Here is a 121,896-nt window from a genome sequence, read left to right as displayed (position 1 = left end):
AAGTCCGGCTCATTGATGTGGTTGACAGTCATTGTATCACAACTGTGTTGATCAATGCTCATGATGTTGATCACTGGTCTAGACGCCTTTATTTACAGACTGTCACCATTATGGCTGGAACATTGTTGAGTGTCATGTTAAACAAATTAACAATTACATGGAATTTAATAATATCACTCAGACAAGGGCATTTTTAACATAAACAAATGTATAAACATGAAAATGTTTTATATCATTGATGCCGGTATATATCTGAGAATGAGCCAAATAAACAGTGATGAACAGCAAAATGAGAACAATATACACTTGTCAGAGTACAGCTGAAACAATATTTTCTTATCTCTTGATTTAGTTATCCCTAATCACACAAGCACATTTTTCCTCTGTTCCTCTACAAGTATTTTACAAACTCAGATTTTTCTGGAATGAGGCTGTGAGCTGGGTTTCATGCCGCCTAAAGCAACACTCTTGCAATAACACAACATGGAACACCAGATATTGTACCCTCTGGGGTGTGGGCATGACTGACAAACACTTCACCCACCAGGTTACCCCACTGCCCCTTTTCCAGGTATGGAAAGTGAGCGAGTGAGTGAGTGAGTGAGTTTTTAGTTTAGTTTAAGGCCACACTTTGTGACGTTCCTTCCAGGCATACGTTCCGATGAATCTCCACTATACCCTGGATACATCTACGAGGTCAGTAATTTGATTACCTCCCTTTGCCAATCAGCTAAGTTGCTGTTACAACCAAGCTTGCAAGTGTCAACAATAGCGCTCACAGCTGTGAAGCTTTGTTTGAAGTGCGACTCAGAGTTTGGGGAAATCATACAGACAAATTAACAGCCAAGGGAGGTAATAGATTCACTGGGCTGAGCCATGGGTGCATCCAGGGTATAGTGGAGACTTATCGGAACATAATACCCTGGAGATATCGAGGATCACTAGAAGCGGGCTTTACACATTATACCCATGTCGGAATCTAACCCTGTTCATCAGTGTGACAAGCTAATGCTTCACTCATGAGGCTATCCTACCAAGTCCACATTGTTTGCCCAGACCTTAAAATAAACTTTGAAAAATAAACACCTCTCTGACGGTCTTTGTTTTTATTCCCATTTGGAGTATGATTACACTCTCAGCAAACACAATCTCATTTTCATCCTACTACAAGGTGTCATTCAAAGACATTACACGTGACACAGCACATAAATGATGACAAACTAATAAATAACACAATTACAAAACAAATGGACAAGCCAGATTCAAATAGATAATTGCTCTTATATGTGTCTTGTTATTAAGGTTTGACATGAGCCTGCTGCTATTTCCAATCAAAGACTGGACACATTATGTCAGTGAATCGTGGCCTTGATAACAGCAGTAGTTCTTAAAATGCATAGGTCATCAAGTTTAAATATTCGGTATGAATCTGGCTATGAAATGCTTCTTGGGGGGTATAGCAAGTTATAAATTAAAATAATGCAAAGCAACCATGAACCAATAAACACAATAAATACTTCAAATATGAAAACATCTACAAAATAAGTCTGATTAACTAAAAAAAATAAAAATAAAAATAAACAAATCACTTTTAATAGAAAACACACCAAAAAAACATTTACAAAGTTTTCTTTGCCTTACTAAGGATTCTAAATGTTTGATCAAGACGATTTCATGGAAGATCTGAAGAATTGACAAACATTAAGTACAAAACATGACTTTGGAGATCTGGCCTATGTTAATATTATGCAAAGCTCATGACATAATGAATTTATTCAATACTACTGTCCGGGTGGGCTGTGCCACCATTGACAATGACTAGACATTCACATCATGAGATTGGCTGCTGCAACTAAGTGTTGTAGTAGTTAGGGTACCACTGAAAAAACTACCCATAACTTTCATCAATTCTGAAATAAAATCAGACTCAAAATCACAATACAGAAATGTACCCTAGCTGTGCCTGCATAACAAATTAGCATGTCCATTCAGTGTGTTAAACTGGTTCCCTGTAGACTCCTAAATGTTCCAAACCAAGTGTCAATCTATGCAAGTGTTAAAGTGTTAAAGAAATGTGTTTTCCAATAAAATGAATCTAGAAATATACCACCATTATTTTCTAATAAGACACTCTTGCATCACATTGAGCTGGAAAACTCAACTCACTCAAAAACAACCTTAATTCAGATTCACATCTTTTAATCAACTTACCAAGTCACTTTTACGGGAAGTCTTTTTCAGCTAGGGTTTGTTTCTGATTGTGATTTTCACCCAGTTACATTTATCTTATCTGACTGCAGTGGATGTCGGCAGAACCGTATACGGTCACTAACATACAACGCTACTACTAGGTCAGATCAGCCATATTCAAACACAAACCACAGTACATTTGAATCTGTACTCATTCATACAATTATGCACAATACAAAATTATTTTTATCCTATGATACAAATGGGAAGGCTGGGAGGAAAATCAAACAATCATCACAAAAGAATGTGTTGCCGTTGGTACAGAATGTTTCTGGGCCATGTTACACAATGCCTGTAAAGATGTCTTGGTCCAGATGGCTCTTGGTAACAATGGCCATGAAAAGTCTGCAGTTCTGGCAATGGATGTATTCAGATGTCAACTTTCTGGTGAAAATCTGCTGATATTATCTACTAGGAAAAATATCTCATCCCTAGATGTCAATAAAACCTGTTTCCCCCCTTTACAATACCACATGACCAATACTGAAACACAACCATGTGATCAGCGGAGACAACTGTTCTCCACTCGGGAATTCAAATCCACTTCACAGTCCTCACTCAACCATTCTTACATGTCAATGGTTCTTTGCTAACTGCAGTAAAATATTATAATCCGCTGGTAAAAATACTGACTGAAGAATGAAGATTTATGAAGCAACAATCATAAGCCATGATAATTGTATATAGCGTATACAGTATATAGCTCCTTGAAGTACAATACGAACTCATAAATCCTGGGTGGTCAGTTTTCATACTAAAGAAATGTTTACGATCTACCAGTTCTGTAATTTTCAAAGGTCTTGGTTGAGGACTAATTATATATACATACTGTTTATCCTCACATCACTGTTTATCATGAATTCATACACAACCATTGAAGTAAAATACCAGATTAATTTCAAAATGCTCTCCTTAGAAGAGCAAATGGCTGAACCTACAGATCTAACTCTGTATGACAATATTTATTCTTTCTTCAGTAATTATGACAGAAAAAAATAAAATTGTGCCTGGATCTCTTAATTAACCAAACTTATGGAGTTGCTGTTCCGTAATGGTCTAACATTCCATGTTTACAACAAACATCTTTAAAGTCTGCATAATGTACAATCAACAAAATTAAATTTCAAAACTGCATAAAAAATATATATGTGTTTATTTGATAATATTCAACTTTCAATAGCTGTTAAACTGAAGGGATAATATTTGAACATCACATCAAAGATATGAACTTATTTGTATACACAAATGAATGAACATACAGGACACAATTAATGCTCCCCAGAGTGACAGAAAGGTGAAAACATAAACAGACTTTCTAGACTGATCATCAGCTCCATTAGGGGAGAAAACTAATGTACTACAAGGCTAGTACAACCAATGCAAACATGGAAATAAACATCATTAACGATCTGACAAATAACAAAACACTGAAACTAAATGCTTTTGAAATGCTGAAAATGCTAAAGGGAGGCAACATCTCCTGATGTTCAAGAAACGACAATGAACATGTTCGTGACAACACTGTGTTATCATAATTCTTCTTGTACCATTAGTACATGTACATAAGAAGTCAAAATCAATGGTTACCAACAGAATATTACTGTGGTAATTCCACATCCAGCAAAATGTGTATTAACGAGACAACAATTTGTGTTCTGTCATCATTAACCATCTAATGACAGAGGTGTCATCGCAACTGCCAAGGAAGTAGCCATTACAAAAGCCATTTGGCAGTGCCCTTTCAAAGGGACAGTTTCTATCGCACTTAAAACTGTCCAAGAATTGAATATGTACATGTTTCACAGAAATGTTCTGCTTGACATTCAAGACTTTGATGACACAGAATGCTCCCATGAGTCAGAGATACATGTCAGTTTGTGAGAATTGGTTACTATCATGAATTGTATTCAGTCAAAACCTTTCCAACAAAGTTCCTTCTCATTTGTTTCACACTCGGCAGTAACAGTTCTTGGCACAGAAATATTACACGTTTTTCGACTCAAGACTGTATGTTCAAACAAGGCCTGGACTCTTTCAGGCGTCACTGTTTTTTTTGTTTCCAACAATCAGTAATGGACTAGTCTTTTCCTTCTCTCTTCCCAATTGACCGAAGCAGCATGAAGACTGGTAATGGCAAGCTCTAATGTTATGCTATGAAGATGGCTTAAAAATATTAGTGTTAAACACCAAGTACAATTCGCCTAAAACTGATGGCACTACGTAGCTGTTAATATCCTAAAACCTAGACTTCTTTGTATGTTTTATAACCATACAGAATCTAACTACATTAAAATCTGGCCCTTGCTTCATTTCCAGAAACATGCCCTAAAAATGTGTAACTTTTGACTCAAAATGTTAAATTTATTTTGCAAAAAACGTAAAAATTGCAGTCCAAATTTTAGACTTTCGATTCCAGATAAGAATTATGGAATTAGACGGCCAGAAAACATAAAATGTCAAGTTTAGGATGATAACAGTGCGCACTAAGAAAGCTAGAAGTAGCACTAGCGAAGACTCCATCTTCTTTTGCCGTTACTGTGTAGCTGCAGGACAGGGTACCCCGACACTGTAGTTCACAGGGGGCAGCCCGGGCTGGAAGGCCTGGACAGGTGCAGTGGGGTACGAAGGGCCTACCATGTACACCACTTGACCTTGACCTTGGGAAGGTGTGCCAGGAATGGGAGCAAAGCCTGTGGAAGGAGAAGACGGATAGACATAAAAGCAGGAACCACCACCACCATTTGTGTAAGTGTTAGCAAGAGAAGCAGGGGGAGGAGGAGGAGGGGCACATGCAGCAGAGCTAGGCAGGGGTTGAGAGCTGACCAGAACGTTCGGGACACTGGACAAGGGAGCTGTGTTGGGAGGGGGAGCTGTGAACAGCGGGGGCTGGTGATGAGGCCCTACCATGTTTGAGGGCAGTGAAGGAGTTACACTTTGCATTGTGGGAGGCTGGGAAGATGGAGCCTGTATTGACGTGCAAGGCAAGAATGTGAGACCAGTAGGGAGACTGGAGTTCATATCCATGGGGAGACTCTGGCCAGGAACAAAACAGTTGGCATTAACATTCAGGTTGCTTGCACTGTCCTTATCATAATTGACCAAGCCCTCGGACTGCTGAATGTAGATAGGCTGGCCCTCACACCGAGCTTTAGCTGCGCTAGTCTCCGCCAGCAACACTTGGAACCTTGGCGGGATCTCTTTGATTGGTTTGACCAGTTTGTGATTGCCATACATGTAATACTTTCGTTTACCTTTTCCTTTGCCCTCACTATTAATTTCAATGCATTCTGTGCTCCCAAGAGGATTCTCCTCATTTTCGCAGACACTATGACTGCCTTCCATATCTCCCTCCTCAGTCGAACTTTCTAACTTGGAGGGGCTCAAACTGCCTGAACACTCACTAACACATCCACTGTCAGTGGACAGACAGCCTTCATCTTCAGCCTCCTTCTCTCGGTAAGGATCGGACACAGAGTTACCTCCCTTCTTCGGATCAGGTTTCGGTGCTAGATTGAAATCAGATGGTTTTTGACTGATTTGTGTTTTAATAGGTAACTTGTTTCTCATGCCTGACTGACCCTGATCATAATGTGACATCATTGGCTGAGCTGACATATCAACAGGACCAATCATGGGTGGCGGTGGTGGAGGGGGCAGTATTGGCTGCTGGGAATGCTGGAAACTGGCGATCACTCTTGAATACTGGAAAAAGAACCAATAAACAGTTTATCATTCCAGGCAACTTTCAAACTATATCAAAATCGATTTAAGTATGGCAGCTCATATGGCGAGTGTGTGAGAGTGATTTTATGCTGCACTAAACAATATTCCACCCATATGGCAGTGGTCTGTAAATAAGTCTGGACCAGACAATCCAAGGATCAACAGCATGAGCACACTGATCAACACAACTGGGATACAATGACATGTGTCAAAGTCAGCGAGTCTGACCATCTGATCCCGTTATCACCTCTTACAACAAGCAATTTGTTACTGAAGATGAATTCAAGCCAGATTTTCACACTTTCCAGCTCTTATTGTTGTCAGTCATTGGTTTGTATTGCAAAATTTTGATGAGTGAGTGAGTGAATTTAGTTTTACGCCACACTCAGCAATATTACAGCTATATGGCGGCAGTCTGTAAATAATCGAGTCTGGACCAGACAATCCAGTGATCAACAACATGAGCATCGATCTGCGCAATTGGGAACAGATGACGTGTCAACCAAGTCAGCGAACCTGACCACCCGATCCTGTTAGTCGCCTCTTACGACAAGCACAGTCACCTTTTATGGCAAGCATGGTTTGCTGAAGGCCTATTCTACCCCGAGACCTTCACAGGTCCAAACATTTGGTCAGGTTGAATTTGTTGAGCACTGCATTGTGACAAAGAACAGAAACAAAACATTTATTACTCACTGTGCGGAAGAGACAAAAATCACACACACAAAAATAATAATAACAAAATTTACTAACCTAAAATCCTAACCTACTAAAAGGCACCAGTACACCACAAGACCTATCTATGTACTAAGCTTGGTGAAGAATTAGTGAATAGTTTTTAAACTCATGCTCTGAAAAAGAGCACAACCAACAAACTTGTCATGGAAACCACAAAAAATACAATTCACTCACTGGTGTAACCAAAAGATATTTGTTGTTGCAGGGAATAAAAACTCTGGTCAATTCGTGGAAATTCTACTCAAGAAAATAGTCTCACGCAACCTATCCTAGTCATGCATGACAGACAACCAAGAAATCAGCAAACAAGGCTCTGTAGCATGACTGCATGTCATCATAACCAACAGTGTGATGTTTGTCACTGAATCGTTTGGTCTAAAGCTCATTGTTTTTCATGACTATCATGACACTACTTGAATATAGCCCCAGTGTTTAAAATGTTAAACGAATCCTGTATTTGCAGATTGTAGACAAACTGTCTGGATCCCACAGTTAAATTAACTTTAAGTGGGTTTTTTACAATCAGCACCTGAATCAGCTACAAATGTTCATCTAACCCTTAAAAAACCATATTCAAAATCAAAATACAAACCAAGGAAAGCAAGATCCACAAGCACAGTCTGTGACAATTGTTTTCCATGCAACAGCACACACACATGTGAGTAACCAACTTTATACAGTGTTAAGGGTTAACAGATGAAGACACCATAACACAATGTTTAGATACCTGCTAGTCATCTCTGTGATAAATATACAACCCTTGGGGAACAACAGAGTATCTTTCATCTTTCACCCCCTCCCTCCCCCTTTCTCTTACCACCTCATTATCAGTTCGTACCCTTGGGCAGTTCACGGCCACAAGAGAAAGCAGGCAAACATATTTAAATGCTTTTAATTTTCAAACATGGGTACAATGTTGCCAGTGTTCCAGGAGAGTTAAGATCAATATCACTATACTGGATAACTTACCATTATTAATAGGGATAGGGAGCATTCAGTTGTGTCTTAATCTGACGATTTGTTTGGATATGTTCTCATGCAGGAAGCAGTTGATTTTAATATAGAACAAGAAAATGTCCGACTTAAGTTCAAGATTAACAAATTCAGGGGTTGTTTTTTGCTGTCAAACTTTGAACTATCTAGCAATGCCTATAAATGCTGAGTAGCCTCTTAAAACGGTATGTGAGTGTGCGAGTTTGGTTTTACATTCATTTTCATAATATTCCAGCAATATCTTGGTGGGAGACATCAGAAAGGTACTTCACACATTGTTCCCATGTGGACATCAAATCCAGGTTTTCAGCATGAAGAATGAACACAATACCCACTGGACCCTTAAAAGGTATGAGCATTAAACACATAAGGTAAAGAAAATTAATCATAAAACACTTATTGATTGTCTCCTTAGACGAGAAGCTGGAAGGCCTTTTCTGATGACCATTCGATAATCTGGTATAAATTTAACAAAAAAAAACCCCAGTGCATTACATGGTTTAATGTTATCGTAAACCTTTTACCTTAGAAAAACTGACTACAACACTGGATATATTTTCAGAAATAAATACTAATTCATTTCTAATTAGAGCATTCAGATGGATCATTCTAATAAAAAAACAAAAAAACAAAACACGAGAATGAGTTCTGTGAATCATAAAAAGATTCATGGCTATCAAAAGTGAAGTAGCTTATAAGGAGACGGCAAGAATAAACAAATTCTAATGCTAATATTGTGATATTTAGAGACAGATATACGCGTACCAGGTGACAAAATACACAAATCTCTATAGTATGTTTTTGAACAAAATCAATGACACAGAATCAATGTTTTGGCTGAAGCAGCTGTATCGTATAACAATGCCACATTTCTATGGATTAACAATCTGCTATTTGGTCGTGGTATTTTCCCCGATATATTCAAGGTTACTCTTTGTAAGTCACAGTCTGCAGTGATGTCAGAGTTCAATGACACTAGGACAATTTGTGCTTACATGTGAATAATGAGTTTAGTTTTACACTTATAAAAGCGAGTATGGTTTTACACCACTTTTAGGCTGTGTCCAGCAATATCAAGGCAGAGAACACCAGAAATGGGTTTCAATGTACCCATATGGGGAATCAAATCTGGGTCTTAAGCATGATGTGCGAACCTTAACAAAAAGGCTATCCCACCTGCGATCTCGAAATGATTGAATCTGGACAAGACAATCAAGTCACTGACACCATGTGCACTGATCTATGCAAATAGTATATGATGAAATACATAAACCAAGTTAGAACCTGACCAGCCAAACAGGAAGACAAGAAACACAAATGAAGACAACTGAACTATTTATGGGTTAGTGAGGAAGACAGTAGGTGACATGACAGGATGTCACAATATGGCTGACAGGGTGGTGATAAGGCATCTGCCTGTCACGCTGAAGGCCAGGTTTAATCCCTGGTGGAGGCACCTGGGTTCTGGTCCCAAGATGGGCACATTATGTAATGTAATTGAACAAAATACCAAGATACACACTGTCTCAGTTCACCTAGCTGTAAAACAGGTACCCATGAGGATGTGCTTGCATTGTTAGTGTTTAGTTCATTGTACCTAACAGGCAGCATGGCTACTCCCCAGGGAGTTGAAAAAGTATCTGAAAGTGTTGTGTCCAATGCCTGGGGATAGTTATGTTGTGTAGCACCATGTGCAGGCAAAGTAGACTATCACTATTGCAGTGTAGATGCAAGCATTTATTTATCATGATAGAACCCAAATGAAACCTAGATGTATCTGATGACTTTTTAACTCAAAACTGGGACTGTCATGTATGGTAATATCTCTCGAGTTTGAGAATCTACATGTACATGACAAACATCTGTCAACTGATCAATAGGACCGTCAACACAATCCTCCTGAAGATCGATATGCAAGCTCACATGCACAAATTGCAAACACTATCACCATCAAATTAATCTGCGAACTTCTACACACTGCATACACCAGGATATCAAATTAGAAAGTGAACATAACATGCTGTTCCTGATTTTCTTACTGTAATAAAGATTATTTTTTTAAAAGAATTATCAGTTAACATCTTCCCCTGCAGTTTCTGAATGGAACAGAAGAAATAAGTAAATTTGATATCAGAAAGCTTTAACTTAAATTTTTGTTTCGGACACATTTTTCCATCTTGACGACCATGAGTTATTTGACTGACAGAAGTGTGTTTAAGGGGTTTCTAATACAAAGCAGGATACTCCCAGATGTGTTTGAGTGGGATAAATTTCACACATCTGTCATCAAAGCAAACACTTCAAAGAGCATAGACATATTAATCATACCACCCACATAAGCTAATTTTAATACTTACAATATTTCTAAGAATGATGTTTGTATTTTCTTGTCCAATTGCATGTACCAAAGATGATGCTTCATGAGTGACCTCACTGATCTTCATGACCATTTGTTATTTGTGTAACTAAATACAACACTAATAAAATCTATCATTACCACATACTGTAAAAGCAATTCATAAACTGCATATTGAAGGCAAATGCTTCTCAAATAAATGACTATGACAAGCAATGTTATCTAATTTCGGTGTATGAAGTAGTTTGGTAACTTCACTGGCCAAGAGAGTCTGATATAAAACTTCTAGAGTAAAACATCATTCTGTAAAAGTCCTACAGTTGCAGGTATATTTGTATCCCATAATTCTGCTGATCAAACATGGGCTCAAAAATCAGCTCGAATCAAGTTTAGAACTTTGCATTCCTTTCTGATAAACTATGAACTGGAAACATATTCAAAAGAAATGGCACATATACTGACTTGATACTTATGAATGAACTGTACTAAATTCTCAACAAGACAACTGGTACTCATCTAATGTGAAAGTCACTGAAATTTGGAAGCTATTGAAAGTGTATCCATTATTCACAACAATCTCAAAGCGGAACTACTTTATTAAAATTCCTACATCAAAACAACCATGACGAATTCTTACCTTAAAACTATTCATATTGAAGCAGCTTGATTGGAAAAATTGACACACTGACTCATACAGTTATCCGTCTTAGCCATACCACCAGATTTAAATCTGTCTGCTGTATCACACATGCCACAATGCACAGGAGACATTTCTTCTCACGTCTATATGCCAGTACGCTCCTTTGAAACACTGCTGTTACCATATTGACCATGTGCAGCAGCTGGGAGCTCCACACACCCTCACACTGCAGGGAGCTTACCCCATGTAAAGCAATCAAACTGTATCGCCACAACAGATGGGGATCTAATTGGATTATCTGGTATATCAGTAAACCTTACAGCTGAGATGGTGTTATTTCTACAAATGTTCACAATGGAACATTTATACACCAATCTTGATGACCCTTTTAAACCTATAACTAACGTACTGTAAGTCTGTCATAACGCCAGTTTCAACACTATTTTGAGTTCTACCGTCAGCTTATTGATACATAGGGTATAATCATTAACCATTTCTGGACAATGACACCAAGGTCAAATCAAGAATTTACGTATAAAATGCAACATTCAGAAAAAAATCTGAAGATAACCCTTCTAAACCTATAACTTGTACACTGTAAGTCTGTCATAACACCACTTTCAACACGATTTTCAGTTCTGTTGTCAGGATAATGTCTAACAGAACATAATCCTTTACCATCTCAGCAGAATAACAATGAGACCACATGTGGTACTTGGATGAAAGTCTTGCACAGCCGAGGGGGCCAACTCTGCAAGGGGTGTTGCATTATTAACATGGCTACAACTCTCAAACTGTTTCAATGACGGAATGTTTTTGTCCAGGAACCACCACATCTGCTTAGCAGGTAATCTTGGAGGGCAACAAACATTTTACAAGAATGAGCCTTCTTGACTGAAGGGTTTTCTTAACAGACAGTTGTGTTTGATGTGGAAAGACAAAAAGAGATATTCTTTCAACATAGTATGGGTATGAAATGTGATGAAAATGCACAGGTGTCATTCTAAAGGTGGGAGACGACAGTGAATGTAGATAAAAATGAGTGAATATATAATACATCAGCAATAAGCCAGAGATGGGTCCAGAAAGTAGTCAGTGGCCAAAAGTCTGTTCGCAAATCATGTTACGTTGCCCATGTTTTGAGCTGCAGGCTGACTTTGAAAGCATCTCGCCGTGTTGATGATCGTAATGCAATTCGGGGTACAAATTTCACAGGTCACAAAACATGTGTTACACCCATAATGCACGATTACCTCCCTTTCTTTGTTTACATTTTTGTCGTCTGCTATCATGCCGCCTGTCAACTGAGAATTGACACCTGATCAATGAAATCTAATTGTTGAGTTGGATCAACAAGGCCAATCAAGCTACAAACTTGCTGATTTGACAGGTATGACCCTAGCACAATTCAGAAAACTTTAAAGTGTTTTCGGTAGCGCGGTTCAGTGAAATCGTTGCCAAGTGGGCAGCCTCACAAATCGTCACCAAGCAGTGAACGACGACTTTTCGTCTCGTGAAAAGGAATCGACATCAAACTCTTGAGGATTTGACAGCAAAAGTCAACAATCAGGTACAGTGTACAGACTACAGTGTCTTCTCGCACAGTCAGAAGAAGCCTGTTCACTGAGGGGTACCGTAGATAAGTGGTAAGCAAGAAAATCACCATTTCTCGTGTTAATAGAGAGAAGAGATGCCAATTTTGTGTGACAAAATTGCACTGGAGTAGACATCAGTGGGAAAATGTCATTTTTAGTGATGAAACACAAGTTCAGATCAGGGAAGACAGAAAGGTTTATGTGTGGAAAAAGTCGGATGAGTTGTTGCGACCCGATTGTTTGGGGATTCATGCCGAAGTTTTCAGTGATGTTTTGGGGATGTGTGTCGGCGTATGGTGAGGGAACTTTCACTGTCGTTGATGGCAACATGAACACTGATAAGTACATTGCCATTCTTGATAACCATTTGTGGCCTGTAGTTGCCAGGCATTTTGCCAACCGCAACTGGATTTGATTGTACATCAGTGACGAAATGCTTTTAAGATTAATTTGACAAATGCCAAGGTTGGCCATACCACCTCTTATGAAATCAATAAGTTAATATTCAGCAATATTTAAGCCAAACCTTGACAAGAAAAATTTTCATACTAAAATCAGTAAATTTGGAACAAAAAAAGACTGTCAACAATGAACAGTAAAACCACTTATTACAATTTTTGAGTTAAAACTAGTACGTCACACAAAAAGGATATTACTATAGACAACACAATATATATCTTATGAAGGGAACACGTCTCCTTCACAGCAAATAATGAGGCATATCGCAGTAAAATACTACACACATTAACATTACAATCATATCATATTGGGTTTTTCATCAGCAAATTATCCAATGAGTCAACTTCATGTTATTTTAGCTGCACACACATTTTTATTTTGCACAAAGTCTGTTAGCTTTACTTTCATAAAAATTATTCCCCAAATCTCACAGATTTCGAAACTCAGAGATCTGACTTAATCAATAAACTAGCCACATATGAAACATTACAACAGCTCACCCTGCAACATAAAATATTTGTCACAGATGTTGTCCGAACCATAAATCAAATTACAACACATATCATCTACAAAACTATTCTTTCAGTTTTCTTCATGTACATTAAAATCAGTAATACTACATATTTGGCTCTAAGTGATAATAAAACATCCTGCAGCTGATTGGTCAGTTTGAATCACATAATGCAAATATTCCAGCAATATCACAGCAGGAGACACCAGAAATGGCCTTTCAGCGTGATGAGCAAATGTTTGAACTACAAGGCTATATCTGATTAGTTAAACTGACCAGGAGCAAATCTCACTGCAACTTTGTGGTCTGCTTCAGAGAGCACAACCCTGCTGCAACATACTGATCAAAATTGTTGAAGACATGGACAAAAGGGAGGGTATCATTTAAACTATATATTTATGGAGTTAAGATTGTCTTCATAGATTAAGCAGTTGAACTCTGCTGAAACACGTCTTTTAGCAGCATTTAGAAGTTGTTATATGTAGGCGTCTGAAATGACCCTGAAACTTTGTGTGTTAAAGAATTAAAAGAAGATTTATCCATAAAAGATCTTGGTCTGCTGAAACATGACCAAAGTTAAAAGATGTACCTAAAATTACGAGACAGTCATATACTCCAGCTTTTGTGCTGTGGTTTACTGTGAAATCTGAATAGACCCAAAGGCATTGCAGACTGCCAATGACAGTGGTCTGTAAATAACTGAGTCTGGTCCAGACAATCCAGTGATCAACAGCATGCTCACTGATCTGCGCAATTGGGAACTGATGTCATGTGTCAACCACGACAAAGCGGACCACTAACCTCTACAACAAGCATTAACTGGATCATCACAGGTCCATACACATCTGGTGTCTTTGCATGAGGTTAACAGGCTGGTAAATTAGCCACTTGTCACTTTGTGGAACAGTGTACTTAAAATGAGAAATATGGTGAAACCAATTTCGTGTTTTCCAAATGCATAATTCACTACAAATCTTGATGGAAATGTCAAGTGAAATCTACTCCAGTTTCCTTTTCAAAGTTAAATGATCAAACCCTCCAAGTCATGTGTTCAAATAAATCACATTTACATTTTCCATACCACTGCATGACCATTACTTTTTATCACATATATCAAAGAGGTCACAAAATACTAGTGGCAACAGTGTTTTGTTTCTGCTTAAATGAACCAACTTGAAAAGAATCCCTTCTTGATGCATTATTATTGGTTATCTTAATACAATACAAACAAACAAATTCCCCCAACAGCCCTAAAAAAACCCCAGTAAATGTGTTGATATGCATAAGACAAACCTGTTCTATTCATGTTATGAGTACTTGAGTACATGAAACAATCCAGTCTATACAAATCAGCTACCTATGAAAACAGGCAACGGCATCTGCCAGGATTTACTGGAAATGAATTCCTGCGTTCTATACATATAAAACTTAACAACAGACACAACAACATTCACTAGCGCATCCACGAGGACACAGAAAAAGTCAAAATACTCACGGAGTCTGCTACTAGATGGGTTAGGATATCGTTTGTAATTTAATTACTGTAACAATGCGATCATGATACACAATGCAATAACAGTAAGTGAATTACAGCAAAATTACAATATAGCATTAATAATATTTAAGAGTCTGGGACCCTCATTTCGTAGACCAGGGCCCTTGAAAATTATGAGTAGGAGTCCAAGGGACTAATATAGACAAATATAGGGCTTACAGTAAATCCCTGCACCTGGTATCAAGACAAACACTCATACATGCATTAAAAGCATGTAATTTTCATATCATATCCACATACCAACTAGTCAACACACATACAAAGGGCTCCTGATGATAAAACAAATCCCTCAACAATAGATAATTCCAAACAAGTGACACACTAGGGAATGAATAAACTGTCAGAACAGGTTCATCATAAACAAGATAGTATTTGCAAACACTACCTCTGTCTCTAGTTTATTTTGTTTATAATAAAACTTATTTACCTTTGTTGCATTTGTCCACAGCTGCTCATGTATTTAATTTTCTGATATAAACAAAGGGGACAAGATGACCAGAATTTACTAAATTCGTTAAGATGTCTGTACATTTTTACTGTAGAGCAATAAAGCATGCGAGTTCTTCCTGAATCATTTCAAATTTACTGTGTTTTTTTTCTTTTTGTATGTTTTATTTTGGATAATGATTGTCTGCATACTATTATTAAAAGATTTAATGGTCTATAACAAAAGTTGACTTATTGCTGCACAATAAGTCAACTCTCTATCACCTTCACACAATCCTATCTCATTTAATGCTCAAAATAGTTCTCTGAAATATGCACATTCCCACCTCCACACACTTTATCCTGATCTTGTACCTAAAGTACCAACCACAGCTCTCCTCCATCTTTACCACTTCATAAAACTACACAGTTAGTGTTTGCGGTCATGCTGTTTTATTTGGTCTTGCCACCATTTGTTCTTCACAACAATAACTGACACCCCAGTAACCTTAACATACTGTAGTGAGCATGGTCTAATGCCACTGAAAGTACTTCTCAAACCATAAAACTGCAAGGACACCAATATATTGGCTTCAAGAATATTTTATCATCTGTGCTGACCCGATTGAGCCAGCTGCAGTTTAGATATATCACTTGTTTTGCCAAATGTTAAACTGTATATGAGCGAATGCTTTAACCACTAGGCTACCCCACCAGCTTTTGTCACATGTTAACAAATTCTAAACACTGTACTTACTTCAACATTAGGCTAATTCTGAAGCTCTAAACATTCACAATTATCATAATAATCCTCCTCATTCTGAAGCTCTAAACATCCACGATTATCATAATAATCCTCCTCATTCTGAAGCTCTAAACATCCACGATTATCTTATTAATCCTCCTCATTCTGAAGCTCTAAACATCCACGATTATCATAATAATCCTCCTCATTCTGAAGCTCTAAACATCCACGATTATCATAATAATCCTCCTCATTCTGAAGCTCTTAATATCCACGATTATCATAATAATCCTCCAATGAAAACAAATAGTCAAACTAACGATCTTCAAAGAGTCAAGTTTACCCTTTAATATGAGGATGTATACTACATTCCTGGAATGTTCTAGGAATTGTCTTCACTATTTTAATTATGAAATTAAAGGAGGCATGCACTTATCTAAATCAGTAATTTTAAATTATGTTGTTACTGTCAACTATCAAAAAAAAAAAAAAAGATTAAAAATTCAGACTAACTAGCATTGAAACATATCTGCTAAGTCCTCCGTCAATGAATCCTCAGAGAAAGAAGCAGCAGTAATAACCACTACAGAATATGTATTTTAAGTTATGGTTAATACTGTCAGAAAATACCTTATTGTATTCCGCCGGATAACATCCAATGGGGGCTCCACAATCATCCAAAAATGTAACATCAACACTTTACACTACTCCGTTAACATTTCGTATCACTCATTTTCTGTCCTCATGTATACTCATACTATCCCTATATAAAGTTGGGCAATACTTACAGAAGATGGAAGGAACCTGAACGCATGACAGAAATAGGCAAATAATTATAATGACTAACCTCATTACCAAGGTTGAAGAAGTATCGCAGTGTGTTCATATCTGAAACAAAACACAAAGAACGCTACAATCCCACTCTCCATGATTCCCAAACAGATAGTAGCTTGACAACAATTTGCCCCAGGAATACTAATAACTTGGGTTACCACGGCAACGAATGGAAAACTTTGATGAAAGATATCAAAGTAATACATAAATGAGTGAATGTATCACAGGACTTTGGCTGAAGGCAAGAGCCCACTTTCAGACAAACACTTTAATGTCTGGCTCACCTACACGTCAGTTGAACTGGTTGCTGCTCTTCTAAGAGTCAGTGAGTGAAGTTGTCGTGTAAGTAACGCCTTCACTTGGCGTCAGTTCACTGGAGTATGGACTTTCATAGAGTGAGAAAAATACCATAAGAATGCCTGAACTACTACAAAGTTCAAACTTGACAACAGACCTGAAGGTTTGTCTATAAGGCCCCATTTCAGTTTTGACCTTCAACTAGAGAGAGTGAGTTTAGTTTTATACTGCTCTTAGCAATATTCCAGCAATATCACCACTAATGACACCAGAAATGGACTTCACAGAATTATCAAACGGGCCTCACACACCAATCCCCATTAGGGAAGCAAACCAGGGTGTTTGGAGAGACAAGTGATCACTTCGACCACTAGGCTTCACAACAGCCCCTTTTGTAAAAGGGACAGACACAGAAGAACTGTGATCAGTTTAGGCAGTGCTTGTAGTGAATAAATGATGTAGTACAGAGGTTCCAACCCAACTTCAGTCAAGATTAGTTTAGCCATATTACAGCAATAACAAGGCTAAACACAATGCACCCTTGAGGGAAGTCAAACCAGGTGTTTCAGTATGACAGCTGAATGTGTTAACCACGAGGCTCCTAAACCAAATCTCCGTACCAGAATCATCTAGTGCAACTTGGACAATCGAAACATAGCAGTAACTAAACAAAAGCTGTACGAGGAACACAGTGTGACCACAGTAGTATGTCAGTCTCTATTCTGGTCAGGTGCCAGCATAATCCGTTACAATTTGACATTTATATGAATCTAAATCATGTTGTTAACTATGGATCACAATTTTCATGCTAGCCATGTACACTGGAGTGAGTGAGTTATTAATCCCCTCTGTGGAGAATATTTAAGTTTAATCACATGGCAACTTCATGTACAAACAAAGCCTAAAGTGACGCCAAATCTGTATGCTCACAGCTACGTCTCCAAGTAGCAGTTCAAACGGTTTTACAAAAGTGGAGGTCCAAGGGATCCCATCAATAAAAGTTATGGGTCCTTGTTATCATGCACAACAAATGCTTACAGCACTTGTTCCCAGCCGACATTCACCACGGAGGTTAAAATCCATCAGCATTGATGTGGGGCTGACAGCTCATGTCCCGCTGTGCTAGCACAGCCCCTAGCAAGTTCACATTTTGATAAGGAATATTTCAGACGAAACAACCTGTGTGGTAATATTTGAGATCATGAATTTCATTTCATCTTCGTCCATAGGAAGTGGTTATGGCATATGACAAAAGCGTAGGCTAAGCACACCAATAGTGTGAGCACACCAAATCAGCAGAATGTAAAAATATTTTTAGTGTGTGTGTGTGTGTGTCCTTTACGCTGTTGTTGTTGTTGGAATATTGCTAAACAGTTAAATTTCTCACTCACTCACTCACCAGATTACAATTTATATAAATGGCCAGTGATTCCTTTTTTTTGAGATAGCATTTTTAAGAAAAGGTAAATTGATTTCAGTTGATCAGTTGCAGAATTTCTGCTTATGACTACCTTCAATGACAAGTCACAAATATAACATACTCAACTCAAACTATACCTGAGAGGGGCAAATCTTTGCCATATGGATCTTGAGATGGTCCCCAACTGAAGTTCACCTGACCAATGGATGAAGCATATGGTACATTGACTACAGGCACTAGATACACAGGGGGCTGTGTCATTGGCAGTGGAGCCTGGGAGGAGTTGTTGGATGAGGACACAGGTACAGAGCAGTAATGTCCACCACTGCCGTTTTCTAGAGGCTCTGAACTCTCAGGAACAGGTGCTTGAGGTATCGGCATTCTCTGCCCTATGTCAAGCGGTCGGCAGCTACAAATGGAGGGTATGATCAGCATTATCAGTGGTAAGAGTACAGTGGAAGCTGTCTAAACCAGGACTTCTTGGGCCTGAATAAATAATCAAGTTTAGACAGTTACCTCCGACTTTAAGGGAACCAGTCTTATCACTCTCATATACATTGTTTAATCACATTGTTCTCTTGATAACTGCACACATTCACAATATAAATCACTTATTTAATATGTGTGACAATTTTCACAAATTAGAGATGTCGAAGTATATCTATAGTGGACCAAGGTTTGTCAGCAACCATGTAGTTTTAACACAGGATTAATTGGTGACAATATACATCCTGATTACAGTATAAACATATATTTGGGAAGCTCATTTCATGCTGAAATGAGGAAATAACAGCTGTTGGATTGCCTAGCTTTTAAAAGATGATAAATGTACTAGTCTTGGATGGGACTGAGATTTTCTGCTGGTGTTGACAACTTCTGGATTGGGCAGCTGCTGGTTTTGACAGCTTCCAACATATGCCTGTGTCTTATAGATTATGGATTATATTAGACACCAAGATTTCAGCTACAACACAGTGGTGTGCAAAATAGATAACAGACACCAAGATTTCAGCTACATCAAAGTGCCATGAAATATGGACTATATTACACACCAATCTTTCAGCTGCATCACAAAGGCATGGAGTATGGATTATTACAAAACAATACTTCAGCTGCATCACAATGGCATGGAGTATGGATTATTACAAACCAATACTTCAGCTGCATCACAATGGCATGCAGTATGGATTATTACACACCAATACTTCAGCTGCATCACAGTGGCATGCAATATGGGTTATATTACACATCAATACTTCAGCTACAGCACAGTGGCATGCAATATAAGTTATATTACACATCAATACTTTAGCTACAGCACAGTGGCATGCAATATGGGTTATATTACACATCAATACTTCAGCTACAGCACAGTGGCATGCAGTATGGATTATTACACACCAATACTTCAGCTGCATCACAGTGGCATGCAATATAGGTTATATTACACATCAATACTTTAGCTACAGCACGGTGGCATGCAATATGGGTTATATTACACATCAATACTTCAGCTACAGCACAGTGGCATGCAGTATGGATTATTACACATCAATACTTCAGCTACATCACAGTGGCATGCAATATGGGTTATATTACACATCAATACTTCAGCTGCATCACAATGGCTAGCAGTATGGATTATATTACACATCAATACTTCAGCTACAGCACAGTGGCATGCAATATAGGTTATATTACACATCAATACTTCAGCTGCATCACAATGGCTAGCAGTATGGATTATATTACACATCAATACTTCAGCTACATCACAGTGGCATGCAATATGGGTTATATTAGTCACTAATACTTCAGCTACATACTTCAGCATGCAGTATTGATTATATTATACAACATTTCAGCTACATCACAGAAAAAGGCAATAAGGGATTTTTCAAGTTTTCACAATATGTTTCAAACATTCATAAGACACAAGATCTAGCAATTACAACCAGAAGTCTACAGCATCTGACTGAGAAATAAGCTTCCACACATCAAATGAAGTTTTTTCCACGAAGTTTCCAGAAAGCTGCCCCTACCTGTTGTCCCTGGGTGTCCAGACTGAATGTGTGAGTGGGGATCTGCTGGGTGAGATGTGGTAGTGTTGGGAGGGTAGGTCCACAGAGGCAACTGGCATCAGACACTGAAACAGCACCACAGTGACCACTATATACTCACACACACAATACAATCAGTAAACACACTCATAAAACTGTTTCCACATCACAGGGGGCTAATACCTATAGGGCCACATACTGTTCTAGGGTCATATTCGGAGGCTGGACATCAATGTCAGAGAATGTTTGGGTATATCTGGGGAACAGGGCTTGCCACAAGCATACCCCCTGATGCACATGTTCACTACACCAACAAACTGAACTGATGAAGTTCTTACGACATGCATTTACCTTCAAGTTAAAACCAAATAATTTCTTGTTTCACACATTTTCTGAGCAACTTTTAGGACAAGGAATCTGATTTACGCGATGATCAGGTATATTTGAGGTATTTTCAGTGCATTGCCTGATGTTGTTAGATCAAACCAATACTTCAAAGAAGGTTATTGTACATGTTTGGGTCCAGTGAGAACAAACATAGCCATGACTAGATCAGAACTATAGAGCAAGTGAGTAAGCATAGATCAAATCTAAGTGAGTTTAGTTTTACGCCGCACTCAGCAATATTACAGCCATGTGGCGGCGGTCTGTAAATAATCAAGTCTGGACCACACAATCCAGTGATCAACAACATGAGCATCGATCTGCGCAACTGGGAGCCAATGACATGTGTCAACCAAGTCAGCGAGCCTGACCACCCGATCCCGTTAGTCGCCTCTTACAACAAGCACAGCCGCCTTTTATGGCAAGCATGGGTAGCTGAAGGCCTAGTCTACCCCGGGACCTTCACGGGTCCCACTTTTAGAAATACTCCAGGACTATCATGTCAGGGAACACCACAAATAGGCTTTACTCACTGTACCTATGTACAGACTCAGAACAGGGTTCTGTGTGAACTACGAGTGAACTATTCAACCACCTGGCAACCCAACCACCACAAAAACTCCATGCACTGAATACAAGAGGTATCAAGGTGTGGTGTGACTCTGCTCCTAGATGCTCAAAACATTTGTGAAACCAAAGAGCAAGGTTGTGACAGTAATGACAACACTAGAAACAATCATCAAGATTCAAAGCCTTAATATATTTTTTAGGCATACCCAAGGAACAACTGTGTACCACAAACAACAACACTCAGCAATACATGATTATGGCAAATGTTGTGGAAAATATTTAGTATGCCTTGTTATATTTTTACCTCATATTTGATTAGCTTGAAAAATTCATATGATATCATACTAAATATATCTAATAACAAAGCAAAAAAAATTATTTTGGAAAGGAGGAGCAGATCACAAAATGAAAGACTGGACCAAAATGCATTCCATGTTCAAAATAAGCGAAATTTTAAAAAGTCATGAAAATACAATACAGCCTACTTTTCAAGATATTCTAAAATAAACTCTTGTATTGAACCTTTATTAACAAAAGGATGGTCAGTGTATTTAAAAGTAAATGGACAATTTAATTCTTATTAAATATTGTCCCAACAATGTACTGTTACACAGGTTTTACTAAAAATATTGGTTTCCCATCAACTATTTAGGGATAATTGAGAATTTCACAGTTAGATCTGAACGCTGTCCCAACAATGATGCATGAGACAGATGTAGGTTAACATAAAGCAAGACCTATTAGATTAAGATAAAGCAGCTGTAGGCTGTTTGGACCATGCCTCCCCTAAGGGGATGCGATAAACAGACCAGTGGTACCATCTTGAATTGCAATCAATCAGTCCACAGCTTAATCAGAAATTACACCAGCAAATAAAAGCTCACAAAGACATAACCTTTATCTCTCACAGGTAATGTTGAGATAAGAAGTATTTGATGTGTGTATGTACATAAACCTGTGCCTTATTACAAACTTTGATGACTAACCTCAATTATCTGGCTCGACAGAACTGCACATACGGAAATATTTTAAGAGGTAGGCTGGACACCAAATAAATATAAATTTTAAGCCAAATAAAGATAAATTTTACAAATTTATATGCAATTGAAATTTGAAAATTGTGATTTTTGCGAAAAAAGTATTATGTAATTCAGTACATGTCTACTCTCAGGTTTTTAACCCGAGTTTCACATTTCAGTTACAAACCGGGGCCTCCTTTTACAATGGTGATTGGAGATATTACAGTAACTTTAATGCAATCTTAAAGAATAGCAGGTAATGTTAACCCTAGCAAAGTTTGCTCCATTAAAGGAGCCCCAGTATATGACTGACATGAAACTAACAACAATTACATCCTTTCATTTTTCAATAACAAAACCAATTTATAACTTATAAGCTACAATTCTGTAGACCTTGTACATGACCACATGGTCCCTGCATTTAAGTTGGTGATAAGCTGCAGTTACTACACAAAACTTTAACAAGGCTTTAGCTGTTTCATAACTGAAAAAATATGTATTTAATATAATCATTCATACTTTAAAAGATGTTTGCATTTCAAATGTATTTTTGCAATTTATTGTAAGTGTAAAATATCATAGGTTTCTGTAAACTTTCTTTTGTTAATTACGCAAGAGAAAACAACAATATTCACTTCATTCTGAGTTGCTTGCCTAAAACATTGCATAGATTTTTGAAGACCAATACAATAACAATTTGTGCAATTCAATTAAAGTACGCTCTGAATTGTCTCCATGGAAACTGGAGAAAAAAATGCCAAAACTTTGTAAATAGCAAAAGGAACCACTTTGGGGTCTGCCTCACATATCTGCAAAGTTTTGGTGAAAGATATTAAATAGTTTTCGAGTTGCTTTTGAGAAACGAAGCCCATCCCTCCATTTTAAGACTAAGCAAGAATCATTTCCATGGAAACTGGGAAAAGAATAAAACATAAAAGTCTGTAAATAGCAAAAGGCAACACTTTAGTGTCTCTCCCACATATCTGCCAAGTTTGGCAGAAAGATATTAAGAAATCTTTTGAGTTCTTCTCTGGAAACGAAGCCCATCCCTCAATTTCGAGACTAAGACCGAAAATTTCCATGGAAACTGAGAAAATAATAAGTCTGAATCGTTTCTGTGGAGACCAGGAAAATTAAAATCACAAAAACCTGTAAATACCAAAAGGCACCATGTTTGGGGTCTACCACATATATCTACTTAGTTTTGCTGACATATAATAGGAAGTTTTTGAGTTGTGTTCCGGAAATGAAACCCACCTCTCACTTTTGAGACTAAATCTGAAATATTTCCATGGAAACCAAAAAAATAATAAATCACAGAAACCTGTAAAAAGCAAAAGACACCACTTTAGGAGTTCTGCTCCGGAAACGAAGCCCACCCCACCATTAGACTAAGACCATAACATTTCATGGAGAAACAGAAAATATAAAAATGCCAAAATCCTGTAAAAAACAAAAGGCACAACCATACGTTCAGATTATTATATCTGTAAATTTTGGTCTAAAAATATTGAACTCCTTTTTGAGCTTTGCTCTGGAAACAAAATGATTACGGACGGATGGACAGACAGACAGACAAGGCGTCAACTATATCCCCCTGCATTTCATGCTGGGGGAGAGAAAGATAAAAATGCCTAAAACAACCTCGCTTGTTAATCAATTACTCATGTAAATAGCTTTAAGCTGTCACAACATGTTACACGCATAGAAATAAGTCAATGAGACTGCATTTTATAGTCTGTTTTCAGTGAAAACACACCAATGAATTTCACTTTAAACAAAAAACAAGAAGACAGTCATAAATACCACCCGTATTACCTCCAATTTCAGTTTAAGTCACACTTGTTGCCATGGAAAACACCAAAAGTATTATTCAGAATTCCAAAGCTATCAAAAGAAACCAGTACACCACTAGACCAATCCACGTGTCAAGTTTGGTGAAGAAATATTGGACGGTTTTAGAGTTCTGCTCCAGAAACATAAATGTGCACAGACGGACAGGGTGCATTTTAATACGCCCTGCAAAACGCGTTGTGGGGGATAAACCAAATAATCTGAAATCAGATTGCAAATCCTCATAATTTCACCTTGCCAACTGAAGATATAAATTTCAGAATTTTATTCAACTTTGGAAAACAGTTGTTTAACAAATGATAACAAATGATCATAGATTCAAATCATTATTAATGTTTAGTGTTAAGAGGTGGTAAGTGCAGTAGTTCGAACAGTGAAACAAACACATGTGCGGTATGTGATAAGTGTTAGTTTAGGCCAACCTGACTTGTTCTTGATGTTTCATGTAACATGCATACCCTCTTGTATTACAAAGAGATTTGAAACTATGATTGTTTAACAGTTTTTATACTAAGTTAAATAGATTCCTGAGATTTAAATGTTCAATTAGCAAGGTAAAATAGAGGAATCATAATCTTGACTTCACTTTATTCCATTTACTTTTTTTTTTGAAAGTGAAATTCATCAGTATGTTTGCACCGCAAACACTGCTGACTATAAGCTGAAATAATTTTTAAACAATTCTACTTACTGGAACGAGACAAGTCCCATAAGCAAAAAATATAGAATACAGAAGAAACTTCTAAAAACTCAAAGAAAACCACCAATGTGTATGAAAACCCTGGTGTTATTACTCTATAACCGAAGACTCTGGAGCCTTAATCACAATTATATTTGGATCAGAGTTAAACTGCCTTACCTGCAGCAGAGCGCAGACAACGGCAGTAACGGCAGTAACAGCAGTAGCGACAGTAGCAGCAGCACATGTCAGTGGGAAACTGTCATCCCAAAGTACATTAAGCAAAATGGTTCTTGAAGCTAGCTGCCACGTGAAGTATCGAGTGGGTCATCACAGAGAGATGATCAACTGACAAGGCACACACTGACAGTGTCAATATATTTACCTAAATAACTCATTGATTCAAATGTCTATTGATCCTGGACACTTGTCAAAACAGTCAATAGAATCTTGTCTGAACAACACCAGTTGCTGTGTATAGGCTGTGGTATCAGAACTTCGGTTTTAACATCAAGCCATTAAAAAATAAAATGATATCTTTTGTAGGGAGTGAGTGAGTGCAAGTATGGTTTTATGGGCCTTTTAGCAATATTCTAGCAATATCACACAATATCTACTGCCCAAAAGAAATTAACTTCACACACTGTATCCATGCTGGGAATCAAACTCGAATCTTTGGTGTGACAAGCTTCCTCAAAGGCGAGTGAGTTGGGTTTTATATCGCTTTGAGAAATATTCCAACAACATTATAGTGGAGGACACCAGAAATGGGCTTCACAAATTGTACCCATTTGAGGATTCGAACCTGCACCTTTGGTGTGACGAACAAACGCATGAATTGCTAGGCCATACCCCCAAAAAGCACTACTTAATTCCATCCACAATATCCAACCACAAGTCTATAAAATGTTCATATGCAGATCTACCAACATGTTTTAATCAAATAGATCGCAAATTTGCAATTCACAAATCTCCTACAATAGGTGTTACACTTGAAGCCCCATGGCGTTAAGAGACACAGAAAGTGTGCCATTTGGTATATCTCATTCATCTGGATCCACTGACCCTCGAGTCACATTACAAGGCCACAATGACAGCTACCACAAACCGTAGCATGTTGACTAGTCGTCCTCGTCAATGTCAAGTCAAATCAACGGTCACAGATGTCCTGTGTGTGTCTGTGTCGATGTCTGTGTCTTCATGTGTGTGGGAGTATGTGCGTGCATGGCTGGATGTGCGTGTGTGTGTGTGTGTGTGCATGCGTGTGTGGATGTAGCATTTAATATCTTAACATAAACAAGCAGTGACTGAATGCGGTGATGTATAAGCATCAATATAGTTACATCATGGCAACCTGTGAACAATTCGGCCAGACAAACCGGGGATTGACAGCACAAGCAACTACCAATGAAATCATTAAACATAAAAAACAAATTTTTTTTGTTTCAATATGGACTCAATTTTGTCAAATCTGCCACCCTGCCCTTCACTCAACTTATAATATAATCAGCACACTTCACGCTGAAATTCTTACATGCTGCCAGGACTTGTAAATGTGCACCCAAACGTAGTAATTCTATTTTAAGAAGTGCATACATTTTCTTCAGTGGTTTGCAATACTTCTTACAAGGTTATAAATATGTGTGTCTTCTTCACATGCATGAAGGAACATGAATATTGACTGAGAATAGAAAGTAGAGCCTTGAAGAGCAAAATGGTCACTTTCAATATATGTAGAGGTATCAGCAGACTGTTAAAATCCATCAACACAACTTTTCTGTGCATTGAAAATATTTCATAAGCATATATAAAAACCTCAAAAGCATGGCAGAAAAGTGCCTTCTCAATGAAAAATGTTTATGTCAGAATCTGAGATAATGATTATAGTAACTTGGGAGACTGCTGTCCTTATTCTACACATAGGCCATTAAGTTAAACATCAGAAGTGACTAGGTAAGTAGGTGACAATGTGACACTAGACCTATCGTATTAAACAATCTTTGGCCATACAAGTTGAAAGGCAGGGGATAGAACTTCTTAAAGGTCACAGCAACGTAAAACAGTTGCAGTTACATAAAAAAGCATGTTGAGTGTGATAAGCAAACTCCATCACAGAGAAAACTCAATGTCCGCCTGACTGCTAATGACAATATACAATGCACAACTTCAATCACTGACAACATCCAATTTGACATTAACACCCAACAAAGAGCCAGCTAAGCATATCTGCAAATGAACAAGTGGCTAATGACAAGGCTTCGTTACACTCGAGTGCGCACCCACCGGCTCTGAGTGGGTTCGTTATTGCATCTGCTTCGTTTCAAGGATTTAAGTGAGCGAGTTTAGTTTTACGCCACACTCAGCAATATTCCAGCTATAAATAATCGAGTCTGGACCAGACAATCCCATGATCAACAACATGAGCATCGATCTGCACAATTGGGAACTGATGACATGTGCCAACCAAGTCAGTGAGACTGACCACCCAATCCTATTAGTCACCTCTTACAACAAGCATAGTCGCCTTTTATAGCAAGCATGGGTAGCTGAAGGCCTATTCTACACTGGGACCTTCTCAGGTCTTCAAGGATGTAAACTCAAGGACAAAATATTGCACTTCTGTTTTGCGATTATACACTTCATATTTCTGTTTGTTTTTTTCTCAATCAGCAATGCATTTTATACATCATGAATAATTGATTATCATGTTTTAATTATGTCTGATTTATTGGTTGCATGTGACCTTTAAGTACAAAAAAAGTATTGCTATCAAAGAATGTTGTTCATGAGTGATGCCACTCTCTCGAAATTCTAAAATCATATATATAGGTGAATGCCTAAAATAGACCATTCTTTGGTTTCACATTAATTTCAGACTCGCTGTGTGCAAATATCTACTGGCTAATTTCCGCTTTGGTCGTACGTTTACCAATGTAAATACACTCAAAACAAAACAGTTAAGTAATTATTATTTATGAGTGACAACTGTTCATATCTCACTAAATATATTGATTTGCATACGCTTTTCATTTATTGATGTCCTTATTTTGGTTGCCGCTGCATCAGAAATGTGTGTTTTGTTAGTTGTGAGAAGGGGATGTGCGGGAAGAACGGTGGTGGTGAGATATATTTATACAAGAACCTTTTGATATGAATTAAGCAATTTATTTCACTACCCCCAGTCTTTGGTGCATACAAGTATAAAATAAGTTGTAATAAACATAAAACTATGTGTTTGTTTTAATTTTTCATTTTCTTTAGAGTGTGTTTACACTATAGGTAAATGTACAACCAAAGCTGAAATTGGCCATTAGATATTGTTTACACGCTCTGCGCATGCGCACAGCAAGTCTTAAATTAATGTGAAACCAACAAATACATAGTGACTGAGTAAGTCAAGCCCAGGAATAGCAGATCCTGAGACAGGTAAGGGTCACAACTCCATTCTTTTCAAGAATGAGCTATTGTAATCCCAATTTAGCTACTTTTACAAGTATTATTAACATCTCTGAAAACATCATATCAAACACTATAAAAGCGCAACTGTCCCATATTCTCAGGACATTTCTAAAACATAAAAGCATTTGATCAATAACCAGATTTGATGTGATTGAGCAAATATTGCTTGCCACATCAGAATGTTTTTAAAAAAATATATTTCAGGATATATTCTTGAATGTGAAATATGCCCCGTTGAGAGGCATTCATTCCAGATGGAAACAAAGGAATGATGATGCACCTCCAGTTCAACTTGGAATAGACATCAGCGGTTATTCTTTTTTTTTTCTTTTTTTAAACCAGATGTTACTAACTTTAGTCCATAAATCAAACACTTGTTGCAATAATGTAAAGAAATTTTACATAAAAAAAAAAATCTATTCTAATTTCTACAGTGATGTCAGTTCATGAAAATCATTTACAACAGACTCCTTTTCAGCACAAATATGTTAATTCTATTTCATGGTAAAGAGATCAAATGTTTGACCCACGCATTATCTGTCATCTAATGAAATATGTGAGAAGTTATGACAAACTGAAAACTGATTCTTCAAAAAATCATTTGAATACGTGCGTCTTTATGGCATTTTTATTTTTTTTCAGGATTTCCTGACTAAAAAATAAATCCCAACAAATGCACATCAACATTTTCCCCAGCAATTAACTAACAAATCAAACAAAGTAAAACAAGCATATATTTTCTTTAGATGACCTGGCAAACATGTTATAATTTTCTGTGAGAAGTGGAAACTATGAATGCCTTGAAACTTTTCAACAAAACCAAACTCATATGGTACCTTCCATCAACACTTTCTTGAGCATTTCCAACAATTACACTCCGTGATACAGACATACACAACACAGGCTAAAATGTGAGAATTTAATCAGTACTTACAGTGCATGTCCAACAAACATGATCTGCTGCTCTGAAACACGTAACTGTTAACCCACGTGGAAATGTTTGCTATACACTGTTACAGTCTTGATGCTAGCCTGTCTCACAGTCCCTAAACCACATTATTTTCCCTTCTGACTCACCCCTGCAGCAATGCTAAAGCCCTAAATGAATCAAGTCTAGATTTGAGGTCCTCAACAGATCTCACTGGAGCTCCTTTTCAATTTAAATGGGACTATTTATTGCTATTAAAATTATACATTCAAAGACTAAGCGTTAGTCTGCCTTATTGCCCGAATCTGGTGCAAGCTCCATGCAACGTCCCCATTGCGCCTCTCCAGGCTGCGTTATGACTTAATCACATCAGTAAACACATCCCCTCAGAAAGAACTCACCACAACCTTTACCGTGTTTGATTAGTGTTGCTCGCTGATACATGACTCAGCCAAGACATTTAACATATATCACTTAAAATTTCAAAAAATGGACACCCTGAAGTTGTTCCTTTGTTGCTGTTTACCTTGGTAGAAATCAAGTTGACTAATAACACGACATTTAACACAGGCTTCTCTCTACGACAAACAGAGACTACATGAATTTCACAACTACTTGCTCCAGTCGTTTGGCTTAGCTTTGTTCTGTACCTGAATCGCCAATGACGTATTTACTTGAGAAATAAGCTGTTTATTTACAAGGTTATTATCCCCAAGTATTGCTTTATAGAAATAACACATGGAAGAACAAAAGTTAATGATGAAAAGATACTTTTTAATGCTTTGCTTCAGTGAGAGAGTTTAGTTTTATGCCGCACTCAGCAATATTCCAGCTACATGGCAGCAGTCTGTAAATAATTGAGCCTGGACCAGATAATACGATGATCAACAGCATGAGCATCAATCAGCTCCATTCTAGATTTAGATGATATGGTAAAAAGACATTATAAAGAAAAAATAAGAAGTTGTGAAACTTTAATGGCCATATGGTCCACACATAATCTTACTCCCTTTGGAACAAATACGTTTTGAAATCACTCATTATTCCCAAGTTAAATCATTTATTTAATGTTCTTCCTGATCTGGATTCAGAAGTTATAAATTCCAGCAAAAATGCTAGAAATTTATCTGGTACAATCATCTGAACAAAATTAAGCAAAGCCAAGCAATCTGCGACAAACAAGATGGAGGTTTTAATATGCAAAATATAAAACATTAATGCAAGTGCAAAAAATTATCTATGGTTAGAATATTCCAGCTATATGATGGCAGTCTGTAAATAATAGGGTCTGGACCAGATAATCCACTGATCAACAGTATGAGCATCAACCTGCACAAGTTGGAACCGATGACATGTGTCATCATGGTCAGTGAGCTTGACCACTTTTGTCGCTTCTTATGACAAACATAGCTGTCTTGTAAGGCAAGCATATGTATCTGAAGGCCTATTCTAACCTTTACTTCACACTTACTAGTGACTTCTCAAACAATTGGACAAAGTCAACCAAAATCTTTTGAATAATGTTCCAAAGGACAGAGGACTAGACTACCCCTTCCCACTCAGCCAGTAAGTGAAGACATACTTGATCGGCTCCCAAGACCCAGCGACTATGTCTGGGTCGCTACAGTAACATGGGATCATCAGTACCAGAAAAGCCATGTTTCAGCTATGATTCATAGTTTAGACAAATGGGAGGCATATGATTCATAGTTTAGACAAATGGGAGGCATATGATTCACAGTTTAGACAAATGGGAGGCATATGATTCACAGTTTAGACAAATGGGAGGCATATGATTCAAAGTTTAGACAAATGGGAGGCAGTGAGCAGAGCTTCAGATAATTTTTCAAGCAACTGGGAATTTACTCCCGTGTGTGTTTATGTAGGAGTAAGTGCATTTCTTGAGGAGTAACTAGTATTTTGCATAATCGTACTAGTTTAAAAAATTGAGTACTTTTACACAGAGTGTCTCTTCCTTAATGGGTAATTAACACCTAAGATTTAGTAATTCTTGTATTTCCAAGTAGTTGGCATCCATTTTTGAACAGAAAACATGGATGTCATGTGACTACTACAATCAACTCCAGACAGTGGCTACAACCATAATAGCATATGAGTATGTAGACATGACTTAACATTTGCTAACACTGATTTAGAGTTCGGGCTCCACGACGAAATATCACATTCAAGCCAATATAGGTCCCTGAGGAAAGTACACATGATATTATAGACCTATTCTGTTTAAGTAATTCTTATGCGCTTGTAGATTTGTAATTAATTGAGTGAATGTGATTTTTATTGAGTAAAATATGCAAATGCGCACCTTATCTTGAGCTCTGAGTGAAGGAAGGAAGGGAGAATTATGAGTGTGCTTTAGCGAGTGAGTGAGGATAGTTTTACCCTGCTTTTAGCTGTATCCCAGAACTAGCACACACTGTCCACAGTGGCACACGAGAAATGAGATTCACACATTGTACCAAGGAGTGGACTCGAACCCTAGTCTGACTATTATACCTCACCTAAGAATACTGAATTTTCACTGTAACATTACAATTAAAAAGGAACCAAAGGTAAAGTGATTCTGATAGGAAAAAACATGACTTGCTTCATTTAGGGTTTCAGCAAGACTTAGCGAAAGTGATGTAGCCTAGGGCTATGAGCTTGACTATAGGACAAGGATCATTTTGGGGGTGGGGGGGTGGGGGGTCACGGCAGCCACTTTAAGACAACAGCTGCTGGAGGTAGGACCACTGTACACAGATTGCCATCCTGCCATGAGATGGTAGCACAAACAGTACAACAGATGGTAGTAGCCTAATGACATAATCTCCTTAAATCCCCAGCTGTTAAAGGGGTTTAAAGGTTCTAGAAGAACATATACCATCAAGAACCATAAATCAGAGCTGTAACATTGACAGTTGACAAATTTAACAAAGATCAGAGTTTACCTTGCAAATATTGATATATCAGATCCAAATTCATAAATTATTCAAGATTATATGACATGATACTTATCTGAAAATTTTCTCGTTTGGAAGAAAGCTTGCCAACACACAAGTAAACTGGTAGCATTATGTGACAGAAAGAGCATGTTCCTTATCAAATGTTATGAGACTATAAACTGGGAACTATACAATTTATAGCATGAGTATAAATATCCTGCTTAATAAGAGTATATTTATAAAATGAGTAAAGTCAAAACCTGTTTATCCAGACGTTTTGGAACATATAAGTGTACCGATAATATATGGAAGGTGGAACGCAGGTTACGATTTGTCAGGTTGTCTTGGACGAAATCATGTAGCGTGTGGAGCTTCAGGTGGTAAGTTAGATGAAAAACGTAAATTGATGACAAAAAGTCTATTTTGCCAACTGCATATTCTTTTTTTTAATTTTAAAAGCCCTAAAAAATATACGACTTAGCATCAAACTTATGCTGTTTGCTGAGAGTAAACTTCAGGACGGGCTCACATGACTTAGGATCATGTGGTAGGCTATTTTTAACTTGCATTGCGACAGATAGTAGGGGCTGATTTACAAGTATTATATTCCGTACAATTACAGTGTAGTTTACCTGAATCCTACTTAACATGTGTTATTATTACTGATGAAATGTTCTCACACCTGCCAAACCCTACAGAACAACTTGAGTGACAGCATCCCTAGTGTTTTGATGGCTAATTAATCAATTCACATCAAATGCCTTCTGATAGATTAAGAATGAAATCAAATCGTCACGCAGTAAAAGGTACTGACATGACACGTACATATGCACGTGGCACAGATCTCTCTGTCTGGATATCTGGATCATTTTTCAATGGAAATCTGTTAGAATGGTTTGAAAATTCACCGTCAGGACCCTGGAGCGCGGGGTTGGGTTAAGCAAGTACAATTAATGAACGTAATTTTTGTTTGACATAAAAATCTGGAAGACAGGGTTTCTGGGTATGTGGGGTACGGGCCAACAGGGTTCAACTGTATACATATATACTGCATAATTTACACACTGCCGCAAACATGAAATTTTCTAAAGCTTAAATACTGTATGGACCTGGTGCTCCTTTTACGAAGCAGCCTTTACTAAGGTTAATCTCAACTCCTATTCTTTAACACTGCACTTAGGTCACCTTAGTGACTTACTATCACTTTAGTGCTTTGTCAAAAGAGGGTCTCTTCCATAAAATCTTCCATACGGGATGGAAAACATCACAAAACCAACATTTCCTTGGGTAATAAAAAGCCTGTACTACTAGACTTGCCAAGTGAAAAGGTCGAACTTGATGTCAAGACAGTTTAATATAGAATGTCAGCACAAAAGGATACCCTGTTTTGAATAACGTCAGAAAAGGGAAAAAAATGTACCTGAGAAAATATAAATTGATCACTAAAATCTGTAATGATACCAGGTGTTCACGCAGAAGACAGTCTTTGATTGTTTAATGGATGTTTTCAAACACTCTTGAAGAATCCAATCCTGAACGCTATTCAAAAGAAATAGCATTTGCCATAATACAAGGTTCACCTTGGATTTCATTGATCACAATGAATGTGCTTGTCTTCACTTATGTTCGTCGTAAACAGCATAATCTGCTCACTACTCACAAAGAGGACATGGGTCGATGTACCCTCCATGTTTGTTAATGTTCCCTGAGCAACAAGAACATAAACATACAGGATGCATCAGCTTATAGGCCCTGAGGAGTGAGCGAATAACATATTTATCTTATCATACACCTAAATGTTAATTTGAACCGTTTGAAGCACAGGTATCGGATCATAAGAAATAGTGCCTGAATTAGGCAACAGTCCAAACACCACTACCACGAAGAACAAAATTCCCATAGTTTGACATTTCCAGCTGGCAACAGAAGATGTACTAGCCTGTAAGTGGGGTACACATAGTTGCTCAGGCAATCAGAATATGACATTTATGTGCAAAGTTAGTTAATACTATATATTCAATGCACCAATCATTCTATACTAAACATGAGAAACAATCAGGATTGAGACAGGTTCCTTTTTCTAACATTACTTTTTAAAAAAAACATGTTTTAATGGGGTAAGTCACTTTTAGCAATATCTCAGCAATATCTCAGCAAAATCACAGCATGGACACCAGAAATGAGTTTCACATGTATAACCAGGACATTTAGAGTTGAAAATTTTAAAATACATTTGACAAATATTTAAGGAAATCTTGAAGTCAGGTTAGGAAGGGTCAATGTACTGGGAAAGTACATGAATGGGGAATCAAACCTGCGTCTTCGAGCAAAAGCTTTAACCACTACGCTAACCAAACAACCCTGTGTGAATGGAGGTTAGCCTACAAACTTAATTAAAGTTCTTTACTTTGTTTATTGCCACACTCAGCGAGTTATATTCCACCTGTCTGCAAATAATTTACTTCAGACAATCAAGAGACTGACATCATGAGCAATGAACTTCATAATCAGGATTAGATAATATGCACCAAAACAGGTCTGGCCACCTGATCCTCTAGTCATTTTTAAGAAAAGACAAAGTCATCAATATTCCCTGCAATAGCAAAATATTCTTCATGAATATGTCTACTAATTATGATTACAGTATGTCAATATTTTGGTGTGCATATGGAAGGAGAGTATTGTAAGGTTTTACAGTTCTGGTCCTAAAATGAACACTACCACCAAATTCTGTCAAGGTCGAACTTGTTGCCATGGAAACACAAAATATATTTTATTCAGATGTCTAAACCAACCAAAAGGCACCACTATACTGCCAACCTATCTATATACCAAGTACAGTGAAGAAATGAAGTTCTGCTCCGGGAAATAGCACAACCACTAATTTCAGACTGAGTCAAACTTGTTGTCATGGAAACTACAAAGAATAAATTTCACATACTGGTGTAACCCCAAAAGGCATATCTAGCGACCATGGTGAACGTGGTGAACATGAGTACCAAGTTTGATAAAGCAAATAATTGGAGATCTGCTCCTGACAAGGCAACATCTTCAAAGCCACAGTCATAGTCAGATTTCCATGGAAACCACAAAAATTAAAATTCATATCTGGGTCTAACCCCCAAAAGGCACATCTACGGATCATGCTTGATATGTGTACCAAATACTATGAAGTTAGCATGTATGGTTTGAAACATCTGCTCCGCACAAAATTATATCATCATCTGTTTAGTCACAGCCTAGGTAATGTTTCCATGGAAACTGCAAAATAAAATTCATATCTAGGTCTAATCCCCCAAAATGAGAATTTTTAGATCATGCTTGATATATTTATCTGCTCCGCACAAAATTATATCCTCATCATCTGCTTAGTCACAGGCTACATAATGTTTCCATGGAAACAGCAAAAAAACATTCGTATCTAGGTCCCCCAAAAGGACATTTATAGATGATGCTTGATATACAGTCGTGCCCCATTTATCTGAACCTCAGATATCCAGAAAACTCGCCTTCCAAACGAAAATTTTTTAAAATGAATTCACAAGGTTGTAAAATTACTCACCTATCCGGAAATCCAGTTTTCGTAACCATACGGTCATTTTCACATACAAAACACTAAATTATGTGCATTTTTGTCTTGTATATCCGGATGGTTGAGCACCTGCACGTTTACACATGTGAGGGCCTCGCGTGCCGTAACAAAGAAGTCAGCGGTCTTTGAAGCATGAGAAGATTAACTACCTCTGAGTAGCAAGGTGACATTGAGTTAATTTTGAGGAGTGTCAATTTGTTGGTAACTATAATTAATTAATCTGGATCATGAAGCAAGTCTGGACAGCTGTGAGCGAAAAGACAATAGCTAACTACTTTCGTCATATGGATATTATCCAATCAAATGAGGACCCACAACTAGACATGGCCTTGTCGGAACTTCGCGATGTACTATGATTCTGTGCACAAGTTGCAACAGTGACTGTTGCTGCCGATGATGTTGTGAATGTCGACAGTGACGAACTGACCGACGAAAGTCCACTCACTTTTCTATTCAGCCAGTGCAAAAAGCTATGACTGATTTCTTCAAGCGAGCATAACTGCATGAACAGGTATGAGACATTGTATGCACTGATATTTGTTTATATGTACCGTAATCAATAAAGATTGTGTCTGATGCCTACCATGTTCGTTTCTTTATACATTGAAAGATTTTTAAGTTCTGCTGCAGAAAGAAAGTATACATAGAAGCACAAAAACATTTTACTAAGAAATACGAAAATACCAAGAAGTACCAGTACAGCACCAGATCTATCTGTGTGCCAAGTTTGTTGAAGAAATAGGGAACAGTTTTGAAGTTCTGGTCAGGAAAAGATGAATGTGCAAGGACTAATGAAGAGAAATTTAATAACCCCTGCAAAACGTTGCGGAGCATGAAAAGACATAACTATGCTGAAAATGTTTTAGAAAAATTTTAGAACATTTTCAAACAAAGAGAACTGCTTATAACTGAAGAGAAATCACTGAAATGGTTTCAAAAGACACTGATAACAATCTCCACGGATTTCTAATCAATTACAGTTAATGACTTTCAGCATCAGAGAATAATTAATCTTATGTCCTAATGCTAGGTATTATATAGATCAATAGCATTTAATGACAGAATGTCATGTTTCTGAGCACATACATGATTTATGTAGTCTGGACAGAAGCTGTTAAGCCAGGATAATAAGTCACTCTGTACTGATGTGTCAATATGCATATACCAGTTATATGCATATATAGTTACTGGGTTTGTAACAAACTTCAACAAGTGAGTGCGTTTAGTTTTACGCCACATGCAGGAACATTCCAGCCATATGGCGGCGGTATGTAAATAATCGAATCTGGACAGACAATCCAGTGATCAACAACATGAGCATCAATCTGTGCAACTGGGAACCGATGGCAAGGGTAAACCAAGTCAGCGAGCCTGACCACCCAATCCCATTAGTTGCCTCTTACGACAAGCATAGGGGAGCCTTTTATGACAAGCATGGGTTGCTGAAGGCCTATTCTACCCAATGCATTCGGAAACAATCATCGTCCACTATACCCTGGACGCATTTACGGCTCTGTCCGATAAATTTATTACCTCCCGTTGCTGGTTCCGCCTTGTCACAGTAGTCAATCAGCTTGGCCGCCGTTATAAACGAGCATGCCAGTGTCAACATAGGTAGCGGTCGCAACTGCGAAGGTTTGCTCACTGTGCGACTCAGATTTTAGGGAAATCATACAAACAAATTGACAGGTCCGAAACTTAAAAACAACATATGCAGGAACTCTTTCTACCTCTTCCAGAGAACCTCTGCATGGTTTCTGTTGCCAAGTATAATCACTTAGATAATTCAAAAAACGTAAGTCAGGTGTGATTGGTTTGCTCAACTTCACAGCGTAGACACCTGATTGGGTCAAAAGACAATCAAGGGAGGTAATAAATTTATCTGGCAGAGTCATAGATGCGTCCAGGGTATAGTGGAGACTTATCAGAACGTATACCATGGAGATATCCAGAATGCATGAGAATGTGATTTTCATTAAAAGAACAAGAGGTTCACTGCAGAAACATGAGAATTGGTGAGTAAGTGAGTGAGCGAGCAAGTGTATCTTTACAAGGAATCCACACTCAGACACCTTTCGTGGATTTTTGTCCTAAATGCCAAAGCTGGGGTACCATGTCAATGAAGTACTTTCATATCTTTTGGTTCGCTGAGCCATGACTTCCACAGTGAGTAGAAAAAGTATCAGAAATTACCATGATCTTCTATACCTGGTGATTGTAACGCATATATAGCACCGTGAGCAGGCAGTGTGCCTTTATATGAGTGCCATAAAAGCAGCCAATTGCCATTATTACTTTTAATATTGTTGTAGTATGTCCTTCCATCAACATAACCATGAACCAAATGCTGTGATTAATCAAGAGTAACGACACATGGACGAACAAAGCAATGTAATCAACCAATCAGAAACTGATTAAGTCATGTTGCACCACTAAAACACAGTAATTCTAAACTTGGTCTCAATGGATAACACAATAAATGAATTTTATCATCAAAATTATCCTTTTGATAATTTCTGTAAATGCAAATTATTTTCAAAATATGTAATTTGCAGAACATGTAGCTCATGCAAAAATCAAATGCATAGTCAATATGCTCCTGTAAACATAACTGATATCATTTGAATGAAGTGTAGAACTATTTTACAAATAGGTATTATGCACAAAATGCAACTCAACCAAGTCAAATTTATATTCAGTATTGCCTTACAAACATTATTGCTATTATTTGAATGAAATACAAATACAATCGATACAACCTGAATCACAAAGATCTGTTATTTCCTGTCCTATTTGTAATACTGTACCACAGCACAAGATCATCAAACAGCATTTAAATCTTCCTCAGTGGGGCAGAGCAACAACCTAAGGGAGATAACCTAGGCAGACAATTACCTGCTGCCTTTAAAACAAAGCTGTAGCATAAGACAGTTTGTACTACATTGACAAGTGTAATCAGCTGCACCTGCTGGACAGAAATGAATAAAGAGTTCAAGCAATATCACGTCAAGGGACATCAGAAATGGGCTTTTCACATTGTATCAATGTGGGGGATCAAACCCTAGATTTCAGGGTGACGAAACGGTTTAGCCACTAGGCTACACAACTGCCTCCATATTTTATGAAACACATCAAGCTTTCACAAAAGCATCAATAGAATCACAACTACTAGAAAACTGAAATAAATTATTCCAGTGGACTTGAGTTATTTTACAGACTGCAACAAAAAGTTTGAAAAACATTTTATGGCTCATAAACATGAGGGCATTATGTCAAAATTCATGCTGCAATGATTCCTCCATGGTCCCTGGATCATTTTAAAATGCTTTATGGAAATGGATGGGTTAACTGTATTGCATTTAATATGCATGAATTCTGTTGCATTATCTATTGTAAGTATTAATTCATATGGTGGGTGTTTGTAAGAATCAAAATGCATTAACGCTGACATATTCAGTAGCTTTACTTAATTGAGAAAAAAACAAACGAACACCATGGTCACACAAAAAACCCGAAGTAATAGATAAAAAAAAATAATCTCAAATGAATTCCATGAACAAATACGTAAATGAGCGAGTTTAGTTTCACACTGCACTCAGCAGTATTCCAGTTATTTGGTGACAGTCTGTAAATAATTGAGTCTGGACCAGACAACCCCATGATCAACAGCATGAGCATCGATCTGCGCAATTGTGTCAACGAAGTCAGCGAGCCTGACCACCCGATCCCGTTAGTCGCCTCTTACGACTAGCATAGTCACCTTTTATGGCAAGCATGGTTTGCTGAAGGCCTATTCTACCCCAGGACCTTCACGGGTGATGGACAAAGGAGTGAGTGAGTGAGTGAGTTGCTGAAGGCCTATTCTACCCCGGGACCTTCACGGGTGATGGACAAAGGAGTGAGTGAGTTGCTGAAGGCCTATTCTACCCCGGGACCTTCACGGGTGATGGACAAAGGAGTGAGTGAGTGAGTGAGTTGCTGAAGGCCTATTCTACCCCGGGACCTTCACGGGTGATGGACAAAGGAGTGAGTGAGTTGCTGAAGGCCTATTCTACCCCGGGACCTTCACGGGTGATGGACAAAGGAAGTGAAATCCATGAGGTAGAAGCATGTCAGTAACACACGACCTGAATCTGAAATAAGCATTTTCAAAGTTGTTGTACATGTTTGAAAAAGTGTGAGTGGTTGTGCTTTGTAAGTTTTGCACCATACTCAGACATATTCCAACTAAGTGAGGGCATGAGTTACTGACGACCAATTCTTGACAGGTTTCTAAAAAAAACCTGTCATCTAATTCAATCCTGGAGAAAAATGTTTATGATCATCTTTTTAGGATACTGCAAAAAAAATTAGTTGTTTAACACATAATTTTCCAGCCATATGATGGCCGTCTGAAAACAATCAATTATGGACCAGACAATCGAGGGATTGACACGAGCCTAACCACCCAATCAAGTTAGTCCCTTCTTATTGAGCCAAACAGCTGCTTAAGACCAAGTCTAACCCATATCCTCACAATTGGCAGCATTCCACGTAAACGATGGCAGCCCCAACATAATTGTGTCTGATGAGACAATCCAGACATGGACAGCAAGTCATTTTTGAGTTTGCACACAGGTTTTGTCAGTAACACAATATCAAATGGTAGAGCTCTAGAATTTTCTTTTGACTTAACTGAATCAATATATTGATAAATATAGAAGCACACATAACACTACAAATAATACAGATGATTATCCACAGCCAACATACCTGGCTCCCCTTCTTTCGCTTACTCTTACCCTCTAGGGGTAACAGGCAATCTGGAATATCAAAACATAAGGTTAGCTACAGCAAGGCAAACAGTGAGTGCTACTTTAAGGCAGTCACAAAAAATACATTTATGTCACGGCAGCCAATAAACTTCCAAATGTGCATAGTACACCACAGTCACACTCAATCCAGACTTTTCTATAAAAGGAAGAATGCCACAGCGAGTAAGCGAGTCACAAATTGGGTCCACACATTGTACCCATGTGGGGGATCGAACCCTGGTGTTCAACATGAAAAGCAAATGCTTGAACTATTACCACTACCACACCCCACAACCCTGAAAAGCATTACAAGCTTAAGTAGGATTGGTTGCCAATTAACTAAATCCCACTGAACTGTATCCTGCAAGTGAATATGGCCACTCTTAGTAATATTCGGGCAACATCATGGTTGGGGGAAACTAGAAATGGGCTTCACACACTGTACCTATGTGGGGAATTGAACCTAGGTCGTCTTCATCATGAGATGCAGTGCTGCATCATGTATCATGGCAAGCTATAAGTACCAGTACCATTCAGTTTGGAGCCGACAAATGAGAGGCTCTAAGCAAGTGACTCTTGTTATCTGATTGTTGAAAATTCCTTGAGTGAGTGAGTGAGTGAGCATGGTTTCAAACCACTCAACAACATTCAAGCAATATCATGGCAGGGGTGACCAGTAATGGGTTTCATACATTGTAGGGGGTTTTCAGGGTGACCAGCAAATGATTTAACCACTCGGCTACCACAAGGCCTTGCAACACCAATTCACCTAAGAAATAATCCACAAAAATCAATATCCATCAGAGGAAATAAAAATTGATTATTTAAAACAAACCTGAAATCTACTCTACTCGTTTTTCAACCACAATAACACAACATAAGAGCCCTCCTAAATAGCAGGTATGGTGAGTGAGTTAAATTTCATGCCACTTTCCGCAATATTCAAACAAAATCACGGAGGGTAACACCTGAAATAGGCTTCACACACAGCACCACATGGCTTGACAAACGGATGATTCAACCACTTGGTTACTCCACCATACTGCGAGTCTAGGGAACATTCATCCCAAATCATACTTGTTGACACTTGAAGTGGAATCACTAGGTCAGACTTAAGACTTGTACCATCATCATGAAAGGGCAGGAATCAGGGCATGCCTTATCAAATGTGTCATGAATGTTAACACTGCATCAGCAATCCCAAGCTATTCAAGCTGGGTGTCTACTTGAACATTAAAACAGCTTTCAAAATATTTTTACTGGTTTAACATACTTCTTTTCACAATGCCACACCAATCCTAAGTAAGACACCTTTCGTTATGAAAATTTTAAATTCTAAAGCCTTATATCATACATAATTTGAACAGTAAAGTAAACATTAAAAAAGTATTCAAGTATCTGCATTGAAAACTTGAACCACTGAGTGGGTTTATACCAACATGACGGACAATGCTCAAATGAGACTTGGGTCATTCCTACAGTTAAGCACTTTGAGTGATGAGAAAAGTATTGAATATAAGAACAGGTATTCATGGCTGGATTGTAGAACAACTGAGTCTCCAGTAGTCATATTTACCCAAACACCCTTCACACTTTTTGCTAACACAAGGCAGGTTAATAGGATGTTCCCAATATGCGTCTTGTCACACAGACACAATATGCGTCTTGTCTCACATACACAATATGTCTTGTCACACACACACACAATATGCGTCTTGTCTCACACACAATATGTCTTGTCACACACACAATATGCGTCTTGTCTCACACACAATATGTCTTGTCACACACACACACAATATGCGTCTTGTCTCACACACAATATGTCTTGTCACACACACAATATGCGTCTTGTCTCACACACACAATATGTCTTGTCACACACACACAATATGCGTCTTGTCTCACACACACAATATGTCTTGTCACACACACAATATGCGTCTTGTCTCTCACACACAATATGCATCTTGTCTCACACACACAATATGTCTTGTCACACACACACACAATATGCGTCTTGTCTCACACACACAATATGTCTTGTCACACACACACAATATGCATCTTGTCTCACACACACAATATGTCTTGTCTCACACACACAATATGTCTTGTCTCACACACACAATAAGCGTCTTGTCTCACACACACAATATGCGTCTTGTCTCACACACACAATATGCGTCTTGTCTCACACAGGGTAGTGAGTAATGTTTCAAACAAGTAGGTAGTCACATTTATGCAACACCAAAAGATTTTTTATTATATCAGATGTGTCAGTTTGATGAAGGAATGAGTGAGACTTCAGTTTTACCTTGCTTTTAGTAATATTTCAGCAATATTAAGGCAGGTGACATTAGAAATGGCCTTCACACATCATGGTGAAACCCATCACGTGGTGCTTACAAAAAAAAAAGCCCATAGTGTGTGGTGCTTACAAAAAAGCCCATAGTGTGTGGTGCTTATGTGCATAAACCTTAAAGGGTAAGTGTACGTGAAAATATCATGCTTTCTTATGTGAACCAAAATGGAATTTTTAATTACTGTAAACAGTCAAATTTTCGCGCCCGTTCAATTTTCGCGATAATATAGATATATCATTCACTTTAATAAGACACGTCAACAACATAAAAACAATACAAGTGTAAACTGCTCATTCACGTGTCACCACCGGGCTAATCTGGATTGACATGTGTCACTTACTGATACTCTTACTAATAGTTTTCACAAGAGATTAGCCTTTTGCCAACCCCTCAGAACAATGTCTTTCTGTTTGGAGAGCTTGCAGAGACATTTAACAATCTACCGTGCATGTACCGGCTACATAATGCTGATTCGCAAGTCTATTGTTGCATTGATGTTAGTTTTGCTATTGGCAGCTACCTTCTCTGCATACCACTGTGCACATTTGTTTTTAGATCCCTTCGCAAATCTGTTTATTTTACAACAACTCAATGATCACGCACCTGGGTGTTGTGTTAAAACATTCAGAGACGCCCTCTGTAACAAGATCAATATTCTGCTTGAAAACCGTAGTCATGTAAAGTACCCATTAGGCCTATATCTCAGGTATTTATACTGTATTGCATTTGTCAACACATTTGTCAACCAGTACCTCGCGAAAATAAGAGGGCGTGAAAAGGTCTAGTGACCACCACTCACAAAAATTTAAAGGCGGGGAAATAAGACAGTTTATAGTACTTAATATCACTGTCTGAAAACATGCACCCATTGTGCTTACAATGAATGTACAGACATCTTTCACCTTGGGATTTTCTAAGGTCAACAAAAACATCAGACGGAAGCAAGCAGATGACTTTTTTCAAGCACGTGATGGTAGGGCATGTTCGGTTACACTATTTTGCCAAGTTTGGTTACGATTAACATTGCTTATTTTAAATGCGATTGTTTCAAAGTAAGATTACCTTCTAAACTTTCTAAAAATACAATGTACGTAATATTATGGACATCTGCTGTAGATGTAGTGCATGTAGTTTTGGTGAAAGAAGTTACAGTTCATAGTGAAGACAACTGGCGTGGTAACACTTTTGCTCACAGGGGCTTGTATTGCTGAAAATAAAACATCCTGGGTCCAACAAGCCCACTCTGGTATCCATATACATATAAAGAAGCAAAGGGATGTAACGCGCACAAAGTTGTCAAACACCCCACTATCGATTATGGGCAAATTCTGGGTGGGAAATTTTGGAATACACAGCCGCAATTCTTACTGAAATAAAGCCAGATAAATTCCCTTTCAAATAAATCCAAAATTATCAAAATCGGTGCACTATGTACCGAGTAACTTTGCTTGGAACTTGGGAAAAGACAATTTTTTTATTCGTACGTCAATAACCTGCCTACGAAAATCATCACCTCTCGGAGAAGAAATACTATGTATTTCACTTAAAACACCAAATCGGTGAAAAAACAACCTTTCCGTAATCGCTAGATATTCTGCTTTCATTCTGCAACCTCTCAAATGAAATAGGGTATTCCTTTACCTGCAATACATGAATTTACTGTGAAATTAGCGGTATCGAGTGATTGAGTCAACCATGTTTGTCCTTCACCCTCAATAGGCTCGCATGAACACGATATATCACGCCACAAAATGACAATAATACTGGCGTTTTATTTTTGACCAATCAAAGAGCAGCTCAACGTTGGTGCAAGCCTAATATGGGCTTCACCCATTGTACCAATGTGGTGAATCAAATTCGGGTCTTTAGCATGATGAGCAAAGACTTGAACCACTAGGCTACCACACTGCCCGCTTAAAACATAGGCTACCTTGAATACAGTGCTCACAGTACAAAACACCCTGAATACCTGGAGTCCCTAATTCAAGATACCCTGAATATCTAGATCTCCCAATACAAAAAACCTAGCATACCCAGTGATCCCAAAACAAGAAACCCTGAACACCCAGTGCTCCAAATACAAGATACCCTGAATACCCAGTGATCCCAATACAGGAAAGCCTAATAATCAGTTTCTGCTCCGTATATAGATAACCAGAAAGAAACTACCAGTGAACCTTCTGCACGGAAGTTTCCAACAATCAGACCATAAAAATAGACAGCTCAATTATCAGTTAAAGATGAATACATTGCCTGTCTGTCGCAGTATGTGACACACCTATCTAGAATAATGACCAGTTATAAAATGTACAAACATATATCCCCTCCTAGCATTTACGTTCATTGATGCCTTCAATATGAAGCTTCTCAATGCATTAGCAATGCACAGCTGCTGTAAGTGATGTTCTATTTATATCATGCTATGACTCGGTATCCTACATTCTTTACAACCCTTCATGAACAGATACTTCAAACCATCACTACTTTCAAAAAGTATCAACACATATGAACACATAATAAGTGCAACCCTGTAATCTATGTAACCAATGGTCAGTAGTTCTGTGAGTGAGTGAGTGAGTGAGTGAGTGAGTGAGTGAGTGAGTATGGTTTTATGCTGTTCCAAGCAATATTCCAGCAATGTCACGGTGGGCGACACCAGAAACAGGCTTTACACACTGTACCTATGCGGTGAGCACACACTTTTAGTCATGAGGTTATCCTACCCTGCCCAGAAGTAGGTTTAAGCTGCCAATTCAGGTCTGGACCACATAATCCAATGATTGACATCCTGAGCATCAACCTACTTAATTGGCATACAAATGATGTGTTGAACATGTCAGCTAGTCTGATCAGAGTGAATGGGTAAATATTGTTTTAATCTGTTTTTAGCAATATCATGTCAGGGGACACTAGAAATGGGCTTTACACATTGTTGTGAATCAAACACAGGTGTTCAGCATGAACAAATTTTTAAACACTAGGCAACCCACCCATGATGCAACCCTTAATAGTGAGACACAGCATATAGATAAATGCCAACGAAAGCACTTTCAGAGTTAAAATCATTTATACACTAGATTTTCTGCTCTGTTTGGCAATCATGTATCAAAGGGCAGTAACGGCTTCAAGCAAATTCATGAAGTATGTCGTTTGATGAGTCCACTCCCCTTTCAATGAATGAGCTTAGTTTAATGTCGCTTTTAGCAATATTTTAGCAATATCACGTCAGTAGGTACAAAATAAGGCTTCACATATTGTACCCATGTGAAGAATCGAACCTGGGTCTTCGGCATGACGACAAATGCTTTAACCATTAAGCCAACCCCCCTCGCCCCTTTACAATGAGCTGGCTACTGATCGAGAACATGTGAAGTGAGTTTCAGAGGTTTCTGGCACAGATAAACTACATGGACCCTGAATATGTGAAAGGGTTAACAGAACAATTAAGGGGTCCAGAGATTCGATTACTCTGGCATTATATCTCAAGGACCGTTTAATTACATTGATACCAATATCAATTCAACCAATATCAAAAGGCTGAGTCAACACAGTAACAAAAATGTTATCGGATCACATGCAAGTCCTATACCTCTTATCCCTTGCTGTTCAGCTCAAGGAAGGTGTTTCTATTCAAGGTCATCTCGTACTCCATTTAAAGCTATTGCCCCCAAATAAATCCAATTTATTCACCAATTTATATAGTCTGATTGTATCACTATCATCAATGCAGAAAATCAAACTTAACCTTTTGTGCCCAACAAAACATACCCAACAGATCAAAATGAACCCTTTTCATCAAGGGTTATCATAAAATAATCATAACTTTCCTCATTCTGTCTTGTCCGCTAGGCGTTTCTCGGGCTCTTTCCCTTCAGTGATAACCATATATACTGTGATTTATAACACTGCTGCCATGGTATAACTGTCATATACAATACCTGGGTAATATGTCCCCCAGAGTGTTAACAACCTTTTGTCATGTGTGAACACTGAACGGATACTAAAAGGGGAGTCAACGCCCATTGCTGACGTTATAGACAGCTCTCATATCACGAGCACATTTTTGCAAATGTAAAACTGGGTGTGTGAAGGTAAAATTGCCTACTTAAAAGTTCATTGGCTGTCATAACATTTATCACATGTGACTTTTTAGCAACCTGCATTCACAAATAAGCAAAAGTCATAGGACAACTTTTCCATGGAATTACTTCCACATTAACATGCCATTCATGTATGTACTTACTATTTTTCAGGGCAGCAGGTATTGAACGCAGACTGGAATATGGTACTGTTTTCCTGGAAAAGTCAACAGAACAAGTTAAATGTGACAAAATACAAACAGAACATACTGGAATATAACCCTTCACACTTTTACACAACCTTAAGTGTGCACCTGAACTGTGGTAAGGACCAACACAAACAAGCTTCACGTGTTGCACATGGAGACAAAAGCTAGCTTGTAAAATCAAGGCTTTAACTCAAAGCTAAACAAACCATCAAATATCTCAACATTATTCCATTACCTGATTCCGTATCAAGTCAGGATTGACACTACAGATTTGCCACAAGACACACTAAAATTCTCATTACACAAAACAAATATATACATGCCAAATCTATAAACAATCCTCCAGATTCATGGCTAAAAAAGTCATGATTGATTCACACACGGTTCAGCAAGGAGAGACTCATGTTCATGACAGTCTCTGTATGGACATGTCAGCTCCTCATTTATTAAGAAATCACCTGTCTCGTAATACACAAGCATGCTTTCTATCACCTTGTACATTCAACTGTATACCATTCCACCTTATAATCAGGCTATCACCTGAAAAGCCTCTAAATATCCATTTCCGTAAACAAAACCTGATCCAAACTTCACCTGTCCTGACAAGTAGATTCACCTGAGACAGTATCTGGTAATATGAACCGAATGACGAGATGATCAGGTAGCGTGCAGATTCATTCAAGACAAAGTTGGGTATCGAGAGTATACTCATGTGAAACTATCACTTATTGTTAGGCTAACACAAAACATTGATCTGCTGTTGTGGGTTGAGTCTTATATCCAGTAATCAAAGCAAAATTTTTCACCAGTTGGTTGGAAATGGCTATCAAACGGCAGGGGAAACAAGCCAGACGTAGGCGACAAAGGGCTATTGAAAGGTTAAACATATAAATAATGTTGTTGGGGGAAAAAATGTGAATGTCAGGCGTGTCATCGCAACCATTTCCTGAACAAACACGACCTGAAGGAATTACTTCAAAGATATCTAACACTCACTCGCCATTGTTAGTATGATATATTGTCCACATTTCAACTGTCTGGCCACAGTGTGCTCAGATAATCATTCCCAAGGTGCAGACCGCAAGAAACAGCCTGACTAACACATCAAGACATACCCCTGCTCCCCACTTTGTGACATGGAGTGAGTGAGTGGTTTTATGCCCCTTTTAGCAATATTCTGGCAATATCATAGCAGGGAACACTAGAAATGGACCTCACACATTGTGCCCATCTATATATGAGAGGGAAATGACTGACTGATATTTATAATGTGACAAGTACCAGCAGCTCGTGAGACTTTCTCCTTGACATCACTAAACTTTACATTCATGCACATTCAGAGACATGCTCCGGACAAGATAACCAAACATTTTGCACCAAGTCATGTTTCCATACAAAAAATAAAATTCGGATAATCTTCAAAATAGCAAAAGGCATATGTGTGGGTAGTGATTAACGTGCGTGAAGTTTGATAAACCTAGTGTTTACGTCACATTCGGCAATATTCCAGCATAATGGTGGCGGTCTGGTTGAGTCTGGACCAGACAACCCAATGATCAAACTTTGATTTGCGCAACTGGGAACCAATGACATGTCAATCGAGTCAGCAAGTCTGACCGCCCAATCCACTTAGTGAGTGAGTTAGTTGAGTTTCACGCCGTACTCAGCAATACTCCAGCTATATGGTGGCAGTCTGTAAATAATCAAGTGTGGACCAGACAATCCAGTGATCCATAACATGAGCATCTATCTGCGCAATTGGGAACAGATGACATGTGCCAACCAAGTCAGCGAGCCTGACCACCCGATCCTGTTAGTCGCCTCTTACGACAAGCATACTCGCCTTTTATGGCAAGCATGGGTTGCTGAAGGCCTATTCTACCCCAGGACCTTCACGGGTCTCGTTTCATGGAAAAACAAAACAAAATACAAATGCACAAAATCTGTAAATAGCAAAAGCACAACAAAAGGTTCAGATTATTATACCTATCAATTTTGGTCTAAAAATATTGACAAAGTTGTAAGCCCGCCATGTAACTAACTAGCAAGCAGCGGGCCGCCAGGCAGACGCTATTTCAGACACTGGCTACATACTCCTGTGATATTCTTACTACTAGTCAATAATTAACTAGTGTTTAAGTGGGTGGATAGGTTTTGATTGCTGTTTAATGCCGCACTTAGCAGTCTAGCCAAATGGTGGAAGTCTGTAAAAAGGACAACAAACCGCAAACATAATACATATTTACCTTGACTTTGCCACGTCCACAACTGTTGCAATATTGACTGATGTAGTTTTTAAAGTATCTTTCACTCATATCTACACTACAGATGAGTTCTAGGAAAACAGAACAATATCTACATTTAGACAATGTGTACTGTCAGCAAAATCCTCTTTCCATAAAGCCTTGAATATATCATTCTGTAACCTTTTGAGCAACATTACACATATGTAAGGGTGGGAATACATTTATTTAATTTAGTTTAATTTAATTCAGTTTATTCTAATTTAATCTAATTTGATTTGATCTCATATATTGATTGATTTACTTATTTATCAATTTATTTACTTATTTATTTATCAAGAGGTCAGCTATTATCCTTTTCTACCCAGAAGTTAAACAAAGCCCATGTCGACAACGTGACAACAACTGGAGGTCAATAAAAGACTACAAAGACGTTTTTGTACAGGTGTTTCCTATTTCCACCTGGAACAACCTCCTCAAGCAGCAATTTAATAATGACATACTACACCAATGATCCATCATAACAAAGTAACATTTACAAAGAGCAAACAGTGCCTTCCAACTCCCTGCTACCTGTAAGTACACTTGTATTTGACAACAAATGACAGCAAACATTCAAATAAGGGAAGAAAAAAACTTGATGTCATTTGCATTTTCACACGTTCAGATGAAAAAGAACCTCCACACTGTCATCGTATTTCACATGGGATTTTACCTTGAACACATGGACACAGCTGATCAATACCTGCTTAAACAAGGTGCTCTTTTGTATCTCCACGCTTGAAGAGCTTGAATATACACCCATGAATAACCATAAAACTTGCAACAGATTTTAAAGTGTAGAAAGTGTACAATAAATATATAAATACTCATTAAACACTCTGCATGCTTGGCATAGAATTAATATCTGTTGTTGTGAAATAAGTGAAAAGCAGTTATCACATGAAATGTTTTGACACAAGACTATAAAAAAAATATTTAATGAAACATTCCATGCACAAAAAATAAAATGCATGAGCTGAAACAAAAATCATAAAACTGACAAGGCATTCATCAAAATGCATGAAATGTCAGGAGACGTGAGACAATTGAAAACACTCACTTTTCCTTCCTGTCAATTTCCCCCGTCTTTCAACCTGCTAAACTCCCTCCAGTAAATCCATTCGTCTATTCTTGATATAATATCAGCCATGGTAGCTAGATATATGGGTCAAAGGTCCTCCCATCTCATCCCCACCACACCCATGTATGTCCTCTCACAAAGACGTACTTTGTGGCAGACTGCCAATGACAACTGTGCAACCACTGACAGCCTCCTAGTACTGAACGAACATGGTGCTGAACATACTATCATAAAACCAGTAAGAATCAGGCAAGTATGAAATGTTCTAAAATACAATGTTTTGTAAATAAAACAATCAGTGATAACAAGCCAATGAAACAACTTTATATCCATCTATTGGCAATCAGGTTCCTAACAATCCAATAGGGCAATCAGTCAACTGTATGAGCTCAAATGCACATATTACAACAGCAAAGCATATTAAATAGATTCAAGCATGAAAGACGAGGTGTATTACCCATCACTGTACACTGTAACTAGCACTTTAATGCTAGTCTGACTGGGTGATATACAAATGCGGACACAGTGACTGATAGTAATGTGTCATGCTTGCACTGATGATATACGAGTTTCAAGTATCAAGCAAGAGTTTAGTTTTACATTGCTTTAAGCAATATTCCTCCAATATCAATTAATTCCACTTTATTTTTTATACGTTTTTGTTTTAACAAAATTCATCGGTATGTTTTCACTGCAAACAGACTACAGCAATACAAAATTATCAAACCTTCACTTCACCCAAGACCAAAGCGGGACTGTTTTAACATATACAGAACCCTTCCTCTCAGACCCACCGTACAAGGGAAATCATTGAAGGATTTATTACAGAGTAAAGAGTACATATGTGGATTCATACACTTCAAAATGAACACACTTGAAATTGGCCCCACCTGCCATTCATAACACTATTTGCCTTTCCTAATGTAAAATTTACTAACAAATGACATTCTGTTAGTTTTCGTTCAATCAGGTTTCTATCAGACCCCTGCCAACTGACAGCAGTGATAAAGCATTGTGAAGTACCATGGAGGATGTGAAATTGTGTGAAATCCAAACCACTTCCATGGCTACATACGTTTTAATCATATTAATTATGTGGTACATCTTGTTTTCACAGGAACTCAAAATGTTTACTCTGTGATGGTCTTAAAGAGATAATAAACCTATACACGTGGAGCACCATCAATGGAAACTTATGGTGTACTCTGTGAAGTAACCACAAAAAGACACTGGGGACTCTATCTCACTGGGTATACAAGAGTGAGTGAAAAAGAAAGGAAAAGTGTGAGTTTCGTTTTATGCCCCACTCTACAATATTCCACCTACATGGCAGCAGTCTGTAAATAATCGACTCTGGACCTGACAATCCAATGATCAACAACATGAACATCAACCTACACAGTTAGGAAGCTATGACATCTCAACTAAGACGGACAGCCTGACCACCTGATCCCATTAGTCACCTCTTCTGACAAACATAGTTGCAGTCTGCATGAGGCATAGGTTGCAGAAGACCAACTCTGCCCCAGATTGTCACGGTTGAAAAAAAAAGAAATTTTAGCTTTGTGGTATTTTAACTATATTCCAGCAATATCTCCCCTAGGGATGCCAGAAGTCCCTTAACCACTTTGGTGTAAACCACCAAGATGAGAATGGTGATTACAGTCACTATGGAGTGAATGAGCGAGTAAGTTTATTTACATCGCTTCTAGCAATATTACAGTATTATCCTGGCGAACCAACGGTTTTGTGCACACATTAATGCATGAGAAATTTGGAGGAACCTTGGTGTGATATTTGAATCTTCTCACTGACGCATGCTTTGATTTCATGGTAATCTCATTATAAACATCTTTTGTGATGAAGTTTAAAAATTGTTCAATGTTGAAAATACTAATTCACTTTTTTGATGACTTATCTCTTAAAATGAAATGGTCACTAACATTTTAAAATCATCACAACCAGGTTGGCATATAAATTCTTATAACTTGAGAATACATGCCCTGACAAAAGCCCTTTTGGAAAGAAATTAATCTTTACGCTTGGGCAGATGTTAATTTTTCAAGAGGTGGTATTCATGATATTTTTAAGAATTCTGAATTAAAATATTTAAAAACCTTAAACCATTACCTACCAATTGATACATCATGGTGGAATAAAACGTCTCTAAATGAAAGATCACACTCTCTTTGTAATTGAAACGAAACTGGAAATGAATTTCCCTTTCTGTTTATTTGCCCTACCTTGGCAGAAACGACAAAAATATATTAACTTTCAGTGTAGAAACCCAAAATATGCTCGTAAATAAACCATCTTTTTCACTCTAATATATTAAGCTATTAATTAGCAAAGTATTTTGCACAATAATGTCTCTTATTAAATGAAGCCCCAAAATGATTGAGTTTACACTGCACTAAACAGCACTCCAGCTATATGGCAGAGGAATATAATTGAGTCTAGACCAGACAATCCAGTGCATCAACCAATCTGGATGTGATGACATGTGTCAAGCAAGTCAGAGAGCCAGACCACCTGATCCTGTTAGTGGCCACTTACACCAAGCATGGGTTACTGAAGGCCAATTCTAACCCAGATCTAAGGTACTCCCTAACAGAAAAAGATTGTGTAGTAATCAGATATGACCACACAATCAACGTTCTGGTCATTTAATGGCATGACCATTCAATCAACACAGTGGTCACCAAAGGCTGTCGATGACAACTGGACCTCCCAATGAATTTACTAGCCTTCAGCTTAACCACCATATTAGCATACTGGCCACAAAATGACAACTGGACCTCCCAATGAATTTACTAGCCTTCAGCTTAACCACCAAATTAGCATCCTGGCCACAAAATGACAACTGGACCTCCCAATGAATTTACTAGCCTTCAGCTTAACCACCAAATTAGCATCCTGGCCACAAAATGACAACTGGCCTTCCCAATGAATTTACTAGCCTTCAGCTTAACCACCAAATTAGCATCCTGGCCACAAAATGACAACTGAACCTCCCACTCCATAGATTCTGGGCATCAAAGCTCAACTGCCTTTTTTCTCCCCCTAGTGTACATTCAATTACTCTTTCCACCACCCAGCTTCAGGTTACATTTCCAAAAATGTCAGTAGCTTTGCTACTATTTTCCAGTCAACTTACTTTTCTCCAAGTTCCTCTATGAAGACTTCCACTGGCCCTTGGTTCTCTGACAAGTGTTGTATATGGGCATTATACAACCTGTCTGTGTGACTAGGCAGCAGTACCTGCAACATAGTACAACATAGTACAACATAGTACAACATAGCGTTATACATAGTGTTATACACTTGACACCTTTTCAGGGCAGTTTTTACATCAGTGATATTACCCTCCATATCCAGTATTAATTTTAGCATATCAAATGTGGCTACTCCTAAACAGACAGTCATTGCTTGTATTAATAATCTGACAGAAGTGGTTTGGTGTCAAGATACACATTCTATTTACATCTGAAGTGGCCTATGTGTGTCATATGAGTACTGGTAGTGTTCCAGCGACGTTAACACAAGAACGTTTATCTATCCACTTGAAACTCAATTAATGAATAAATCTGCCACTCAACATTTGAGTCTAGACCCTGACCAAATGTGTCCACTCGGCAGCCAGTTCAACAAGTGACAAGATCGGGCAGCAGCCAGACAGTATTTGATTTTACGCCAGCTACGATCACTGACGTCATCTCAAGTCTTTTGTGAATGATGCCTTTATCAACAACATTCCAGCTTTATTAACGCAACCAGTAAACGATTCTACTACTGATTCAAACCAAAGTGTTGGTGTTGTCTCTAAATTCAATTTTGACCAACTTCCATAAGAAAGTAATATATCACCTATTATTTTCGAAAGTTATATGAAAATAATATTGAATGCCAAATCTACAGTCACAAAAATAAATCGAAATATCAGGCATTCTAACTTGCACTGAATAGATTATTTTCATATTTCCAGAATAGAAACACCTTTTAACAAGTTCACTTGTGATTATTAAGCATATTAGCAAGCAATTCCTGCTACATCTTGCTCCATATCAACATGTGAACCCCACCCAGTCCCCTTTGAAAAGAAAGGCCATTAAATATGCTGTGGTATGTACACCTGTGTATTGCCTATCAATGACTGAATGACTGAGCACCTCCTCCTCAGCTTTATTGTATAGACACATGATATATAAGTTGCAGTTTGTGATATAAATTCCCATATCACATGATTAGAGTTTCAGGTTTAGCTTATATTACTTATCACTATTTTAATATTCTGAAAGTTTGGTTTGATGTTCATTGCAAAACTTTTATCCACTTTCTTGAAGCTAAAGTGATTTATTAAAAATCTACAAAATAAACCCAACAAAGTTTTTTACATCACTAATACATACATATTTAAATTTAAGATCACACTTTCTCAGTAAAGTACAAATTCCAGTACTTCCACAAGTAAGGTACCAAAACGATAGCACACAGTCAGCTGCCTAACATATTCAATAGAAGCAGCATTGGCAGAGGTGGTTAGGTAGGTGACTGACTGTGTGCTGGCGATTAGGTGGCCGACTCTGAGGGTGTGGGTTTGAATCCTGGATGGGACTCAACCCGACAAAAGTATCAGAATCTCTACTTAACATATCAAATAACCATATCTAATAGCAAGCATATCAAATATAGCTAAATTGACAACCTTTACCATTTATTAAGTCTGGACACAAAATGTGTGCTGACAAGACACATATCCCTCAATTTATTTCTGTAGCATTAAAAGAAAAGTGGGGGTAGAAGTAGTAATACTTCATTGGGCAAGCATACCACTAGCCAATGCAAATGCACATGAGACAAGACAAAACTGTGTCCAGGGATTTGGATGCCCCTGCTGCTGGTGGACACGTCCCCTACATTGAGTGTGCAGTGGTGATTAATTTCTTTTAAACAAGTTCAATAAATATCTATGAGAAGTGAATAGACTTATTCTCCTTCTTCACTATCATTAGAGAGAAATTCCACAAAATTTATCTAAGTTCAAACATCTCTAGTCATACAAAAAACAATAAAATGCAAAAACAAAATATGAGATGCATACTCATAAAAGTCTCTATAAAGGACATAAGTAAGCTAAATGAGTTTTGTGTCGTAGTTTTTGAGAAGTAACTCCCTTTTGTATAGGACAAACAGCATGAATAGAGCCAAATACATCTAAGTTCAAACGTCTGTCAAAGTAACAAAATTAAGAAATTGGATAAACAAGGTATGAGATGCACACCTTTAGAGTCTCAATGAAACACACATAGAAGCTCAATCAATTCTGTTGGGCAGATTTTGTGGAGAAGTGCATAGACTTCATCGCCTAGAAGACTATATTCAGAGAAATTCCACAAAATTCGTGCAAGCTCAAATGGCATTAAGACTCCCCCTTTAGATTCCCTATAAAGCACATGCATAATCTAAATGAATTCCACAAAGTTTTTGAGAAGTGGGCAACGTACATCCTGCCCCTATTACACTATCATCCTAGAGAAATTCAGCAAAATGTACCGAAGTTCAAATGTCTCTAAACTTAGAAAAAGAAACAATGAAATACAAAAACAAACTATGAGATACACATGATTAGAGTCCAAAGAAAGCACATGTACAAGTTCATTGAATTACACAAAGAAGTGGACAGAGTACATTCCCCGTTTCATACAGATGTATGGACATGGAGGGTAGCCATACATGGCTGGGGGAATAAAAATGTTATATATGCTCATACAGATGTATGGACATGGAGGGTAGCCATGTATGGCTGGGGAATAAAAATGTTATATATGCTCATACAGATGTATGGACATGGAGGTTAGCCATATATGGCTGGGGGAATAAAAATGTTATATATGCTCACACAGATGTATGGACATGGAGGGTAGCCATACATGGCTGGCGGCATAAAAATGTTATATATGCTCATACAGATGTATGGACATGGAGGGTAGCCATACATGGCTGGCGGCATAAATATGTTATATATGCTCATACAGATGTATGGACATGGCGGTTAGCCATGTATGGCTGGGGGCATAAAAATGTTATATATGCTCATACAGATGTATGGACATGGAAGGTAGCCATATATGGCTGGCGGCATAAAAATGTTATATATGCTCATACAGATGTATGGACATGGAGGGTAGCCATATATGGCTGGGGGCATAAAAATGTTATATATGCTCATACAGATGTATGGACATGGAGGGTAGCCATATATGGCTGGGGGCATAAAAATGTTATATATGCTTGTACAGATGAAACATTTCCAAAGGAATTAATAAATTCTCACATTTTCCCTGAATTTCTCTTCATCTGTTTCCTGCTTGGAATCGTCATTTGTATTTTATCAATCTTGTTAATCCAACATCCCTACCTTTTTGGAATGGTACATAACCCAATTTCACCAAAAGTGAATAGGGTAAACAGTCTCTCTTACACAATGAGCCCCAACATCCCCAGAGTCTTGTATCTATTGTTAGGGTGGTGGAAAACAGAAAGTTATCATTTCAAACTAACCTTAATTCACACCACGCTATTTCTGTACAACTACTATTCACTTAACCTGTCCACAAACTGTTACACCGACAGGTAGAATGTGATGTCCCCTGGCTTCAGATAATTAAATCAAATGTGGAAATAATGCATTATCTCATGGTTTCAAAGAACGTCTGAATGACTGATGACTCGACATGTTATGTTTTTTTAATAGGAAAATGCTGATATATCTTCCTAACACAAATGTCAGAAGGAAAAATGCAAGGCAAGCAAACCAAATACTGTCAACAGAAACAAAACTTCAACTGTTATTAGATCTTAAGCAGTTTTTTGTTTTCATAAAAGGTATGCTTTGGAAAATGGCATCAGTATTTAAATGCAATGACAAGGTGACCAGCAAATAGGACATATTGTTACTCACCATAATTAGTTATATTTGGCGGGGAGAAAATCTAATTAAACACTTGTGAAATGTGGCTGTGATGGATTCATTTTAATCTTTAGCATCATAATTCTATATATTTTTAATCAACAACGGACAGATATATATTCTGAAAGTACAGAGCACAGGTAATTCTGATTGATGTTTACCTTTTCGTTTTATCAGCAATTTTCAGACAAATGAGTTTAATCTGCTAATATTCAACTACACAATCCAGTGATTGACATCATTAGCACTGATCTACACACAACTGGGATACAAACAAGTCCCAGTTGGGAAAGCATTTTGTACAAATGCAAGCTCAATTCTGCTTAACCATTTTGCTCACGTCACAAGTGAGTTGAAATTGAGTAATTCTCTTGAAAAATGTATCTTCGTAAACAAAAGCAGTAAAGCTGAATCTTATTCTGAATGCCTTTTATATCATAGCTTATTTACAGATGACTGAATTAACTATATTCATAATTAATATGTTTAATAATTAATTACCTGTGTCTGTGTGAATGGTAAGTGAATGGATTGTTTTTAGTGAACAATTATTCCAGTATACCTTTACACTACTGTGTATCCACTGACTGAGCAGTCTCTTATTGTAACGGATTCAGAAATAAAATGTAAATCAGAAAAAAAAAAACATGCTGAAATCTTCAAGAATTTCTTGAATAGTAAGTTAAGGTCACCCAAACTGACTGGGCCCTGTGCCTTTAATGGAGAAAGCTCGATAGCTTAACATGCTTGTTAACATGCTGAAATCTTTTAAGTGTTGCCATGACCCTGAAAAGTAGGTACAAACAGACAGCAGGAGCCAGTCGGGCATCAAAAGACTGACATAGTAATGTATGGTTTTATGTCATTTATAGCAATATTACAGAAATAATAATAAAAGTACTAACGATAAAATACAAGCTGAGGCAAAGAGAACCAGGACCTTAGTTCGTGTCATGATCAGAGACTGTTTTAGTTTAAGAAAATATTCTACCTCAGGTACTAATCACACATTCAAAAAGACATTTGAGTTAAGTTAAATATTGTTGCTACAGCGTGACGGTCTGTACGTAATCAAGCCTGAACCAGACAATCCAGTGATCAACAGCATGAGCATTGATCTATGCAACTGAGATATGACAAGCCTGACCACCCAATCCAGTTAGTCATCTCTTACAACAAGCATGGTTTGCTGAAGATCAAGTCTAACCAGGATCTCATTTGGAAAGGATATTCGGAAACATATCATTCAGTCAGATAGTTTTGTTTGCTGCTTGAACTCATTACAATCAGCAAACCGTGAAAAAATGAATCGAACTGACCAGAATAAGTTTTGCTCCATCTTTTCAGAACAGCAGTCAGTCAAGCATTCCAATTCTGCGATAATGACCAGTTGTAAGCCAAACACTGTTCACACTATTCAATGACAGCTTAAAGGTCAACAACAGGCATGCTTGACAACAGAGGAATACTACAAAGAAACCAACTTGCCAACTCCTATACATTGCAGAAGTCTTCTATTGAATAAAATATCCTTCCTTTCTAAAGATCAGACTTACTAAAACATTCACCATGTTGTACACACATATGTGGTTACATGCAAGATGAGTATCTCCACTAACTTGGAGAAACCAACTGCAAACCTTGTGCAGTTGAACTGAATGAGGATCATGCATTAAGTTGCTAAAAAGCATGTGCAAATATCATGCATGTGAACAGCTGCATTACGGTGAAAAGGTTTTAAGAATTCGCCAATTTTTAACATTCACTGAACTCAATAGAATCCTTTCAACATTACGAATTTCTTCTACAATACATCAGCTCATGTGTAAACAGTAGACGAGCAATGAAATTTAGTTGCCTGAAGTAAGTGGTTATATTTACGCTAGCAAGTCTAGACTTTTGAGACCAAGTATATACAAAGTGAGGGAGTTGGGTTTGTTGCAGGTATGGACAGAACGCCAGTGTTTAGCACACAGTGACCAGAAAACAACAAAGATGGAGTGAAAAATTAAGTCTGCATTTCATAAAATAAGAAATATAGAATAACATAAAATTGCAATTTTGCTTACCAGTTTCAACATATACATTTGCCTTGCAACTGGTAACAATTATCAAGAAATTCTTGGAAAATTCAGTCCAGCCGTTTTACACTGGACGGGTAGACAGACTTCACTTTAAATAGCATAGAGAAGTAAACAAGGTAAAAGGAGTCACAAGGTGACACTGACGCAACAAAACTACCACCCACAATCCATAAATCAAAAGCTAAAAATGAAGATATGACATAAAAAACAAGAAATATTTTTGACAATGGCTATAGATATGTCAATTCTTGGTTTCTTCACATAAGATGACAGCTCCCAAAGTGGAGACATTCCATCAGAAATACCTACTTAGGACTTCAGCTTGTGTGACACAATGCTATCTCAACATGCAAGCATTTGACACAGTATAAACCTCTTACAGGGCTCCAGATAATTTTTTAAAATCAGGAGTAAGTGAGTGAGTGAGTGAGTTTAGTTTTACGCCGCACTCAGCAATATTACAGCTATATGGCGGCGGTCTGTAAATAATCGAGTCTGGACCTGACAATCCAGTGATCAACAACATGAGCATCAATCTGCGCAATTGGTAACCGATGACATCTGTCAACCAAGTCAGCAAGCCTGACCACCCAATCCCGTTAGTCGCCTCTTACGACAAGCACAGTCTATTTCATGGCAAGCATGGGTTGCTGAAGGCCTATTCTACCCCGGGACACTTGGAGTACAGAAAGGAGTTTAATGGAGTGATCGTGTGTTTCATTTCGTATATGCTCCAAAACATTGCTATTCTTGCATAAACAAATCAATAAACAATACAAGAGTCATCAGAAGATGACATATCCCCCCCGGCCATCACATGTGTGAAAGGACAAATCATCTGACAGTTACTTATTGTGTTTTTAGACAAAGTTTGAATGTTTCCATGGAATTCATGAAAAATATAAATGCCATAAATCTGTAATCAGAAAAAGTCACCATTTCAAGATCTGTCTCATATCTGCCAAGGCCTTTTGAAAGATATGAAATGGTTTTCAAGTTGTGCTCCGGAAACAAAATGATTATGGACCGGCGACTATATCCCCCCGCATTACCTCCTGGCGGGATAAAAACCATACTTTTTCAGTTCAATACGTCTGTAAATGATTTTAAGACCATACACCATTGCTGTGCACATCTGTTTCTGAAGTATTTCTTACCATATCATGCATATTGTTTATCCGTATATACGCCGATACCTGGAGCACTGCTGTTATATCTCACTCGAGTCGTGTTTTAGCACAGGACAAGATATTACAAGATAACCCTCAGTCATCAAGGCAGGAATCCAGAAACAGGACAAACACTTGACAACATGCACAAGTTAAATGCTTAAGAACAAATACAAATGCTTCAGAAGCAAGTACACAACAGCATACAATGTGATCCAGTCAATATGGAAATATTAAAAACACTGAGCTCAAATCTGGACGGTTAATAAATTGTTGAAGAATCATGTTCATCATTCAAACTTATTGCTGAAGGCAGCTTAACTTTTTCAGGTCTGATGCATGATGAATGGGAATAAAAGACTGTCAGAATACGCCTGACATTACAGATAGCAGGTGAAATACATCCAAGTATGAAGAGGACTCTTGACAAGAGGTTCTAGTATACATACAAGCGTCTAAACAGAAATATCACCTAAGAATTAGTGCTCCTGTGATGAGTGAATGTGGTTTTAAGCAGCTTTTAGCAATATTCCAGCAATATCACACCAGGAAACACTAGAAATGGGCTTCACGCATTGTACCCATGTGGAGAATAAAACCCAGGTCTTTGGCGTGACAAGCAAATGCTTTAACCACTAGGCTGCAAGAAGTGTATGCTGAAGAGAAGAAATAAGGGAACACACTCAGCAGCAGTTCTTAGAGTAAGATATAACAAAGATACTTGGGAAAGAACAAAGGAAAACTTGTGTTCCTGTCAATATGCATGAACCAAAATCACTAACAGCAAAAGGTTCAGAATCATATTCTTAAAATCTCACCACTTCTCTGACAACTGTTCCACTTTCATTGACAGTTTGAATCTGTCATTCACAGTAACACATCCCAGCATCTAGTCATGTACATTGTACTCATCGATTGAGGACAAACCTGCACCTCCCTTCACTTTTATTAGTTCTCTAGATAGTGTTATCTTGATGTGCCTGAGTGCATGCTTACAATTTCATAAATTCACCTGACTTAAAGAAATACTATATGCCTGATCCGTTTTCAATTGAGTTTGTGAAATTGAATTTTGGAGGCGATGTTTAAAGGTGCGATACACTTGAGAGCATAAGGGTCAGAATGGGCAGTATTAGGGCCACTTAAAAACTGAATAAACTGGGGATACTAGATCTGTCATGGGAGAGGGGAGGAGAGGAGAGGGGAATCTCAAACTTTGGGGGAAAGCCAGAATTGTCTAGCATAGAAAGTGAGTTTTACACCAATTTTAGCAATATTCCAACAGTGTCACGTTGGGGAACACCAACAAAGGGCTTCACACACTGTATCCATGTGGGGAATCAAACCTGAATATTCGGCATGATTTGTGAACCATTAGGCTACACCACCACGTGCACCCTTGTTGTCACCAGAAAACAGACACAGTAAGATTCTGGAACAATGCCGTCGAACTCCGTCAAACTTCCCACTTGTTGCCAATGTTTTACATAAAATATTAGTTCAAAACAAGACAATCTATGCTTAACATCTGGTGAAAACATTACATACATACACTGTTTTCAAGGTAAGATATGGAAACAAGCACGACCAAACTTTCAAGTCAAAGTTAACATTTTAAATACTGAAACTGAAAACACCAAGCTATATATGTACATGGTGAGCAGCTGAGTAGGGTTTGACACAATATTCCAGCAATATATATCACTGCAGGATAGTGGTGCTCAGATTAACTGAAACAATCCAAAATCGGCCACAGTGACCACATGACCAAGCAATGCATCATATCTTCACATAAACGAAGTTCTGTTCAGTGTGTGACACACTTGATGATTGAACATATCTTCAAAGTTGCCAGGGCCTGAAAACATGTTTATTTCTTAGAAAACTCACTTCACTAACAGAAAAACCATGACTGTATATTACTTGAAAACTCCATTAAATATATGTTCATGGTGTATTAGTCATTACTTCAAAGTCGCAAGTTTGCATGATGTTATTCATAACTGACAACCTAGATAGGAAAATCTGAAAACTGATGCTTATCAACCTTTTTTATGATTGTTCGTTGGTAATGAAGGAATCATCAATTGTAAGGTTTCAACCAATTCCCAACACTACTGGAGGAGACACCAGAAATGGACATGACATATTACCCCCATGTGGGAATCAAACCTGGGACTTTGGCATGATGAGTGGAACACTTGAACCACTGGGTTACCCAGCTGCCCTGCTATCATAATGGAATCTGGCCTTATCCATGATCTATATTTGGCCAAGAACTAGTATATGTTTTTCAAGATCTGCCCTGATCACATCATGTTCAGACGGATTTAGTTATTTATGGACAGACAGGCAGGTGGGTTACTACATAGCCCATATTACTGTGGTATACAAGTCTTATAAGTCTAGTGAAACTCCCCGGCCATTGCATGAAATACGCCTACTTATCACACCATGCAATCAGGATCAGATCACTTACCACATTGTCAGGAAAAGTCACGATCATAACCCCAAAGACACGACATGATAGATATCACAGATGACATGAAATCGGACATGCTTTATCTGAGGAAATCTGATAAAACTACCAGCATGACAAAGAAAACTGAGCAACTTGCATATAGAAAATCGAAGAGATTAACAAAGGGTTAAACACAACAAGATGAAGGACAAGATACGGTGTGTTACGATCACACATACAATGTGTTCAATCATGTACTAATGGTTTCTCTTATCTATCACCTTGACAGCTTCCAACAAAAACAGCTCAAAGAAATGAACTCAAACTGCTGAGTGAGTGGCAATATATAGTTTAAGCACACAATTGTTTTCACACATTGTCACATGTGTGGAATCAAACCTGTGACTTTATCATAATGAGCTACTGCTTTACCCACTTGCCCAAAGTCAACCCTTGACTGCCATGTATACATGTCCTGTTTTGATATATGGCGGATGTCTGTAAGTAATCAGGTCAGACAATCCACTGATTAACAGCACCAGCCAACAAAACTGGACTAAGATGACAGAGTCAACGATATTGGGAAGTCTAACCACCCTGTCATGTTAGTCACCTCTTACAATTATTGTATTGTAACAAAGTCCATAACAGCAACTGTTTAGAATATACACAGGTTTTATATGAGTGTGTGTGTGTGCGTGCGTGCGTGCACACAATTTTATACAAATTTAAAGTAACTAATTTATGATAAATGAATAATAAATTGACAGCTGCAACAATACACCATACTCTTCTACATGTGGAAAGGGTTTTGTCGCTTCTATCTAAAATATATCTATTTTGACTTCAGAAAGTTTAGTAGTGACAAACTGGCCTTTAAAGTGACCTTTAATATGTCAATAAGCAACATTTATACATTCACTGATCTATGGAGTTCATTTCTTGATATATCACTGATGGTTATCTAAGTGATTTGAGTGATCTGTTGGTCAGTTCACAAACAACTTCGGAGATATTAATGTCAACAATACTGGCTGACAGTTTGAATGAACCTAAAGAACACATGGGGAAATGAGCATGGTTTTACACCACTTGTAGCAATATTCCACCAATACTATGGCAGGAAAACCAGAAATGGGCTTTCCACTTTGTACCCATGTGAGGAATTGAAACCAGGTCTTTAGTGTAATGAGCAGGTGCTTTAACAATTAGGCTACACCACTGCCACAGAACACATTAGGAAACACTGGACCGGACACACATGTCCATCACGAAAAAGTGTAATGGTAGTATTGAACTTCCTGTTTCAGTACAGACTCATTTTGGTATGTAAAAGACTATCCCTGTAAGTTCCATTAAAATGTAGAAGAATTTTTGGAGGTGTGTGTTACTTTATGCTGCAGCTGAAGTACCACTGCATGTATACTGAAGGAAGCGGTTACAGAACATAGAACATAGATTTCTGCGAGGGAACTTCAACTGTATATCTGGCAAAAGTACATGGTACAATATCATAGCACAATGGAACTACATGATTCTAGGTAATTGATACATATTACAAAAAAGAGCAAGTGACTTAATTCAATATTTCAATATCATGGCAGTAGACACGAGAATGGTCTTCACACATTGAAACCATGTGGGGAATCAAACCCAGGTCTTCTGTTTGATGAGTGGACACTTTAATCACCAACACCCCCTCCCTTAAACTAATGAGCATTGGTCCATGAAAGTCTGGGGTAGAATAGGTCTTCAGCAACCCATGCCTGCCAAAAAAGGCAACTATGCTTGTTGTAAGAGGCGACTAAAGGGATCAAGTGGTCAGGCTCACTAACTTGGTTGACACACGTCATCAGTTCCCAGTTACATAGACAGATGCTCATGCTGTTGATCTCTATTTTGTCCAACCCATTATTATCATTTACAGATTGCCACCTGAATGCGGCTTAACACTAAATTCACTCAGAAGCATGATAATCTGAGAAGTTCAATAAAGATCATAAAAATTGTTACAACACCACAGCACAAATACAGGAAACCCGTAACCCACACCCAGTCAGTCCTCACCCTATCCCACCTCTCTCCACTACAGAACCCACCCCACCTCTCTCCTCTACAGACCCCACCCCACCCCACCTCTTTCCTCAACAGACCCCATCCCAGCTTTCTGCACCAAACACAAATAATTAGGACCAACATTTGCACTTCATCTGGTTACTTTCTACCAAATATTTCTGAATATCATACTTCTGATTAGAAAATACCAAATTATCACAGTAATAACAAAAGCCAAACTAGAATAATGACTGTGGTATTTGCTTGATTTGATATAATGATTTACCGCATTCCTTTCAATTAATGTAAGCTTGAACATCCATGTATTCAAACACAGAAGCTATAAGAAGAAAATCCATACCTTACACACCTCTTGTCATCCCCTCAACAGGTTTTAGCTGTGCTATTAATCATATGCCATATCCCTCACTGTATCCTATCATCAGCTATACATTGCTTATCACCATCTCTAAATAAACACATCTGTGCAACCAACTGAACAGTTTCATTTGGACATTACACGACAAATGTGTCAGTACAATATATTATTATTTACTGCTATGGACACTGGCCAGCTTGTCCATCATTCGTGTGATATGCAGTATATTGACCACCACTGAAGGGCCAATGTACAGTTTATAGACCAGCACTGATGGTGTGTTACAGGATATATTTACCAAAACACCCAGGTGTTTCATTAATTCAGTGTGGAACAAAATTGAATATAAATATTTATGGTTAACATGTGCATAAAACTGATCAATGAAAACTTAGGGTTTTGTGCTTTTGTATTAAACAAAATGTAGGAGAATGATACTTTGTTCTTTTGTGATTCAGATGTACTGTATTCAATGCTAGCACCGTCACTGGATTCAAAGTTACAGCACTGACGAGTAGTTCATACTCTGATTGAACAAGCTGCTAACATATTGTGCATATGAAGATGCACTGAAGTTGAAACTCTGAAGAGATGAAACTGTTGCTATTTCTGCAGTCTTATCATGTAAAAGCAATCTAAATAAAACCAATTACTGATAAAAATTTGAGATTAGACAGTTTCCCAAATTACTGAAAATGATTCATGTAGCTTCAGGTTTAAGTAACGTGACATCTTATTCGCGCAATATTCAGACCGACAGACCATTGTCAAGAGTATAGTTCTACACAGGTTTTAGCAATATTCCAACAATATCAGAGCGGGCAGCGGGGTTGGGGGTGGGGGTCATGTAGTATGGGGGAGACACCAGATGTGGGCTTCACATACTGTAGCCATAATCGGAATTGACCCCCAGATCTTCAGCATGACAAGCAAACACTTTAACCACTGGGCTACCCCATCGCCTTTGTTAAAAACAGCATCATTACTTAAACTACCACCAAAAGCATCTGAAACTAAATAAGCATGAAAATTATGTCCTACTCCGACAAAAAATCACAGAAAAGACAAAATGGTTTCTCAAAACAGCCAAGGCAGATCTAATTCAAACTTTTTGGACAAATTGGGATATCACAAGAGATTACAAGCCCATGAAACTAAAGGTCAATGACTAAGTGTTTTCAGGGAGGATGTTTTTAGAGTAAACGTAAATTGGAAATGCTGTGAACCAAAACTTCCCCTGTCCAACTATTTCATACATATTTACCAAATATCATTCCAACTTGATAGAAGATTCCTACAAGATCACATGTCCAGTCAATCTGGTGCTATTCTGAAATAGTTTGGCAACTATATCATGCAGCTATGCATAAACAGTTCCTCATCAGATGTTTACGTTTCATGAACAATTGTGTTTCTCTTGTACTAGCCTTAATGTTCAAGAGCGAGTGAATTTAATTTCATGTCACACTCCACAAATAGTTTACCTATGTGGTGGTCTAAGGAATCGTGCCTGGAAAGACAATCTAGTGATTGACAGCAAGAGCATCAATCTGCAAACTGGGAACCAATGACACATGTCAACCAAGTCTGCATGATATTCAAGAGCAGTGTGACAGGTTGTACGTCCAGACAATTATCTCAATCATAAAACCCCTTCCACAATTAATACACTAAAGTATTTCAGTACATGCAAGAAGAAATGGCAAAGAACTATTTATCATGACAAAAACAACTTGAAATTACATTTAAACATTAGAAAAAATTTAAATGCCAATCTGATTGACTCAGGTACACAATCTGCCATGATACACTTACAGGCATTTTTTAAAGTGAGTGAATGAGTTCAGTTTTGCACCTAAGCATTATTCTATTTTACATGAATATATTTTTAATAAAAATAAGGGCAAACATTACTATTGCAATGTCATAAAATTTTATAAAAGTTCATATATCAGGCTTTTCTATCCTACAACACATGGCTATGATTTAGGCAAATGACACTACAGAAACTTAAATTACGAATATTGTCGCATGAAGTTGTCAACGTGTTACATTATTGAATACAAATTCAAAGCATGTACAGAAATAGGCAAATATTTATGTGCAGGATCAATACAAAATGTTCCACTGACGTTTCAAGGCCCTGAACTCTGTGGTCACCATATTACTGGTGTATAATTATTCATGTGTGCCGATCTGCATGCCAACACAACAAATAACCTTGGCAAACTCTGCTGTAATATCGCACTCAAGATGGCATCCCATTTACTGATGGTGAAATAGTTGCATGACAGCAATATACAGAAATGATGGTGAATGAAATTTTTATCCATATTAGCTTTTTGCAGTCATAGTTCCAATGAATTAAATTTACAAAGGATCAATATTTGTTGTTAAAGTTCATGAAGTAATTGACTTTTTGGGGTTAGATCCGTAGATGAATGAATAGGAACAAAACAATTGGCCAGGCTGACAAGGTCACACAACAATGACTGATGTTTTGTGTTTGCAAGGATAACACAATAGACTAACTGGCCTAGTGGTTGACGCATCTTGTTCCCCCACATCAGACAAATGTGTCAAGCCAATTTCTTGCGTCATTCTCGTGCTGTCGCCGAAATTTTATGAAAGTATAACAAGATGACAAAGTAATCAATATAAACTGCAACAGCAAAATACTCTCTATGAATATGCCTATTGATTATTATTACAGTATGTCAATGTTTCAGAGTGCATATGGCAGTGTGGCAGGAGAGTATTGTACAGTTTTACTACGGAAGAGATCACTACCACAAAATTCAGTCAAGGTGAAACTTGTTGCCATGGAAACACAAAAAAATACTTTATACAGATGTCCAAACCTACCAAAAGGCACCACAATACCACCAGACCTATCTAAGTGCCAAGTTTGGTGAAGAAATAGTGAACGGTCTTAAAGTTCTGCTCCAGTAAAGAGCACAAAACCCCAATTTCAAAATCAAACTTCTTGTCATTAAAACCACAAAAAATAAAACTCACATACTGGTGTAAGCACCAAAAGGCACAACTCGGGATCAGGTTGAATATGGCGAATATGTGTACCAAGTTTGACAAAACTAAAGATTGGGAGATCTGCTCTGGACAAAATTACATCCTGAAAGCCATGGAAACTGCAAAAAATGAAATTAATATTGAAGTTTAATCCAAAAAGGTACATCAAGGGATCATGCTCGACATATGTACCAAGTTTTATGAAGCTGACATGTATAGTATGGAAGATCTGCTCCAGACAAGATGACATCCTCATCAGTCCTAGTCACAGCTCTAGTTATGTTTCCATGGAAACCGTAAAAGGCATATCTATGGATCATGCATGACATGTGTTCCAAGTTTGGTTAAGTTATCACAAATAGTTTAGGATATGCTTCGGACAAAGTATTGAGGACACACGGATGGAAGGACGGATCTTGTTTTTATATCCCTGCAACTTCATTGTAGCAGGGGATGATGATAAAACAATTCTCACTTATACATAAACATGGAACCATAATTTTAATAGCTGATGATAGTAATAAGCAAGAAACCAAAAACAGTAAAGGGAATTCATGGAACTTAATGTTGGTATCATTTGGGTTGATTTATCAATAACAGAAATTGTGTTCCAACTGGCCAATCTTTAGGTGACATTACAGTACACTGCAAGACCACTAAAACAGGGAGTTTAGTTCTACTGGCTTTTGGAAATATTCCAGAAAAATCACTGGTAAACAGCTAAACTTACTATTATTTAATATCTAATATTCCAACAATACTCTAACTATATGGAACAGGTCTGTAAATAATCGTGTCTGGACCAGACAATCCAGTGATCAAGTGCTAGAGCATCAATCTGCGCAACTAGGAGCCGATGACATGCATCAACCATGTCAACTATCTTGACCAACCGATCCCGTTAGTTGCCTCTTTAGACAAGCAGAGTTGCCTTTTTTGGCAAGCATGGGTTGCTGAAGATCTATGATACCCCAGATCCTCACAGGTCAGTCACTTCTTATGACAACCATGGGTTACTAAGGATCAATCCTGCCCTGAATCTTCCCTGGTAACAGCCAAAATGTATATGATGTAATAGAGGTAACACATTCATATACATTTGGTTTTTCTCATTGCGGTCTGTGGACACTGATTCTATGACAATGTTTGCACATATCTTAAAAGTAAACAAATTACTCTTAGGGACAGGTGGGAAGACCTTAAGTGAATGGACCAAATATTTTGATGCCAGAACCTCAACAGAAGAAAGTGACCTAGCTTCATATAAATACAATGTCTTCATAAGCAGAGATGCCAACCCCAAAGTGTTGCAAATAGTAGTTTCAATGTTCAAAATTAGTAGTTTGACCATAAAATAATTAGTCAACTAAATAAACAAAATCATGATGGATTCTGAGAAAAAAATGAAAGGGTATTATGGCCACGTGGTTAAATTATTTCCGCAGGAACTAAATGTGTCAAATTGCAAAGGTATTGAAATCAGCTTCGCTAAAATTATGTTGTTACTTGCAATCATTCCAGTTCAAACATGTCATTAAATATGATGAATGGAAGGTACGTGAAGTCCGAAATTGTATTTCATCGTTGAAAATATGTTTTTGTCTATATATCCAAATTTTAATGCATTTTATTCAAATTTCATAGGATTTCTAGTGGAATCGTATTGGCATAGTCTGAAGTTAAAATTCGCAGCGACTACGATAAAATCGTAGAGATTAGCATCTCTGCACAAGGACAATGCTTGTCATAAGGACGACTTAAGGTCAGGCTCACAGACTTCATGCATCATTTACAGTTAATACACATCAATGTTCACTTTTCTTTGCTCGTTGTTTAAAACTGCACTCAGCAATTTTCAAGCCTACTGACTGACTGTTAATATTCAAGTCTGAACCAGACAATTAAGTGATGGATAAGATTAAACCTAGTCAAATAGGACTTGTAACCACAAGTCAGTGGGCCTAACCTCCTGAAACTGCTTGATGCCTAATAGCATGGGCTCCTGATGATAAATTCTTACCTTAACTTCTAAGAGTTTGTGTGACTGGTAAGTGGATTGTCTGAACCAGGTTCGACTACTTAAAGAACACTGTCTTATACTGATTTTCGAGTTCAATGCGATGTTAAACAACAACCACATGCCTACCCCATCCCACACCAATAAATAAGCATACTAAGTATTAACTGTTCTGCATGTCAAGAGAAAGTGGACACTGTTGGTGGGTCACAGAGTGAGCGAGTGATGCTGCTTTAAGCAGTAGTGATAATCACAGAATTACCTAGATGCCTCGAGGATTCTTTGTTTTTATCCCAGAAGTGAATTTTGTCTTAGATACAGATAAGCACTGTAAAACCAATGATCAATACTAAAGGAACGCAAGGATCAAATTCCAAAATCAAAATCTAGAACAACTAAGGTGCGCAACTCTGAAAAACAACCACACCACAGCCGACTAAATTGTTATCCATGAAGCCACTTTTCGTAACATTAATCCTCTAGCCTGCTACCCTGGCACAAAATTTAACCTCAACCTTTCCTTACTGTCTATTACAATCAATGTACAATTTGTCTCAAAATGAGCAAACAGTGTGTTTACTTTCCTCACCAGATGTGTTCTCGAGTGTGGAAGACCAAGAAATGTGATACCTCTTGCTACCTTACAGAAACTGGACTGACTGCCTGCCTGCCTTTCATAATGAAAGGATGAATATTAGCATAAGTGAGTTGTAAGTCCCCTGGAAAAAAAATGTTTCAGTCTTTTCTTTACAGTGCTGCTGGGTTGAATCAGTCACCCAATTTCAATGCCCCATTGAAAATTTTACTTAACCCAAATGAGATTAATTGAATTTTGACAAAAATGCAAAACTGAGCAAGTATTAAGTTCTGAAAATACATAATACATTTTGGAAAATATTTCACCTAATCGATGACATGAGAGCATATACCAGCCCATTCCATCACCTAGAAATTAGAGCATGTCTAAATGACAAATCATGGTCAATAGCATGAACACAATCAGTGCAGGCAGGAAAAGAACAAAAAATAATTATTGCTTTATGTCACATTTACCGTATTCAAGTGAGAGGAAGCTAACAACAGGCAAAGGACACGCTATTTGTTAGTTACACAATCTAGACTGATATGCAAGTGAGTGAAAATAGCTTTACGTCGCTTTTAGCAATGTTCCAGCAAATATCACGGCAGGGAGCAAAAGAAATAGGCTTCACACATTGTGTCTCTGGCGGGAATCAAACCTGGTTGCTAGGCATGACAAACAAATGCTTTAACCAATAGTCAATCCCACTGCTCTCTCAGGGTTCCAGATTTCAGTTTTGTAGTCTAGACCAAGCAAGTTTGACTTCAAGCATTAGGGGTGCCACAATACATCGATACTTTTTCTAAGATGATACAATTATTGATGTCATCAAAAAAGTATCAATATTTGGTTTAAATATGTTTATGTATTGTTTACATTTTGCAATTGTATTGTGCTTTTTTAAGTTCTGACAGTCATAAATGATTATTTAACATGCACATAAATGGGAAAATTAGAACTTCTTAACCTCTGAGAATAAAAAAATGTTGATCTTTTCATTGACAATTATAAGATATGGAATATTAACGTCCAAATAGTAACTAAAGTTACACAAAAATGATGAGAAAATAGGTAACATGATACGTATTTAATCGTGACATGGGTATTGTGATACTTATCAATTCTTGAAACTTATGTATCATGACATCCCTATTAGCATCCTCAATGACAAATATTTAGCATGCATCTGTGCAGATTTGCTATTCCATCAGGACAATTACTTGTATCTGGGCAATACATGCCTGGAGTGAATGAGTGGCGGAATTGACAGCTGCCTCAATCACCTTATCAGGTTGCCACAATGAACCATGCCTACTGTAAGCTTTAGTAATGCATAAACATTTCAGATTTAACACTTAAACATCAAACATTGATAAAAGAATTATTTCATAATATTGCTAATCATTATGAATTAGTATAAACTGTCTGTCAAGACTTCTTTATTTTGAGTGAATGAGTGAGTATGGTTCTACACTGCTTTTAGCAATTTTCCAGCAATATCATAGCAAGGGACACTAGTCATGGGTTTTACACGTTGTTCCCATATGGGGAACGAAACGTTAATCTTCATTGTGATGAGAGGACATTTTTACCACTAGGTACCCCACTTGCCCTCTTTGTTTTAAGAATTAAATTCAAGATGAATGGATTTAAAAGTTTTCAATGAAAGCAAGAGTTCTAATGTTTCTCTAGTTTTTCTTGACATATCAGTCTAATTTTAATGGAGTCACATCCTATGTGTGAAATAATTTCCAAATTTGCAAGTGACTTAGACTCGCCAGTAGGGCTAGCAAAGCCTGAGAGTTACTACTGAGAGTTACTACTGAGACTTAATACTAAACATGCCTGAATTCATTAGAATTCACTAGCCAGACAGTCTGTGCAGATTCACTGGCCTGACTGTATCTTCTCTAGCTACAGGCTAGTGGACAAGTGACTGTTTAGCAAATTGGTCACATTGCTATAGTTTTCACAGGCTCCAGTTTTCCTTCTCAATGATTCAGACTACAGGTTCAACAAGGGATCACAATATATTTTTCATAGCTGTACTCAAGTAGCACAGTTGTTCAACTATCTAAAGCAAAATAACTTTTAAATTGATATGAACCACATCACCTGCCCTTCAGACACAAGATAACAACCAGCTACATATTCCGTTACAAACAAAACACAAAGAAATGACATAGGAACGTTAAGCTTCACGTTCAGTAATCGCACAGCCACACATTGTAAGGTAAAATAAAAACATCTGATATCCTTTGAAACTTTAAACAGTCTTTGAAAGATATGCATGAACTATTATTAGCAGCCCTGTAAAAACTTCTCATGCATGGAGTGTTTCTCCACACATGGGCAAATGTTGTATCCAGTTAATTTCTCCATGAGATCGAGCTGTGCCCCACCCAACATTATAATCGTGATATGTGGACAAATATGCTTCCCCTAAACACAACCATAAAGGGAACATTCGTCAATGGGAGAGGGCGTTAGCCTACCTATGGCAGACATCCTGCTGTTTAGACGACATCATGAGGGAACATTTACAACGTGGTAACCTTGTGTCAGGATTTATAACATCAAATGATAGCGGATCAACATGGCTATGCAGAGGTTTCTAAAGAAGATATATAATGATATTAAAGTTAGGAAGGGGAACATGAGAGAGCGAGAGAGCGAGCAAGCAGAACAGATCAACACACAGAAAGCCGCAAGAGAAAGAAAGGTTTTATGCCACTTTCAGCGATGTTCCTGTAATATCACAGGGACACCAGAAATGGGTTTCACATACTGTAGCCATGTTGGGAATAGAAGCTGGGTGTTCTACGTTATGAGTGAGATGCTTTAACCATTAGGCTACCCCGCTACCCCACAAATAGTCCTCCCTAAAGGGGGGGGAAGGAGAATGAGAGTTAGAAGCGAGACAGATTAACAGATTAATCATCCAGAACTAATCACTCCACAAACAGTGGCTAACACCAATTACAATGCATGGTTAGGAACAAGGCCCACAAAGGAGGTTTTTCTTTCATTTTTTTACTTTTACAACGCTTTTAGCAATATTCCAGCAATATCGCAGTTGGGAATACCAAAAATGGGCTTCACACAATGTGTGAGGAACTGAACATGAATCTTCTGCATGACAAGCAAACACTTTAACCACTAAGCTACCCACACTGGCCTACAAGAGGAGAGAAAAGTGGTGGTGTTCCGATGAACTGAAATATCGAGTACCAAACGACCGAGCAATCAATCACATTTTCCCATAATTGAACGACTTGGGAACAACTGTTTCAGTGTTTAAAACACTTGGTCACAGAACATATCTTCGAAGTTGTCAGGGTCTGAAAACTCTGAATGTTTAATTCTTCCAAAACTCACCTCAGTAACTAAAAAGTCATGACTGAACCTTTCTTTAAGACTCCAGGTAGTTTAAGTTCATGATCTACTGGTCATCACTTTAGCTGTAGCAAGTTGTATTGTGTCGCTATTCAGTTTTTATCGATGACCGTTTGACAGTAATGAATGAATCACCAGTTGTGAAATTTCAACCAATTCCCAACACTAGTGAAAAGTGTCCCAAATGGTCATCCCTAACAATGCTCAAGTCACATATTATTACCACCCAACTCCGGCACAATTCTTCATCCTCTGGTAATACTATAGTCTTAGAATAAGTTCAATTTTACTCCTCACTCAGCAATAATCCAACTGTAGAGCAGCTGTCTGTAAATAGTTGAGTCTGGACCAGACAATCCATTGAAAGAAAAGCATGAGTATTGATCTACGCAACTAGGATACAATGACGTGTTAACTAAGTCATCGAGTTTTACCACAACTTCATGGGTGTCTTACACAGCCTACATCTATTAAAATAGTCATTCCGATTCCATTCATCCCGTGAAGGTCCAGGGTAGATAGGCCTTCAGCAACCTATGCTTGCCATAAAAGGCGACTATGCTTGTTGTAAGAGGCAAGTAATGGGATCGGGTGGTTAGACTTGCTGACTTGGTTGACACATGTCATCGGTTCCCAATTGCGCAGGTCAATGCTCATGTTGTTGATCACTGGATTGTCTGGTCCAGACTTGATTGTTTACAGACCGCCGCCATATAGCTGTAATGTTGCTGAAAACAGCGTAACATTAAACTCACTCACTCTGATTCTTGTCATTGCTTTGTCAACTGTATTAGCCAGCCTATACAAATCCTAATGGAATGTGAGTCAGCTCCAAGAAATTAAGAAACTCAGGTTTCCCTCAATGAAGAAATGTTGTTATTTAATGTCAATGCATAGACTGTTTGCTAGACTAACTGAAATAATGAATACGTGGTTAAATTTGTTCACTCATTTTTTTCATGCCTTGTAACAAAAATAGAAATCTTTGGAGATGTGTTGAACCTATTCAGCCCCAGTAACTTTACAGAAGTACTTGACACCTACATTTTCTCAAAATCAATGCCAAAATGCTTGGGACCTTCTCAGAAATACTGGGACCTACTAGAACCCTGAATTTCTGCAGAAATACTGTCCATCAATACTGTCCATCAATACTGTCCCAGAATTTCTGCAGAAATACTTTTGGACCTATGCTGTTCCAGAATCTCTGCAGAATTACTTGGGACCTACAAAGTCACAGAATCTTGCAGAAATACTTAGGATCTATTCTGTCTCAGAATCTGTACAAAAATACTTATGACTTACAATGTCCCAGATATTCACAGAAATATTTGTGACACATTCTGGGCCAGACTCTATACAGTGACAGCTGGGATCCATTTTGTTCCAGATTCTCTACAGAAACCTCACCTTCCATTCATAGGGATACTACAAATAAAGACACTACATCTTACTAAAGGAAAAGATCAATGTATCTCCAAAGAAGTGAATCCTGTCCCTCAATAATTATAGCTGAATAGGTAAGTACGTTTACACTTCATGTAGCCCAGACTTCGCAAACTGGTATAGAAAATCAAACAAAACCTTGGTTATTTAGCCTATTAAGTACTGTAACATATCACAATCATCGGACCAAGGATTTTTACTGACTGTACTGTTGCACATGCTACAAACCATATTGATCTTCCAAACATACTGTCAATATGTATGCTAAGGCTGACTTGTTCCCCACCTAATGGTGTTATGAAAATCACATCAGTTTGCATGGTCCATAGCGATCGGTCAAAAGCAAAGCTGTTCTTGTCACAACTGTCTGTTGAATGGATGGACAGACGAGTCTGAAGCAGTTAGGTGAATAGTTCACATCAACATTCTTTACAGGTAACAAAAGCATGTAAGTGATGGAGTGTGGACTGCAGCTGAAGTTGCTCAGAGATAAGACTATCGAAGGCACCATCAATGATGAATTCCATCAACAATAATCATAGCTTAAAATATTTGAAGTCCCAGCAACCAATATTCTTCATGATCTTTGTGGCTATGATAATGCTTACTCAAAGAAACCAACTTTCTTTTAAATATGCAAAGATAAACAACTCTCCGGTACCAAAAACTAAATTTCAATAATCATTGCAAGATTTTTTTAACTCAAAGCAAGCAAAACTGACTCAATAATCTATGTGTGAAGTTTATTATAACTAAGAGCAGGCAAAACAGACACATGATAATCATGGTGTAAAGTTTTTCGTAACTCACACCAAACTAGTAAGACCGACTCAAGCAAACAAGACAGACTGAAGGTTATCAAAGCATTGTAGTGTAGACTGACCCTTTGAGAAAAATTGTCCAGATGAACCAGGGGTTCAGTATTCAATTGCATTTAGTCAAGGCACACTAAATTGCCTGATTGTTATTTAAGAACACACCCAGCAATAATGAAGTTAAATCATGGAGCACCAAGATCTTTTATGGATAAATCTAATTTAATCTTTTTTACACACGCTTCGGGATCAGTCCAGATACCTTTAACAGGGGAACCGACAGCTGATACTATGACACTGACGTTATGTCACAGTGCATGTGACATCACAATCACAAATAAGAGTATAGTATATGCATTGTTGAAATGCTGCTAACAGACATTATATAGTAGACGTCTTTAAATAACCTAATCTGGACCACAAATCAACATCATGAGCATCAATCTACTCAATTGGAATATGGTGACATGTGTCTACCAAATCAGCCAAAATGACCACGCGATTCCATTAGTCGACTCTTACAACAAGCATGGGTTGCTTAAGATTTTTACCCGTATCATTACTGGTTGGACATGAAAAAAACGTAGATAAACAGAATGTTCTTCACACCTTATCTGCATTGCAAATATATTATCAGGTGTCAGGCCGACTTATCGATAAAAGCATCAAAATAACATTACACAAGATGTTTCATTTCCTTCGGATTAAAACTGCTTCAATATTATACGATTCTAAAAATAACCAAAAATTAAATAATTCTTTCTTGACCCTCCAAATGAATAAGTCTGATAAGTTACTTAAACAGATGAGCTCGAGTGGTATAGATGTGATACACAAAATGACAAGAAATGATAACTTTTTTGACAACCTACCATAACATCAAATTTCATAAGCAATTACGTATAGCATATTTATGAACTTTCACAACATCAATGTTTGATAATATTTTAAAAAATGTAATAAATTACCAATTCTTTGGTTTCTTTTTGTAGCAGGTGCAGTCTTTGCATAAACATTTTGGTTGACATGTTTTGGGGATTCAACTTCAGTTTGTAACTTTCATGGAGACATCAAATGATTGTTTTTAATTACGACAAAAAGCAAGTTAAGGCAGGTCAGGTATTTAATCAGCACTGAGCAGTTAATTAGCAAAAAGCACACGAAGAAGTTTTAAACAACAGCAAATAACATGTTGTGATTATCCGTACTGACAGCCCAGAAGCACTGCATCAAAAACAGTGAAAGCTTCCAAATTCACTGTATACTTGAGATAATTGTGTGTCAAATATGCAGGTTTGTGCATCATAGCTAACACTGCAATCGACTGTAAGTCCTGACTTCATCATTGAGTAGAAAGTGCTGCATATACTCGCAGGCTCACAATGGCTTATTCTATCACAGTTTTTGGACTGAAGTACTGCCCGTAAGTGGTCAGAGTTTAATGTCTCTTTGAACACTAACATCAGCGAATCAGTGAGATAATTCTGTTTTATGCCACTTTTAGCAATAACAAGGCAATGGATTCCAGACATGGACTTCACTCATTGCACTCATTTTGTAATCACATCCTGGTCATTGATGCGACAAGCGAACACTTCCACCAATAGGCTACCCAAGGGAAGCAACTCTGAAGAATACACAAAAGAATGGGCCCTGCATCCTCCTTACCATGAAAGATCAGCAAGACTCTAGGATGGAAAGAATTTCCAGAGACATCTGCCAATACAAAACTGGGACCATGGTAACTGCTCTGACAGAACCAGTTGGTGATTTGGGCGACCACAAACCATTGTGTCCAAATGAGGGTTGGGTTTGGGTTCTTTTTAAAATGAAATTGGGTATCACAATTTGAACAAACCTTGCAGTGACTGCCAACTATCTTGAACTCTTTGCAGTTCTTACACCAGAATATGATACAATGTTGAAACTACCCTCTTCGGTTTTCACCAAACCCTGGATATGTCTTGTTTTAGTGATACTCTCACTTCATTTACTCGTAATTAAGTACATATTAGTGTTAACAGTGTATAATCAACTACAAATGCAGGATAGTGGTCATGTGACAGCTGTCTGAGAGGGCAACATGTTAAACTGATCCACAACCTGAAGGTGAAACTGTAGATAAGCCAGAACAATCAGTTCATCAAGAAAATCTCAAATTGCAGTAAGTCGTGTGGAAACCATGATATGCCATAGCTGCAAGCCAATGTTTTAGTCAATTTCTTTCATTTATTATATAAATGGCTAAAGGTAGAAATAAAAAACAACAACAATACAGTGACTCAAGCAGCTGTAGATAACCTGAATTGAGGAAAGTGAGGTGATGTAGGGCTTCATGCCACGTTCAAGATTATTGCTCTGCACATGTGTGGAGTTTTTGTTTGTCCACTATGATACCATGCTGACTATAATATGATATAAAACTTAAGTTAGTTGATGAGTGAGCAAGGATGGTTTTATAGCACTTTTAGCAATATTACAGCAACATCACAGGAGGGGACATCAGAAATGGACATCACATATTGTACCCATGTGGGAAATTGAACCCAGGTCTTCAGCATGATGAGCAAATGCTTTAACCATTAGGCCTCTAATGCTAAACAGAAACTAGACAATAACCCTAAATATACAGAACAAAATTACTTCTGAGGTCATGAATAGCTAAAGGGATTAGCTTTTCTGTACTCAAGAGAGAGCATACAATTCCGTATTTCCCTACAATATGTTTCATGATCCTTAACTTTGTGTGTTCAGTATACATCTTTTCAAATCATACATGCTTTTGGCTGCAACAGACACGTCCACCGGCAACACAGACACTTGAATAATCCTAAGTGAGAGCCATTGCCATATAGAGGAACAAAAGAGACTGTGACTGTCTAGATACAGTGAGTTTTAAGTAGCTGGACAAACTGACCCCTGACCCCGCCACCAAGCTTACTTCCTAGTTATGTTGTTCCACATGGTATGACCCTGGATGGGTGGAGTGTATAATCACACGTATTGCACTGGCAGGACACAGCAATATTTGTGTTGTATCACTCCACCTTAACCACTCACTGCTTGCCAAACATGCAACTCTTCTACATATCTTATCAACACATGCTGAGATGTCAAAAGTGTCAAGATAAACTCAAACATGAAATTTATTTAATTTTGTTTAAATTTTGTAATTGGGAATAACTGGAATCTGAAAACAATTTTCCACTGACACATACAGGGCTGGACAAAGCATTTTGAGTGGAGGTAGTGTACAACTTCTATAACGGTTAATGTGATACAGTAACCATGCTCACATTTGGTGGCATACAAGGTCATGGTAACAAAAGAAGATATGCAAAAGAATTGCATCAAAAATCAACCTATCAGTGATATTTTTATTTATTTGAAGTCCCTGATATCCACCAGCTTATATATCCGCCTAAAGTGACAATAAAAATGCTTTAACAACCAAGCTAACAAACTTACCTGACACTTGTCACCAGGTGCAAAACCATTGAAGTCCTTGCCCTGTTGAGTTCTTAACTTTGCCTCTGTAAAAACAAATCGCATAACTATTATGAAACATATTTATTTCATCAGCACATTACACTGAGCACAAAACACACTACTGGAAGAATGCTTAATATTTGCATCAGTTGTGATAAACGTAATGTGGATCAAATGACAAAATAATAATCAACTCTGTGTTTTCCCACACCTGATTTCCGGGTACAAATGATATATTTGTTTCAACCTGCACTGCACAATTTTCCAGCTGTATGGTGGTTGTCCCTAGCTGTCCAAGTCCAGACCTGACAGTCAAGTCATTTACACAACAAGCAATGATCCACATAGTTTTGATTTACCGACATGGAATCAACCAAGTCATTGAGCCTTGCCAACTGATTAGTTTGGCTGCCTCTGGCTATCAGAAAAAGTTACCTATGATCATTTCTAACCAAGAATTTCCCCAGCTTATGACTGAGACAGACATATAACATGTACATACACCTAACCTGTGTTTCATGTGCAGGTCATCAATATCACAGCCATACCACCTGGAAACAACCTTGAGCAGTCCTGTTAGGAGACAAGTGGTGACTGTACAAGCAGCATGCTATCTGAGTCAATGAGGTGGGGGTAACACTGCTTTAACAGTTTACTAACTTTATCACCGAGTGAGCATGTGATCAGGTTTAGTTTTGAGCCGCTTTTAGATATATTCCACCAACATCACAGGTACTCCAAAACTGGTGTTCATATTTTGTACCCATGTTTGGAATCGATCCTGGGTCTTGGCGAGATGAGCAATTACTTCAATCAACAGGCTACCCCACCACTTGATGAGTGAGTATCACACTGCTTTTCACCATATTCCAGCAATATCACAGCCGGGGACACCAGAAATGGACTTCACACATTGAGCCCATGTGGGGAACTGAACCCAGCACGAGGAGCGAAAACTTGAACCACAAGGCTACCCTACTGCCCCTGTATCAGAGTAACAGCTTAATGTGGGGAAAAGCCGAAAGTGATGTAAATCGTAGGCATTCACTTAAAGTTTTTAAACTTCACTCAAGAGGATCATACCCTCATTGTTTGGATATTGCAACAAACAGGACCATCATCATCATTATTATTATCAAACTGATATCATCATCCACAAATCATAGTATCATATCTTCAACCCACGGCATAAAATACAAATGTTTCAAACTGACAGTAACAATTAAGATATGTAAACATATTTTGAAAACCATTTTTCTCCTGAACATAACACTTCAACACTGCCCAGAGAGCCTTTTCAACATTTTCAAAAATACTGATAGCATGCAAGGATATCACTAAAAACGAACGAAAGGACAAACAGATCCAATTAGTAATCAAAACCACTCAACATATCTCCAGAGCTTTTTAAAAAAAAACTACTGAGAGAGACCAACCAGTGTCTACTTACAAGCATACGAAACTAGACAATGCCTTTACTCCGTCAATGGCACAGACTGTCTGTCCCACTAGCATTCATAAAACCACGACAATAACCATATTGACTTCTTTATGGCCACGGTCAGAGAGGGTCCCTGCCCTGTAGTAGCATATATCACGTGGGAAAACCCAAGAACAAGGAAAACAAACATATTTAGCTTACCAAGCCCTCTTCAGTGTGTACACAGTCATAACCCAAGTTAAACGAGGGACATAATGCCTCACATATTACAAACTTCCATGACATTCACAATGACAACGTTACTGGGAGGTTTCCATGAACCATCCAAGCTGTTCACACTGGGTGGAAACAGAAGTTATAATCTTATTGTTTACATATCCAGTGTATTGAAAGGAAAATGATTAATTCCATATTTATATATATAAAATGAACATATTTAACATTTAGACAGAATATGTACTGGGATAATACTGCTCTGATTTAGAACACATTGATGTTCACAAGAAAGGAAAATATGTTTGAACTTTGATTTAGAGAAATTTAAAGAATTATCTTGATATATCTATGCATGTGTGCAAGCGTGCATGAGTGCATTTACAGTCACGTCTAATCCAATATTTGTTTATCCAAAATCGCCTTTATTCGACGCTTTTTGTTGGTAACAAATTGAATAAATGTGACTTTGTCTCATCTTTGGCTTGACAAGCAGCCATTTTAACCACAATGTCACCCCACTGACCACTCTCCCAGTGACCACCGACCCCTCAGTGATTCACAACAGCACGTAGGGGGCTGACAGTCTTCAATAATAAACTAAGCATGTAAGAAATACAGGTATATCATAAATTACTTTAAATATGAAAATTAACTATCACAGATAAAATTCTGTAACAAAGCTACAAAAACCTAGTTTTGTTCTGCCCTTTATTCTAAGAGCCAGGCAGAGAAACAAGTTCTATCTTTTCACGTCCTTTCACATTCGTCAAGACATATCCATAAAATCTGTGGATACTTATGGAAGTCTGAAATATGGCCATCCCGCCACATCAGCAAATACACTAAGTCCCAAGAAACATCCTAACAATGTCACAATAAATTTTAAAGTGTGGTAGATTCATAGTGAAACGTTGCATATCAATGCTGTATGTCCAATGAGGAGACAATAAAAATAATGAATACTATTAGTAATTCATCCACACATCAAATTAATCTATTTGGTTCTGTGCCATTACACATTCCATGGAAATAGCCAGATACTCTTTAAAGGTATTCTGTGTCATATTAATGTGATCATTCACAGCTGGGGGAAATATGACTTGCTACTTCTCATTCATTCATGCTAATGAATAGTATTGTTTGTTGTAAAAATACACACTCAGCAATATGTTAGTTACAGGACAGCGGTCTAAATAACTGTCTTGACCAGACAACCCTAAAACACATGACAATTCTGCACCCAGTACTGCCATTGTGATGGCTCAAGAAACATTTCTCATGACTTCTGAACAGATATACAGGACACAAATTCATGCGTGCTATTCGCACAAAAATTTCCAATGGACGTAACAATATTTATGTGCACGTCCACAAAGACACGGAAAAAGTCGAAATACTTTTTGTAAAAAAGATCAATCAAGTAACCAAGTCTGCTACTAGTTGTGTCATGGTATCACTTGCAATTTAATTACTGTAATAATGTGATGTTTATGAGCAAAACAATGACAGGAACTGAATTACAACAGTATTACGACAGAGTATTAATAATAATATTTAACTGTCTGTGACAGTTATTTTGTCGTTCAGGACACCTGAAAATCAGAAGAACGAGTCCCAAGGAACTCTCAAATATGGGACTTGAAGTAAATCCCTGGTCTTGAGAAACACCAGTGATGCCGCAATAGACCTGCGTTCCATGTCCTCAGACAAGGACTGGGAGTTTAATTTTAAGCCACTTTCAGCAATATTCCAGCAATATCACAACAAGGTACACCAGAAATTAACTTCGCATAATGTACCCATGTAGGAATCGAACTCAGGTTGTCAGCATGACAAATGCTTTAACCACTAGGCTATTTGGAACCAGCATAGAACTCAACCCCAGTACTTGGGCAGGCACTTGTTGACCAAAGAGGGACATTTTCAGCTGTAGTGTTCCAACAGGTCCAAGGCGTGTTGCTGTCATGGCTGCCCTAGTAGGTCACGCTGATTGGTGATGTCTGCTCCAGCAGTTTAATCAGTGTGAAGTTCATGTTGAGGGGGGAAAATCATCTTAGTATCTTTGTATCAATGTTGCTGCATGTTATGCAAGCTACAAGTATATGATCTGGCTCACTGCATCACTAACTCCCCGTTTGGATCATTGCCGAGTCTCTCAACTACTGGTTCACTGGTGTAAACAACAGAACCATATTCATGACCCTTGAACTTGTACCACGATTTTGGCAATATCTTTGTTCTGTTTGTTACTTCATTGTTTAACGATGCACAGAGTTGGCAATGATGTGTTAACCAAGTCAGCGAGTTTCTTATCACAAGCGTGGTTTGATGTAGAAAATTTTTAAATAGAATGTTCATGAGTGCTAGTGTCTCACCTATGACATACAGGGCCTAAACTTTAACTAAATATTTGTTGCCAGGATAAGAAACATTTACTTTAGCATGAACAATGTTGCAAACAAGCCTTCTTCCATTATGGGCCTTCAAACAACCCAACCACACAAAATCATTTTACGGCTGCTTCAAACATCTTCACACTGTGGCATGACAGAATGCTGCTTTTGATCAAACTGTTTTAAGGAGAGCGAGTATGGTTTCACACACCTTTTAGCATTATTCCAGCAATATCACACCAGGTTACACCAGAAATGGGTTTCACACATTAGGGAATCAAACCCCAGAATTTGATGTGACAAGCAACCACTTGAACCACAATGCTACCCCACTGCCCACCAAGCAACTATTACCAATGTTGTGTGAGCAAGTGACTGTGGAAACACCACAGCAATGGACTAAGGAAAGGGACTTGATATAGTACTGATGGTAATGACAACCAAGGAGTGAGTGAGCGAGTTTAGTTTTACGCTGCACTCAGCAATATTCCAGCTATATGGTCTGTAAATAATAAAGTCTGGACCAGACAATCCAGTGATCAACAACATAAGCATCGATCTGCTCAGTTGGGAACCGAAGACGTGTCAATCAAGTCAGCGAGCCTGACCACCTGATCCCGTTAGTCGCCTCCTACGACAAGCATAGTCGCCTTTTATGGCAAGCATGGGTTGCTGAAGGCCTATTCTACCCCGCGACCTTCACGGGTCGACAACCAAGGAAGGACAACTCCGAACACATGTTCTGTTAGTAAGTTGGGTTTACTCAGTTGTTACTCAAACCTATTTTCTTGCTGTCAAGCACAATCCAAAATAGCCATATTATATCAGCTACATTCATTTATTGTTGAATTTGTTAAAGCACACTGAAATTATCTGAATGAAGAATGTCTGTGGGTATTCTTACGGAGCACAAGTATACAGTAAAATAAGTAAAGATGTAACCTCAGGATTAACCAATAGTTTGTCTCACCTCTTTTCTCCTCCTGAATGATATCAAGTTCAACATTTCGGAAAAACACTGGATCTAACGCTTTGGCTATCCGATATGGCAGGGGTGGCGTAGACCTGCTTATATGGCGCTGAAAGCAAAACAAATAATGACACATAAATCCTTGTCTTCTGGTCGTACAAAAGTTGTATGCTGTCACACTGCTACAGTAATGGACTACTAGAGCTCAACTGCATCTTAGCTACACCCCACCACAAGCAGAAATTCGTTAATGACACATTAAACAGTATTTCAGTTGTCATTATCTTCATTAAACGTCAAATGAGACCAAAAATACTGTATGTAAGAAAATGATTATGTAGACTAGTTATGACTGTTTTGGTATGTACATGACAAAGTGGAATGAGAGTATTGAGAGGTTTTTAAGATCTGCTCCAGAAAGGAGCACTACTACCAAATTCAGTCAAATCCAAACTTTCTGCCATGTAAACACAAAACACATTTTATTCAAAATTCAAAAACTACCATAAGGTACCAGCAGACTATCAGACCCAAGTTTGGTCAGTAAATAGTGAAGGGTTTTAAAGTTCTGTTATGGCAAAGAGCACCAAATTCAGCAGGAGAAAAACTCGTTGCCATTTAAACACACACAAAAAAAATTTGTTTCATAATTCTAAAGCTACAGAAAGGCATCTGCAATTCAAAATAGTCAACCAAAGATCTGTGACAGTACACAGACAGTGACAGGAAACAGTAACCTCCCATCTTTACTGACAAAAACACTTACAACAAGAGCAAGCCAGCAGAGTAGCCGAGGGCTACACAAAGTGATAACAGGAGTTAAGCTCAGTCCTCCCTTAACGTCAGTCGTCTCCCAGATGTGTCAGTCTTTTGGGAATAAGTGTCATAGTTTCCATATTTATTGTTGGTTGGTTGGTTGTTCAAACTCACATTAAAAATATTCCAGCTATATGGTGGCAGTCTGTAAATCTTCCAGTCTATACTAGACAATCCAAGGATACAATTTTTCTATATCTAAACAATGACAAAAATATGAAGTTGAGAGTCCACACCACTGTGTGAAATATTCACTTATCTTGATATCAGTGTTCTCTTAAGTTTCTATACATTAGTAAGGCCTTAAATGTCCATATGTTGAAAAGGTTTGCCAGATTTTCATGCATAGCATATCTCCAAAACATCATGCATGTGCTGATTCTGCTGTGTAAGCAAGTTGTTGCGAGATTGTATTTTCTGTAATTTGTATTATTATTGATTGAGTGATAGTTATTGTTGGGTCATGATATTAGAGTTTTGAGTGATAGCTATTGTTGGGTCATGATGTTAGAGTTTTGAGTGATAGCTATTGTTGGGTCATGATTTTAGAGTTTTGAGTGATAGTATGGGTCACATTTCATATCAGTAATAGTGTTTTAGCAGCACACTTTTAACCTCTCTTGTGAATCATTGTATCTTGCTCTTGTCTGCTCAATACATTTTATTGAATATTTTAAACTTTTCTGGGTCATAGGGGATTTTTAATACCTTTTGTCACGTCAAATTATTAACCCTAACAAAGTGTAGTTTTATGCCACACTCTGCAATAGAGTCAGCACTCATTAATCCGGCACTCATTTATCCAGCAATCACGTCAAGCCAAGAAAAGGTAGGGAACCATTTAAAACAGAGATAATTACTTTCATTAATCCATCGTTTTTACACTGTGGCAGATTTCCTAGCAACAACACTTACTGCAATAAAGTTGTTCTCTCCACTGTGGCAGGTCTCCTAGCAACAACACTTACTGCAATGAAGTTGTTCTCTCCACTGTGGCAGATCTCATAGCAACAACACTTATTGCAATGAAGTTGTTCTCTCCACTGTGGCAGGTCTCCTAGCAACAACACCTACTGCAATAAAGTTGTTCTCTCCACTGTGGCAGGTCTCCTAGCAACAAGACTTACTGCAATGAAGTTGTTCTCTCCACTATGGCAGATCTCCTAGCAACAACACCTACTGCAATAAAGTTGTTCTCTCCACTGTGGCAGGTCTCCTAGGAACAAGACTTACTGCAATGAAGTTGTTCTCTCCACTATGGCAGATCTCCTAGCAACAACACTTACTGTAATAAAGTTGTTCTCTCCACCCTGGCAGGTTTCTAAGTATAAACAGCCACTGAAAACAAAATGTTTAAGTTTGAAGTGGTGCACTGATGATAAACAATTGGAGTGTCAGAAGTGTAGAAATGTATCTTTTTCAGTGATGTTATTCAATATTCCCAACAAGAGAGAGTCAGCTTTTGTTTAAGCTGCACTCAGCAAAATTACAGCTATATGGCAACGGTCTGTAAATAATTGCGTTTGGACCAGTCAATCCAGTGATGAACAGTATGAGCATCAATCTGCACAATAGGGAACCGATTACATGTGCCAACCAAGTCAGCGAGCCTGATCATTCAATCCCATTAGTCACCTCTTATGATGCATAATCGCCTTTTATGGCAAGCATGGCTTGCTGAAGGCCTGTTCTATTCTTGACCTTTATGAGTCCAGACACAATGAACCCATCACATAACAGTACTGACACAGTGAACCTATCAAGTGACAGTACTGGCACAGCGAACCAGGCTCATGACACTGACACAGTGAACCAGGCTCATGACACTACTGATGCAGTAAACCCATCACATGACACTACTGACACAGTAAACCAGGTTCATGACAGTACTGAAACAGTAAAGCCACCACATGACGTTATTGACACAATTAACTCCCTCATATTGATACCGACACAGTGAACCTACCACATGACGGTACTGACATAGTGAACCCACCACATGACAGTACTGACACAGTGAACCCACCACATGACAGTACTGACACAGTGAACCCACCACATGACAGTACTGACACAGTGAACCAGGCTCATGACACTACTGACGCAGTAAACCCATCACATGACACTACTGACACAGTAAAACAGGTTCACGACAGTACTGACACAGTAAACCAGGTTCATGACAGTACTGAAACAGTAAAACCACCACATGACGGTATTGACACAATTAACTCCCTCACGATGATACTGACACAGTGAACCTACCACATGACGGTAGTGACACAGTGAACCCACCACATGACAGTACTGACACAGTGAACCCAACACATGAGAGTACTGACACAATGGACCCAACACATAACCGTACTGACAAAGTGACCCCTCTACATGGTGGTCCTGGCACAGTGAACCCACCACATGACAGTACTGACACAGTGAACCCACCACATGACACATGACAGTACTGACACAGTGAACCCACCACATGACACATGACAGTACTGACACAGTGAACCCACCACATGACAGTACTGACACAGTGAACCCACAATGTGACTGTACTGGCAGCAAGCCTGACCACCTGGTCCCGTTAGTCGTCTCTTATGACAAGCATGAGTTGCTGAAGGCCTATTCTACCCTGGGACATCCACGGGGCACCTTAACAGTGAGAGTCAATATCAATATACCTGACTTCATTCATTAAGAGAATTACAGCAAGCCTGCTAAAGTATTACCATGAAACAGATTGCAATATCCAAATTCAATATGCCTTTCAATGGAACAGAAAGTCACAACATGTATACTGTCACTAAGTTTACCATGAAAAGACTCACAGGCATGGATGTCAAGTTTAAGCCAAAATTGATGTAAAGGCTCATCACCCAAAAGTACTGTAAATTGACACGGTTCCCTGCCAATGTTTGGTGTCATCAACAAAGCAGCCTATTCTGCATCATGTCAGTTTTGCAAGTCCTTCTCTTGTAAAAACTTGCAATCAAAATAACGCTAGGCGAGTTTATTTGCCTATTCAGTTTCAATTTGCTTTTGCTAGGTATTGTCAAATAACTGTCTTCATAACAGCCCCGGAAATAGTGGTCAGATATGCAGTGGACGCATTTCCCCTAATGGTGATTAGTTTAGACGTACCCAATAATGAATTCATATTCATGAATTCTGATGAATTCTGATGCAGTGATCTTAAATATATAGTATCTGAAACTATTGTTTTATATAGAGAAACATTCTAGTATTTGTGTCATCTTAATCACAGCTTTTGCTCTATAAATGCTAAAAAGTAAGAATCATTAATCAGGTTATGTGCCAGCGTTTTAGTGTATTGCCAGATAGACACTTTTATGCATGGAACAATTTAACCAGTCATCGATGAAGTCCAGAAACGCTAACTATGACTTTTGGTGAAACAAAATTATGTATGCACATCTATTTACTGTCAACTACACGGTATTTTGACAAAATGTGTTAGTGACTGCTGTGAAATAAGCACATTGTGTTAACTCCGTACATAACTTGCTTAACAAAAGGAGAGATGTCATTATGCCTAGCAAGTTTGACACCTGGAGTTTATTCGCAGTATAAGCAAAACTTACCTGCCTACAAAACTTTGCTGATTTACAGTATACTCTCACTGCATTGATTGCATTTGCAGAAGAATTGATAGGCGAAAACACACAGATGTTACACACCAGCAAACTCGTGGTGGAGACAAGAATTTGCCACAGGTTGTTTTTAAGCTTTTTAAGAAAGTAACATCTGCTAGCTGTCCACCTGGTGGTCGGTGACAACGCTGAAGTCAGCATGATCATAGCAGTAGGTACAGTCTACTTGTTTCCAAATGAGAACAATAAATCGCACCATAAGTATCGGGTACAGTCTAATAAATGTCAATGCTATAATGCAGTGAATACTCTGTACCCAACGACATCTGTAGTGCAGCAATGTCACAGAGTGAGTGAGTGAGCGAGTGTTTAGTTTTAAGTAGCACTTAACAATATTCCAGCCATATTGTGATGGCCCATAAATAATTGAGTCTGGACCAGGCAATCCAGTGATCAACAGCATAATCACTGAATTGGGCAAATGTGATACATGTCAACGACATGTCAAGTACATAACAGAACTTAAACACTTCATCCCATCAGTCACCTATCACAAGCAATGGTTACTGGAGATCGACTGACAGGTCAGCGTCACAGAGAATACACTAAAATTGGGGAATCAAACCAATGTTTTCAGTATGACAAGCAAACACTAAAACCATACTGCCCCAATGATGATGAGTCCATGAATGTGTGTTTAAGCCAATTTTAGCAATATTCCAGCAATATCACAGTGGGGAACACGGGAAATGACATCCAGACATTGTGGGTATGTGGGATATTGAACCTATTTCTTCAGTGTGACACTTCAACCACTAGACATTGTGGGTATGTGGGATATTGTACCTATTTCTTCAGTGACACTTCAATCACTAGGCTACCTCACAGCCCCTCCCAGTGCTTCAATGAAATCAGACTGTATGCTAAAAATGTTTTACTTACTTTTCAAGAATCTCCCTAGAGCTTTTCTTCTGTTGTCTAATGAAGAGGACTGCTTCCTCCAACTCACTGGTCAGTCCAAACACTCCATGGTAAAGTATCTCGTATAGAATTGCTGGAAATAAACTTCACACATAAACTTGTGCTCTCTTGTCAGTTAAAAACATTACTATAACAGGGTTCGCACAGAATTTCAAGACCAATATCTATGGATTTTGCAAGGCTATTTCAATGGGCAAAAATTAAGGCCAATGAGACAATTATATAAGTAAACCTAATGGAAATAATAAAAAAAACAACTTCTGAATACTGTTCTAGTCTGTTTGACAAGAAAGTGTCCCCATGAGTTGCTATACAGATCCGTTCAGAAAGGTAGTTTCAAGGCAAGAGGCAAGATGTTCACGAAATAACACATACCCAAACACCTTGTTTCACGACTAACGTTAGTTAGGTTCCTAAAATTGTACAGCATTTTGATGTGATTTCTACCAGGCCAGTTTACTGGAATACGGTGTCTGGTAACTAGAGACATATTGGTCGGAACACTGGCCTAAGGTGTTGAATGGTTAGCAGACACTATCTTCACTTCAAAGCTTAAAATAGAAATTCAAGTCTTTTCCCAGGCTTTCTAGCAAAAATATATTTTCCTGGCTTTCCAAAGGTGAGTGCCCAAATTTCAGGCTTATTCAAGATTGTGTGAACCCTGTAAAATACAGTAATATTCGTTTATAATGAACTCAAAGGGACTGTTGTTTTCAGTTCGTTGTAAGCCAAGTTCGTTCTAAGCAATTCGGGAATGTTCGTGAATATTCGGAAATTACCAAGAATCTTCACCACATCACTGGTTTCAGACAAGATCATGTTCACACGGAAAATAAAATAAGACAAAACCAACGAACATATAATTGTCATGGATCATTCCTTTCATCATTGATCATTTATTTTATTATGCATGTTTAACAAAATCGGTAATTTTAGTTTGAACACCAGCAGACATTTGAATAGATTCCAGAGCTTGCATACAATCATTAATATTATCAAAGACAGACGATGGCACATGTGGTCTTGACAAGAAAAAGTCTCTTACATGTTTTCAACATGTTGCTGCCCCTGCTGTCGTCTTCACTTCCATTTCTGCCACTGTCTCACTGTCATCTTCATCACTATCAACTGTTTCATTGTCTTTCTTCACTGCCGTAACTATCTCTTCATCTGTAAGTCGTTCTGTGGTCATAACGTTTTAATCTGCATACAAGAAATCTTTGAGTGTCACCTCTGCCGGTACATTAGCAATGTCAGTCACTTCTCCCCACATTCCACGCAAGTTTGCAAGGGGTATGTCATCTTCATCCAATTCAGTATGATCCATGTCATTTTCCTCCGGTAACTTGAACCCTCCCTTTCTAAAGCAGTTGACGATGCATTGAGAGGTCACGTGACACCAGGCTTGGAGGATGTTAGTGATTGCAGACAGCAATGTCACTTTGTATTTCTCCTTCTTGTCGTAGGCACTAATCAGATCTGTCATCTGTTTCCTATAGTTACTTTTAAGCGATGCAATGATCCCTTGATCGATCGGTTGAATTCTCGATGTCATATTCGGTGGTAAATAGGCCACTGTCACATTCTTTAAATTAGGAACACATGGGTGGGCAGGGCAGTTGTCAATCAACAGTAAAACTTTCCGATTCTGTCTCCTCATTGATTGGTCGAGCTTGTTCACCCATTCAGTGAACAAATCAGAGGTCATCCATGCTTTGCCGTTTGATCTGTAGTCCACTGGTAAACTTCGAACATTCTTGAAATACCGTGGCTTTTCTGACTTCCCTATGACTAACAGTTTCAGTTTTTCTGTACCACTCATTGTTTGCTGCAGTTAGAACAGTAATGCCTTCTTTAGATTTCTTTCCTCCGTGGCATTTGTCCCCTTTCAAGTGAAGTGTTCTCTGTGGTACAAGCCTATAAAAAAGTCCCGTTTCATCAGCGTTGAATATGTTTTCTGGCGAGTAGTTCTTCAGCAGCATTGGAAGCTGTGACGTCAGCCAATCATCAACTGACTTGCTGTCAAGAGACGAGCTTTGTCCGTGTGTCATGGCTTAACATATCCCTCCTCGCTTCTTAAATCTCTCTAACCACGACTGATTGGCCTTGAAATCTGTATGCCCAAGTTTGACACTAAACTAGTCAGCTTTCGCAAGAAGTATCGGGTCGCTTAGTGGAATATTCTCACTCCGCACAGACTTAAACCATTCAAACAGAGCTTTCTCAACATCTTCAAAATTGGAAACTCGAATTCTCTTCCAACTGCTTCCATATTCGGCTGACTGCAACTTTGAGATGATCACCTCCTTGTCTTTAAGTATGGTGCTTAATGTGGACTTGGGAATTTTAAATTCTGCTGCAATGTCAGTCTTGGATTTTCCGCCTGCATCTACAGCTTGGATGATCTGGTATTTTGTGTCAAGATCTAGAGCTTTACGTTTCCGTGACAAGCCTTCCATGCTGACTTGAGAGAATGACTTCCCAGATTGCTATTTATCCCTTGACAATGTCAACAAGATCAACAAGATTAAATAAATAGTAAAAGTTCACAGGTAAGTTTATTTTATTATCCCCTTGATCCAATGTGAGGAAGTCTGTTTGTTTTCACAAGCTAATTGGTGACACGTGAGATGACACGCGAGTGGATTCGGATCAGCTGTTCGTTGTAAACATGTCAATTAACGCGTGAAATAGCAAAGAGGGACCCGTCGATTTGTTTGTTGTAACAGCTAATTCGTACTATCAGTGTTCGGTGTATATGGTAGTTAATTCATAACAATATATAGGAAAGCAGTTGGGACTTCTGAATTTGTTCGTTGTAACCGGCAATTCGTTGTAAGAGTGTACGTTATAAGTGAACTTTACTGTAACTGCAGGATGCCCTAACTGAATTTGGACCAGACAAATCGGTGACTTGATTCTTAATAATCATGGTTCCTATTCATTCCAAATGTGCCAAGGGTTAAGCCATCCTATATTCCTTGGAACTACAAGAATAGAACAACAAGTATTGTCACTAAGGAGACATAATCCCCTGCTGCAAATCATAAAAATTTAACTTAAAAAGTAATGAAAATAAAGGTAGTAGTTTAAGGTGAAGTTAAATGTGTCTTCCCAAGATGAAGCTTGGTGATGAATAAGGAAGTCCAGTGGCAAGTTCTTGAGATATTGTGTTGACAAGCTTAACATGCAGGGGAACACGCTGAAATCATCAAAATGTCTCTGTGACCTTAAACATTAAACATTAAGTGAATCTTCTGGGTCCTGCACCGTCCCTAGATGAATCTTGATGTCGAACGTGAAGTCCAGAGAACGGTTCTTGAGGTATCTCCCTGACAAGCTTAACATGGTGAAATGTTCTAAGTGTTGCCATGACCTTGAAGCTCTTGTCATATTTATTGGCGAAAAACCATGATGTTACTTATCTTATCGTAGAGAGTAGGGGTGATGGCTTAGTCAAGTGGTTACAGCCCATCCCCACACAGGTACAGTGTGTTAAGTCTATTTCTGGTGGTCTCAACCATGATATTGGTGGAACATTGTTACAAGCAGCATAAAGCACAACTTACTCACTAGTACAGTAGAGACAATAACTTTGTGATACCTACACTGACAGATTGCAGCATCCTGCACGAAGGATCTGGGATAGATAATGTCGTAATGGACACCGTCAACAAAACACAGCAATATCTACAGACAAAAAAAAGAATATCATTAAGTTTTATATGAAGTTAAAATCTCTACTTTTAATGATGGAGTTTAGATACAATAAACTGATTTTACCAACTGTGTACATACCCTTATGACCGGTTATTTTTCTCTGTTGCACAATTCTATTTGTGCTCAAGTGTCCTTATGCGATACACTACAAGCCAACATTGGTGTTGAATGTAATCATAGCGTAGCTAAACCTCCCAGTGTCTATATGTTACATTCATGTTGATTGTAACCATTCTGTAGCCAAACCTCACAGTACCAATATACCACATGACAACATATCATTGACTGTAACCATATTGTAGGCCAACCTCCGTATACACTATGTGACAACATGTCACTGACTAATCAGACTGTAGGCAAACCACCCAGTGCCTATACACTACGTGACAACACGGCATTGACTGTAATCATATTGTAGGCAAACCTTCCAGTGCCCTTACACTATGTGACAACATGTCATTGACTGTAACCATATTGTAGGCAAACCTCCCAGTGCCCTACACTACAGTGCTTATACACTATCTGACATGTCATTGACTGTAATCATATTGTAGGCAAACCTCCCAGTGCCCTACACTACAGTGCTTATACACTATCTGACATGTCATTGACTGTAATCATATTGTAGGCAAACCTTCCAGTGCCTATACACTATGTGACAACATCATTGACTGTAACCATACTGTAGCCAAACCTCACAGTACCTACATACCACATGACAACATGTCATTGACTGTAACCATATTGTAGGCAAACCTCCCAGTGCCCTTACACTCCAGTGACTACACACTATGTGACAACATGTCATTGACTGTAACCATATTCTAGCCAAACCTTCCAGTACCTTTATACTATGTGACAACATGTCATTGACTGTAACCATATTATAGGCAAACCTTCCAGTGCCCTTACACTATGTGACAACATGTCATTGACTGTAATCATATTGTAGGCAAACCTTCCAGTGCCCTTACACTATGTGACAACATGTCATTGATTGTAACCATATTGTAGGCAAACCTCCCAGTGCCCTACACTACAGTGCTTATACACTATCTGACATGTCATTGACTGTAATCATATTGTAGGCAAACCTCCCAGTGCCCTACACTACAGTGCTTATACACTATCTGACATGTCATTGACTGTAATCATATTGTAGGCAAACCTTCCAGTGCCCTTACACTATGTGACAACATGTCATTGACTGTAACAATATTATAGGCAAACCTTCCAGTGCTTATACACTATGTGACATGTCACTGACTGTAACCATATTCTAGCCAAACCTTCCAGTGCTTATACACTATGTGACATGTCATTGACTGTAACAATATTATAGGCAAACCTTCCAGTGCTTATACACTATGTGACAACATGTCATTGACTGTAACCATATTCTAGCCAGACCTTCCAGTGCTTATACACTATGTGACAACATGTCATTGACTGTAACCATATTCTAGCCAAACCTTCCAGTGCTTATACACTATGTGACAACATGTCATTGACTGTAACCATATTCTAGCCAAACCTTCCAGTGCTTATACACTATGTGACAACATGTCGTTGATTCAAACCATATTCTAGTTCTTACCTTTGTGACAAAGTTGTTTTGTGTTACATTAGCAGGGGGACACTCTGGTTGTTGGAAGATTATGAAATCCACACTGAAAAACAGAACAAGTTTATATACATGCCATGACAGATTACCTGTACTTAAGACATAAAAACAAGTGTATTTATAGAAGTATGCCCCTGACTCGTCAACTTACCTCCATTGTAAACTTCACTCATTACATGAGACACTTAGGTTTCCATGTTGAACCCACTCACCATCACATTCTACAGAGTATCTTCTATCACACAAATGTGTTAATGGATACTCTAAATCAAGCCTGTCATATTTTGCAATGGATCCAATATTAGATCACCCAACTGGTAACAGATCATTTACACACTCTACAACCTGCAGTCATGAGATTTCCAGACAACTGCCACCAGCTAATGACACACATCTTCACGTAACAAGCCACATTGTAAAACATTTCACTCCCACACCATCACTACCACACTATACAACAGCCATAGCAATACCACACTGTACAAGTCATATCTCTACCACACTGTACAACAGGCATGTCACTACCACAATGTACAACAGCCATATCACTACCACACTATACAACACAGTCATATCACTACCACATTATACAACAGCCACATCACTACCACAGTGTACAACAGTTATACCACTACCACATTGTACAACAGTCAAATTACTACCACAATATACAATCGTCACATCACTACCACAATACACAACAGTCACATCACTACCACAATATACAACACAGTCATATCACTACCACAATGTACAACAGTCAAATCACTACCAGACTGTACAACAGTCATATCACTACCAAACTGTACAACAGTCATTTCACTACAACACTGTAAAACGCATCCTCATCTCTACCACGCTGTACAACCCAGTTCCATTACTACCACAGTGTACAACAGTCATATCACTACCAGACTGTACAACACAGTCAAATCACTACCAGACTGTACAATAGTCAAATCACTACCAGACTGCACAACACAGTCACATCACTACAACACTGTAAAACGCATCCTCATCTCTACCATGCTGTACAACCCAGTTCCATTACTACCACAGTGTACAACACAGTCATATCACAAACACTTGATACAACACAGTACCATATCAAAACACATTGTAAAACAGTCACTAGCATATCACCAGCCACACTAACCAAATGTTCATGTGTGCATATCCTATCCTTACTGCACTTTACATAGTACAGTATCACTTCAGCCAAGTACCTGTGGCAATTATAGAATTACAAAACATGTAGTGTACTATCTTACGATGAAGTGATTTGGCATCAATTTGTATCACATCTGTACAACACTGTACAACAAAGGTGATACAATATAAAGATCCTCGTGCCACAAGATATGCCAAATAACACGCTGTATATCACGCCTGGACTATGTTGTGTCATACCACACCTATATAACTGACTACTGTTAACAGAGTATTCAGCAAAGTTAAAGCTGTAAGAGGACTGTAAATAATTCAGTCCAGTGATCAACAGCATGAGCACCATCTCCAGGATATAATGCCATGCATCATTTAAGTCAGACAGCCTGACTATTTCATACCATTCATATCAAAGATCATCATGGTCCTCCTCAACATAATCTGGACTACTTTAAAATATCAGTATTTTAATCTTTAACCATGAAATTAACAGCATACAAAAAAATGAGCATCTCATGAATTACAAATTACACATCAATATTTACCAACGAACTAATACCTACCCATATAGTCTGGACAGTACCATCATTTCCACCTGCCCTGCCCATTCCTGAAACAAGTGTGAGATGCAATTAAAAAAGAAAGTCCCAATTGAGGTTGACAGTAGGCATTTCCATCTTATACGAAATCAAGGACCAGGCAGCACTGAGTAACGAACGTAATTGTTAATTTCTGGAAATTAAAAAAAGGAAAAGAGGATCCTGGACCTACCAAGGCAGGCAACCAACATAACAAATTGTTCAATCCAGTTCAAATTCACATGAACAAGTAACTCTCTGTTCCTTTTGACCGCAGATACAAAATGCTTTTTTGTAATAACAGTTTGCTCTATTTTTTTGTTCAAAAGTATATTTCATAAACTGTACCCATGTATTCTTAAAACTGGATGAGCAATGTCATTCAGTGTGTTCAGAGTCTCTAAGCATTCACCAACAGTTGTATAGAAAATTTTGACGGTTGATTTAATCAACCGGCAGTTTGAGCAATATGCTGCTCTAAGCTATGTTCCAACAACAGAACATGGGGAATCAAACCCTGGTTTTCAGCATGACAAGAAAATGCGTTAAGCACAGGGCTACCCACTGCTCCAAAATAAGAAAAAGTAGCGAGTGAGCAAGCAGAGTTTTATGTTGCATATTACAGCAATATATCTGTAGTGGAAAAAAATGGCTTCACACATTGCACCCATGTTTGCAACTGAACCCAGGCCTTAGATGTGATTAGCAAACGCCTTAACCACAAGGCTATCTAGCTGAGTGAGTTAGTTTAGTTTTAAACCATGCTCAGCAATATTCCAGCTTTACGGCAGCAGTCTGTAACTAATCAAGACAATCCAGTGGTCAAAAGCATAAGCAGCAATCTGTGCAGTTGGGTACCTGTGACATGTGTCAACCAAGTCAGACAGCCTGACCTCCTGTTAGCCACCTCTTACAACAAGCATAGTCGCCATTTATGGCAAGCATGGGTTGAAGGCCCATTCTGCCCCGGACCGTCATGGGTCAGGCTGTCTAGCAGCCCCTAGATGTGATACAGAGTAAGTAGGATGAACACGGGTCTTTTGGGTCTACTTGAAACTGCAAATCATTAAGCTACTGAAATATTAATAGCATTCAAATGAAACTGATCAGCCAGGTTCAAATGGTTGACAAGGTTCAAAGTTTACAGACTGTTTCAAATACAAGTCAAAAGCGACGGTGGCTGATAAGTGATTCCTGGGCTCATGACAAATTTTGAAATTTATTGAATTAATAAGCTTCGATATGTCTTTAAAACAAGTCACTAATCTATTAAAGACATCAACACTGTCAGGTAAGTTTATATAACGTTTGTGACACAATCCGCCTTGTTATCAAGAAAGAAGCCACTGTAGTCTGAAAATTTATGACATCCAAAAATCTGACCAGAAAATGCAAACTTCAGCTGAAATATAGCAAACTGTCACTTGTGCATATTTTTCACCGCCCACATGTTTATCAAAGATTTATCAGAATACCAGGATACAGGAAGTCTACAGATGGTTGGTTTGACGCTGCACTCAGCACCATTACAGCTATACAGCAGTGATATGTAAATAATCGAGTCGGGACCAGACCATCCAGTGATCAACTGGCCTGGGATACGAAGACGTGGGTCAACCAAGTCAGTAAGTCTGACCAGATCCCATTATGACAAGAATAGGTTGCAAAAGCAAAATTCTAAACCGGATCTTCTGGAATGGATGTCTACATGTTCGTGTGATTCGGTTACCAGCCAGCTGTTTTAAGGAGGAGAAATGTCACTGTTTAAGGGGATGAAAGAGAAAGAGCCACAAAATACATTGTTGAGAAATATATCAGTAATGTAAGTTTTACACAAAATGATTTTTTTTCATCAACACTACTTGCAAAGAGCAAGTGGAATCATAAATGTCTTGAGTGAGTAGGTGAGCAAGCATGGTCTTATGCCACTTTTAGCAACATTCCAGCAATATGACATCAGAAATTGGCTTCACCTGTTGTACCCATTTTGGGAATCAAACCCGGGTCTTCGGTGAGACGATTTTTAACCTCAGAACAGCATATATGCCTTAAACTAATGTTACAGGCCACATTAAACTAATGTTACAGATCACATTAAATGTACAGATATTTATGTTTCAACTTGCTACGTTGTCATTAACAGCATGTTGCCAATATTAATTACAATATTAATTACACAGTTCACATGCGGTCATTTGGAAACCAAGTAAAACCAAGTACTCACTTTTGAATTCTGTAACCTAAATATTCTTTCTTCAAAGGAGCCTTCAATAAACTGAAAAGGGCATAATAAATATTTTCACATATTTCCATGGTTACATACCTGAACAGGTGGTGCCAGTGAGGGAAACAGTGATCATATATCGTGTAAATGTCTCTTTAAACATGCTGGTTTAGATCGTTAGTCAGGTGTTAGGCTAGGTGTCATTAATCTCAATAGCATGCTCATGCAGTGAAGTGTCGTATCTATCAGTGACAGAACTGTTGTTGGGAATATAACAAGTATGAGAACAGCAAAGCACAAAAAACGCGAACAGTTTATCCAGGGATATTGGGTGTCTTCTACTGCAGATTTACATCGATAGAAAATTTTCATGTCTGTGTATATAGATAATTAGGAAGAAATGGGGACACAAATTGGAAGAGAACAAAAGAAAGAGGAAAGAAAAAGGTGGGGGGCGGGGAAGGTTTAGGACAGGATCTGGATACAAACCAGGGGTGGTGATACAAGGACAGGATCTGGATACAAACCAGGGGTGGTGATACAATTTAAGAGTGAGCCTAAAAACCGAGGGGGTGGGGTGTGTGTGTTCGGTAGCACCTTGACATGGGAACACTAGCCAGGGTTGGGGCACAGAATGTGTGTAGCCTTTTAATTATTTAATTATATCGACATAAATTCTTGCAGGCGAGGAATGGAGACCAAGTCTTTGGCAAACACTTCAACCACTAGGTTAGTCCACATCAGGTTTGGTAAGTGCTGATGGCTGTTAAATGCCTCCTCAGAACAATCGCAACTTGTGGCTCTTTCAGTTAACTCTGTTGCACATTTTACGAGATCCACTTCCTGATATTTCAATGGAAACTACTCAACAGTGTAGTAACTATAACAACAGTGACTGAAGAAAGAGGACTATTTTCATGGATGTGCAACTTCTTCAATCTATCCTGGCGATGTTTCAACACAGATTCATCATCTACCCAACTTCTAGACACTAATCAAAGAAGTCAATAGTAAATGAGGCTTCATCATTTTGGAAGCTGAAAAAAACCCAGGGAGATTAAGCACTCAGTCTGAAACTGAAGGAGTGATAATTGAGTAAGTGGCAATGGTTTTCATTCACTTGTCATGAGTGAAATGAAGACACTAACATATGTTAAACAGGTTTCATTACTGTTAGTGAGGTCAGTTGTGTGAAGCTGGAACTTGGTGACAATAGTACCATCATTGGAGCTATATCTAAAGAGGGATCAGTCATTTATTTGTGTGGTGGTTTGGGTATAACATAAATGCACTGACAATGACCCTCCCCAAATACTTGTCTGACTTTCAGATGACCATCTATGTTATTTCACTCTCAAAAATAAAATTTTATAAAAACTGCTGACAGCACAATTAATTTCGAAGTTATGACAACGCCAGCACAAGTGGAATCCATCCAGAGCAGAAGCTGGACTAAGGGAGGTTACTTCAAATTCTTACCTCCGTAGCCAATATCAATCAACAACCCAAACCTGACAAGCCACATAGCTTGTAACAAAGTAATAAAGATCTGGTTATTGTTATTGATACGACTGTCGGCATGTGCGATAGAGCCAACAATGGTAATAACTACCATATCAATGACAGGCATTTCAAAAATTTTGTCATACAATGTCCATTTATACAGAAATATGAACTATTGGTCAGAAACCTGCCACTGACTCATATTTGGTTGATCGTACCCAGAATTTCTCTAGCCACTGGTCCCTAAACACATTATCAGTGCAATAATCATTCATTTCAGATTGGCAACTTTTAACTGAATCAGTCAATTAAATCTGTTTTTTGTTTTCAATACAACTGATTTAAGTAAACTGTACCTACATCATTGTATTGGTCATTTGTTCATTCCTGCACATTCAGCAACATTCCCACAAACAGGATCAGGTGCTCTGGCTCCCTGACTTGGTCAGCATGTGTCATCTTATCTTAATTACATGTGTTGTTGATCACTAGGAATGTGTGATCCTGGCTCAATTATTTGCAGACCGCCACCATATACCTGGAATACTGCCGAGTGCAGCATTAAACAATAATCCAAACCCAAATCACAATTAGGATACCATGACGTGCATCAACCAAGTCAGTTTACCTTACAATCTGATCCCAATATTCCCATTAGTTTCTTCTTATGACTCCTGGTCAGAACTGGTCAGTGAGTAAGCAAGTTTAGTTTTATGCCACACTCAGCAATATTCCAGTTACAAGGCGGCAGTCTGCACACAATTGAGTCTGGACCATACAATCTTTAATCTGTGCAATTGAGAACCGATAACATATGTCAACCAAGTCAGCAAGCCTGACCACCCAATCCCATAAGTCACCTCTTACCACAAGGATGGGTTACTGAAGGCCAATATTCTAACCCAGGCCTTCACCGGTAGAATTGGTCAGTAACCCATGTTTGTTGCAAGAGGCGACTAACAGGATCAGGTGGTCATGCTCACTGACAAATGTCATTCTATTCCAACTGTGTAGATCAACACTCACAATGTTGGTCACTGGAATGTCTGGTCCAGACTTAATTACAACAGACTGCTACCATATAGCTGTCATATTGTTGAGTGAAGTGTTTAACAACGAACAAAAATTGTCAATTATCCATCTATGTGACAGTCTTGTGCAAATAACTGAATCTGAACCAGACAATCCATCGGCTGACATCATGGTCATCCATCTATCCATCTCCACAATTGTAAAAGTCATTCTGCTTCATCATCTGACCCCATCAGTCACCTCTTAGGACAAGCATGATTTACAGAAAACATATTCGAACCTCGATATTCATGAGATGGTCTGTAAATAATCGTGTCTGAACCAGAAAATCCAGTGATCAACAACAATAAGCATCGGTCTGTGCAGCTGGGAACCGATGACGTGCCAACCAAGTCAGCAAGCCTGACCACCCGATACTGTTAGTCACTGCTTACCACACACAGAAGTGACTTTCATGGCAAGCATGGGTTGCTGAAGGCCTATTCTACCCCGGACCTTCACAGGTGGTACATGAGTACATGCGTATGGTTTTATGCCACTATTAGCAATATTCCACCACAACAGAAATGGGCTTCACACATTGTGCCCATGTGAGGAATCAAACCTCGGCCTTCAGCGTGACAAGCTGTGAACATGTAAACGTTGACCAGACAAACCAGTGATTGAAGGCATGCTCTACTATCCTAAACATTGAGAAGGCTGGCACATTGTCAGGGAAGTGAGGTAGGTTTGATGCTGTTTTAGCAATATTCCAGCAATATTCCAGCAATATCACAGTGTTTCATATACCTTGAAAACATATTATGAGTAGCAGGCTTTGGGGTGTTTGATATGGTCTGACTGTTTAAGCCACCATAATGCAAAAGTACGGAAATTAATTTTGAAATGAAATATGGACAATCTGTTACTTACAGGTTCAAACTCGTCCCGGTGTCTCCAGAGATAATCTGCACACATTTGCCGGATCCGCAGATGGTAGGACTGTGTCAGGAACAGCTGTGAAATAATTTATAAATTCAAATCTTTTCAGACAAGTCATCATGAGTGCAGTTTTATTCTGCTGTAAGCAATATTTGAGCAATATCACAACAAGGTACACCAGAAATGGGCTTCATAATAGGGAATCAAACCTGGGTCTTCAGTATAACAGGTGATTGCTTTCACCACTGGACTACCCGACTAGTCCCACTGTTTCACAGACAAAGAATGACAGTGGTCAATATGGCTTTCGCAAGATGTTTTTGCCATTATCTACAGTGAGAGGCGAGATCGGTGAATTTCTGAATCAATGACTGAAGTGATGCTAGCTTAACATTACATACAACATTAGGACTCGGATGAATTTGTCAAAAAAGATAAATGGCTCATACTAGCACACATGCCAATTTCTTTCACAACTACACCCCTTCTACTTAGATCAGCTGAACCGTGAAGATCCTGGTTAGAACTGATCTTCACTAAACCATGCTTGCAGTAAGGTGACTAACAGGATCATGCGGTCGGGCTCACTGACTTGGTTGACACACATCACTGTATCCGAATGGTGTGCTTAGATGTTCATGCTGTTGATCACTAGACTGTCTGATCCAGACTCGATTATTTCAGGACAACAGCCACTTAGCTGGTATTTTCTGAGTGTGGCATAAAACCAAACTCAACAATTCTACTGAGCCCCTCCATCTAGATATGCTGTGTGAACCCTGGCTTATCCAAGACAACATCCATTTTCTGTTCACCCTTAAACATTAGAATTGAAAATTTACCAGTAAAAGCATCTACACTTCACATATATGGTGAAATTTCAAACCCACAATTACAGAACATCAATTTGAACAGAGGACCAGGGTGATCGCTCAGCATTCAGACAATTAGGAAATGCTAAAAATTTGTTTTAAGTATATATGAATGCAGTAGTATGAAACAATACGTCTTTTCAACAATCCCTTGAAACAGGTAAAAGAACTATTTTTTAGCGGTCAAAGAGATCATACACTATTGATGGGGTTGGGTATTGCCAAATATGTTCATATTGCCATATACTGTGCTATGTGTAGGCGTAAACAATGTAATACATTGTGATAATGTTACATGATTTTTAGGTAATGAAATTACTGTTTCCTTTCTTTTGAAACAAGAGCACTGCTCAGAGTCAGAAATGTCAGAATGGGATTCTATACTAGCGGAATAAAGTAACTGTGCATTATTTGATGGGAAGGCATTTTGTAATGCAAAAAGAAAACATGATTTGTGGGGTTTCCTGTAATCTGTATCATTTGACACAAGGCATTGTCACAAGCCCTTGAAGAGGCCAGTAATATAAAAGGAAATACAGATTTATCTTCCTTACACTAGTTTTCGGAGGAAAAGTGCAAAGGAGACTAAATATTACAGCTGTAATGATGCATCAAACTATCAACGGTTAGCAGTTGTTGAGTTTCCAATGGCAATTAATCAATGGTAGAAACAAAAAGCTATTGATACAAACACATGTACTGTATATTACCGTTTATAAACCGACCCCATAGATAAGCAGACCCCCTAACTTGACCCCCAAAATCAGTGCCAAAATGGTATGTTTCGTGCATAAGCCAACCCCCAGCATCAGTACTCGTAAAAGTTGTCAAATGAACATTATAACTTACTACATCCATCTTTTTTGAGCGATTGTGTGCTGTACTTCAAGTGACATCTCGGCTTTTGTCACCTCGAACTTGACACTCTGACACGATGTTTAATGATAAAAAATGTGCATAAAGCATTTTTGTCAAAGGTCATAACCTAGCACCAAGGTTCGTAATGTATGTATAGGTGGTGGTATGTTGTCTAACGCTCATCTGAATCTGTAAGTTTACAAGGTACATTATCCATTGCTCTTATTTGATTGGCTGCCATAGGTCACATGTTTAATTTTGAGCCATTCACGATCCTTATAGCAGACTGTGGCAAATAAGCATCATTAGAAACTAGTTTTTACCCAATAAGATTGCTTCTTACAAATCGGAAAATACTCTTGGCAAGGTTGATGTTCAATACCCGCGATCAAACGAATAACCGCCTCACGATATTTGTACGGAATTTTGAAACAGTGGTATTTGCCCCAGTTGTATCCCCTTACCAAGCGGAAAGCCAGTGATATTGGGGAAAAGACAACCATCAATATTATTTGTGAAATCTATAGTATTTTTCACGAAAATGAAAATATAAAAGGGTGAAGGAAAACCTAGCGGTATTGCATCATGGCTCTCACCTGGGGGATATATTGACATGCTACAAATGAATTCCCCTACTCCAATAATCGCTCACTTCTTGAAAGTGCTTGTGCAAACAACAAATCATAGCAACCGGGCCCCCTATCAAAACAACAAGAAGCAATCACCGTATGTGAAGTGACAGGAAACAGCTGATCCGATTGGCACATCAAATGGCGACCGGACAGGATAACAACTTTTTAAAAAATAATATTGTGTGCAAATAGGTAGGTACGGAACTTAAAAATGACTAAGGGCAAAATCACTTGAAATAATGAAAACTGTATACTTCGATTTGTATTTCATGTATCGCTTATAAGAAAGTGGCTGTAAGCATCGAAAACTTCCAGGCAGGTGTACCGCTAACCTGTAAGATCGTCCTCACAGGGCACTGACGACCTGAAAAATACTTTCGTGAAATTGTGCCTCATAGATAAGCTGACCCCCTTCTACAGACAACATTCTTTGGTCCTCAAAATTTGGCTTATCCACGGTAATATACGGTAACTATTGATAGTTTAGTAACTGACTTCCTTTGATAAATGGGCAGCACAAAATACAAGAAGTACCAGATTTGTTTACTTTGATTTAGAATGCAGACTTGCAGCTTCATTGAGTTAAACTGCTTACTTGATCTGGATTTCAAGAGTGAAACTAATTCAACCTGTTTATATTTCATTCTATAAATTATTTCAACTATACATTCATTTGGGCAATAGTATACTCTCATCTAATGTTTAGACTCACTTTAAAACACTCACTATATGTTATGCATATGTTATACAATGTGCATCGGTACACTGAAGATAAATTTCTCCATTATATTGGGAGAACCAACTGCAACACTATGTTCAAGAAAATCGAGACAAAAAATACACATTAAAAAATGTAACAGCAGTTTCTGTGAGTTTCTTTTCTGAAAAGTTCACAGAACAATATGCCTCTTATGAGCAGTGAATTACGTCTCACGCTGTTGGGATGACTGATGCTGGTTCCAGTGTTGCCAACATTACACAACATGTGGGTACACTGGGCGACAATTCAGAGTGAGTGAGTGCCAATTCAAACAAAATGTGTGTGAGCTCGAACTAGAGATGGAAGGCCACGAGTGACATCGTGTATGCATGACTGTAACATCTTAACATCACATCTTCGCGACCATTTTCTGCCAGCTGCAGCTACTGCCCACCAGGCAACTGGGATTCATAACAAACCAATTTCAGTAAACACTGCATTGATGTTTGAGAGCACACCGGCTTCACTGTGCGAGCCCATTCATGGGATGAATTTTGTAAACTATCTGAGTATTATTTATTACACTCCTGTACTGAGTCTAACAACCATAGTAGGAGGTCACGTCAGGCAACGATTGAGCAACCTATGACCGTCTAATCAAATGCGAGACGGACAAACAGATTTAAGCAATCAGTCAACGGCTTCTATTTAGGGTTAGCCAGTTTGGTATCTTCTCCAGTCACTGACACTGATACCTCAACAAATGAAAATCTGCATAAAACACAGATATCTCACCTACAGTATGTACGCTTAGGGCTCTCTGATGACATAGCTACCATTAGCTAATATTTCCACAAACTGTCATCCTTGAACATTGACAAAAACAACATTTTCAGCAACTGTTTACTCACTGTTTACAGTGTTGTAGTGTGTTCCATGTGCTTCAGCCAGAAGCAACTGGAAGGCGGAATGGAGGCAAAGAACGGTCTGATATACCATGAATAAAACATTTCACAAGAGTAATAGTTCAACATGGGGTTGGAAATATAAGAGCACAACCCAGAGAAGAAATGGGTGTATACATTTGATGGTGGTGACATTTTTTTTTTGACATGAAAGTATTTTTGAACCGAAAAGAGGGAAGTACGTTGCCAACCTTTGCTCGCTTCATTCGCATATAAGATAACTTGTCATATTCTCTTTGCTGTGCAACCCATTTGCGCTACAGTTTGCCTGCCTTTTCAATAAGTACCCCTGATAAACTTTTCAACCAACTTATTACAAACCTTCATGAACACCCAGCACTACGCAAATAACATTAGAAAAGAGCTTGAATTTTCACAGCTGTAAGAGGTGCATAATACATAGAAAGGCTTTTGAAAAGCACATCAGAATGACTATGGCACTGTTTTATGAATAACCAGTTTAGCACAGGAGAAATACAGTTTTTAAAGCAGTACATTCATGCTTGCTGTAGCTACAAAACAAAGTTATCAGTCACACTGACTACCCATGACTAGATGTTGACCAAAATGTTTCAGTTAGGTGGGGTAGTCCAGTTGCTAAAGAATTCCTACAGAAGTACAGTGTCTGAAGCCCATTCTGGCGTCCGCAACGTGATATTGCTGGAATATCGCTGAAAGCAGCGCAACAGCTTACTTACAAAATTTGGTCACCATAAAAAATAGCTGTACGTGCAATAGCCTACTGTACAACTGCATCTTTCATTAGTGACTCTTAATACACTAAATTGATAAAAGTGTTTAACATTTTCTGTCAAATTGATTTGGTGCCAGTTACCCACTCTGTCACAGATGTGTTTACTATATTTACCAACACACTGAACAACACTCCGGACAGGCATGTGATGGCGGTCTGTCAATATTCAGGTTCAGACCAAACGATCCACTGAGGGCCAATGTCAGCAGGAACACATGTGACACGACAAGCAATCAAGTCCCCACAAGTGTACAGTTCAATCCCTTTCAACCAATTCAGTCACCATGAAAATACTGTTTAAAACTGATTTTATGCAAACAAATATTCATGGTAAGAGAGGACTTGGGGGGTTGTGGTCAGGCTCCCTCGGTTGATGAATGCTATAACATCCCAACTACTTTAACAAATGTTCAGAATGTAAATCATTGGATTATGTAGTCCACACTCAAACGTTTAAAACATGACACCAAATTTTAAAACAAGCAATTAGTTCTACACATATATAACTGCAATTTATTACACAGACCAATTGCTTTGTGGGGCAGTGGGGTATCTTTACGATCAAAGCATTCGCTCATCATGCGGAACACCTGGGTTTGATTCCCCGTATAGGTACAATGTGCACAGCCCTTTTCTGGTTTCCCCTGCCATATTAATGGAAACATTACTAAAAGCAGTAGTTATAAAAGAGATGCCCACTAAGAACTGAAGCCATGAAACCAAACATTCTCCTACCAAGAAGGTCCATGGGTCACTTGTCACTCCGAAGTCCTGAGTTTGATTCCCGACATGGCTACAATGAGTGAAGCCGATTTCTGTTGTCCCCTGCCATAATATTGCTGCAATGCTGCTAAAAACGGCCTCAAACCACTTATTCACTCCTACCAAGAGTTTCTTGTGGTCAGGTTATCACCACTTCCATAATGTGACATCACCATACGTAGTCATTCCTTGATTGCTTTTCATCAGTTATATTTTGGACTAGCTGCCACACTAACAAACATGAGGCAGAAAATGTTCAGTTTGCATTGAGTAAATAACCTCATATGAGAAAAGCTGTTTCCATTAACATATTGGACTCCATATGCTGTTATCAAAACCCTTGGGTAAGCTAATGGCGCTATCACTTTGATGTGAGAAGCTGTATTGTCATGTCAAGTGGAAAGTATTCAACACTACCAGAGAGGTACACAAAGCCAGCAGCCTAGACTACCAATTGTCTGACTTTTATTTTTGTGGAAGTCATGGTGGTTGAGCAGTTTAGGCAGCTGACTTTGTGTGCTGGTGATTAGGTGCCTCACTCTAAGGGTGTGGGTTCGAATCTCAGATGGGACTCCACTCAAAAATGTACCAGAAATTGTACTTAACTATGAAAGTGTAATCCCAAATATAACATGTTATAAGCAGAAAGTATGGTTACCTGGGAGAGTTTAGTTTTTTTACAGCATTTTTAGCAATATTTCAGTAATATCACAGCAGGGGACACCAGAAATGACTTCACACATGGTTCCAATATGAGCAGTGTATGAAAAACATCTGCTTGCTAGTTACATGGTGGGCTTACAACTTTATTTTTAGCAAGTCCTGTGGGCCAATACATTTTCCTTGGGCACACATTTTACCAAGTCATTGACTATGGGTGATATTTCGAAAATAATTTACAATTGTCTGTATAGTTCAAACCATAACTTTCACAGATCAGTCTACCCTGTTATCCAACACTAAACGTGATTGGTCTAGAGAATGCTTTCAGTGACCAAGTTGCATTTGTTAAATTTGCTGTTGTACATGTGTACTTTTCACAAGGAGAGATACAAATCCCCTGTGCTCATTGCATGAAGAACATGTAGAGACCCTTCTTGCAAAAGATACTAACCTTTCTGACTTTGTCGGTTGTTCTGATTCAGACGGCAGTGACACTAAATACATCAACAGTGACCACCAAGTTAAAATTGTAAAATTTGCTTTTACATAGGTTCAAATTTACCTCATTACAAGTAACTCATTAATTACACTATTTTAACACCTTTTCTCAGTGTCCTGTTTTAATACAAGACTGGTTACATGTTAACATGGCCAGCAACATTTTTCAGTTATCAGCCCTGTGGGTTTGTTTTTTAATGAGTTTCATACACTGTATGAGGAATCGAAGTCCGGATCAACAAGCAAACACTTTCATCACTACACTGCCGACAACACCTGTGGTCCCATGAGCATGAATCTACTATGTGGTCACAAAAGCAGTAACATCTTTAGAGGAATAGTCCACAAGGTCAGCACCTGGAATAGGGTTATAGTTATCTGTTATAGTTTACAAAGCTTCAGAAGGTCGACCCGCTGTCTGTCCCCTTGTGACCTTTGCTCCATCTGTCCCAGTAGCATGGTGCAAGATCTATAGGCTGATGCTGTTGGTTTGCAATGTCTTCAGCAGAAGAATGCTGCACAATATTTAATTAGTTAATTGACAAGCATGATCTTGGCAACCAGATATTATCCACGAGAATAAAAGATGTGAAGACAAACATATACCAGGTTGGTCTATACTTCTTGACGCCATGTTGTTATTAGCAAGTCTAAGAAATCAGAGACCATGCAAAAATATATCAATGAACAAACATTAAAAACTAACCTGACAATGACTGCATTTCAGTTATTTGTGTTAAATACAAGAAGATGGAATTCTGCTTTGTCTTAACTTCGACATTATGCACGAAGTAAAGTGTTTAAACCCCAAACGCGACTGAGTCACATTTCAGAGTCCTCCTGAAAATTTGTTGACAAGCGGTTTAACAGAAAATAATCATAGTGCTCTCTTTAGTTTACCTGGTGCGGATTTCATTATCGTTGGAATGTCTGTAATTGACAGGTTTAGGAATTATAACGACGGGTGGAAGAGGCGAATATTTATTAAACAATATTATAATGTTCCAACTCAAATCAAAATAAATGAACCGGTTAAGCGGCTGTTACGTGCGCCGTCAATATGCTTGTGACATGCAATCCACATGCGCCTGCACGGAGCGGAATTGACCACAGCGTGTGCCAGTATATTTCAAGTCTTGTGTTAAGCCACGAACTGGGATAAGAAATGATAGCGAATAAGTTGAACCAACACTGACCGGTTGACACGAAATGTGGCTTTGGCACTACACCTTTCCATGCAGCAAACTAGCGCTTGTGTCAAGCCAACAATCCCCAAGTAGCTAGTGACAACAGTAAAGGCTGAAGTACCGATGCAATATCAGAGGGTTTCTCACCTTCTCCGATACCGCACGGAACAAACAGGATCCGTCTCTGACAATTGTTTTCCTGCACAGGCCCAGCTGCGCAAGATATGCATCCATGTTTGCAACAAGTTTCGACATTTCTTGTGATTTCGAGCTCATTTTTTGCTCTCTTCGAAAAGCACGTTGGTTTTCGCCCAACTAGCTCATGCAAGCACCTTGTGCACGTGCAATTGCAGGGGGTCTGCTTAACGCACTGTGATTGGCTCATTCGGCCGTTTCATGTTGCCGACGGCTACTGTTTTAAGGACGAAATTTACTGTGAACTATATTTCCGAGTGGATAGTAAAATGGTCACATACCAGTTTCTGAAAGATCACAGCTGTTACGTTATTGGTCAAAACACGCCCACCTTACATTACATAGTTAATCATATTGGCAATATACAGCATAAAACAAAATTAGAAACATGTTTCTTAAAGATAGATTTTACGTTAATAAACGCAGTTGGCTAAACATTATCCGCTTAGTTTCACAGACCATTCAAATTAGAACGGCGTCACAAATATCGCACATAAATGCTGGCAACATATTTCAAACTGAGGAGCGTGGGTGGCTGTTTGCCAAAAAATATGACGATTATATTGGTTTAGAATATCAACTCTTCAGGTTGGTTTTAAATTGAATTCAAATGCGTGGCGTATTTTCAAATTATGTCAGTTAGATAGTTCAACATGCATGCCTGTAGTCTGTATGTTAATCCGACTTGTCATTCCGACAATGTGTTTAACGTTGATACTGTTAGTTTGAACATATTTTATTCAGTATTGAAAGGGACTGGGCACAAGTTATTCAACTTATCAAAGCGCTCTCCCGACATTTACATGGAAAAAATACATGTAATGAACATGAACAGAAGCAAGGCATATTACATTAATTGAAGCGCTTATTGTCTACAGTGAATTTATGGACTTGACTAAAATGTTGTCATTCATTGTTTGTGGCAGGCTAAGGCGGTCGCACAGAGTATTTAAGCTATCTATTGGGATTTCAAAGACTTGTTTTAAATCAAATGTAAGCCACCGTGATGATTTGGACATTTTGCAAACGAAAAGAAAATGAATGGCACTGGCAACTTCCACCAGTGCACCACAAAGGCAAGCTTTGCTTTCAGATCAGTTGATACTGGTTAAATGGTCAGAATTAGAAACATCTTTTCCCAGTTTCAAAAAACTGTAGCTAAAGACTGAAGTCCGATGGGTTTAGTGCAATATGAAATGTTATGCAGATACACCGTTATTCAGAGTAAACTGTGACTAAATTCTACTGGGGCAAAGCACGCAAGTAAGCGGATATATAATGCTGATATTGACGAGCTACTTGCTGAACCTGTTTCAAGCATTAAAGAGGCGTTGATGTACTCGAAACATGTTAGCAATACGATACCAACGTCCGTCACCATGAAGATGCGTTTCTAATAAAATGTGTAACTAGGCTTGAATATAAAATATATTTTTGAGTAATAAATACCTTCATTTGTCTGTAGACAGTGTCGTTGATAGTCATCCTGTGATAGTCTCCCCCGTCATGTAGTAGTCTTTGAAAATGAGGGATATACCGAGAGATCCGAGTACTTCTTCCCGTACAATTCAGACTGCAGTGTGTCGAAAGCTTGAATACCCTTTACACAGCCCTAAAGGATATTTAGAGATATATATGAACACTGATGAAGCATCACTGGAACATTACCTGTTAAAAATCACAATACTGGCGGACAAAGTAACTTATTTTCGAGACCCACTCCTCAGCACAATGTCAAGACAATGGCACGTATGCGTGGTCAAATTTCAGACAGCAAATCAGGTATTGCAGTAACTCACTGAGTGTACTTTTTGGACGCTTTTATCAACATTCAAGCAACACCACTGAGGAAACACCAGAAATGAGCATCACACATGTGAGGAATCGAACCCGGATCTTCAGGGCGCCGAACGAACGCCTAAACCATTAGGTTACCTCACCGCTGTCAAATATTACAAAGTGCAGTGTATATAACTGTGTGATAGCTAACGCCTTGACAAATGAAAAGTGGCAAAGAGGACATCAGTCGCTGGACCAGACAATCTAGTGATCGGCATTACGAGCATCGAGCTACGTAACTGGGATAGGATGAGATGTATCGGCCACGTCAGCGAGCCTGTCTCAAGAAGCGCTGACGGCTGTCATCGTTTCATAGATTATCATAAATATGAAGATGAATGGAAGGTTGGTACTCGATTACCTGACCAAAATACCTATCGGATTTACGCAAAGTGTGTGCCATTGACGTCATTTCCCAGAGAATCAAGCTTGCATTTCCATACTTAATAATCCGAGATTATCACTCTCGTAATAGAAATACCATCAAGCTTCATATAGCCGTTGGCGGGGTGATAGCATTATATTCCAAAACCCTGCCAGTGACAGTGTATACCTTGTTTCTGAATTATAAGAAAGCTATTCTCGTTGCGAAATATTTTGTGTTCTAATTGACCCAAAACACCATGCAATTATTCTTTTAGATTTTGTGGTATTATCTTCTACGTAAATTTATTTTGTTTACGAAAACACTATCCGCTAGATCCAGTGAACAGGAGCTATAGTCTCAGTGCAATCATGATATTTCACCTTTGTATCTACAAGACGCCGTCTGTCTTAACATGCCAACACGAACTGTGCGTTTATCCTTGTCTAATCTGCTCTGCGTGCAAAAGAAGAGCCTCGGATCATTAGGATACTAGACCCACCAAAGCATGACATCGGACAAATGGAATTCCCTCCCTGATGAACTTAAGCTGTCTCCAACCACTCAAAACTCAAAATGTCGTCGCAAAACCTTTCTCTGCAAAAGCTTGTGTAACAGCTGACTTCAATGAAATACCGCATTCATTGTTAGCGCTGACATAGACGGATCCAGGGGGATGGGATGGGGCTACCCCGGTTTTTTAATGAATGAACAGTGAAAACGGGTGAAAAAGAAATGTGCCCTACCTCTTTCTCAAGAATTTCACGCAGGCAAGGGGGCAGGCAGGCACGCACGCACGCAGGCACGCACGCACGCACGCACGCACGCACGCACGCACGCACACACTCACACTTTTCTCAAAAAGCTGTGTCAGGATCTGGCTTTGATTATAGCTAGTTGGAAGTTTGGCGCTGTATAAGGTATTGTAATTGATAGTAATAAATGTTATTTTTTCATCACCCCTGCCATGGTAATACTTCAAGTGTTTATTGCTCGTCTGTAACCCGTAAAGATGCGGGTATGAGTGCGGCGTTCAACAACAACCAACAAAATGATTTAACTGGAACCACTTTCAAAGCGGACACAAACCCCTACTCACTCACTCACACGCCTCAACGAGAAGTTCAAAGACAGTTGTACATGCAGCATTACTTCACCGTGGCTTTGATCCCGACACGACGATAACACACGCACGTTTATATGCTATTGTTTATAACAACATGTCAGTCACCCTTGGAAGATGAAACAATTTATGGCTTTTCATCAGTCACTTCAAGAAAAAAGACACATTGATCTCCATAGTACGTGCCTTAAAATCAGTAATTTGCTATGAAATTACAACAGCTAGAAGACTTTAGGGTCCGTGCATAATGAATGGCTAGGGGCTGACGGGTGGGGGTGGTGATGATGATTTTTGGGGGTGGGGGGTGAAGGATGTAAACTTTATGTACAGAGTGACCCCCTTATGCAGTTTACTACCGTTATATAGTTACAATACTGCTGAGTGTGGTGTTAAACAACAAATTACGGTCGATATTCGACTTGTCCCTGAATAACACGAATGGATCACGAACATCAGAACTTCTTACTACTGCTACGATTACTTTATTTCACTTTAATTCCAACACTCGAAAATTGCCGTTTTCAAAAGATTTTAAGCTGTTTTAAATAAAACTAATAGCAAAGTTGATGATACTGATTCGTTGAAAACGTATTCTAGAGCAATTATTTCCATCTCTTTGCAAATCCTTAATGTATGTTTCTAGATAAGGTTATTGAATCGTCAGTAGGATTTCTACTTTGGGGAAGGCAATTTAATTCTAAAATAAGTCTCAAAACACATATAAAAAGCTGCTCTAAAATATCAGTGAGTGGGGTTTTCAGCTGTTTTAGCAATATTCCATCACTATCACGGCGAGGAACACAAAAAATGTTCTTCACGTATTATACCATGTGTGGAATCGAACCCGGGCCTTCGGCGGGATGAGCGAACACATGAACTTCTAGACTACCACCACCGCGGTATTATTATACGACGTTTCGGTTAGATTCTTGTACCCTTTTCTATCACACTTGCTTTAAAACCATGCAAGAATGTATACAGGAAGACTGCTTGAAAAAGGCATACGTAAGTTTACCGAAAGCTCCCATTATAATGTTATGAAGAAGTTGTCACCCATAACGTATGATACCTTCCTTGGTGTTCATCGGCTTCGGCGGAACGAGCGGACGCTTTAAAGGGACACTAACCCACAGCTACTGGCAGCAGTTTATTCCACACATCATGATATAGTTTATGCGTTAGATACCATTTGTCCAAACTTGTATGCGACATTGCTGCCATATCCCTGGTGAAATTTTAAAATAAACAGGCTGAAACAAAATATGAAAGACCCTAAAAACGTCAGACCCAAACAGCCATAGTGAAGTAAAATATGAGCATAACTTTTAAGATTAAAGTGCGTTTGTTACTAGTATATATGAAAATACTGTGTTGAAACTCGTAGCTGTTTAGGAATACATCCTTTTAAATATTTGCCACTTGATAATACTTATTGGAAAATAACCACATTGGAAAAAACAACAACATAAACACAAGAAAACCGTCACACCTTGTTTGAATAACGTCGTGTTAAAAAGCGTCCGTAAAATCTCCAAAGAAATCACGCAAGATCAAGACTGAGTAACGCTCGACTCTGTAAGCCATTATGTTATCAAACGTACGTGTGTGTATGTGAATCTCACACTGCTCTTGGAGGTATCCTTATTAAAAACATTAAGATTGGCTACATAATTCTGAAAGCTATGTTCTTCACATTTTTAAAACAAACACGTTCTGCCATAACCGACTTCTGTTCGAGATTAATTCTTTTTCAAGTACTCCAGGGTAACATACATTATAGTTGAGATTGAACGTTCTCAGAAATGTACAGATTTCAGAAAGTTTGTTAGGTTTGGTACCATCCGGGATTCGAACCCATACTATCAAAAAAGGCACCCATCGCCAGCACATAAAACACAGCAAGAGAGATAGATAGATAGATAGAGAGAGAGAGAGAGAGAGAGAGAGAGAGAGAAACAGAGATCGAGAGAGAGATCCCCGATGGCTTGATCCTCACGATTACCTATAACATTAAGATTTCTGGACTTAATAGGACTATCAATAATTGATGATTACATTAAAATTTTCATGGAACAGATCGGTACACGTCGAACCAGTGAAGATCCGGGTTAAAATGGATCTTCAGTAACACATGCTTGTCGTAAGAGGCCACTAACGGGGTCGGGTGGTCAGACTCGGTGATTTCTTGGACACATGCCATCGGTTCACATTTGCGCAGATCGATGTTCATGCTGTTTGTGGGATTGTGTAGCCCAGACTCGATTATTTACAGATCGCCGCCATATATTGTAATTAGGAGATAAACATCATGTGTTGGCCAATTTCCGGGTGTTATTGAGTTTTTGGAGCACGGGAATGCATTTGGAACCGACGGCGTCAGCCGGAGGTTTGAAATGAAATGTTCCCGTGCTTCAAATACTCAATAACACCCGGAAATTGGCCAACACATGATGTTTATCGACATTGTAAACACAAAAGTAAACCAAAGGGGTTTTAGTGTCTGCACTCGTTTACATCGAATACGGACACAGCAGTGAGGTGTCATCAGCTGGCCGTTTCAGCTGGTTCCCTTGGTAGCATCTGCAGTTGCTCATTTGTGACGTCAATCTAACTTTACGTCACAATATGATTTGAATGACGTCACCACTGTTGATGACACAACAAAACAATTGTTTACGTGTCAATACGCGGTGAATAGCCTTTCAGTTTCCGGGAATCTAATACCATTTAATCATGTTTTTCAACCAATCAGATTACAGAACACAGTAACTTTTGGTTTACAATGCTGTACCCCTGCTCGATGTAAACGAGTGCAGACACTAAAACCCCTTTGGTTTACCTTTTAGTTTACAATGTCGATAAACATCATGTGTTGGCCAGTCAGCCGGAGGTTCCAAATACATTCCCGTGCTTCAAATACTGAATAACACCCGGAAATTGGCCAACACATGATGTTTATCTCCTAATTGTAAACCAAAAGTTACTGTGTTGTGTAATCTGATTGGTTGAAAAACATGATTAAATGGTATTAGATTCCCGGAAACTGAAAGACTATTCACCGCGTATTGACACGTAAACAATTGTTTTGTTGTGTCATCAACAGTGGTGACGTCATTCAAATCATATTGTGACATAAAGTTAGAATGACGTCACAAATGGGCAGCTCCAGATGGGAACCAGCTGAAACGGCCAGCTGATGACACTTCGCTGCTGTATCCGTATTCGATGTAAACGAGTGCAGACACTAAAACCCTTTGGTTTACTTTTGTGTTTACAATGTCGATAAACATCATGTGTTGGCCAATTTCCGGGTGTTATTGAGTATTTGAAGCACGGGAATATTTCATTTCAAACCTCCGGCTGACGCCGTCGGTTCCAAATGCATTCCCGTGCTTCAAATACTCAATAACACCCGGAAATTGGCCAACACATGATGTTTATCTCCTAAGTGAAGTGTCATCAGCTGGCCGTTTCAGCTGGTTCTCATGGTAGCATCTGGAGTTGCTCATTTGTGACGTCATTCTAACTTTAAGTCACAATATGATTTGAATGACGTCACCACTGTTGATGACCCAACAAAACAATTGTTCACGTGCCAATACGCAGTGAATAGTCGTGCAGTTTCCGGGAATCTAATACCATTTGATCATGTTTTTCAACCAATCAGATTACAGAACACAGTAACTTTTGGTTTACAATATTGCAGAGTGCGACGTAACTTGGCAAAACTCACTCACCCACGCGCATAGTTGAAGACAAATGCACCAGTCTCATCACATGTAAAGTGGTTTCGGCGTTCATTTGCGTTCACATTCTTTGATGGTTAACGTAACTACCTAGCAACATTTGAGCGATATGGCAATGGCCTGTAAATAATCCAGTCTGGACTAGACAATCAAGTAATTAGGAGCAATTGCGATACGATGACTAATGCAAATGAAGTAAGGAAGAGCACTTGGGATGCGATGACAAACAGCTGTAATATTGCCGAATGCGGCCTTAAACAACAAACCAACTGTACATTTTGGATAAAAGGACGTGCTATGTAAACTATGTAAACTATGTCAACACACTGTAAACGTGGGTTTGTTTTGTTTACACTCTGGACACTGTCTTTTATATTTATTCCTCCATAAATATAAGATATGTTGAAATTATTTCTGTGTAGGTTCGTCTACTGTAATAGTTCTGACTGCTTACGCAATCACTAAAACAAAGAAAATGAACATTTTGCGTAAAATGCACCACAAACCAGGGTTGCGTTTCACAAAAGCCTCCTAAATTTAGGAGATCGTAGCCCGTCGACCGTGTTTACGACCCTCTTCCGACCTCCTTTACGACCCTCTTCCGACCTCCTTTACGACCGTTTCACAAAGACGTCGTATCCATGTCGTACCACGGGGTTCTATATACATGTCGTACATCGTTTAAGAGGTACTTTGTTGCATAGCAACGCATGCAGCGAGACCAAACAGGCACCTGCGTATCCTATTATTCTCGAAGTATTTCAAAATAGAAACGCAGTTTCAATACCAATGCAAAAACCATGTTTTTAATTGATAGAACAGATTATCTATCGTAATAATTTTATTCTTTCACTAAATTCCATTGAAAATTGTAAGATAAAATGTATAAATGAGTTCCATTAATATTAGCAGTTTAGGTACAAGGTTTGAATTAATCGCTGTCCATTAACCATGTTGCCGTTATGTCTACGTTTGATCTACTAACACTAGTTTTGTGTAAAGGTTTAACCATGCTCCGTTACACTAAATGTGTCAACTTCTTTGGTAACTTTTATTCAGTCAATCAAAAATGTTCAAAGAATAAAAACGTATACCCTATATCCACGTATGATGTGATTTTGAACAAGGCTAAAGGTAGATACTGGTTTCATGTCCATCCGAACTTCGCCTCCAAGAAATTGTCTAATTACGCATAAACGATCCCAGAAATGAGGGAAAGTCCTCGTAAAATCCTGTGTACCCTTGTCAGCGAAGCCGCCATTTCGTAAGAAATCGGACATCGGTTGTGATGTCACACTTCAACATTGTTGTACATATTGAAAACCAAAAGTCACTGTGTTCTGTAATCTGATTAGTTGAAAAACATGATCACATGGTAGATTCCCGCCGTCGGTTCCAAATGCATTCCCATGCTTCAAATACCCAATAACACCCGGAAATTGGCCAACACATGATGTTTATCTCCTAAATATATGTAAGTAATCAGAATGACTCTGACTATCTGTGTGTTGTTATATGTTTTCATTGTTTTCACTGTTAGTAAGAGAAGAAGCCAGGAATGCCGATAATTACCGTTGTTCTGTGTGGTTCTGCTTCTGTTATGGTGTCAAGCTGCACGGACAATCACTTATGAAGTATCAAATCTCTGAAATGTTTGTGTATTTAATTTCCTCTTTCCTGTTATGATACTCTTTCCATGCATACAGGTATTCAAAGCATTGAAGGGCCGGTTGGATGTCGGATTTGTTTTATAAAGTGCTATACACTGTAAAATCGGAATTTTTGTTTGTTTACGTTTCAAAATAGCGCAGTCTTCGTCTTAACCCCCAGTATGTTTCGTTTTATTTTATCTCTGTTGGTATTGGTGGCAAAATCCAGATGTAATATCATGTTAACATGTGTCGGTAATTCCGTGATGCAGCTGCCGCAGCTGACTATGGAATATTCTTGATGTAGGCCTCTCAGCACCTATCTTCGCGAACCGAGATTTTGTAAACACTACCCAATATAGTGGAAAACGCAGTCAGGCGTTCGTGTGAGTATAGTTTCGATTCTAGGTTTGTCGGCTGCATTTCAGATTTATCATTGGAAATAACATGAAAAACTGATATCAGTGATCGTTAGCATGTTATTTTTTAAATTAAATAACCATACTTTAGTAAATATCCGATTTTCGCATTTGAAATCATACTGTACACCAAATATGGCTGTGAATTAAGAAATACAGTTCGTTCTACCACCATGTGTAGTGTAATAAAGCACACTTTCGCCCTGAACTATTATAGTTAAAGCACGAGGACGCTTGCGCCCGGGTGCTTTAACGATATAATAGTCCAGGGCGAAAGTGTGCTTTATTTACGAGATAAACATCAGTAACTTTTGGTTTTAAATACACTATACGTTGAAACCCAAATAAGGAGGTCCAGGCATTATTCAGAAGTATTTAAAGGTGTGATCATTACGAATATTTATGCATATTGAAGTGTGCCACAAGTACAATTATTTGGCTGAGTTACACCTTTTTGAAGAAAGTACTTCCAACTAAGTACTCTCCAAAAGACAATATACATTTTTTAAGGTCATCACGTTTCAAACACAACCACCATGTAGATTACATGGCCATAGGAAACGACAGAGTAACTTAATGTTTCATGATTTCGGGTGAATATATTTCCATATTCCTCAACACGTTTTTTTCATGACAAGGAATGGATCACTCTAAGAATGTCCCATGTTTCATGGAAATGTACGTTACTGATACTTTGTCTTATCAATGTAGACTACCATTTTATTGAAATTGAT

At 38.4% G+C, this 121,896-nt stretch overlaps 1 protein-coding gene and 1 pseudogene across 1 annotated transcript; both read right to left on the bottom strand.

The window, feature by feature from the left end:
• Positions 1–1,091: 1,091 nt before the first annotated feature.
• Positions 1,092–112,103, bottom strand: LOC137274403 (OTU domain-containing protein 4-like). The gene is made up of 17 exons (XM_067807575.1): positions 111,975–112,103; positions 103,928–104,011; positions 100,481–100,531; positions 98,242–98,288; positions 96,485–96,557; positions 94,776–94,857; positions 91,129–91,240; positions 87,856–87,907; positions 85,754–85,862; positions 80,713–80,777; positions 54,000–54,103; positions 47,432–47,484; positions 40,782–40,831; positions 20,585–20,688; positions 18,680–18,951; positions 16,839–16,879; positions 1,092–5,952 (listed from the first exon to the last, which is right to left on the bottom strand). Exons 1-17 carry the CDS (start codon positions 112,101–112,103, stop codon positions 4,783–4,785), a joined length of 2,598 nt encoding a protein of 865 aa, XP_067663676.1. The 3' UTR covers positions 1,092–4,782.
• On the bottom strand, positions 92,366–93,626 carry LOC137274716 (tigger transposable element-derived protein 6-like; annotated as a pseudogene).
• Positions 112,104–121,896: the final 9,793 nt, after the last annotated feature.

Source organism: Haliotis asinina, chromosome 2, assembly GCF_037392515.1.
Source record: "Haliotis asinina isolate JCU_RB_2024 chromosome 2, JCU_Hal_asi_v2, whole genome shotgun sequence".
In the NCBI taxonomy this organism is placed as follows: domain Eukaryota; kingdom Metazoa; phylum Mollusca; class Gastropoda; order Lepetellida; family Haliotidae; genus Haliotis; species Haliotis asinina.
This window is presented reverse-complemented; position numbering and strand designations above follow the sequence as displayed.

What these genes read in the sequence shown, in the direction of transcription:
- LOC137274403 (XM_067807575.1), bottom strand. Translation starts at nt 112,103, where the DNA reads ATGAGCTCGAAATCACAAGAAATGTCGAAACTTGTTGCAAACATGGAT. An exon ending in ACCTGCTGCCCTGAAAAATA is followed by an intron (nt 40,832 to 47,431) that starts GTAAGTACATAC and finishes TTGATATTCCAG; the next exon opens with ATTGCCTGTTACCCCTAGAG. An exon ending in TGGACACCCAGGGACAACAG is followed by an intron (nt 18,952 to 20,584) that starts GTAGGGGCAGCT and finishes CTCCATTTGTAG; the next exon opens with CTGCCGACCGCTTGACATAG.